This window comes from Pezoporus flaviventris, unplaced genomic scaffold (genome assembly GCF_033815535.1).
Source record: "Pezoporus flaviventris isolate CSIRO_AGI_PZ_B2104156 unplaced genomic scaffold, CSIRO_AGI_Pfla_v1 ptg000041l, whole genome shotgun sequence".
In the NCBI taxonomy this organism is placed as follows: domain Eukaryota; kingdom Metazoa; phylum Chordata; class Aves; order Psittaciformes; family Psittacidae; genus Pezoporus; species Pezoporus flaviventris.
In genome coordinates, this window is record NW_026892589.1 from 785880 (window position 1) to 928356 (window position 142477).

The 142477-nt window shown below is 50.2% G+C and overlaps 1 protein-coding gene across 2 annotated transcripts; it reads left to right on the top strand.

Moving 5' to 3' along the window:
* The first annotated feature begins 28450 nt into the window (after positions 1-28450).
* RTN4R (reticulon 4 receptor) lies at positions 28451-102337 on the top strand. 2 transcript variants are annotated; one of them, XM_061465711.1, is made up of 2 exons: positions 28451-29062; positions 100298-102337. In XM_061465711.1, the coding sequence occupies exons 1-2, from the start codon at positions 29041-29043 to the stop codon at positions 101728-101730; spliced, it is 1455 nt and encodes a 484-aa protein (XP_061321695.1). In that variant the 5' UTR covers positions 28451-29040; the 3' UTR covers positions 101731-102337. The 2 variants fall into 2 exon arrangements, with proteins under 2 accessions (XP_061321695.1, XP_061321694.1); XM_061465710.1 differs by lacking the exon at positions 28451-29062 and adding an exon at positions 98426-99943.
* The last annotated feature ends 40140 nt before the right edge of the window (positions 102338-142477 follow it).

A 142477-nucleotide genomic window follows, 5' to 3' on the forward strand; every position in this document is an offset into this window, starting at 1 on the left:
GTTTGGGAGACCCCAGTGTTATTCTTTTATGCTCTATCTTCACCAACTCCTAGCTAGAGTTTGAAAGATGCACAGTAGCCTCCCACAGCTTGAGTTCACATGAAGAGCTCTTTTCACTAAGCATGGCAACCTGGATCTGTTAAACCATTAACATTCACAGTGTGTACGGAGTTTAGTTAAAACAGTGTCATAGAATCCCAGTCTGGTTTGCGTTGGAAGGGAACTTAAAGCTCCTCCAGCTCCAACCCCTGCCACGGGCAGGGACCCCTTCCACTAGAGCAGCTTGCTCCAAGCCCCTGTGTCCAACCTGGCCTTGAACACTGCCAGGGATGGGGCAGCCACAGCTTCTCTGGGCACCCTGTGCCAGCGCCTCAGCACCCTCACAGGGAAGAGTTTCTGCCTAAGAGCTCAGCTCAGTCTCCCCTCTGGCAGGTTCAAGCCATTCCCCTTGTTCTGTCCCTACAGGCCCTTGTCCAAAGCCCTTCTCCAGGTTTCTTGCAGGCTCCCTTTGGGTAATGGAAGGTTGTTGTAAGGTCTCCCTGGAGCCTTCTTTTCTCCAGGCAGAAGGCAGTTGTTAAAACAAGCTAAAAGCAATGCAAACCAAGGCAAGACCAGACCAGTCCTGAGACTCCTCACTGTCAGGCCAATAAGGTGCCTTTGGCTTTATACTAGAATGACAAAAATTATAGGGGTACACTGCCATCATGATCAGATACATACACGCACACATGGTACCATGCTGCTAAATTTAATGTCACAAGCTGAGTAATGCTTTTCAGCCTTGGGTTGTACAGAGCTCCTATTTCACTGCCATTACAGACACCACAATGCCATGGGCTCCGTGTGTTTCCTTGCAGGCACAGGACTTGGCTCAGAATGAAGGTGAGCAGCACCAGGCTGGGACAGGATGCTGCTGAGCCCATTTTCCTGACCGATACATGAGTGATGGGCAGGGATCCGACTCTCCCGGCTGCACCAGGCAGACTACTGGGCACAAAGATGAAGGTGGGAAATGTGCAGCTTTCTCTCTGCTCCCTTCTCCACACCTTTATTTCAGAAATTATCTATAAATCAATCCTGACTCTGCTCAAATGTTTAATGCTCACCTCAAACCCCATTTTCAATTGCACAATGCTCCTCATGTCTTATATGATCATCTCCAGTTCATTTTCACCCCTCACTCAAGACCATTCACCCCTCCCTTTGATGCATTCAAAAGACTCTGATAAGAGCATGTACCCTGTACCCTGAATAATCTTCTCCAGCAAAACACCCTGAGCTACCTGTGAGCAACGTGCTGCAGCATGACACAGGAGAGCTCAGACTGCACTAGCCTTGAGGGCAGCTCCCACTGAAGAGGCTCCTCATTTCCCTGCTTGTTCATACCAGGGCATGAGTTTCAGGAAGGAGATGGAGATTGCAGAATAAGATCATTTTGTGTCAGCGTGGAGATCTCTGAGTCATCCCACTCACTGCTGTCACCTGAGGACATTTACCCAAGAGCTCTGCCAGCTAAACTGCTCCCAGGGATGCTCTGGGTGAGGTGAGGCAAGGGATGCACTTCCTGCATGCTGTATCTGAACACACTGCGGTGCCTCGCCTGTGCAGGGGCTCCTTTGAGCTGCTCATGGTCTTCTTCAGACACTGACGAAAGGAAGGAAGACACAGGAGGAAGCCCACAGTGTGTCCTTGTGAACAAGTCACGGGTGGGGAGTGCATTAGCTCTGTGCTGCTGTGCCTCAGCCCTGCTGCTCACACCATGGCTGGGGCTCCCCCAGCAATGCCAGGTCCTGCCCTGCCCTGCTCCCCTATGAGGCTCAGGCAAGAGGGGGGATGTGGGGCTGCAGAGGCTGGCACCAAGTGATCCAGGAAAAGAGCCAACAATTTCCTTACTCTAACACCTAATTTCAGGTTCTGGGATGCTCAGTGTGTATGTGCCACTCTGATTCAACTCCTCCTACAACCCCTTTGTGGAGATCAAGCACGCTCTCGCACTAAGAAAGTAACACGCACCAGCAGCATAGCAGAGACACTGTCTGGGAACAGGCACCGTGGACGGTGGCTTTGAGACAAGTCTGTCTATAGCTCATTATCTGATTGCAATGAACGTGGGCAGCAGAGCACTGAGACACTCCACAGCTCCCTCACCAACTCCCGGCGCTCAGAACACTTGACTCAGGTCTCAGAAAACATTATGCTGTCCAAAAATAATGAGATTTTAAAAATTAATAAACTCCAACTCTGTTTATTTGCCTCCTTCTTTTTTTTTTTTTTTTTTTAGCTGTTCAGAATGGTGTTTCCAGCTTTCCTCTGCAGTCACAAGTTTGGCTCTGATGTGATTTTCATTCAAGACTGAGCGTCTCCTGTAATCCCCCAACTCTGGCAGCAGAAAAATAACAGCTCTCTGGGGACTGAATCATCAGAACTGCCAGCACTGGTCAATCTTTTCAGGTTGGAAAAGTAGGAATGGGGATACTCTTCAGAACACTCCTGACTGACTTGGAAACTAGAGAATTACGTTACTTGTAAATGCCTCACCTCTGGGCTTCGTGATCCTTCCTAGGACACAGCAATCTTCTTCTGGACCTCACCAAAATCCCAGGACCAAACCTCACTGTGGTGGGAACGGTTCAGAGCATGAGGATGTCAAATGTCAGGAGGAGCTAACTGGTCCTACCCGACCCGCTGGCACCACACGTGTCCTTGCAGAGAAGGAACTGGCTTCTCTGCCTGGGATGGCAAAACACGGCAATCGGTGCTGCCTGCTCTGCTGTGATGCAGGGCTTGGGCTGGGGCAGGGGCTTGGGTACAGCCCAAATGAAGATGGGCAAATTTCAGCGAGTTCAAACCTTCGCCCAGTGAATAACATCAAATTCACACCCGTCATGTGCCCTTTGCTCTTTTTCCACTCACTGACAGTTGATTTTCTCACCATGCCAGTAATGCTGCTGTGAAAACTCTGTGCTTCCCCAGAGAAGCAGGGGAAGACTGGCTCCATAGTTTTGCTTCTGGGTGCCCTTGTGCTGTATGTTCTGTCCAGGTCCAATGTCTTCCAGAGTGTTCACCAACCCAAATGATGCAGTTTAGTCCTGTACTTCTTCAACCCTATATAAGACAGATTTGCTCGAAAGCTCAACAAGAGAATTGGTCCTTTCTTTCTGAAAGCTTAAGAAAATGAGGACTCGGTATTCTTCAGTGATAAATGTGTGCATGCTGACACTCCCCAGTGCCCAGTTTTCCTTGTTTGTACTCAAGAAACAAATAAGCTTGGGAAAAAAGAGAGACTGCAATTGTGATGGGAGAGCCATGCTTTCCTGAAGTATTAGTAAGTGAGGTATCGTAAGAGCAAGGCTGCTGGGCTCCTCTCCAGGGAAGGAGCATTTCAGACATGCACATTCCCTGAGGACAAGTCTGACTCATCCCACTCTGGATCAACTCCACAATCTCTCCACAGTCATTAGAGGAGGACACAGGGACTTTCTGGGCTGCAGGTGCACACTGAAGCAGGATCACATTCAGTTTCTCATTGACCAGTGCGCCCCAGTCCTTCTTCTCAGGGCTGCTCCATCCAGTCTACCCCAGCCTGTGTTTCTGCTAGGGATTGCCCTGTCCCAGCCACGGGACCTCGATTTATGTACACAATACATAAACATCTATACATTACATAGATCATATATAAATATCTGTTCCTTAAATACATTATTTCAACAAGGGTAGGAAAAATTTTGTTTCACCTTATTTTGCAGCTGATCAAGAAAACCGGAGCGACCCAGTCCAGCACAGCCACTGTCACTGCATAATGAGCACAGAACATGGGGCAAGGCCAGGCTAGCACAGCGCAGCATGCTGCCTTTCTCGCAGCTCGGGGTATAAAAAAGCAGGATTCAGTGTGCTGGATTTTGATCCGACAAGACCGATGTGTGCCTCAATCCTGGCACAACACAGGCCTGTGCAAGCCTCTCCTGCTTCTGTCGCTGATATTCCGCATTCCCTACAACACCATTCCTTCTTTGGGTGAAGAAACTGAGGGTACATAAGAGCCACATGCTGGCACAGGGCAAGGGGAGACAATTCTTGTTGAATTATTCCCCTTCCTGTTCAGACTGTTGTTGGGGGGCAGCAGCTTTTTCTGTGATGATTGTGTTGCGTGTGTTCCCTCCAGGAGTTTCTGTGAGGATTGCTCACTGGTTTCCATTCATTTAGGTAAGGAGGATTTGGTGGTTTTCTCTCTCCTTTCTTCCTTGGTTGATGGGGTGTAGGACTGCATGAGTATCAAGAAGGCAAAATGCCAGGTCCTGCATTTGCACCACAACCCGATTCAGCACTCAGGTTTGGGGAAGCTGCCCATGGAATAGGACCTGGGGGTGCTGATTGATGGAGCTGAACGTGAGCAGCTTGTGCCCAGGCAGCCAGGAAGCCACCAGCATCCTGGCCTGGATCAGCAGCAGTGCGGCAGCAGGGCCAGGGCAGGGATTGTGCCCCTGCACTGGGCACTGGTGAGGCAGCACCTCGAATCCTGTGCTCAGCTCTGGGCCCTTCACTACAACAGAGACATTGAGGTGCTGGAGCAGGGCCAGAGAAGGGCACTGGAGCTGGTGCAGGGCCTGGAGCACAGAGGGGTGATGGGGAAGGGCTGAGGGACCTGGGGGGTTCAGTGTGGAGAAGAGAAGGCTCAGGGGGGACCTGATGGCTGCCTACAACTGCCTGAGAGGAGGATGGAGCCAGGAGGGGCTGGGCTCTGCTCCCAAGGAACAAGGGATGGGACAAGAGGAAACGGCCTCAAGCTGCCCCAGGGCAGGTTTAGATGGAGCTGAGGAACAATTCCTGCCCCAGAGGGTGCTCAGGCATTGGAACAGGCTGCCCAGGGCAGGGCTGCAGTCACCGTCCCTGCAAGTGTTCACACCCCATGGAGACGAGGCCTCAGTGCCATGGGGCAGTGGTGGCCTTGGCACTGCTGGGAACAGTTGGACTGGATGAGCTTAAAGGGCTTTTCCAACCTGGTTGATTCTGTGATTCACCCACAGCTCACGTGCAGTTGCTGTATGGGCGTGTTAGCTGCCAGATTCCTCTGTCCACCTACCTCTCCTTTTATCTTGCTTGCTCATCCATTGTTTTGTGGTTTGTTTTCCTTAAATCTAGTTTGTTGCTTCTGTTTTCTTCTGGTATCATCTAGAGGCTTCTCCCCCTCATGCTTCTGCTGGTTGGCTCCCAGCTGGTGGCCCCTCATTAAAAAGGCTTGCACCAGTGATCTGTGACTGCGAGAGAGGCTGGTGTCTCTCCCACAGCTGGGGGTGATGGTGGGCTCCCGGCTGGGAAGCTAGGGCTGGCTGAGATGCTGATTTGGCAGAGGAAGGAGCTGTGGGGGCAAGGAGCAGACTGCACTTGCAGGGAGGATGAGCACAAGAGTGATGAGGTTTTTGCAGGGATTTTAAAGAGACAAAAACCCCTGAGGTCTGTGATGCAGAGGAGGAGGGTCAGCAAAAGGTGGGGCCAGAAGGACTGTATCTAGACTTCCATGATGGAGGAGACTGGGAACTTGTGACTTCGGGCATGGGAAATGACCATTCTCTGCCTGCTGATCTGTGTTAGCAGGTTGGTGCAGATCCTTCACAGCCAAGGAAGGGACCAAGTCCCGTGAGGCTTTCAGCCAGACCTGAACAAAGCATTAGGAGCAGGTGGTCTGGTTATCACAGCTTCCCTCCTGTGCAGGATGGAGGCATGCATCTGCTGACCTGAGATATGACACAGGAGGTTTGTATGTTGTCAGTGACCTGGATATGGGATGTTCTGGAAATGCTGATGGGGCTTTTTTGGCTTTCAGGCTGTTTGGCTTCGCTGCAAATCAGTCCGGACATGATGCTGCTGCCAAGGGATACCTGTAAGACATCAAGAATGACTGTAGGGCTCCAAGGGTGAGAGAGAAGGATTTAGAAGCTCAGAGGATGTGGAGCTGCTGGAGCAAGTTCAAAGGAGGCACAAAGATGCTGCAAGGGCTGGAGCAGCTCTGCTGTGGAGCCAGGCATCCCTGGGATGAGTGAAGCAGGACATGTAGGAGGCGTTGCACCAGCTGCTTTCATTTCTGAGCTGAGCTGTACCTTCCAGAACTCATGTTAGGGAAGCAGGGAGGGTCTGAAGAAGGGCAGTGTGGAGACAGCAGTAAGAGGGGTAAATGGCATCACTGGCTCAGCTTGGCTTTGACAGCAGAAAGAAGAAAGAACAAAGTACAAAGCCTTCAGTTTATAAGTACATATGATATCTCCAGGTGATGGAAAAGAACCATCAGGGATTTGTCAGAAACAAGTCATTTCAAATCAGCCCAATTCTTTTTTGTTTTTTTTTTTGACAGTAACTGGCCCACTGGATAAAGAGAAACAATAGATGTGAAATATATTGACTTTAAGGCTTTTAACACAGTGCATCAGGATGTTCTGAGCAAACTGAGGGAATATACTCTAGACTTAAGAGGATGAGGGTGCAGGTAGGTGAAGGGCTGTTCTCAGTGAGCTAACCAGCTCTCTGTCAAACCAAGAGGCTGTTCAGAAAGGTCTGCCCTGAGAGCGATGCTCTTTTGAGTTTTGATTCCTGATGTACAGGACAGAATGGAGAGGATGCTTCCAGCCCTGTGAGGAATGCCCAGCTGGAATGAATGACAGCATCAGAACTAGAGTGGCCTTGATGGAATGCAGAAATGCTCTGAAAACAATCACCTAAAGGATGAGGATGTAGCCAAACTCTTCCTAGAGGTACATAATGAGGATTAAGAGAGAATGGGCATGAGATGCAGTCCAGTGGTTCAGTGGGAGTTTTCTTCACCTTCAGGACCAGAGAAGTGGTGGAGAATCCTCATCCCTGGAAATGAAAGAGGTGCTGGAGAGGGGATAAAAGGGCTGAGGGAAAGGTAGAATGTGGCGTGTTTTGTGCTCAGCACATTAGACATGGCAGATCTATATGGGCAGCCAAACGTGCTCCTTCCACCATCATATTTTTTCCCAAAGTAGAGGGCATATAAATTCCTGGTTAGTTCTCATGAGGGAAAGTAATCCACATTAAAACAGAGGGACACTGCAGGGCATGCCACCCATCAGTGCTTGAGTCTGACATCACTGAGCTGCCCGTCATCTCATTGATGCCCATGTGGAAGGCTGATAAAGGAACAAATGCTCTGACATGTGCTTCCAAGGGGAAAATAGCTTTGAACCCTCAAAGAATCCCTCCCTCCCTGCCATCCTGCACATGGGGCTCTGGGTTAGCCATTGTAGCTTGCCTACCCCACCAATTATAAATCCCTACTGAAAGTCTTTACTCTTTTTCATTTCCCTCTTTCATTTGGCTTAGAGGATGACAGTGATTTCTCCAAGGTCTCCACTCGAAGCCTGGCTGATGGCTTATCTCCCTTTCCTTCTCTATCTTTACAGTGGTGAGATGAATCCTAGATACACACAGCATCTCCTATGTTTTCCAGGAGAAGCAGCACCACCCCATCACCAGCCTAGCCCAAGGACAGCTTGTGTGACATGCCCCTCATTGGGGCTCTCAGAGGCAGCTCAGCTGGGCTGGAGCACAACAGCATTTGCTTCCTATCCACACGTTACAGAAGAGCCTTAGAAGGGTTTTGCTGTGGGAGTTTTTTCTGGAGCTTTTGTATTCTGCTCCAGTGGTGCATTTCTCGGAGCAGAGCGAGCTCCCCCTAAGAAAAAGCAGGGAAGGAAAGGTCAAGCCAAACCTCGGCACACGAAATCCCTGAAAGAGCCGATTTCATCGTGCAGCTTAAATGCTGCATTTGCCAGACTAAGACACAACGGCTTCTGCCAGCCTTTTGCACTGCTCCCAGGAGCTTACAGTGGGTTTCCACTAATGGCAGGTGCTGTAAGAGCCCAGAGCCCTTGATGGGAGCGTTCCAGCAGACCAGCAGACACCTCCTTTGCCTTAATTGCTTAATTAATACTCTGTGCAGGCATCCAGCAGCATGAAAGCAAGCAGGTGTGAGGTTGTGAGCCACCCTGCAGAGCCACTTCCCATTAACATTCACTTGGCTCTCTGCAGAGGGAAGCGAAAGAGCAGGGCAGATAAAGCGCAATTAAAGGGCCATTCATTCAAATGTTACATTTCCATCTACTCCAGAGCTATCAGGGAGGCTCCGACCTGATGCAGAATGCCAGCAGCTGGACGTGTCGGCAGGGACGGAGTCTGGGAATGATGCTGACCTGAATGGGCTGGTCACAGGGTGCCCCAGTGGGTGCTGGGACTGGACAGTGTGGGAGCATCCTCCTCCAAAACAGCCCCAGAGAGTGAATTAGCAAGTTTGGGAAAGAAACTTGTTTTCAGAGGGGGAAGTTTAAGGTACTTTTGTTCATGTGTGGACAAAAGCTGAAGCTGGGTTTCATCCATAATGAAATCAGTGATGTTGCTGAAATACTCCCTTCTCCATCATTGGCCCTACTGTGTTCACTGCCAACAGCAGTAACGCTGACCTCCAACACGACTTCCACATCCTGCTGGAAGCAGTCAGGATCCCTTTCCCTGGGTGGGAGAGCACAAGGCTCTGCCCAGCTGCAGAAGAGGGGCAGGGGGTGGCTCTCACAGCTCCAATAGGAAAAGCACAAAAAGCATGGCAGTACTGGGTCGGGAAGCTGGGCAGGATGAGCTGACTGAGAAATGCAGTGGAATCAGAAGGAAATTTGGAAATGTTTGAATGAAAGATGCGATGAAAATAATAGGTTCCAGTCATCTTTCATTTTATCAGAATTGTTCTGACTTCAAACACTTTTGACCAATTCCTTGTCTCATGAAACCTTATTTAGTTGTGCCTGTCTAGTGTGGGAGCACTGGGTGGACGATGGAGCTTTTCTTGGAGCTACCAAAGCTGTTGTGACCTGCAGCAGCATGGGCTGTCCTGCTTTCTGCTCCCATTTAGGGACATTTCTGTGCTTTCCTTCCTCACAGAAAAGTGCACACTTAGCTTTGGAGTACCAGCAGCTCCTCCTTGAAATACCAGCCTGAACACACTTCTGCTTCGGGACAGGGCAACATGACCAAAACCTGATGCATTTCACATTGCTTGGTGCGCTGCTGGAAGGCACACAGGTATTGTGGGGAAGGGTCCGGTGTTAGGTCCAACAGAAACAACACCAGATGCAGTGGCTGTAGTGCCATTTCACAGCTTCAGCCACCTCTAGATGCAGCATCCCACATCTAGATGCAGCAGGGAAGGACAGAACAGTGCGCAAACGCAGGCAGGGATCAAACACTCCCGAAAACCCATCAGACAGCTTTGCAGGTGCTTTAATCAACATCGAGGGCTGGGAATCCCAGTAAAGTGAGAAGAAAACAAATCAAAAGCTTTGCAGGGAGAGGGGAGGATGGCGACAGCGAGACAGGGAATAGCAAATGGCATCTCAGAGCTCCCACCAATTCTTGCCTGCAGAAGTGGCCTCTTGTGGCACAGCAGATGGTTGTGCTTTGCTTTTGGAGGGTGAACAGGCCTCCGGGGGCTGTTCACAGACCAGGGGAACTGTTTCATCCCTCACTTTTGGTCACACTCTCACTGATAACATTTTTTGTGGTGAGCAGCAGGCAGCTCAGACAGCTCCTGCAACGTACCAGTTCCAGCACCCATGGGAAACGCTTCCTATTCTCTCCTCGCCTCCCATCCCTCAATCCAAACCAGGGAAGATCTTGGAGCCTGTCTGCAGAGGAAGGCATGCTGCAGCCAGTGAGCGGCTGCATGGTGCAGCGGCACTTTAGGCTTTGCGAAGCCTAGCCAGCTTCCAGGGAAGTCTTGGGCTCATTATGTGAAAGACATGCCAAGGTGTATTCACCAATATCAATGCCTTGTTGTGCACTGTTCCTCTGCCAGTAATACTCAGAACAAACTTTACCACATCTTTATAAACGCCCCATCTTTTGGATGGAGAGAACTGGGTGCATGCAATGCTTTTTCCTCCTGTTTTGTATGTCCAGCTGCATCTTATTGATTGAAGCCATGACCTTCCTGCCCCAAAAAGCCCTTATAATAAATGCGAGAGTGCTTCCAGTGTAAACATATTCCCTCAAAGACCAAAGCTCTTGACTTGCTTAAGTGATACCCTAATAAAAAGCAGAGCACTGATGGGATGGATGAGTTTGCATCAGGCACAGTCAGCTGCGTAATGAACACCTGGGGAAGCATGAGCATGTTAAACAGGGCTCACTTACGCTATATGTGGTCACTTTTACATGCCCTTCATTATTAGAAGCTTGTAACAGGCATATTCCTCTGCCTAGTGTGAATTAAGAAAGGAAAGACCTGATATTTATGCTTCTCACGGCACAGTATCACAGTATGTTAGAGATTGGAAGGGACCTCGAAAGATCATCTAGTCCAATCCCCCTGCTGGAGCAGGAACACCTAGATAATGTTACACAGGAATGCGTCCAGGCGGGTTTTGAATGTCTCCAGGGAAGGAGACTCCACAACCTCCCTGGGCAGCCTGTTCCAGTGTTCCGTCACCCTCACTGATAAGAAGTTTCTTCTCAAGTTTAAGTGGAACCTCTTGTGTTCCAGTTTGTACCCATTACCCCTTGTCCTATCATTGTTTGCCACTGAGTAGAGCCTGGCTCCGTCCTCGTGACACTCCCCCTTTATATATTTATAGACACTGATAAGGTCACCCCTCAGTCTCCTCTTCTCCAAACTATAGAGACCCAGCTCCCTCAGTCTTTCCTCATAAGGGAGATGCTCCACTCCCTTAATCATCTTAGTTGCCCTGCGCTGGACTCTCTCCAGCAGCTCCCTGTCCTTCTTGAACTGAGGGGCCCAGAACTGGACACAATACTCCAGATGCGGTAACCTTCAATGCGGCACCTTCATTTGCTACGTAAGAAGCATTTTTCCAGCAAGAACTTACACAAATAACGAGCAGGTGACTCTCCTTGCAATTCCTTGACATTTACTCTGAATGTCCTTAACCCCTGTCTGGAGCAGGTGAGTCCTACTGTCAGTGTGCTGGGAAAGGAGGCAGTTATCTCCAAAGCTTTTCTTCCCGATCAGACATCCCATGGAAACCCTCCATGAATTAATGTGAATGGGACAAAGATTCCCGGTTTGCATTCAACCCACTGGGATCCCACAGTGGCTCTGAGCCATGCTGCAGAGCTGCTGGTACATAAAGCGTGGAGCCAAGCCAGAGCTCAGCTAAGAAAAGCTCAGCCCAAACTCTGGGAGGTGCCTGGACACCCTCGAAGTCGGTGTTAAAAACTGTGAGTACCCAACGTGCTGAGTGTATCTGGGAGGGAAAGGCTGATGCCAGAGACACTGGAGAGCGTCCGGTTGTGCAAAGATGACTTGGCTTTAAAGCCTGGGTTTTCAGCAGCACTTAGGTGTGAGTCAGATAGGTAGAGTCAGATATCACCCTATTTGTTCCACTGACCTCAAGGGGAGCTCTCAGCCTAGACTGCGCTCTTCAGACACCCTACTGCCCTGGGGCTTCCTTCCGTCTCTCTTCCCACAAGCACTTGCCCTGGTTACTTTCTCGTTGGATTACACACCAGGTCATGCCTCCAAATTCACTGCCAACTGCTCCCAAGGCACTGACAGTGACAGGTTGGGGTCACTGGTGCCATTTGTCTCCCTTTTGGCACTGGCAGGCTCGGCCATGAAGCCAGAATCCCTCTGAGGAGGAGCACTGCAAGGCCCACAGTCTGAATCCAAATTTCCTATCTTACCATATGCTTGTAAAATTGAAATGGTCCCTACTCAGAGCTGGGGTTTGTCAACTTCAGCATTATCCTGAATATTTCAGCAGTGTTTGGGGTGGTCACATTGGTGAGATCACTTTACCATGGAATCTACTTTTCAGTGCTTGCACGGAGATGGAAGATGCATAGATTTTGATAGGTGAATCCCATTTTTCCTTGCTACTTACCCAGAAAACCAAGATATTTTCTGTTTCCCTTGGGAAAACACAGGGAACCTGAGAGTTCAGAAAGTATATAAAAAAATTTCCTCAAAAATCATGGAAGTTGCTTAAAAATAGTTTTTCAGAGACTGTTCCAAATATCCTTGAATTTTACAGACATTTTTTTCATCTGCCCTCTTTTCCTCCTTCCTTTCCTGCCACTGAGCCCTACTGATAAAAGAGAAAGCAACTCCCTGGTAGCCAGAGACCTTTGTAAATGTAACTCCAAGCTGTTTGGACTATTTGTAGGACTCGTGTTGACTCTCCTGATTGCAGCAGCCAGGGCCCCTGCAGCAGAAATGGAGCATCGTGCCTGCACCACGCACCAGCTGGGGACTGGCTTCTGCATAAGCCTGTGGAGGTCCTGTGTCCATCTGGGATGGTGAGGCCAGACCGTAAATGGTTCCTATTTGAGGTCATCCTGGACGCTGCTCAGCTCCCCTCCTGCCAGACAACCAGTTGCTTCTCTTTACATCTAAGTTCCCTAAGTGCAGAGCTGGAGTCTGGGGTTGTATTTTTGGGTTTGTGTCAATTAATATTCTTTTGATGAGCTTCAGACTCAAAAGTTTCAGGGTTTTTCTGTCATTTCATGAATTTTCAATGATGTTCCCAGTGGCATCATTTTCTCACAATGCTGTTCACTACTGGGAGGCATCTGGGGCGATGCAGTCAGTGCTTCTCTCTCCTGAATTGCTCAGTAAACAGCTCATTACAGCCACAGTTCAAGGGAAAAGCCTTCCAAAGCTTGTCCTACCAGGCTGGGCACTGCTCAGGTGGCAGCCAGCAGATGATGCCTGCTGCAGGAAGGGTGCCAGTCACTGAGCAGGGCTATGAGAGGAGCCTGAGGGTCACCCGAGAGAGCAGGACACCCCAGCAGAGATGTATCCTCCCAGCGCCTCATGCTGTGCCCTGTGGACTGACTGCTCTGCTCCAGCCAGGAACTCTCCTCCCCTGGGTACCTGTTCTTTTGAGCTGGATGGGCATGTGCTGCCCATGAATGACAAATAGCAGCAGCAGGAGTGCCAGCTTTGCTTGGCTTTGACTCTTCTTGCAGCTCTCTGCTCCTAGAACCAAGCTGTCAGATGCCAGATATCCTCAAAATCATGTGTTCAGGTGGAGGCAGTGCTTGGTTTTGCTCATCTGGGGCTCTAACTTTGCATCCTGCAATTCGAATCACAGAATCAACCAAGTTGGAAAAGCCCTTTAAGCTCATCAAGCTCATCCAGTCCACCCATTCCCAGCACTGCCAAGGCCACCACTGCCCCATGGCACTGAGGCCTCGTCTCCACAGGATGTGAACACTTGCAGGGACGGTGACTGCAGCCCTGCCCTGGGCAGCCTGTTCCAATGCCTGAGCACCCTCTGGGGCAGGAATTGTTCCTCAGCTCCATCTAAACCTGCCCTGGGGCAGCTTGAGGCCGTTTCCTCTTGTCCCATCCCTTGTTCCTTGGGGGCAGAGCCCAGCCCCTCCTGGCTCCATCTTCCTGTCAGGCACTTGTAGGGAGCCATCAGGTCCCCCTGAACCTCCTAATCATCCTGAGGCTGTTCGATAGTCAGGTCTTCAGGGTTTTGATCCTTTCTGAACAGAGCAAACCTCCCAGAAGCGATACAGCTTGCATCCCTTGACTCCAGTCTCTGCCCCGAGCCCACCTGCTATGTTCCTGGATGCACTCTGGATGTTGCTGGTGGCCCTGGTGACTGCACCTGGTTTGGCTGTGTTCTTCGAGCCAGCCTGGTCCCTTCTTTTGCCCCTGCTCAGGATGCTGAGCTGGTCAGACCTGTAGTGCAGAACTGATTGCCACAGCAGAGCTTGTGCCTGGCGAGGTGGGAGAGCTGAGCAGGGAAACAGAGGATGCTTTCCCAGCCAGGAATCCAGCCTCACAAGGCATCAACATGGCGTGTTGTAAACCTGTGCAATGTGGATTCACTAACCTTTCCTGTGGCAGTACCTGGGGTGAGCTGCAGACGCCCTGTGTGACCGTGACCCAGCTGCTGTGAGCCGAGAGGACATGCAAACCCTGCAAGACAGCACGTGAACAGCACATGGCACTGAAATATCACTTTGCACCGTTCCATGTGACACGTGGTTAAGTGTAAAGAGTTTGTAGCTACAGATTAGATTAATTTGTAAAGACTGTTTTTTTACGTATGTTTTTCCTTGTGCTGGACAGCTGTGGGCAAAAGCCTCACTAAGTCTGATTATCCCCTGCTGAGCTGTTTGTGCCAATGCGCTGCTTCTGCCACTTGGTGTATCTACAGCAGCTCGTCCTCCCTGCTCAAGCCTTTGTGCCGCTCAGAGCATCCTCCTTCCCACGTTTCAGCTCCAACTGGAATAAGCAGAGCCTCCTGCTGTGCCTTCACTGTTTCATGCCCTTAGTGCACTCCCAAGGGCTTGGACTCTCCCAGGAGCTGTACTCTCAGTGCACTGGGTCCTGGATGCATTCTGCAACCTGACTCTGAAAGGAACTGACAGAAGATATCCTGTGCCAGGCTGCGGATGCTCGAGTTGGAAAGCTTCTTGTCTCTTGCTTCGGTGACTGGCAGTCTCTTCAGCTAAGTTTGCCATGACTTCTTAGTGACGTTTTATTGGTTCCTAAATGGCTGCTTCAAAAGAATAGTTAATGCTTGGGATTAGAGCAGCCAGCACCTGTGGGGGGTGGTGGTTGTGGGGAGTTATGTTCTGGTTTAAAAGTCAGCTGACAGTAATGATGACATACCAAAGGTCAGCAAGACTGCTTTCTCTGCCAAATTCCTGCACTTATTTCCCTGAAGCAGCAGAGAACTCTCCAGAGGAATCTCTTACTAAACCAAACAGGTGCCTTTGGCTACTCCTAGCCCAGCCATGGGGAGGGTCCTGAGCCTGGAGTCCTCCTGAGGCAGCATAACTTTGCAGGAAAGGCGTTTTCTGCCCAAAGGTTTCCCAGCATGGGCCACCTATGGGGAAACGTGGGTGACAGTGCCTTGCTGAACAGGATGCAACTGGGAGCCCTGTGGTGCCACCAGCTCCAGTGCCCTGCCCAGAGACAGTTCATGGGAGGGCTCTGGGCAGGCCAGCTCAGGGCTGAGCCTGCAGCAATACAGCCTCCTTGGCTCCCCTCTCCCTGCCTGCCTGTTCTCCAGGCTGCTGCAGCACAGGAAATGTACCCTTTAATAGCTAAGAAGCCCTGTTGACTCTCTGCCCAAAACTTCAGAGAAAGAGGCTCCATCTCTCCACTGTACCACCTTTGGTAAATCAATAACGTCTGGGCCTTGGAGATCCCAAGTAAATGAAGCACTAATTATTAATTTAATAGTCAGAATACAAATCTCTCAGGCCATAAAGGGAAAGGCCACTCCCCTCAAAGGTGAACACAACAGTAAGCAGAAAGATAAATAGGCTGATAGAGCTAATGTATCATCAATCAGCTATACCATCTTATCAGAGCTTTCTGAAAAGGCATCTCTCAGCCTTTCCTGTGCTTTCAGTACTGTCTACATTTGGTTTCTTAGATCCAGCAGTTCCCTTCTGAAGCAGAAGATTTATTGTGAGGAAGAATGTTAATAGCAAAAGTTCAAATGCTACAGTCAAAATCTGTTTCTCTCTCTTCTTGGAAAGCTTATGCAAAAAAAAACCACAAAAAAAGCATAGACATGTAGAAATAGAGCTAAGAAATACATCACTTGGAGCAAGAAAATGAAAGCTAAAGCCTGTGGTTGCTCTGCATCTTAATCTAGATGTCCTGGCTAAGGTTTCCTTTTCCATTAGTGCATTATTTAGCAGCTAAAAGGTAACAGAAGATGTAAGCTGCAATGCCTCACACATCCTCAAAGAGGTCTGTTCCTGTGGCAGTTACAGTGCTGAGCATGCACTTCAGAGACCTCAGTCCAGATTTAACGGTTCTCCAAGAAAGATGGGCACGCCTGAGCACGTGGTTGGATGTTGTGAATGTGTGAATGGGGTGGGAAGGGAGACCCCAGACACATATGGCTGTTTTGGCTATGGCTGGTTCAAACCCCCCAGTGGAATCCCAGTGTGTCTTTCCTGTTCTGAAACTCCTCCTGTAGAGCAATCTCCTCCTACTGACACCTGAGGTCCTTCTTTTACCACGAGAGTGGTAAAACGCTGGCACAGGTTACCCAGAGATGGCGGATGCCCCATCCCTGGAGACATTCCAGGCCAGGCTGGATGTGGTTCTGGGCAGCCACATCTAGTTGAAGACGTCCCCACCATGAAGATGCAGGCAGGTTGGATTAGATGACTTCTGAAGGTCCCTTCCAGCCCAAACTATTCCATGACTCATGATTCTATGACATATCGTACCCATGCTCACCTGGAAGCACCACAAACAGTCTCCACCCCTATAAGCTCCAGTTAGCAGCCTAACCCAAACTGTGTAGCCATGGCTGTAGAGGAAGACTAGAGCCACTGCATCTGTTTTTTGGGTGCCTCTGTCCTGGGTTCAGCAGTAGCAGTCATTTTTCTCCTTCCTGGTAGCTGGTGCAGCGCTGTGTGTTTGACTTTCGGCCTGGGAACGATGCTGATAGCACCAATGTTTTTAGTTACTGCTCAAATGTTTACTCTGACCAAGGACTTTGTGAGCCTCATGCTTGCCAGGGAGGGGAAGCTGGGAGGAAGCAGAGACAGGACACCTGACCCAAACTGACCAAAGAGGTATTCCATACCACAGCACGGCATGCCCAGGAGGTAACTGAGAGTTATGCAGAAGGGCTTGGGGCTGTGGGGTAGGACTAGGTATTGGTTGGTGCTTGGTCAGGCAGGGTGGGGCAAGTTATTGGTTGGCTGGTGGTGAGGTGATGTATTCTCTTCCCTTATTTCCTTTATCATTATTATCATTGGTGGTAGCAGTGGTGATTTGTGTTATACCTTAGTTACTAAACTGTTCTTATCTCAACCTGGGGGAATTGCATTCTTTTGAATCTCCTTCCCATCACTCCAGGAGCAGGAGGAGGGCAAAAAGCTGGGGGGGTGTGGGGGGGTGTGGGGGTGTGGTGGTGGGATGGAGTGAGAGAGTGACTGCGTGATTTATGGCTGACTTTGTTTAAACCATGACACTAACATTTTCCTGGCCAGCACAAAAGCATATCAGTGTTACTGCAGCATTCAGATGTGCTGGGAAATGGAGCCACCAGTGCCAAAGCAGCCAGGTCTGGAGGGAGGAAACATTACTGGGCTCTACACCCAAGGCAAGTGAAAGGCACCAAGAGCTCTTCCTTTGTGTATTTATCCCCCAGAATCTTTGGTCCCTGCCCTCTGGGCTTTGGGACTGCCTGGGCTCTCCCAGCACTGTGAGGCAAATGGAACAGCAGTGGCTGCAGTTGTGGATATTGATGTACGCCTGTATTCATAGCTCCATAAAGCTATTTTATGGTGATATAATAACCCTAAATATGGGACGTATTGGCAACAGAGAGTTAGCAATTCAAAGTGGTCTATCCATAGTGAAATAAATGCCTCGCTGTTATCAATAGAGGAGCTTGATGGAGTCAAGTAAACAGCCACTTTCCAATACCCCTCTCTGCTTTAGATTCACAAGGTATCAATATATCTATTGGAGTCCTTTGTGAATAAGACATAAATCCGGGCATTTGTTTGCTGGGAACAAATGTTTTATTATTAGCAAATTGTAAAGCAGGGCCTGGGCACTCTGCTAACAAGTGCGCGATCTGCAATTCTAATGGCAGTTCATCTCCCATCTCACATACACAGGCACGCACACACACACGCCCCTCCAGTAAACACCTCTGTGGGAGTGATTAGTATCTCCTGATGACTGATAGCCAAGATTTCTCCTCCCGCTTACACTGCTGAAAATTAGATCTGCAATTGCTCCAGGCCTGGCAAAGCAGCACAGGGAAGAGCTGGGCAACGCTCTCGATGCACAGGGTGGCTGCAGAGCATTCAGACATTTTGCCAGGCTTCCTGAGAAAGGAAAGGGAAAAAAATGCATTTTCATCAGTCCTTTTCTGCTTGTTTTCATTAAAAGTGAATTGGGAGCTGTGATTGTCAGGAGCCACAAGGCAGACAGGCTGCTTGTCACCCATGTGGTGCAGAACAGACCAAGCCAGGCTGGGAGATGGCTGCAGACATCCCTCAGGGCTCCCCTAAGGGAGGTCACCTCCCCTGGTTTTCTGTTTTCCCAAAGCAGCACCATCCCTGGTCTGGGGCACAGCACAGCTCAGCAGATGTTCTGTGCAATTTAAAGGGGAAAGGCAACGCTGTGAAGGGCCGGTGGGATGGGATTCGGCCTGATTTCAGAAGACTTTCCTGTGCTGCTGGAGCTCATCTTCCCTCTCCAGCGACATGCAGGCTGCAGGGCTGTTATTTCAGGGATACTTCAGAAGTGTGGTTAGCAAAGCTCTGATATTCACAGCAGCTCCTCGGGAGCACCACAGACAGGCACCTCCCACCCACTCCCCTGAGAACACATCCAGATATTTGCAAGCTACATCTGAAATGCTTTGAAACAGTTTTCTGAGTGAATTCTGGCAAATCTGTTCATGGTCTTCCTCAGCCTGAAGCTTTTTTGTGCTATTTAGGAGAACAGTACCACACACATACAGGGAGATGCCCTTCAGAGATGGGCTTTAGCACACAACTTCAGTCATCTGAATGGTTCACAGACCCTCTGGAGCCTGAGGGGCAGACCAGCCCCAGTCCAGACACTGAAGGTCCTTCCACAGCCAGGCAGTGGTGCAAGAACTTCCAGCCTGCAGTTCTGAAGTGCACATGACTGATAGCCTTTCTCCACAGGGCATCTGTTAGACCAGATCAGAGATGTTTGCCATGAAAATAGCCATGGAAGATAGAGGAGTATTTACATGAGGCTTTCCCCTGCTGCTTTGGTGGGAGCTCAGAGAGGGTTAGTGTAGGCAAAACAATCAACAAGACACGCAGACCAACTGCTGGGGGACCTGATCAGTCCTGTGGACCTGCCTTCTTCCAGTTTCTATGTGATCAAGTGCACAAGAAGAGCCAAAGCTGGATGGGGTGCAGACTCACAGGGGGTCTTTCACTGGTGCAATTGTTCTCCTTGGCTGCTTGCATAAGTAAGGGGCTCCTGCACTGCTCCCTGAGCATCACTCCTGCTCGCGGTCAGAGATGCAGCTCCGGTCATGGACAGCCTCAGGACTGTGGTTTCCCTGCTCCACACTTATTCACAGGAAAAGCTCCTTCAGCCATGCCCATCGTGCCTCAGATGCCTAGGACAGAAGCAGATCTTTCACATTGCCTTCTGCCTCCAGCCTGTCTATCACTGCTTCAGCTTGTGTCCAAGCCAAAGCTGCAGTGCTGAGCACATACAGCAGAAGTGGTTATTTCCAGCATACTGTGGGCAAAGCCCTGGCCCTGCAGGTACCACTCATGAAGAAAAGAAGCCAAAGTGACAGTTCCTGCAGCACGGAAATGCTCAGGGCTGCTTTGCCTGGCACCTGAGGCAGCCTTGTGCCCTGTGGCCGGTGGCTGCACCTGATGCCCCCAGCATCCTGGTAACTGGTACCTGGAACCCCTTCCGCTCCGGGAAGTCCTAATGCAATTCCTGCTCTCACCACGTAGATGGCGTTGAGCTTTGCTCTGCTGTTTGCTGTGTACCAGCGTGCGTAGCAGCACACCCGTGTGTGCGTGGGTTTGCACTGCCAAGCACACATGCATACATATATATATATAATTTCAAATGTTATGCTTTGGTAGTGATCGATTATCAGTGACTTGAAGGGTTTGTCTCTGTTTCATGCTCAGCTCCGTGGCGCTTCAGATCCACTTCACCACTGTCACCCAGGATCATCTCCGGCTTCACATCTCTCCTTTGTACTGCCTAATAAGGGGACTGTCATTTGTACCTGCTTGAGATAAGTGCAGTGATGTCCCTTGCCTTTGTGCTACTCAGGTTATGTGCCTGCACTGATGCTCTCTCGCTTCCTCTGGGGCAGCATGGTCGGATCACCAGCACCCTGCCAGGCTGGATTTTCTCTGCCAGCTCCCCCAAGGTCTGGCCTGCTGTTTCCTTGAAACTTGTCCTGTACTTTACTTTGAATGCAGCAGGGAGTCAGAATTACGCCCACTGTTCCCTTCTATTCTTGGCCCTGCGCTTCCCTCACCTCCCAACCAAAATCTGTTCGCCTTCTGAAAATGGCTTATATTTTCTGACTGTGAGAAAGCATCTCTCCCACGGGGGTTGTGGTGCCATTGGCTGTCACACTTCAGAGCTGAGCAGCCTTGGGCAGGGCTCTGCCCCCTTCCCCTCCTGACCCCTCTCTCCAGCCATGCTCAAGTGGGTCATCTGCCTGGTGGCAGCGGGTTTTGTGGCTCCTCCAATCACTGTTTGTTGCATTTATTGCTTTCTTTGTGCCAGCATTGCTAAATTTACTGGAGTTGTCACTAGGAACTATTGGTGTGTCCATCTCTCTCTCCTTTAATGCCTCTGCTTGCTGGGTGAGGCGGAACATGCTGCTTGTCCCCTTTCCAAACAACGTCTCTGTCGAATCAACAAGAACAGATTATTCATCTGCTGCAGGAGGCTAATTGCAAACAATCACAAACCAAAATATTATTGCATTGCAAAGTAATGGACAGTGCTGTCTCTGGAACATATGGCACCGAGTTCAAACAGGGCCTGGTCTGAGCACAGCCCTTGTGCAAGCATTCTTCCGCTTGCTTAGGGGGTATTCATCTAATGGGGCATCTTCCTCAGCAAGGCAGCAGCAGAGAGCTGTTAGTGACAGTCCAAGGAGAGCACCTACAATGCCAGAGCAGGGTGAGGTGTTTCTAGGTAAAGCAAGAGGCCCCATGCTCACATTATGGCATAGCTGCAGCGGCTGCACCAACTCTCCTGAGATTCTGAACCTCTGCCTGTAGCATGGGAAATTGTGAGGTGCTCTCTGGAGTGATCCTTAGACAAGGGGTACAAACACCAGCACCCACGAATCAAGGCATAGGGGAACATCATGGAGACAAGTGTGGACACCCTTCAGTTCAGAAATGCTGTGATAGGTTTTGAAGGAGCTGAGGTTTCTGAGTCTTGTTCTCACAGCATCCTCCAGCATCCATGGCTGGACATTACCTCTTATGGTGTACTGTGACATGTATCCTTGATAAGCAGCTAGCATGGCATGAGTGTCCCTGTCTTCACCTGGACAAGAACTGATCAACACAGCCTTGAGGAGTCCTAGATTTATAGGAGATGGGAACAGGAGACATGGGGCTCACAGTTTTCACTGCTGCTGCTATGTACATAAATCAAGCAGCTGGTTTCCAGCCAGCCAAATTTTCATTGAGAAGAACTGATTTCATGGGACACTGAGTCTTCCCACAGAGAAGCGTTATGTTTACCTCCAGCCTTCTGTCTTTTCCTGAACACCACTTTCTTTAGGAATATATGTGGGCATTTCATTTTTACGGGGACGCACTATGAGAGCAGGCTTTTAGTCATCTCTTCACTGAAACAGGAAAGGATGGATGACCGTGCAGCCACCAGGTCAGTGCAGTTCACGAGGCCCAACCGTCTTCTAAGCTCAGGCCACCATGTCTCTGGCAGTATTGTTTGCCAAAATGCTCTTCCATGAGCTCCTTTCACCACTTCCCAGTTTCCTTCTGGGAATCAGGTTCCCAAATGTTCCCCTGCCTTTTGTCAATAGAGCAAAGCCTCGACAGTGATGTTTGTCAAGTCTTAAGAGCTGGTTGAAAAATCATTTCCTTTGGGTTAGTTCTGAAAGCTGACATTGCCTTTGTAAAACCTCAGTAGTTTCAGCACTGATCTTCCTGAGAAATCACTGTGGTCCAGAGCCACAGCATTTCTGAAGCTGGGCTGTAAGACAGGCAGCTCCAAAAGGCCAAACACTGCCATATGGGGAGATCATAGTAGTTTGGGGCAAAATGGATAAAGGCCAAATCCACCAGGTTTGAGCTCACTTCATTACTGTACTTCCCCTATAGAACATGTAAGACAGAAAATGAGGTCTGAAAACAGTGCACTCATTCTCTCCAGGCAATGTCTGCAGTCATGTTTAATCTAAAACCTTCTTGTATTGTGAACAATACAATGTTCCTCCAGTCTTCTGCCCCACTTGGCATGATGATGGATGGAAAATTCTGCTCTGAACTTTGCACTTCCACATCCCAGCTCGATGTTCCCACACTGTGCTCTCAGGAGCACATGGAGAACTCTGTTAAATTCTAATAAAAGAAGACAATAGTGCCTCATACCTCTCTGTGAAGCACCTGAATGCACTCCAATCCAACCTACTGTTTCATATGCTGAGTATGGAAGATGTGTGACTGCACCAGTTTTTAGAAAGCAAAAGCAACAGACTGTGGCATCTGGAGATCCATAGGCACCAACACTTACAATGACAAAACTACCTAAACCTGGTCTGTCCCAGATGAAGGTCTTGCATAGGAGGACCCATAAACAGCTCAAGTCACTTCAGAGGGAACAATCTCTGTAATGACTGAACAATCAGTGCCATATCCCAGCTTCCTATCTTGCACCTTCCTCCAGCTCCATATGTTTCTCTTTAGCATGTATAGTTTTTCTGCTCTTTAGCCAGTTTCTGATGCATCAAGCCATGCCAAGTCCTAAACTCTTCAGCAAGAGTGCATGGGCATGGGATGCTGAATCCCCCACATTGTTCAAACACAGCCTGCTCATAGTCTCCATTGCCTGGACAGTCTGCCTGAGATCAGTGGTGTTTGTCCAGGCTCAAGCTATTCCTAGGGAACTCATTCCTCTTAAGGGCCAATTTCTTCTAAGACTAAGGATTTCCAAAGGATGGCTGGGCACAGTTCCTGGTTCATCACACAGGTGGGCTCCAGCATCTAGCACACATGCCCTTATTCAGGAATGCCATCCCATGATGTGGCACATCTGTATGTCCCACTGGTTTGGCCCAGCTTTAAGTTACAGTTTGCCTTCAGCCTGCCCTGCTCCCTAACCCTAACCCTATCTCTTTGGTATGCGCTCTCCTTTCCCCTCCATGCCCACTGCTCCATCCCCTCCCTTCCTACCTCTATTCTGGTTCCTGCTCCAGAGTGGTTCCCTTTCCCCCATTTCTCTCTGATGATGACAGCAGGGAAAGGGTCTCATTTTCAGCCTGGAATAGCCTTACCTTCACCTTCTCTGGACAACCCGGTTCATGTTTGTTAGCAAACCCACATCAGCTGGGAGGGATAAACACTGGCCAGGTAGTGACAGGACACCATCTGCCTCACCAACGTTGTGCCTGCCCCAAAACACAGCACTGCTTAAGGTATAGGAGCATCCCTGGAAATCTCTGCAGGTGCTGGAGGTTTGCAAGTGAAGACATGAGCGAGGAGAGTAATCTGAGATGAATAATTTATTTTGGTGAATTTTCCTTCCCTCTGTTTACAGATTGTCTGGGAGCAGATTGCTGCTTTCGCACCTCAATTCATTATTGGAAACTATTTGCAGATAGTTCCCAGTCTGCAACTCATTTGCTAACTCTGTTGGGAGTGCTGCAGCTCTGAACTCAGAGCTGTTTTCATTGGTCATGTGGTACTGCCATGCTCTCCTTCCTCCAGGAAATAGATGTGACGTTTAGAATCAGGCTGTAAAGGATGGTGCTCCAACTCACCAATGAAGTGTTCATTCCCTGCCATTGTTCTACAGTAGCCCTTCTGCATGTCCCTACAACCGCCCCTGCCAGGACATTCGTCAGCATTGAGAGGAGTCAGCCTAAAAAAATAGAATCAAGAGTTTCCCTGTCTTTAACTGGAAAACCAACCAACTCCAAACCAACCAGGATGAACCAGGTCTCAGTAACACAAGAGAAACAATGCACAGCAATATCCATCCAGGATTGGCACCATCATGGTGGAGACACTGTCAGCTTGAAGGAAAACAAAAAGCCCACAGCATAGAATCATAGAGTCACAGAGTGGTTTGGGTTGGAAGGGATCTTGAAGCTCCTCCAGCTCCAACTCCAACCCCTTCCACTAGAGCAGCTTGCTCCAAGCCCCTGTGTCCAACCTGGCCTTGAACACTGCCAGGGATGGGGCAGCCACAGCTTCTCTGGGCACCCTGTGCCAGCGCCTCAGCACCCTCACAGGGAAGAGCTTCTGCCTCAGAGCTCATCTCAATCTCCCTTCTGTGGATGAGAGATGCCAGGGAGCAGCAGTACAGAAATGGAAAGGCCATGGTTCTTTTCTTCTCCTCCTGACAAGGTCGCTGGGTGGGCCTGTGGAACACAGAGCTATGCCAGCTCAACCCAGCCTCATTCAATCTGCAGTTCACACACCAGAACGCACAGGGGTCAGGGGGACCCTGGTTCCGGTCCATAGAGAAGCAAGTTTTACCTTTGGTCCACACTTGGACTTTCGCTGCCCTTCTCCCCACTTCCCTTGGTTCCCTCTGCACATGCTGATGAAAATCCCCTACCCTCATAAGGTCCATGCAGTCACAAATCCTACCCATCGTTTGGAAGGAAAAAACACCCTGCCCAGAAATCAGGGCCTAGTCTACTGCCTGAGCTGCTAATAGGGCCACTCGGGATGTGGAGCCATTCTCAGCAGAGCCCACAAGCACCCAGATCCACCATGGAGGATCCTCCTTCAAATCAAGAATCTGGCCAAGAAGTCACTAAAGAAACTTCTTAGGGCTTTGTGCTTCCCTCTCTTCAAAGTCCATTTAGCATCTTTGACTCTTTACAGTTGCTTCACAGTCAGTGCAGAGAGAACTCAGGGCGGCTTCAAGCCGTGCACAAGCTCTCATCCAGCCAAGTCCCACTCAGGCTTGAAACTGAGCAGCTTTCTGCAAGAGATACCTAAACAAATCTGTGGCCCTTCCTGCATGGCCCTATGATGCTCAGAATGATTCTTGGCGCATCCCAATCTCAGCAGCAGTGCCAGGACCAGGTGGGAACCTTTTACTGTGTGACGAGAGGCGATTGATGTGTCAGGCTGAAGCGAGTGCTGAGATGATTTACAGGAACAACTTGTCCAAGCCGACCCTATTGCTCAGGCAGAAGAGGCCTGAATCTGAGAGAAATCACGAAGCAAAAGCTATAAGGCTCGTAATTTACCTTCCAGGGAGAGGCAGCACCCATGGGGAATCACTGGCTCTGTAGGGGGTGGATGCACTGACAGAGGAGAAGCTTTTCTCACTCTGCCTTGTCCATCCGGGCACTGCAAGGCTGTGGTGCAGCTTTTCACAGCAATAAGAGCAAAACAACAGATATTCGGTGCCATTGATATGGCAATGAGCTGAGACAGTTGCAGAGATAGTGGTGTGTCCGCCATAGTGGGTAGATGGTTCAAGACAGACAAAGCTCACACCAGGACCCAGGACTCAGTATGTCTCTGGCATGACAGAGACTATAGGAGTGGCCAGCCATGCTTCAGTCTCCTGGCTACAGGAGTGCCCTGTTTGCTCATACAGCCATGGGAGGTGTTCTGGTACCCAGGACCCTCTTTTCAGTGCGGTATCCTGATGCAGGAAAGAAATGAGACCTGACATGTAACCTGGGATTGATCTTACATCTGTGTGCATGTATATATACATATATACATGTGTGTGATTTGCAGGACCTTGCAGTTGGCAATGTCCTGTACCCTAGCTGGGGCAATCCCCAGTACAGACACAGGCTGGGTGGAGATGGGACGGAGCAGCCCTGAGGAGAGGGCCTTGGGGTGCTGGGTGAGGAAGAGCTCCCCATGACCCAGCGTCAGTGAGTGCTTGAGCCCAGAACCCCCCCGTGTGCTGGTCTGCACCCCCAGAGCATGAGCAGCAGCTCAGGGAGGGGATCCTGCCCCTCTGCTGTGCTCTAGGGAGACCCCCCTGCAGCCCTGATCTAGCTCTGGGGCAGCAGCACAAGAGGGACGTGGAGCTGTTGGAGTGAGTGCAGAGGAGGCCATGGAGCTGCTGTGAGGGCTGGAGCAGCTCTGCTCTGGAGCCAGGCTGAGAGAGCTGGGCTGGTTATTGGCAACACTTTACATGGCCTCTCTGCTTCTCCACATTCAACTCTCTCTTCCACCTTCTTCTCAGCACCCTTGGACCCAGAAATGTGCCCCAAACACATTAGAGCCACTCTACCCACAAATGTAGGTTAAAGAGAGCAAACGAACAGCTGACACTTTACAAACAAGAGTCCCATTGTAAAGGAAGAGAATTGATCTAAGTGTGATTAAGCATTAGGTAAAGACGAACATGTAATTATCCAGTCAAAGCAAGGTGTCTCCTGATCTTGGTGAATGCTGGCTGCTTTCCCAGCTGCAAATGAGCTACACAGAATTACTTGCACTGTAACTCCAAGCTACCCCAGTTTCCCCAGACCTCCTACTTGGGAGACGCCTTCTCCTCTTTCCTGTCCTCGTGTGACAATGCTCAGACACAGTGGAAAATGGAAAGTGAAAACACCCACCATGCAGGCACAGGGGGAGAGCCAGTGTCCTCTACCTGGTAACCCGAACTGGCAGGAGGACACCCGTCCTACTGTGGTGCCATGTGCTTTGCATGCCAAGGTCACAGCCACTGTGTTGCTTCAGTGGTGACCTGTGTCTGATGTATTGTTTCTTAAACCATCCCAAAGTGGTACAGGAATCCACAAGAAAAGCCAGTCCCAGCCCTCTCCAGATGTGCTCTCTCCTTTTCAAGATTAACCTTTCAGAAATGTCAGCCCAACAGGCACACGCAGACACTGCCTTCCTGCTAGAACCTCTCATTTTCAGCCTTATTAACTCCTTCAGTGACCATGTTCACCTTCCAGCTCTCTCCCAGACAATTCCAGCTCCAGGGTCCTTTTATCTGCAGCAATTTTGATGCTCTGCACATAGGTGATCTCCCTCCTGATGCACCACGTACGATAGCAAAGTCAGAGGGCACTACTGAAGCACAAGTGCTTGAAGGCGTGTTTAAAAGTGAGCAGCAGCATATTCTTAATCTGTGGTAGCTGGATTGTCACTGCAGAAATAGGGCAGGAGCATCCTGTTCCCCAGAAGATGTTCACAAATCAACAAGGCGGCATGCTGCCAGCAGATTGCATGGGAACACTTCTTGTCTTGTCAGGCCTCACCCTTCCTTTACCCCTGACAGAATGGTTTGGGTTGGAAAGAACCTTATGATCATCCAATCCCAACCCCCTGCCATGGGCAGGGACATCTCACACTAAACCATGGCACCCAAGACTCCGTCCAACCTGGCCTTGAACACTGCCAGGGATGGGGCAGCCACAGCTTCTCTGGGCACCCTGTGCCAGCGCCTCAGCACCCTCACAGGGAAGAGCTTCTGCCTAAGAGCTCATCTCAGTCTCCCCTCTGGCAGGTTAAAGCCATTCCCCTTGGCCTGTCCCTACATCCCTTGTCCCAAGCCCCTCTCCAGCTTTCCTGCAGCCCCTTTAGGCACTGGAGCTGCTCTCAGGGCTCCCCTTCAGGAGCCTTCTCCAGGCTGAACACTACAATCATCTATGGAAACAAAAACACAAGGAAGGTCTAAGTGGACATTGGAGCCAGATGTAGTCTACCAAGGCTTTAATTATGAAAACAGCCTCAGCTGTCCACAGGTGCCAAGGAGGCTTCCAGATATCTTCTAGATATCTTTTGCTGACATTTTATTGGATATCCACAATCAAAGTATAAGAGCAGACCAGGGGAAAGGCACAGGGTGCCCAGAGAAATTGTGGCTGCCCCATCCCTGGCAGTGCTCAAGGCCAGGTTGGGCACAGGGGCTTGGAGCAAGCTGCTCTAGTGGAAGGTGTCCAGGCCCATGGCAGGGGTTGGAGCTGGATGAGCCTTAAGATCTCTTCCAACCCAAACCAATCTGGGGTTCTAAGATTCCATGTACAGCTTTCCCTGGCACCATCCTTCCTCCCTCCTTTCCCCACCGAGGAAATGAGTTCATTTAATAAAAATCTCATTCTGCCTCCCAGGACAACTGCAGATGGAGCCGCCTATGCATTGAGCACTTGTCCGCTCCAGGGCAGGGAAGGAGGGAAGCTGCAGGGGGGCTGAGGAGGATGAGAAAGCCAGCTTTACCCTGCCTCATCCACGACCAGTATAAGCCTCATGCTTTTGGGGTAAACTGAGGTAAGCTGTTATCCTTCCCATACACCGGAGAGTGACCCCAAAGAGCAGGGTGGGACCTGGTGAGAGGGCTCCGACATGCCACAGGAAGACCTCTCACTCCCGGACCCTACCAAAGGGCCTGTCTGTGCCAGGCTCCTCCCGGGAACGCAGCGGCTCCGCGCCAGCAGAAGCAAAACGGGAGGGGGGGGGGGGGGTAGGGATGAGGCCCTGCCGGGGGTCTCCAGCCGCCTCCCAGGGGACCACAACGTAGGGGGGGAAACACCCGCTGACCCTCTAGCACCCTGCGGCTGCTGCATCCCCGGCACCGCCCGGGCCTGGCATCCCAGCGCCAGGCTCGGCTGCGGCGGGGAACGGGCCGGGCCGATGCCCGCAGCATCCCGGGCTTCCCTTTCCGCATCTTCCTTTAGGTGGCACCTCTCCTCCAGGAATGAGCCCCGGCGCCGCCCGGCCCCTGCCAGCCCTGCCCGGGCCGCTGCCGCGCACCGCGGGGGCTCCGCCGAGGACCCGCCGCTGCCGTCGGAGCGTCCCCTGCGCGCTCCGTGTGCCCCGGCGCGGCCCCTCCCTCCCTCCCGCCATCCCGTGCCCGTCTCCCCCGTCCTCCCTCTCACTCCTCCAGCCAGTAAATCCGATCTAGGCTGATTCCTCTCACGTCAAACCACATGATCCCATAAAACATTCATCGCCTCTCCATCCCCGCGCCCCGCTTCGCTCGCTCGCTCGCTTCCCGGGATACAGTGCAGCGGGCTCCGCGCTCCCCGCCGCCGGCTCTTTCCTGCGGCAGCCCCGGCCCCGTGCGTGCGGCGGGCGGGAGGGAGGAAGGACGGACGGAGGGAGGAGGCAGGCAGGGAGGCAGGGAGGGGGAGCCTCGCCTGGATGCTGACTCCAGCTCGGGGGCTGCTCATTCCCCCGATGAGCGAGGCCGCCGGCACAGGGACACCCCGACCCCCAGCCCCGAGCGCTGCCGCTCCGCGCTCGGGCTGAAGTTTTCGCACGAGGATCTGCCCCGCTCCCGCAAGGATTGTACCGCCGCCGCTCGACTTTGCGCCTCCAGACGTGCCTTCCCCGACCCCTAAGATGAAGAGGGCGATAGCTGAAGGTAGGTGCGTCCCCGCGTCCCCCACACCCACCCCCCGCCGGGGCCCCCCGGGGGGCGGCAGGGGCAGGGCGGCCCCATCCCCAACTTCGCGCTGTGCCCGGAACTTCCCCCGCTGCAACTTTATTTGTATTTTGCTCTCTTTATCTCTGTTTTTCCCCGCGGGGTCGGCGGGAGCGGCCCGGTCCCACCGCGGGGGAGAGGGGCCGGACCCCCGGGGGCCGGGCCGGGCCGACGGTGGGGCGCGGTGGGGAGCGGGAGATCCGCGCCTGCAGGAGCGGAGGAGAGGCGAGGCCGGAGCAGGTGCGAGCACCACGGTGCTTCCCGACACTGCGCGACGCGGCTCCATCCGCCGAGCGAGGCAGCGGGATGGATGGAGAGCAGCGGGCTGAGCCCCCGCCAGCGGGTCAACCGCCCCCCGCCTCGGATCGGCCTTGGGGCGCCCGGGCCAAGTTGGTACCGCTGGGGGAAGCGGCACCGCCTGTTCTCCAGCCCGCACCCCGCGTGGGCTCGGAGCTGCTGCCCCGGCTCCGCTCCCCGGGCCCGGCCGCCAGCGGGAGCCTCCGACCGGGGAAGTTCGCTGAGGCTCCTCCGGGAGGGAGGGCGATTACCGGGGTGCGGCGGGGCCGCTCCTCTCTCCCGTCTGCCCGGTGCGGGGTCCTTTAGCCAGTGGCTGGGAAGAGCGGGGGTGCCGCGGAAGACCCCCCGTGAGCTCGCCCCGGTGGAGCAGAGGCACAGAGCATGCGGCAGGGCAGGGTCCTGTGGCTGAAAATAGCCCTTTTTCCACCTGCTCTGGCATCCCTGGCGATGGTCTGTGCTTCCCAGCCCCCGGTGTGGAGGGATGGGGCTGCGGCTGCTGTCGGAGCCGCCCCGACGTGCGGCTCCGGGTGGAACCCGAAATAAAGACCCGCACTCGAAGGAGCACACGCTCTCACGCTGCAGGTTCAGACCACTCGGAGAAGCGTGTGCCACCACCCGGCTGTGGTGGCTGGAAACCCAGCCCACGGATTGCAATTTTAAGCTGGAGGGATCAGCCCAGTGCAGGAGCCCTGCGTCCGTCCAGGCTGCTGGTTAAGGCAGTGTTGGGCACGCAGAGCCTCCTCCCGTGTGTGCCATCTCCAGCTTGCTTCCTGTTCCCATCAGTGACACAAATAGTCTATTTATTCCTTTCTGTTTTGGAGGGCACTCTGGCCGATTTATTTGTGGTGATCAAAGGACATCTTCAAGCCTTGACCCAAATGACACACCGTCTCCTTTAGAGTTTGCATCGGTTTTAAACCTGAAACGGCCAATATATGCCTGTTTGGAAAACAGCCTGGGAGCAGGTTGCAGTGATTGTTTCTTCCACCGGCCCTTGAGAGAGATACTGATGTTTGCTATGTGCTGTTCTGTAGCCTGGTACACGGGTTACCTGGTGATGTGAACCCCACGGTTGTGTGCCAAGGCAGTGGTGTGGCTTGTTTGTGTACAGATGCTGTGGGGTGGCTGTGGGCTGTGTGGAGTGGTACCCAGGTGATGGTGTGGTACAGGGATGTGGGGTGGCCTCTCCCCCATCCTGCTGCAGCACTTCCTCTACACTGTAACACTCCCCGCTGCTACCAGCATAATGTGAAACAACGCAGAGATAATGAAATATAAAAGCTGTGTTACAACAGCTTTATTTATAGAACAGGCTTCGAGGGGTTTGGGTTGGGTTTTTTCCCCTGCAGTTTATGAACTGCTCCCGTGAGAGGCTGGGCAGCCTGGATTGCTGCTAGTTGCGACTGTAAAGTCCGTATGAACCTTGGGAGACGATGTTTAGATGAATGCCCATCTTACTGTATGTGGACTACATTTCCCACCGCGGGCTGCCAGGATACTTCAAGTCTAAGCCAGAAATAGCCACCAGGGGCAGTTTGGCAGCAGAGCTTTTGCCTGTTCTCAGCACTTGCTGCCTTATTAACACAATTTATTTCTATCGAAAGAGGCCTTTCCATACTTATTGTCTTATAAAATATATTTAAAACCAAAATCCAAACACAAGCTATGTTTGACAGGTCGGTGCTGTGAGAACCTGCATCAACTGCAGACACTAATTCACTGCTGTGAGAGCAACAATTTGAGAAAAAAACCACGATTCATCAGCTATTTTATATTTCTGTATAATGTTCACTTTGTGTCAAGGAGCTGCAGCATTTCCTGAGCTTGGTGTCCCGCCTCCCCCCGTTCCCCCTCAGGCAGCACATCCCTCAGCCCCTGTGGGACCATCAGAGGGGCGGTTTGGAGCAGGTTTCTAAAGAGAAATAGGGCAGAAAGGCGGAGGTGCCGCTGCAGCGCCCCGGAGCTGCGTCCGTGCGGGTGCCGCTGCGGCCCTGCTGCCGCTGCGATGCTCTCCCCGCGACGAGCGCCAGACAAAGCTCGCTCGGGAGATGAGAAGCGGTGGGGAAGGAGCCGCTGCTCTGCCGGCGGCTGTGGCCGGGGCAGCGGGAGCCGGTGCCGCTCTCCGCCAGCGCGGGGAGCTCGGCGGCCCTGCCTCGGCGAGCCCGGTCCTTCATTAATCGCCTCCCTCCGTGTTCAGGTGCTTTGGGCTTCACCTGAGTGAAACCCACCCGGGAGCCTCCTGCTGCTCGTAAGCGTGGAGGCACCAGTGGTGGGAAGGAGCAAGGGGATGAACTGCAACCCAGCTGAGGTGTTCCCTCCGCTTTTGACTGCTACCTGCCCTGCTCAGGGGGCTTGGAAGGAGAGGGCAAGGGAATGCTTGTCTGTCACTCAACCCGGTGGCTCACCGTGGAGTTGGAAGCTGGCACAGAGGATGTGGGGGCCCACAACTCACATGATAACTTGATGAGTCGGTGACAACCAGCGTGCCTTGTGCCTGTGTCGTCTTCTTCTGACGCTGATGAGGACTTTGGCCATTAAACCCTCCAGAGGAATAAGCAAAATTGCAAAATCCAGCAGCACTTTTGTGAATTTTCCACCTTCGTTGGCTCGGAAGCAGCGAGGGAGACTATCAGATGGGGGCAGGGAAGGGGAAGGATACTCCACAGGCCAGCTCTCAGGCTTACTGCTATGCACACTGCCGGCACGGTGATACTGGCTGTGGGGAGCTGCTGCCTGGCCTGGAAAGTGCAGTGCCTTCCCTTCCCTCCTGCAGAGCCTTGAGGGAGAGGGAAGATCAGTTGAGCCAGAGCCTTAGCATAAAGCGGGACAAAGAAGACTGTGAATCTCTGAGCTCTAGTCTCTGCTCTGAGCCTGCGAATGGCTGTGCCAGTTGCTCACACAGCCCGGCCCCGCGTGTATATCCTCTTGGAGGGGCTGAAGCTGTGCGGTCCCAGAGCAGGATTCACCTTGCGCATCCAGCCGCAGGCAGAAGAAAGGAATCAGTCTAATTAGGTGTGCATTCTCTTCCCCTTGGATTTGCAATGCTTTCTGCTGCTGTCACCTTCATTAAGATATATCTCTGAGTGCCAAGTTCCTCTTTCGATGTTCTTAGATTTTTTTCTTCATGCAGGAGGCATGCACGCAGTGGAATAGGAATATCCTGTACCACTGCAACGAGGCCTTGTAAGAGGCAGCATTATAGTAGGGTGCCTGCAAGGGCTGGGAGTTGTACTAGGGCTTCTCCCTCCTGCCCATGCAGAAAGCTTGGTGCTGTGTCCTAGAGCCAGATGGATCTCTCTGGAATTTGTGAGTAATGGGGTTTCAGGCTCCCCCATCCCAGACACACACAGAGGTGTGGGAGGGAGGAGCAAGGCTTGTGATCTACAAAGCCCAGCCCCTCCTCCCCTTTCATGCTTGTGGTTGCAACTCCTGGAGTTTTCCAGGGACTGAGAGAAAAGGAGAGAATTGTACTGAAAATTCATGATCAGCTGAAAAAAGCAAAGTGTGGATCCTTGCTTGTTTGCATGGAGATGCCAAAGCAATTCACACAGACTTTGTTAAAATGTGCAATTCGCCTCAGCCTGCACTGGTGTCTTTTTGTGGCCACTGAGACACGCAGCAGCATGAGTGTTGGGTGGCTGATATCTGTGATGGTGGTGGTGAGGGATGACAGGTAGATGCAGAGCAGACTGGCAAAGTGAGCGATAACCTTCTATGGGGTGTGTGCAACATGTGTGGAAAGGCTCTGTGTAACACAGAACACATCTGCATGTGTTGCACAGACCCTGTCCATGTTTACTTGGCTTTTAGAGAGCTCCTGGGAGCCAGGGCTTCAGGAGTCTCGTCTCAGCCCTGCTTCTGACTTCTCTGTACCCTTGACCAGGTCAACGAGCCTTTCTGTGATTTAGTTTCAGCATTTCCAGCTCTAACACAGGAGAGTGATGCTGAGCTATCTCCCAGGGGATCCAGAATACACTTTTAAAGGTCAGTCCAGAGCTAAAACGTGGAGGTCTGTGCAATTACAGATCACTCCTTGAGCAGTGACACAGTGCCAGGTGACAAGACCGATGATATTCCCCTTAGGGGTGTTGCTGCATCACCAGCAGGTTTGTCTCTGGTCTGGCCTTGCCTTCCTCACGTTTGCATTGTAGCTTGGAGCTGATTAATAGCACCAGCAGATTTTACAGTATTTACCGTCCCTCTCAAGTCTCTGCTCCTGGAATTGGGGGATTAGAAAAGTACTTTGATTTTTTTGTAGCTTTCCTGGTTGTCAAGAAAAGCTGAAGCATTACAGAAGCATGTGCAAAACACTGGGGAAGCTGGAAGCAAGAAACTATTCCAGTGCTGTGGGGTTTAGTACAGTTTCTTGGTAGCTCAGCAGTGTGAAGCATCAGCCTGATGACTCACAAGTAGCAGGCTGCAACCCTTCTTCCTCAGCCATCCAGCAGTGTCAGGGTCCAGGGTTAGAGCCAGGCAAAGCAGGGCTTAGAGCATGTTTTGCTGTCATAAAACGTAGGATAGTTTGGAAGAGACACCTGGAGGTATCTAGTCAACCTCCTGCTCAAAGCACAGCTCATCTCAAAGCTAGATCAGGTTGCTCAGGGGCTGTCAAGGATGGATGACATCTCCAAGGGTGGAGATATCTTCTCTGCCTTAGCTCAGACTTCTTGGCCTGTCTGGCCAAGGCTGCTCAAGCCCTTTGTCACCTGGCCTGGGTCAAGACCATGAGTGGCCCATGTTCCTTTGGCAAGGTTGGGATACCTCTTGTTCATCACCAGGCTTGGCAGTGGTGGAGCAGGCATGATGGTGCACATAGTGCCTGGAGAGTTGCTTTGGACAAGGGCCTGTAGGGACAGGCCAAGGGGAATGGCTTGAACCTGCCAGAGGGGAGACTGAGATGAGCTCTTAGGCAGAAGCTCTTCCCTGGGAGGGTGCTGAGGCACTGGCACAGGGTGCCCAGAGAAGCTGTGGCTGCCCCATCCCTGGCAGTGTTCAAGGCCAGGTTGGACACAGGGGCTTGGAGCAAGCTGCTCTAGTGGAAGGTGTCCCTGCCTGCAGCAGGGGTTGGAGCTGGAGGAGCTTTAAGGTCCCTTCCAACACAAACCATTCTGTGGTTCATGTTCACCCTGGCGTCCACCATAGCTCTCAGGCCATTGGCAGCACACTGCTGCTCACAGCCTGCAAGCTGGTACTGATGCATGGGGTTATTCTGCTTCAGGTGCAGAACCTCATCCACTTCTTCTACCAAGTGAGTACTTCATACTTTTCCTCTTTCACTCATTCAAAACTCTTGGATATTCAAGAAAATAAATGCTTACCTGCATGTAAAGTTTATTATACAGAAGTGTTATTTAGGAGTGGGTCAGAAACACTTGAAAAACCTCAGGGTTTCCACTCTCCACTTGGCTTCTCCAAAGCTGAATGGTTGCTCCCCGTTCCCTGTGCTACTGCCCAAGTTCCAGTCCAGACAGCTGAGGAGAAGCTACTCCTTGACATGGGTTGTGTTCTTCCTTCCACCATCAACATCCTTGTGTGATCAAAGTCCTTTCTCCAAACGATACTTGTTTTGCTGTTTAGTTCCTGCAGCTGGCTGAGAATAACTTTATTGTCTTGCATTTCTGTACTTTATCCAAGGAGGTTTCCATGAAGGTCTGGAGAGTCTTTATTGTCAGCTATGCTTTGATCCCCATCCCCAGCTGCAATTCCACATGGACATGAAAAAGGTCCAGAGAAAGCAAATCAAGTACAGCAGCAGAGTGAGGTTCACTGCCTGCATGGGGGTTTCCAGCCCATCACAGCTTTGCTCCATCTCGTGGGAGTTTGACATATTCCCTCAGATGGCTCTTTGAATCTTGTTGCCTTTTTAACAGTTGTGCTTTCTTTCATCTCCCTGTGTTGTACCTTCTGCTGCAAACAAAGGAGTGTTTGCATTCAAATTTGATGCTTCCCTTTCTTCCCTGAGTGCATGGGATAATTATAGTGCCATACATGGACTTGTACTAATTGATTAGTTATTAGTGATGATTACAATTGACATGATAATTTAGGAAGAAGAGGCACTTCTGTGGTGGGAGCAATGCTCTAGGATAACCATTCAGAATAGGTTGCTCATGTGTCAGATCATCTCCTGTGCGCTGCTCACTGGGGAAATGGGCTCACTCTTTTGTTTCAAAGAACAAATCCTCTGCAAGAACCATCTGGCTACAAAATCCTTCTCCTGGAGCTGTGCAGTTTGCTGGGAGTTCATTTGCCTCTTTAGCTCCTAAAGAGAAAGTAAAAGTGAGTGATTAGTCTGAGGCTGGAGCCGTTCACATCAAAGTGACAGATTTTTGTGAGCTGGATTGGGAAAAGTGTTTAAAAGTGCTGTGTTTTCATTACATCGTGAAGCCTGTGGGCAGACCCATGCTCTCCCAGCTCCAGCACAGCTCTGCTCCGCTCCGCTCTGCACCCGGGGTCGTTATGTCAGAGTGAATTGTGTGACTGCTTAAATTTGGGTTGTGCTTGTTTGATGACTTTAAATATTGATTGTAATTGTGCATCGTTCTTACGGCTGTGAGTGATGATCGGAGCCACGTGTGATGCCCCATGTGCATAACACAGCAGCGTGAGCAGGGAGATGTGAAATCAGGCTGGCTCTGAAGCAGAAGCTGAGGAGGGAGAGGAAAGGAAAACATCTTTGGAGGTCCTGATTTCAGCTTTCCTGCTCCCAGACACCATGGTGGGGTGTCTGTGTGTGTGTGTTTGTCAGAGATGTGCCATCAGCTGTGGGGCAAGAGTCTTTTGCAAGTGAAGGCTCCCCGCCCTCCTCTGACAAAAGGCACCTTTTGAATCCTAAGAGCAAATACTGAGGCTGTTTATGCTGTATTTGCCTTCTGCAGAGAAAAACAACCACCTGAAAGCCACCAGGACCCTCAGGACTGGAGCATCTCCAGGGCATGGGCATGTTTCGAGGGGTGGTGGGAAGTTGCAGTGTGAGCAGTTTGGGAGCAAAACCATCTGCATGGGCACAGGTGCCTTGCCAAGAGCACGTGTCCGGTGTGGGTCTGGCAGTCACTGATGCTCTCCATGCCCGTGCAAGCACAGTTAGCGTTGGCTTTACACTAGAGGGCTGTCTGTCCCTTTCCCTTCAGAGAAAAGACACGAGTCTGTGTGCTGGTATCCACACAGTTTGACAGCAGCCAGCGTTGTCAGGTGGGTAACGTGGTGCCGGCCTGTACTCACTGCTCACCGCTTCTCTGCTGCACAAGAACACCGTGTCCTGGGCTGGGGGCACTTTGAAACTCTGAAGTGGAGCCCCTCTGGTGTTACCACCAGGCAGTGTCCCCCCACACGGGTCAGCAAGAGCAAGCAGGCTCGGACCAGTGGTACCCTTCCCCTCCTGTTTGTTCAGGAGCAGTAGCACCAAGTGTTAGTGCAGGGGCTTACTCTGGGTTTCCAGGATTGAGGCGTTTTCTCTGCTTGCAAGGAGCTGCAGCCGTGAACGTTTGCACATCCTGTTCTGAAGCTGTGTTGTGCACCCAGGCCAGAGGCGCTTTGGAATTGCGGGCAGGAGGAAGGTCTTCAGTGTCCTAGGGCTGGAAGACGTGAGGAGGGTTTCCTTCCATGAGCTCAGGTGGGACAGTTTGCCCTGGCTCTTCTGCTAGCAGCAGGGCTGAGACCTCTGTTGATGTCTTGGCCACTGTGAAGGTCAATTGCTTCATGTCCGTGCAGGCACTCATATCATGGCTTTGTTTAGTTCTGTCCCCGTTATCCTTCAGCTAGACTGGCTTTCACTTGGGTGAAGATGAAGCTGAGGTTTGCCTCCACTTGGACTTGGTTTGAATGCAGACCTCCCCTTGAAGAGGTGTAGCTGCCTGGAGAGATGCACCCACAAACATCAGCATCTCCGTGACTTCCACGTGCATGGTGCCATCTGCGCTTGGGGCATTTGTGTCCATTCCTGGATGCCTGTGCAGTCATGTTTGGCTTGATTCTTTGCCAGCAGCTGATTTATCGAGTCCAGGGACTTCTCTCCCTCCCTCCCTCTTTCCTCAATCTGCAGCTAATACTTCCTGAAGGGAGAGGGGATGAACAATGGTAATTACAGCAGCTCACAGTCCTGAGTGCGAACATTAACCACATGCACAGTGATGGATGGTGGGGATGCTCTGCAGGAGGAAGCTGGATGTGGGGATGGCCTGTTGGAGCTGCTGGGCTGGGGCAGCAGCTGCTGCCAGATGTGAGGCAGGAGGGGGATCAGCAGCAGGAATAGGCTGAGATCTGTCACCTGAATTCAAGGCATGTCCCATAGCTGATGGTGACTGGGGATGAGCCCATTAGCTGCAGGCAGGCATTTTCTTGCAGGCAGGCAGGAGGCCTGATCCTGCTGTCACACATCTGCCTTGCCTTTGCTCTGGCTTTACTCCTCTAACAACCCTCTTATACCTTGCCCTGGGGTCTCCACAGAGCATGTAAAGGTCTGCAGAGCAGCCCAGCTCTCTCCAAAGACCAACAGCAGCGCATGACCAGCGCGGGGTTTCATGCTGGTGCTGCCTGGGTGGTTCCAGCCAGGCAGGTGTTTGGGGCAGCTGGGAAGCCCCATGGTCAGGGGCCCAGGTTGTGCTGCAGGGCTGCGTTGTCCACACCAGCCCCTGCTCCCCCTGCACTGTGCAGGCTGACAGCTGCTGAATTCCCCACTTGGCCGCTTCAATTTCAATCCACAATATGAATCTGAGCCCCTCTGGGTGAGACAGCAAAGGGACTCTGCCAGCCAAGCCTGCCTGGGAGTCATGGTGTCAGATAGTGCAGGATTTTGACATGTTGTATTTAACCCTCAATTTCTGACAACGTGCAGTGAAGTGAGACTTCAGCTGGGGTGAGGCAGAGCCTGGCCGAGGGGTTGAGGAACCTAAGATGGGAAGAGGTAACATCGTTGGGTTTGATGTCACCCACAATTGCGGCGGATGAGCCATCTCTCCTGGTGTGTCAGGGACAATAGATTATGGTCCATGGTGAAGCACACAAAGGTGGGAAAGTACTGTTTGTCCGCTTTGGCTCCTCCCCAGAGAGTCCTGCTTTGGCTGCTCCCTGCAAAGTCCAGCTTTGGTTCCTACCTGGAAAGTTCCTCTTTAGAACTCCCTGGAAAAGCCCCGACCCTTGGATATTGCTGGCCACTTCTTCTGATGTGGGCTGTCCCCTGCATCAGGATGAGTGTGCATTTTGGTCAGTATAAAAGCCCAAGCCTCATGTGATGGTGGGAGGCAGATCCTCATATCAGCCAGGTCAATGTTGCCTCTGTGGGGATGCCTAAGGTTGACCCTGCCTCCTTGTACTGCGATATTTCTCTGAGCTGGTTTCCTGATCGTCATCACATGGTCCTTGGGTTTGGTAAGATAACCAACCATCAGAGATACCCTTTACTGTATCTTGTTACTATATTTTCCCTGTATTAGTAAACTAGTTATGATTATTGTGTTGAGTTTCTCTCAACCCAGAAGCCTCAAACTCCGGAACACCTGGTCTTTTTAGCAAGAGACAATTCTAGCACGACGCAGTTTTTGCTGCTGGGGCGCTGGGCTGTGCCAAAGGGAAATGTGCTGTCCAGAAACCAGGCAGTGGCCAGTTAAGCATCCTCAGCTCAGCGAGCCCCATTCCCGTTTTCCTGAGGCTGCTTCCTGTCCTGTGTGCAGCAGAGGGCGGTCCCGAGGGCTGGGGCTGCTGCTGCCCGGGCTCTGCCTCCCTGGTGGTGTGGGTGAGTAACGGGGACGTTTCCTCCCGGGCTGGACGGGAGCCCCGCGGGAGCAGCGCAGCCGGAGAGGGATGTTTCTGCCGGTGGCACAGCAAATGAACGTGAGCTGCCTCCGGGGAGCCAGCCCAGAAGAGACTGACTTGACTTGGCCGCGGCTTTCTGGTGGGAAATGCTCTCCTTTTGCTCTGTTTATTTTTGGCTTTCCTGCTGTTTTGCTAGGCTTACGATGAATCCTGAGCTCCTGGGTGGCCACCTGGGCTGCGGGGACGCAGTTCTGTTCAAGGCAGTGTGCTTGGTCATTTCCTGAGCACCTTGGATTTGTAAGGAGCTTGGGAGAGCTTGACCTCAGGCATGTGCGCACAATGCTTGTGATGGAGAAGGGGTGCCTGTGGCTGCAGCCTGCATAAGGAAGGGGCTGGAGAACCACTTGGTACTCTCCCATCAGGTCGACAGGGAATTAGCTCTCGGGATAGCGGCAGTTGGTGTGCTGCTGCTGGGAGCTGGCACGTGGGGAAGGGGCTGACTGCGTGTCACTGCGTGCGTGTTGGTGGCATGTTGGCACGGTGCGTGTTGCGTGGGAGTTGGAGCTGGGCTCGCCCGTCACGCAGCAGCGTCTGGCATGCTTTTAATTGTCATGAGGATCCCCCAGAAGAAGAGCCCCTGCCCCTGCCTGCTCCAGCCTTGCCACCTGCCCAGTGTTATGTGAAGTGTCTTGGGCTTGTGCTGTGATGGATGGGCTGCAGGGCTGGCAGCTGTGCTGGGCTCACTGGAACTCCCTGCACTGCACAGGCTCTGCCTTAGGTGCTGGAGGGGGATCCCAGCCCTCTGACGTGTTCAGTGCCTGCGTTTTGAGCTTGTTGCATTGGCAAACACCCACGGGGTGCCAGCCAAGGCAGCTCTGTGTGCTGTGGACTCATTTTCCTCCCCGCACCTTCTTCCCTGCTCTTGCTGCAGCTGAGATGGACCCTCTGGAGTGTGTGAGCTGTGTTGGTTTTGGCTGGGTTTCTGAGCCTTTTTAGCTTGCTCCTCTCTTCCTAAAATGAAGGCTTCACTGCTGCTCATCTGAGCATGACTCCCTTGCTATGCACGTTTGTGCTGTTTCCTGCTCAGAAAGCCACCCTGTAAAACAATGGCTTAATGGGGGAACCTGCTGATGTCAAGACCCCTAAAACCCGCAGTGACGGGTGCGGGGTTTGCTCTGCCCGCTGTGTGGATGGGGTAGTGGAGCTTGGCCACGTGCTGCTGCAGTGCAGACATCCTACAGCCAGGAGCAGGAGGTCACCAGGTCCAGCTCCACTGGTGACCTGCTGTCAGGAGTGATTTACCCTGTGACACGCACAGGCCACGGGCCAGCCGCTCCCACCACCCCTGTGTGACCCAGGCACGCAGCCCCTCCTCTCAGCCCTCATCATGGTCCTTCTGTCCGGGTGTCAGGGGTGATGTCTGCCTCCCCCCTGCCTCCCCCCACACCCCCTGTGTTAGAACAGACCCGGTGCAGACTGAGCGTCCCCATGGGAGGAGATGGGGCAAACTGATGGCACTGCAGGTCCTGGGTCCAGTTGCTGTGAAGGTGGGGAATGCAGCACTGGGCTAACGAAGACATGAGCTCGCCCTGCACCCAGGGCTGCGGCGGGGCAGGCATTTACTGCTGCCTCTAAAATTGAGAGGTGTTGTGAATTAAAGGAATGAGCCTGACACTTTGCACTAGAAGAAGTGGGAAGTGATAATGGGAGATAGGGCTATAATGGCACAGGATTCTCTCAGAGTGATGGGAGCTAAATGATACTGTAAGGAAAATTGCACCTCCTTGTGAGTGTCAGAATCGACAGAGAGGAAAAGGAGATGAACGGTGTTTGCAAGTGCACCCCAACAGCCCCTGTACGAGAGCCTTGACTCTGAACCTTTGGCTCAGGCTGCAGTCAGCTGCCAGGGCACCTCGTGTGATCCCCAGCTCCCCACTACTGCTTCCCCTAAACCTTTCATGAGGTGATGGGCAAGATCCACCATTCACATCAAGTGCACCCTCATGCAGCCTTGCAGGGGGCTTCCAGGCGTTTCTAGATCATGAGGCTGTAGGGATGGTTGTAGGACCAAAACACCCATTTCATAATGTGAATGTGCCCGGATGTATGGTACCATGTGCCCAGATGTGGGGCTGTGTGTGCCAAGGCCATATATGTGTTTGGAGCCAGCCGGGCATGGTGAGTGCTGCACAAGGGGCTGCCTCTGTTTCTGTCTGGGCTGATGCTGAGCCACGTGGCATTGCTGAGATGGGAGCTGGTGCTGCAGGGTGGTCCTGTGCCCTGCATCTCCCACCACGTGTGCTGCTGAGGAGCTTCCTGTGTTTGAGCAGCCGGTGGCTGAGCCTGAGCCCTGTCCCAGTGAGAGCCCTCCCTGATTGCTGCTTTGCTTCTGTTGAGCTGAAGCCAACCCTTCCCTGTTGGGTGATTCACTCGTGGCTTGTTCATTTGAATTTGTAACAGTCCTTTGCACACACCAGAAGAGTATTTAATGTGCAGCGTTTTGCTGAGCCTGTAGCCTTTGGAGCTTTTTGTCGAGACTTTCTGTGGCCTCCACGGGCACATTATTGGAGCAGTACAGTCCCAAGCACAGTGTTGAAAGCAGATGTTATGCTAGTTAATACAGAAGTGCCTCCTTTGCTTCGGGATGCATCCAGTCCTCGCTGCTCCTCAGAGGGAGTAATGGAGGTAATGCTGGCTTCTTCCTCAGCTCCCTGGGCTGCGCTGCGGATGCATGGCCAGAGCTTCATCCCCTCCACTGCTCGTGCTCCTTTGGTTTGCTCCCTTTCAGAACTAAAGGCCCATGTGGAGTAGTTGCATGGTGCCACCCAGGAGGGTCCCTCAGCCCTGGTGGGCTCCGGGTGTTTGCTGCTCCCTGTGCAGCAGGTTGGCAGCAATTCCAACCAGTGACTGGCTCTTCAGAGCAGCACCAGGAAATATGCAAATCTAACCTTTGAATTGCCTGAGCTGTTCTTTTCCTGGGAAATGTCACTCAGGGCATCACGCTGGGATTGCCAGGAGGGAATGGGCATCACTGGCATATGCTCTGTCTCTGGGGAGGTATCCGGCCAACCCACAGCACGGGGAGCTGGGTCCTCTGGGGAGTCTTTGGGTGCTCCCTGAGAGCAGGATCTCCAGCGCTGTGGAAGTGCTGGGAGCCCACGTGCTTGGCCTTGCTGTCAGCAGAGCCTGCCCTGAGCTGATGTGATGTGATGTGTGGAACGTGTTTCAGTGGCTTGAGCCAGCTCCTGGGCGATGTCAGGAGATGATGTCCCCATCGCTGGGTGCTCGGGGGGAGCTCTCAGCAGTGACACATCTCACAGTGGCTGGAGCAGCTTGGGGGAGCCAGCCCAGTGCTGGAGAGGGCTCCCCTGCCCCGGGGACCGCTGCAGGGTCAGATCCAGACGATGCTGCTGCAGCAGGAGGGAGCTCCCCGTTCCACTGAATGTGCAGTAGGCAAAGAGCTAAAGGGAATCCCAGCTCTCACAGCTACCAGTGACTGGTGGGACAGCTCAAGCTCAGACCAGAGGCTTGAAATGAGGGGCTGAGTTTAGAGGCTGCCCCTGGGAGGTAGCTATGGAACAAACAAGGAGGTGTGACTGTAGTGTGGGCAGGAGTGACCGGGCAAAGCAGATGAATTTCAGGACAGGTGAATAACCAAAGACTGCATCAACATCCGTGGAGGGCTTTGCCCTGGTTGCTGGATCGCCTGCCAAAGCCTTGCCTGCCACGTCAGCTCTGTTGCTTTTATGAGCTCCTGCCAGGGTGGATATCACAGAATCCCAGCCTGGTTTGGGCTGAAGGGACCTTAAAGCTCCTCCAGCTCCAACCCCTGCCACGGGCAGGGACCCCTTCCACTAGAGCAGCTTGCTCCAAGCCCCTGTGTCCAACCTGCCCTTGAACACTGCCAGGGATGGGGCAGCCACAGCTTCTCTGGGCACCCTGTGCCAGCGCCTCAGCACCCTCACAGGGAAGAGCTTCTGCCTAAGAGCTCATCTCAGTCTCCCCTCTGGCAGGTTAAAGCCATTCCCCTTGGCCTGTCCCTACAGGCTCTTGCCCAAAGCCCCTCTCCAGATCTCCTGTAGGCTCTCTTTAGGTGTTGGATGTTTTTCTCTCTGCAGCATTTCCACCATTCCTCTGTGGACTGTGCTGGCTTCAGGTGCAGCTCTGGGGGGCAGAGTACATCTGCAGAGCTGTGTGAATGGCTCTGGCTGTGTAGCCCTGTGCAGGGTGTCACCTCCAGCTTGCAGGGTTATTACAGTTGCCGGTACAGACCTGTCTGTGTTCAGGACAAATGCTTCAGGGTCAGCAGAGCAGAAACTCTTAGAGAACAAGCCAAGGTGTGCAGCTGGGCACTCCTCCAGGACCCTCTGCTATCAGCCAGCATGGGCAGCTCTAGGCTGGCAGGACCCTGAAATAACAGTGTAGCCTGCCTTCACAAGCATCCCTAAAAATAGCAAGGCAGGATGTCCATGTGATGGGTTTCAATAGGAAAATAGATTCATTTCCCAGCTCCCAGAGGGGTGTTTGGAAACAGCACAGAGTAAATAAGGGCTTTGAAAGTGATGACAAATACGTTGGAGGTGCCCTTCCAAGCAGCCTGAACTGTTTGATTTAGCACTCACATATCCGGTGGCTCTGAGGAGGGGAGCATGAGGCTCTGAGGATCTCCAGATCTAGTGTACTCTTATTTGCTTGGGTGCTAATGAAGAGAATGACAGAGCTCTGCGTGTATTGTGCAACTCTCTGTACATTCAGATAAGAGCTATTACAAATCCATCACAAGGTGTATTAAAATCTCCTTAATCAATAAACAATAAACGCAGCAGTCTTGGGACAAGGGCTGTGAGCACTGGAGGGGAATGCAGGGCAGGGATGGACACCAAGTCTCAGAGCAACGAGATGGGGAGGATGCTCAGTAAGAAGTATTTCCATTTCAGGAAGCATTTGCTCTCCCAGATCAAGATGCTGTGCTGGTGTCACCCACTTCTGTGATATGCTGCCTCTGGGGACACAGCATTTCAGTCCATGTTACTATGCCTGGGTAGAAGTCTGAAACTCACTCCTCTTGGTCCTTTTCTCCTGTTGCTCTTTCACCAACCAGGCTGGGTTTTCCTTGTCTCCACTGTCTTTAGGACATCAAGTGCAATAGCTAAGAGGGACACACTACTGGGTGGGAGTGCAGCCAGTAAAAGGAGGTGGCCTGCTTTTACTAAAACTATCTCAATTCACGTGTTGGCGCTGATAGTGCGGTCTTTCATGAGCAAGAAGGCAGTTGTGTCTCTTGCTTGGTGGGTTCAGAAGCCTGAATGTCCCTGACAAGGTTTATTACTCGGCTGATGCTGATAACGTGATGTTCGAGCCCATGCCTTGTCCGAGCTGCCTGTAACTCCCTGTGGTGCTCCCTGTGTGTGTCAGTGGAGGGTTGATGGGGCGATGTGTGTGACAAGCGTCCAGGTGGGGTGCTGCACTCACAGTCCGGCAGCGCTAACGCAGAACTCGCCAGGCAAAGATGCAAAACCTGAATCACCCTCAGACAGCATCTTAAAGCCCTGACAGGTTCCAGACACGTGGTTTCTGTAACAGGCTCGGCACTCACCTGCCCTGGGGCAGAAATACTGCTCTGTCTTCTGCTGGTGGTGCTGGCAGCGTTCAGCCCCTCATAAACTCATTGTGTCCTTCAGTGTCCGATCCTGGCATCTCTCCTGACCATTCCCTGTCCGGGATGAGCACGTGTCGTGCTGCAGAGTCTCCTGCTCCTCTCTGGCACCTTGCAGGGCAGCTCCAATGACTTTGGCTTTGTCCCTTAGGGACAGAGGTTGGGACTTTGGAGCCTGGCCTGAAAATAGCAAAGTACAAGTGATTGATTGCTGTGTCTGTAAAGAGTGTCTGTCTGGTGTCATGCTTCACTGTCTAGATGAGAGCAGGGTTTGTGCAGTGGTGGCACTCAAGTGTACCTCTCCAGCTGTGCTGCCTCGGCCGCCTCCAGCTGTCCCTGAGGCAGATGTGCAACTCACCAAGTGCCCATGTCCCTTACCCCCAGCACGGAGATCCTTGGAATCACCCCAGCCTGCCTTCTCAGGTGCCTATGCTAAACGTTTCCAGCCACCACCATCTATTGTAACTCCTTTTCCAGGGAGAGTGACAGCCTCTACTTCAGTCACCCATTACTGGGGCACCTATGCTGCGTGAAAGCTGTGCTGTGGCCTCAAGGGACCCACGGCATCAGCAAAGGGATGGATGGTGAGGGTTTTGCGCAAGGGTTGCACATGCGTACGGGTCTTTCGTAGGTTACTGACCAGGTTAAAGCACTCCAGTCTGTCTGCAGCACTGACCCAGCACTGCACAATGCCCCCATGCCCTGCTGAGAAATCCCTTCAGCAGGCTGTGGCCAGCCAGGCATGGGAGCAGCTCTTGCTTCAACTGCAGCCCAGGGGCACGGGGCTCTGCCTCCTGGATGTGCCCTGGGCTGGCAGGAGGGGCCAGATGGCCTCCAGAGCAAGCCAAGGAAGGCCAGGCACTGTGCAGGGCCAGGGGGTCTCCATCCCATGTGCTTTTATCCTCAGGATGGCTAAAAATGCTGCTTGAAAGTGGGTGGCCCTCCATAGACCTTCAGAGGTTGGCCCGGCCACCAGGGCAGCCTGTGCAAGCCAAGAAGGCTTTATGGACATGAATCCAGCATTGGAAGCTGTGGGCCGTAGGGTTTCTGACCCCATTGACATCTTCCTCAGCACTGCTTTGCTTGGCTCTGGAGATAGTCAGCGTCTCCACATCTGCCACGTGGTGATCGTAGAATCACAGCCTGGTCTGGGCTTTTCCAGTCCCAACCCCTGCCACGGGCAGGACACCTTCCACTAGAGCAGCTTGCTCCAAGCCCCTGTGTCCAACCTGGCCTATTACAAATACTTTGAATAAAGAAGAAATGAGGGCTCTCCCATGTCTGGTAATACATCGCAGCTGCACTCATCCAGAGCTGCAGCTCCCACCCACTGTGTGATGCCTGTGCTCTGGGATGGAGGCATTCCTTCCAAAACGCATTCAGGAGCAAACGTGAGCTTCTTGTGCACATGTCTAACTGCGGCTGTAAAGGGAAGCAATGGAGGTTTCAAATGGCACCGCCTGTTTCACCATTTCAAGAAGTGTGTCTCATAATTGCCTTGCTTATTTGGAACAAAACCCCCACTGTAGTTACTAGAAATTCAATATAGAAATTGCTAGTTACTACCCTCTGTAGACTAATTTTGAAGGTAGAAGAAGAATGAGGAATTTAATGCACACTATAATGAATGTCAATCTTCTCTCGTAATGAATAGGAATCACAGTTTGCTGCACATTGTAGGGAAATGAAAAGCATCCAAAGTTCAATTCACTTTTTCCTTTTTTTCTCCCTTTCTTTTTTCCCTTTCTTTTGGAGGGAGATAACAGTGAACAGCAGATGGGTGCATTCATTTGTGAACATTGAGGATTTTTATCTCTTACTGTACAAGTCAAGGTTTTCCTTCAACTGAGCTTTGTAAAATTCCCTGTACAAGCCAAGGCATAATGGCATTTCCAGAGCTGGAGCCTTGAGAGCAGAAGTGGGTTGGATTATTTTTTCCTCCCTCCTGTAGCAAACCACACAGACAATTCAAAACAGAGATGACCCAGCTTGTGCTTGATACCTGTTTGCTATTCTCAGCCACGGCTTTGCTCACTGGATTCAGGAGTGTGTGTGTGACTCTTGTGCAATTAGGTCCCTCAGAAGGGACACAAAGCCCCATCCTATTGCTGCACATGAAAGCAGTGCCTCTGCCTTCTTGCCTCGCTGCTTCCCTCACCAGCAGGGATCCCCCACTGTGAGCCAAAGGAGGAGTTTGCTGTGAGAGCTTTCTGTTGGAACAGACTGACGTGGTTAGCATGGGGCAGCCTCATTCCTGGCTGAGGATTGCGTGTGCTATAGCAAGGAGGGGTGGACGGACTCACCATGCCCAGCTCCATGGTCCACAGGACCTCGATCTGAGAGAGCTTGCTCTGCTTGCATGGTGCAGGGCTGCTGGAGGGGCAGAGCATCTTGGTTCTTACAAGGGGCAGGATGTCTGTGGAGCAGCAGAGCCTGTGCCAGGAGCACTTTGTAGTCATAGAACCCCAGAATCCCAGGGTGGTTTGGGATGGAAGCCAGGGCCCCTAGCTTGATAGAAGTTTTGCCCTGAGCCTGGGTGGACTCTAGGCTGTGCTGGCTTTTCAGATTTCTCCTTGAATCTCTCAGGGTTTTGAAGTCATTGCACTTGTCTGCAGGAGCCATGCTCACCTGAGGACCAACACAAGCCCCAGGCTGGCCTGGAGGGACACTGGTGGAAAGTGCCCCATGGCCACAGACCCGTGTTACAACTGAGATGATCCATGGACTAAATGCTGCAGAAGGGACCTGCGCCTGCCCTGAGCGGGTTCATCTTGCTGCATTCTGTATTTTCTTCTAGTTCCCTGAGCTGAGCTCCGTCAGTGCCCTCAGGAAGGAGCTTTATGAGGAGCAGCATCCTCAGATGACCCATCTGTCAGTGCTGCAGGTGGGGCAGTGCATGCTCAGCCTCTCCGAGGGCTCTGCTTTGGCAGGTGGGACCATTTTGCTGTCCCAAGCCTTGCAGTGCAGCCTGTGCTGGGCCAAACTGGGCCAGTGCTAAACCAGTCCTAAAACGGTGCTAACTCTGCACACTATGACCTTTCTGTGGGAAAACCCAGCCCTTGTGGACCAGTGCCTGTTGGAGAGTCCTGGACAGGTTATGAGAAGGATACTCTCATATGGTTCAGGTCCTCTACCCAACATGTTCTCTTCTGGATTATGTGCACATCTTCCTAGAGCCTGCTCTCTCTGCATGAACATATCCTCTACATGGACAGTTCATGTAGGTATGGCTCTCCATCATGCGGGTTGCTTCTGGCATGCTGTGAATTCATGCTGATGGGAGTGGTTTTAAGGCAGGCACTGTGGTCAGGAGGTCTGAGATGGTTCTTTACTCCATGAGCGTCCATTCCACCAAATGGCAGAATCTCCATCTCCTGCTTATTTTGTGACCCCCACCAGGCTTGAGCAAGGACAGAACTAAATCTTTTTTTCTGGAGCTGATTCTGCCCATCTTCTGCCCAAAGCCTGTGATTTCCCTGATGTGCCCAGGCAACTGCTCTGTGCCCTGCATCTGCTGGACTCAGCAGCAGGGGAAGGAGGCTTTAGGTGTGTGTGAGCGTTGGGGGTTACAGAGAAGGGCTTCCCCCTGCAGGCCCTAGCACCCAGAGCTCAGGCATGGAGAGGGTGAGCTAGAGGCAGAGAAAGGGAATTCTGAGCAGCTCCTGGGGACTGAGCTGAGGGCTTGGCTCCGTCAGCCCCGGGATGCGTCTCAGGAAACATCCCTGGGTAGGGGTGTGCCAGCAGAGCGTGGTGTGAGCCCAGCATCCAGAGACAGAGCTCGGAGGAGGAGGTGTCTTGCAGGGGCCGTGGGAGCCCCACAGGGGCTCCTGCTTTCGGAGGTGGAGGCAGGAAAGGCAGCTCCCCCAGGCAGAGGTGCCCTGAGGTTCCGTGCTGATGTGGTCCTGGGGACGGGGAAGGTGTTTTTCCGTCCGCTTTCTCTCATGTGCAAATGCAGCCTCCAGCTGAGCAGCTGCCAGCTCCGTGCCAGAGGAGATTAGAGTTCCACGGGCTTAAAATATTTATTAATGTGAAGATGTTGTTAGCACTTAAGCTGAGGCAATACAGTAGAAGTCTTTCTGTCGGAATGGAAGTTAGTGATGCTGAAAAGCCATTAAGCTGTAAATATAAACTGTATTAAGTGCTCAGTAGCAACCTTAAATATCCCTTCGCTGGTTGGTTCTGCAAGGCTGGGTGTCTGTGGAGGGGATTACTCACCTCCATCTCTCCGTGTCAAGCCCAGCTCTGCCCAGTCGCTTTAAGAGGGGTGTGAATGGGGTGTGAATGGCTTTGCGGGTGACGTTTCCTGAGCGGCACAGCTCAGGGCTTGCCTTGCAACAGGGAATGTAAGTGGGGCAGGACAGCAGAGAACTGCAAAGGCTGCGCTGGGAGCCGGTGGTCGCTGGCTCACACACCGCAGGCTGGTGCCTCATTTCTCACTCCTTGGTTTCTCTTATGGTGCAGAAGTCAAGGTTTGATTTCCCTCTTTGTCCTGGAGGCACCAGCACCTGGACAAGGTGAGTCCCTGCAGGAGAGGCTGTGAGAGAGATGCTGTACTGGGCACTGGCCATGGGCATGACTTGCAGCCTTCCACATTCAGCCCGTGCTCCTTCCCATCCAAATGGGCTCCTTGCCTAGTACAGGATCAACCCTCATCCTCTGTCCTTGCAGGTCAGGCAGAAAAGAAGGGATTTTCTCAGAAAGTGCTTCCAGAGCTCAAAGTGGATCTCATGTAATCGCACTGGCTCTGAGCCTGCCCCTCTCCATCCCTTTCCTGCAAGCTGCTCATAGGTACAGCAGTAAGGGGAGAAATGGGGTGGTGCTGGCTGTCTCCCATATTCTCTGGGCTATGGCTGTGCTCCGTAAGTGCGTGCTCAGCACAGGGTAAAGCAAACCAGCAGAAACCCTTGGTGCTTGTTCAGCCTGGAGAAGAGAAGCCTCTGGGGTGATATTATCACAGTCTTCCAATGTCTAAAGGGGCTACAAGCAATCTGGAGGGGCTTTGGACAAGGGCCTGTAGGGACAGGCCAAGGGGAATGGCTTTAACCTGCCAGAGGGGAGACTGAGCTGAGCTCTTAGGCAGAAGCTCTTCCCTGTGAGGGTGCTGAGGCGCTGGCACAGGGTGCCCAGAGAAGCTGTGGCTGCCCCATCCCTGGCAGTGTTCAAGGCCAGGTTGGACACAGGGGCTTGGAGCAAGCTGCTCTAGTGGAAGGGGTCCCTGCCCGTGGCAGGGGTTGGAGCTGGAGGAGCTGCAAGGTCCCTTCCAACCTAAACCAGGCTGTGGTTCTGTGATACCCTCCTGCTTGTCCAGCTCAGCTCTGCTGCCCAGAGTTTAAGAAACCCTGTACTTTCCACCCAAGCACTCAGCTCTTCCTTGGACTTTGGATGTGCTGAGTCCCAGGAGCTGGTTTTGGGCAGATTAACCCAAGCAAAAGGGCTGTACGGGCTCCGCACCCTTCTCAGCCCTCCCACAGACCCTCTAGCAGCAGGGCACTGTGCAAAGCAAAGGGATGAAGTCTGCACTGCAGGACCTGCCTGCATCCATTGTTTAGCCACATCCTTCTGTGCTTCAGCCCAACTGTGGCACTTGATTTAGTAAACTCCCTTTATCCAGGAGAGCTCATATTTCAATCTTTAAAACCATCCTGAATAAAGATTGCAAAAAGAAGAACTCGATGCTCTCTGGCTGCTCAGAGCATGGAGCCATATGGATTTCTTAGGCAATTAAATTTTACATAATAGAGTCCCTAGATTGTACAAATTTAAAGAGCACCTGGAATGTGCAGACATATTCTGAAACTTTTAATCTCATATTTCAGCCCTAGACCATTAATCTGTCACATTTCTTGCCTCTATTTTCTATCCATGCTGCTTCAGAGTTGAGGTGTCACTGGTAAATGCATCTCTTCCACATTCGTCTCTAGCTCCTGTTCTGCAGGAGGGATAAGCAGTGGGTAGGTCACTGCAGAACCCACATCACAGAACTCTGGCAAAAACTATTTGCTGACACTGCTGCCTGCTGCTCAGTGGCTCAATGTCATCACTGTGTGTGCAAGGGGTCTTCAAGTTGCACACCCTCTCATTCCCTTCTGAGCTCCTGAGCACCCTGCTGACCTCTGGCTATCATAAGTAACAGTGGCCTCTTCCCAACAGCCCGACTGGGCCATGATCTGTGCGTGACCTGCTTCTTCCCCTTCGTACTCATCCCTGTGTAGCAGCTGCCCTCAGCCAGCCCCATCCAAGCTGGAGTGAGGCTGCAGAGCCCCATCATCCCCAGCCTCCTGCCCAGCCAGCCCAGCCCTGCCTTCTTCATCCTTCCCGTCCCCAGCCAGCCCTTGCCTGCCAGCCCTGGCTGCTGGCTGGCTCCCAGGACATGCTGCAGAGTGTAATCCCCTTCCTGTTGGGCAGCTAATTCTGGTGTGCAGGCCCCTTCCCTGCCACCCTCATCTCTGAGCTTACCCCTAAGCTGCTTTCCCAGGTCAGGCAGACAGTGGTGGTGCTTCTGCTTGCCCTTCCTGAGCGGGAGGATGCTCTATGCCTGTGCTCATATGCAGATGTTTTGTGTCTGTGAGCATGAGCTGACTTCAGGAACCAGAAGTCATACTAGTTATTTTTGATGATTTAAAGCCTGAGATGCAGCCAGTGGGCTCTGGCCCTGAGAACATCTCCATGTTTTCTGCTCTCCCCAGTGTGGCTGTTGCTGTCCCATTTTCATGGGGACCCTTTTCTGCCGTGACTTACAATTTCCTTGTTGGCAAACAGTTGTAAGAGGCCCAACTGTATGAATCCTGCTGCTCTGAAAGCTCCTGTCTGGTGAGGAAACGACTCTGGTAGGCTGATACCCATGGGACATGGGACAGCTCCTATTTGTTTGTGCTGTTACAGGTTTGCCTTTGGGTGAGGGAATTAAAGGGGAAATTTTTCCCTTTACCCATCCCAACAGCATCCTCCATGGTGCAGCTTCTTCCAGCAGCAGCCCTTTGTTGCTTCTCTCCTGGGGAACCTGGAAGGTGTCAGCCTGGGGTTGAGCTGCACACTGTCCCCGAGGTTCTTCCAGAAGCTTTGGAGAAAAAAAGGCATAGCAGGGGACAGCATATCCAGGAGGCCACACCGCATATCCCACCCTGCATGATGCCATGCATTCCACTCTCTGCTACCCACCCATAGGCCTCTGTGGGCTCAGGCTCTTTCCAGCCCTCTGTGATGCAGCTTCTTTCTGCCTCAGCTGAAACTCCATCCACTTCCATTTGAAATCCAGGTAGAGAGAAGAGGGGAAGCAGACAACTGACCTGGTTTAGTTCGCCTGTGCACACAGTCCAGTCCCCTTGGCTGCTTTAAGCTACTGGCCCAGATGGGTAAAAGACACATTATTTTCATGTGCAGTTGGGAATGAGGACAGGTCTGGGTGTTAATTTGCTCTGTTGCTGAAAATTGAGGAGGTTCGGAGCAAGGCAGCTCAAGGTCTGTGTTTTTTCCTAACAAAGTTGGAGGGATCTACTTTGCAGAGCAAAATGAGCAAGAATGGAAGCAAAGGTGTGGATGTGATCTCTGGAGCCTGAGACCTCTGGGATGCTTTGAAAATTCAGAGCTGACCCCACTCCCTGTGCTTAGAAAAGTACAAACTAAACAGGACAGCCCTGCCTCCTGCCCCATCCATGGCATTCGTTGTGAGGACTTCTGAAAGACTCTGCAATGTGCTGCCTGCTGAATAAATGATAACCGCGCTCCCTCCGGTAGAGCGCGTGTTTCAGGCTGCACATCCACAAGCAAATGAAGTGCTCTTCAGTGTAATTCCAACTGGAGCCGTTTGCTTCATTTTGAGGACTGTATTCAAATTGTTCTTCTTTTTCTCAGGCTGCTCATGAGGTGGATCCCTCTGCCTGGAGCTGGGATGCGGAGCGGGCTGGATGGGGGTGCTGGTGTGAGATGCTGTGTGCTGCTCCGGCTCTGCACCGAGGGCTGGGGCTGCCCACTTTTGGAGAGGGCTCAGGAGGCACATGTTTAAATCATGCTGCTGTTTTAACCCAGGAGAGCCCAGGTCCTGTACCTGGGCTGTGGGAGGGCTCCCCTTGTGCCTCCCTGCGAGGCAAGGGATGGGGCACAGAGGTGCTGCCAGGTATCCTTGGAGCAGGGATTTTGCTGTAGGGTGCAGACCTGTTAAACCAGATCTTCTTGCCTCTGTGCTTTGAGAGCAGCCTGGAAATGGCTCAGCAAAGGATGGGGTAGGACGTGTCAGAGTGCTCCACGAGGAACCTCACTGCAGGGACGTTTTGCAGCCCAGCACTGATTCAGTGTAAAGGTCCCCGGGATGTGACACTGAGAAGCAGGGATTAACCCTGTTTGGGAGGCACAGGGCCTCCCAGTGCTGTATGGGAGATGATGCTCCAGCTCTAGAAGTTTGCTGAGCATGGGGCCATGGTGCTGTACACCAGTATTGCTGCATGTGAGACCTGCGAGCCCAGGAATGTGGAGTGCATGGAAAATAGTGGGTCCGGAGCTGCTCCAGCTGCTCTAATTCTCTGCAGGCTACAGGAGAGGCAATAGCTGAACATTTATACACAAGTTATGCAAGGATATAATAGCACTTTATGTTGCAGAGCAGTCCAAACTGCACCTCATCACCCCTTTTGCTGGCTTCCTGCCTGCAAACTGGACTCATGATGTGTCAGTTGCAGCTTGTGTCTGTCCACAGTGTGAATTATGAGACTGGTTTCAAAAAAGGCTTTAAGTGTATTTGGAACATAAAGGGGAGCAGGATCCCCGTGCACCTTCTCCATGAGCACAGTCCAGTCAGAAATATTAGATTGATCAGTATTTTATCTGGGAAGGAGGATGGCTCCTTAACATCATTAAGTGGTGACCTTTAAAAGTCATATTCTCCTGTCAGCCAGATCGGGCAATGGATGGAGCAGAGACGGATGGCAGCGATGGGGAATAGAATAAACTGTTTGCTGAGATCAGTGCCTGTGTGTTTGCAGGGCTGTGGAGGTCCCTGGGCCACTCTTCACCGTCTCGTTCTGCACATTTCTTTTTTACAGCAGAATAAATTCTGTTTGGTGCCCAAGATGAATTTTCAGAGTCATATGTCATGTTTTACAAGGGGCTGACAGCGCAAATTGGGGGAGAGTAATGGTGCTCAGCCCTAACTCACATCAATGACTTTATTAGATTTCTCATCCAGAAGCAGACGAGCAGGCTGGGTTCTTGGGGTGTTTTTTGTTGCAAAGCTCATCTGTTTAGTTTGAGCTTCAGGTTTTGGTGTGTGTCCATGGTCTGCCCAGACGAGGCTGTGAGATGCTCTGGGTGGCAGCACCAGAGGCAGAGGTGAGGCTGGTCACTGGGGAGCATGCAACGGCAAAGCAGATCTGGGCAGGCTTGCCTTGAACCCTCTGAGTTTATGGCAGCCCATGGCAGTGTGGTGGTGGGAATCTGCTCTCTCCTGCCTTCTGTGTGGTCTTGTGTGTTCTAAGTTTGTGCACGTACACTGCTGATGCTGTGAAAACAAGACCTTTTCACGGTAGAGGGCTGGATTATGGCTGGCAAGTGTTGCCCTGGTGGAATAGGCTCCTAGAATCATGGAACAGTTTGTGCTGGAAGGGACCTTGCAGCTCCTCCAGCTCCAACCCCTGCCACAGGCAGGGACCCCTTCCACTGGAGCAGCTTGCTCCAAGCCCCTGTGTCCAACCTGGCCTTGAACACTGCCAGGGATGGGGCAGCCACAGCTTCTCTGGGCACCCTGTGCCAGCGCCTCAGCACCCTCACAGGGAAGAGCTTCTGCCTTAGATCCAACCTGAATCTCCCCTGCTTAAGTCTGAACCCATCACCCCTTGTCCTGTCCCTACAGTCCCTGGTGAAGAGTCCCTCCCCAGCATCCCTGTAGCCCCACTCAGACACTGGAAGCTGCTCTGAGGTCTCCACGCAGCTTCTCTTCTCCAGGCTGAACAGCCCCAATGCTCTCAGCCTGTCTACATGTGGGAGGTGCTTCAGCCCCTGAGCATCCTCGTGGCTTCCTCTGGACTTGCTCCAAGAGCTCCATGTCCTTGTGTTGGGCACCCCACAACTGCACACAGTGCTGCAGTTGGGCCCTCAAGAGAGCGGAGTATGAGGACAGGATCCCCTCCCTCGACCTGCTGCTCATGCTTCTCTTGATGCAGCCATGGAAATGTCTTCATGATCTTGGCTCTCATCTTCCCTCTCCTCCATCTTCCATGGCTACAGAGTGAGGGCAGGTCCAGCTCCATGCATGGCAGCGTGGTCCTGCAGGCACAGGACAGCCTCTGCCACAGCCATCCCTGGAGCTGCAGGTATTTGTCACCCCTGCACTCACAGATGGCCTGGGACGTGCCGTTGCAGGTCTGTGGGTGGCTGCTCTTGCGCGTTGGCTTTGCTGCAGCCTGGGAGCCCTCATGCAGCCAGAACCTGCATCTCTGCTGGGGTGAGACCATGTGTGTGCACCCCTCTGCTGCCCCCCAGCCTGGAGAATCCAGCCTCCGGGGGGGAAATCAACCTCACGTCCATGTGCTCGGAGGGCCCAGCTTGCTGTGTTCCCACTGGCTCATGGAGCTAAGGTGGGCTCTGTGAAGTGGGTCCAGCTCTCATGCTGCTGCCCACAGCCTGACTCAGTGTCTGGCAGGCAAGAGAGATGCCCCAGGGGAGGCAAAGTGGGAAGGAAGCAGGTGAAGTTCTGGTGTGGAACGGGTGTAACTGTGAGGGGTTTCTGCTGCCCCAGGGCAGTGGGTGACCCATGATCCTGTTCCTGTTACTCCTCTCAGCAACCTGGGGCTGGATGCAGGGAGGCAAATCCGTTTGGTCTCTGTTTCCAGAGCCTGCAGCCCTGGGGCTCACAGTGCACCCTGGAGCATCCTGCAGGCAGTAGGGATGCCACGTGGGATGTGTGGGAGGATGAGGCAGGGCAGAGCGAGATTGTGTGGGGTGAGGGTCGGTGCTGGGGCTGGATCCTGAGTGTGGGCACATGGCATAAGGCCACTGTGACCCACCTGTGTCTCATGGAGGAGCAGAGGAACAGGCTCTGTGGTACCCAGAGCTGTCTGCTCCTGCCAAGACACAGTGCAGTCATCACGGTATCATGCTTTCAGAGATGAGCAGGGAAGTGCTGCACCTCTTTTATGGTCCTTTGACCTCTGAGAGGTGATGGTGAGGACTTGGTGCTTATTCCCATGCACCCAGCGTCACGGCAGTCTGTTGTTCACCAGTGAGGCAGAGAGGAGCTGTGTGCAAGGAGGGGTGACAGGTCCCAGGGACAGCAGGAGGGGCAGAGCCCAGCTTTGGTCTGAGGACCCAGATCAGGGTTTTCCCCAAGCCTTGAGCAAACACAGCAGTTGGCAGGGCTGCTCTGTGCCCCTGAGCCAGGCTGTGCGTCCCAGGGAAGTGAGGACCGAGCTCCTGTGTCTCCAGTGAGGATCTGCCTGACTTTGGGATGTCTTTGCAGAGCTCAGGCAGGCCTTAAAGCAGAAGGTTACCCTAATTTATAGTCCCTGGATTTATGGGAGGTATATATCAAGGGAGAGTGTAATAGCTTTCATGTGGCCCATCAGCAGAGGGGGGACCATACCGAAGTCCCTGGGAGCAGGGACAAGTAGGGAGCAGGATCACTCACAAGTGTAGCTGCTTTAACTCTTTCATTTCAGGAGCAGGGAAGAGACAATCGGGCCACTGCCTCAGTGCTGCTGCATCTGGCTCCGTGCACTGATTGCAAGCAGATGCTGAGTCTGTGCTGGGAGGAAGCTGGAGGTGGTACCCAAAACCCCTTGGCTTCAGATAGTGAATGTGAAACTTAAGAAGCAGAGATTTCCCAAAGCTTGTCCAAAGCAGCACATGGGGTCAGAGATCTCACCCATTACCACCAGCCTCCCTGTTCTGCCTGGGGAACCTTCTTGGAGATGCTCTGTCCCACACACACCTTTTGTCCATGCTCATCCTCCACACCAAGGGCATGTTCGGCCTTCCTAACCATTGCTGCATCCATACCCAGAGCTGGTACTGCTGTTCTGGGCTCTTTCTGCCCCTTGGTCTGCATTGGGGACCTGCCCCAATCTGTGCCTTCAGCCAGCACAATTTCTTAGTGCTCCTACCTTGTGAAAATGGCTTCAGTGCCCTTTGGTTTGACAAAGAGAAAGCTGAAAGGGCTGAATTGCTCCCACTTTGCTCCCCATAGCTATTCCAAGCAGCCAGCGGGCCCTGAGGAGGGTGGGGATAGAGCTGTGGGGTCTGATCTCTGCTGCACAAACCCTTTCCTCCTCTGTGCCATTGTGCAGTGCCCCATTGCTTCCACCCAGAGCTGCCGCAGGGGCACAATCCCTGCCCTGGCCCTGCTGCCACACCGGTGCTGGTACAGGCCAGGATGCTGGTGGCTTCTTGGCTGCCTGGGCACAAGCTGCTCACGTTCAGCTGGCCCCATCCAGCGTGTACCAGATATTCATAGCTGATGGCTTGTCTGGGAGCTGACTGCAGGAGCCACTTCCCAACAGGAGCTTCTGGATGAGCTGGATGAGCTGCAGCATTGGGGATAGAAGGGCTCCTTGAGGTTTGGTGTCTGGTGTGGACAGAGCTGGGCTGGAGCAGACTGTATTCCCTGCTGCAGGACCAGCAGAATTACTCTCTTTCTGACTCATTCCTGAGGCTGCAGGCAGCGCCCAAAGCAGCTGAAGGATGCTGAGGCCCTGGGAGGAGTGGGAAGAGGGAAGGGTGAGCACATGGGTGGGTGCAAGCAGGGTCCCTGACCCTGCATCCATCAGCACCACCAGCCCCACGCACGATGGAGAGCATGAGCCTTCCTCACACATCTCAGATAGCATCAGTGGCTGGAGTACCTCAGCTTCCTGAGCCTGTGCTCTCACTGAGCAGGCTCCTGACATCAGCAGGAACCAGTTGGGTTCCGTCACGGACCCAGCGGGGCAGGATGAGCCCTCTGTGGTTCCACTGACCCCACCAAATGGAGCTGCATTTTTAGAGCTGCTTTGTTGTGGGTGTAGGAGGAGGATGGCTGCAAAGCTGCTATTCCTGGGGCCCAGGCTCTTGCGTCCTTCCTCCTCCTCCTCTGCAGTCCCTGTGTGGAAATGGCTGTTGCCCACTCCAGAAGCTGGCATTGCTGCTAGAAGATATTCTGCTTCTTTAGCAGATCAAGAGCTTCAGCAGTTACAAAAACTTCTCTTTAAAAATTCATGCTGCTCTGTATCATGTTAAATATTTATTCTTAAGGAACAATGAGTCCCCTCCTCCCCCATCCTGCTATGATACCTCTTTTGCATATCAGCTGATTAATAATTAAGCATCTCCATTTTATTTTGACTAACAGAAGTTGTGCTTTCGCCAGTCGGATGCCTCTTGTATTCTGCTGAGCTGTGAGTTCACTTTCCCCCTCCACACCAAGGGATCCTCTGTGGTCTCATCGTGGAGCTCTCCTGCACTGGGAATCGAAACAGGCCATGGGCAGCCCTGGACCACCTTCATACCTGTAACGCTGCAGAGCCCATGCTTACCTGGCCATGGAGCAGGCTGCTCTAGTGGAAGGTGCCTCTGCCCGTGGCAGGGGACTGGGACTGGATGAGCTTTAAGCTCCCTTCCAACTCAACCCATTCTATGCTATGGTTATATGATGTGGTTGGGCAGCCAGGATGACCCACTGCAGCAATGAATGCCTGGGTGCTAACATTATCTCCTGCTGAAGCAGGAAATGGGAAGAAATTGGGTATAAAGTTAACTGTCCCAGCAGCACAGAGCTGCTGCTGAGCCACTGGACTCCATGATGAACACTCAGGTGGTGACATGAAGTCCAAGAGGACAGTTTCCTCCAATGCAGCTTTGAGTGGCCCCTGCTGGGGAAGCCACTGCTGAAGCTGAGACCCAGACTCCCTAAATGTGGAAGGGGAGACCTGTGTCCTTGAAACAGGGACTCGTCCTGGTGATGCAAGCAGGGCTGCTTAGTCCCTTAGACCCACTGGATGCACGCTCCTTTGGGAGCGGCTGGTAGGTCCAGATCTGCAACTGGAGCCTCCCTGTACCAGTTCTGTGCAAGAGAGAAGCACGGTGTCTGCAGCTTTGTGGGACTGGGCACACAGCAAAGCTGTGCATGTGCTTTGCACCTCCCAACAGGTATGGAGCCCTTCTGTGAAGCCAGATCCAGTATACAAAGGGTAACTGGAGAGACCTGGGAGCCAGCCCTGCTTTAGTGGCAGCTCATGGCAATGCTACTCAGACACAGCTAAGCTCAGGAACAAGGGCTGAGGAAAGAGCTGACACAAGGGCAAACTGCACCCAAGGATTATAAAGAATTAATCCTGCTGATAAAACTGGATTACTATTCAGGAGAAATGCTGAAAACCCAGCATTTGTATTCTGTGGTAGATTTCAGTGTTAGCCCCCTCTTCTCCCTGCCCCAGAATTCCCAAGGAAGAACAAAAATAACTCAAGTTTTCCCATGGAAATACAATCCTGGCTGCTCTGCAAACATGGGAGCATCTTGTTTTCTGTAATTCCCATGCAGAGTGTTGTATATTCTTTTCAGCAATAAAAATGAAGCTACAGGATCCATTTTGGAATAGATATTTGAATGTTCAGGAAACAGGGCAATTAAAGCAAATTGTGTTAAGGTGTTTGTTTGGGGAGCTCTTGTCAAAATAGGTGTGATTCCTCATTGTAGTCCCTTTCAGGAGTGCTGCATTCCCTAAATGCTCTGTCAAAAGCATCTCAGCTGGCTCTACCCTTTAGACTGGAATTACAGAATGAAGAGACTGTGCAAGACTGAGATTTACGGGAGCATTTGGTGCAGATTTCCCATGAAATCATTGTCTCAGGCTGGGTTTTAACAGCCTGGCTTGTAAGCACTGTCATGAAGAGCAAAGATTGCCTGTGGGGCTGTGAGCAGAGGGCAAGCATGGGTGATGGCAGAGCACGGGCTGGGTGCTGCGGCTGCGTGTGGGTGCAGGGGACAGGCGGCAAGCGGCGTTCCTTATTTAACAGCTTCATTAGTGAGCTCAGGCAGGCGCAGGCAGCGCGGTGATGGAGCCGCAGATGGTGCTGAGCTGGGGGTGTTGCAAACAACAGCTCAGTGTGCAGTGCCTGGGAGAGGACGGGAAATGAGGCATGATGGGGTGACACTCAGCTCACGAGCAAATAGCCCGGCGCAGAGGTGGCCAAGGGCAAAGCTGGCAATGAAGCAGCAATGAAGACCAAGGGGAGAGCGTGCTCAGGAGGCTGGGTGGCAGGTTTCATGTGCTGCACGTGCTGCAAAGCTCTCCTCAAGAAAGGGGAGCTATGTCCATCCTGCACTTGGTGTCAGGGGTCCAGCAAAATCTTGATGACCTGGAGCAGAGAGGGCAGCAGGAGAGAGCAGGGTGTGTGCTGCTTGCATTGATGAGCGTGCTGTCTGCCTTGCATGGGTATGCATGTTACAATCTTCTTGTAGGAGGGGAAGGGACCGTGAACGAAGAAGTCCCACCTTGAAAGGGCCAGTTTGGGTGGTATCAGGCACTGGCTGTAATTGCGTACAGGGCTGTAGCGTCCCTCCTGAGGACCCACAGCTGGGATGTCTAATGGAAGAGCTGCAAGTGTTAAGTACAGCCTTTGACTGGCTGCCACATCCCTCACATCAGGCAATGGTGGCTTTTTCCTGTGGGGCTTGATTAAAAGAGTGATGGTGCATGGGCTCTGCGGGATGGGGTGTGGGAATGCAGCTTGTATTTTGGACAATCTGCCTTTGAAAGCGCCAGTAGATGGAGGAGCTGCTGTTTCCATTCACTGTTCGTGATTGAGGTTCATCACTGTGACTCATCTCACTTCTGATTTGAATTCTCTGGCTGTAACCATAAGCCACTGGATCTTGCATTGCCATCCTCTGCTGAATTAAAGAGCCTTTGAGTACCCTGTAGTTTTCTTCTCTGAAAGTGCTTAGGTGCTGTTATCAGGTCACCTCTTTTGGCTTCTCTTTAGAGGAGAGGCAGATCATGTGTTCTCTCACCATTTTTCCTGGATGTTGGTATTGTTTTAGGCTCTTCTTTATAGCTGCTCCCCCTCTTCAGGCTTGTGCCTCTCTCTGAACTCACTTGGGATGGTTCTGCATGCAGTGACACTGTAATCCTGCCTTCCTTTTGCTGCAGTATGGGCCAACTCCCTTCTGGACTTGCAGAAGGCCACTGAAGTGTGATCATGTTTATTGCTGGCATTGGTTCCCAGCACTGTGACTTGATCCCTGACGCTGGCTGAATGCTGCATGTTTGATGAGCAGTTCTTGGTTTTGGACATGCCCTGGCAGGTCCACAGCCTTGAGGAACAGGAAGAGTTGGATCTGGTGAGTTTGGACAAGGACAATGAAGTTTTGTTTTACCTCGTTCCTCTCTGTGTGGAGCTGGCTGACCTTGTGCCAGCAGTTCTGCTCTCCTCTGCTTGGGCAGCAGCAGCCTCTCCCTCTTTCCTCTGCATTTATCTGCTGTTCAGTGCCACTGACTTTTTATGCCATCCTGGATGGATGCAGCCTCGGCTCCCCCACTGCAGAGTACAAGCTGTGGTTAATGCCTGGGCCTCCCAAGCTTTTCCTTTACTACAGCATCTTTTCTGAGGCAGGGCAGCATAAAAGGTTAGTGTGGCTGCCCCATCCCTGGCAGCGTTGGACGAGGCTTGGAGCAACCTGCTCTAGTGGATGTCCTGGGCTGAGGCATTGAATGGGCATGGTTAAAATGGTCAAACCAGAGGTGAACTGGCTTAACTCCTGCAGGCCCTTTCCCTTCCTGTGCAACTGCCCCAGGGCTGCAGGAGTGAGAGGCTCAAGGTTCATCCCTGGACACCTAATGCAGAGTGGCAGAGACAGGACTTGGGCTCAGCTGCAGTTCCCCACACCAAGGACTGACCCCCAACCCCTCTGAGGTGCAAAGGCATAAACTTGGTGAGACTTCCGAAGACAAGCTGGTGCCCAGCCTGTCCTGAAGCAGATCCAGCATCCCAGCTCACTTCTGCAGGCAGAGCCAAGGCAGTTGATGCTAGGATAACAAGGATAATGCACCAGTGGCAAGGGAGAGCAGCACCAAGGCTTGGACCAGAACTGACCTGGAACCTGTCTCCGACTTGCAGGGACCAGGAATTGCCCTCGTGCACCCTCAGCCACCTGCTGCTCCCTCCGAAGCTGGACCTCTCTCATCATCTTTTCTCTGCCCATGTGGGTTGCAGCCAGGATGAGATCGGTGGGTTAGCATGTCCCTTTATTTTGTTCCATCACTTGGAGCAATGGTAAGTCCAGGAGCTTGCTGGACATGGCTATTCCAGGATACTGAGCTACAGCCACCAGAGTCCTTTGGGATCCTGCCTTCAGTACAGTGACAGTTTTAGTTGCCAGCTTTGAGTTTGAGAGAAAAATAGGTGGTGCGTAAATAGCAGGGACACGGTGGGAACTGCAGGTGAGTGTGCACAGCAGGACGTGTGGAGTGTAGCAAAGGCAGGGGTAAATGTGCACGCAAGTTTTCCCTCCTCTTTTCCTGCTCTGCAATCTCTAGTGGAAACCCTCTGGTTCTGCTGACTTTTCTTCTTTGCTCACACTGAGCCCCACGAGTGCTGCAGAAATACTCCCTTTCACTGCAAAAACACAGGCACAGTGAAAAATCAGCATTTTCCAGCAGTCAGAGCAGGGGGTGAACATGTGAGCAGGGCTGGGGATGGACCAGGAGCCTTGCTAATAGAGGTCAGCACCTCTCCTCTGGCTCAGGACCCTGTCCTGAAATTGCAAGCACTGCCCGTGGGTGGGAGGGACAGCACACATTCACCCATGGTCCACCCACAGGAGCCTGGTCCTGCTGTCCTCCTGTGCTGAGCTGCTTGACATCTGTCTCCTTCCTAAGGCATAGGGTGACTCTGAGCTTCACTAGCCCGTGTGGGTATGTGGATGGTCTCATGCTGAGCTCTCCCCATTGCCCCCTCTCAGCAAGGTGAGCAGCGGTGGGCAGAGGCACCAGTAATGTCATGGCTGATGCAGAAAGCAGATATGAGCCCTTGCTCAGCTGGAGGATGCTCAGGTCCATATCTCCCCCAGCCAGGAGCTTGTTCCTACTCCAGCTGACAAACAGGGAGCTACACTTGGGCCTGCACAATGCCTCCAAGCAGGCACTGCTTGTTCTCCTCCTTTTCCATGCTTAGCCATGCTTTCTGCTGGAGTTCCCTCCTCCGCAGGTTCTGCAACGCTCATTTCCATGGGTTTCAGGCAAAGCCAGGCCAGGGCTACCCTAAGGAGCAAAGCTTTCCTAGACAATGTATAGGAAGGCTAATAACTCCTTCCTCTCCTATTCTGTGCCAGGCTTGTCTCCTGGGAACATCTCCTCTTTAAATAGCAGCCTGAGTGGTTTTAGGTTCCAGAGTGGTTTTGCAAAGAATTGCATCAAGGACTCTCAGTGCTCGACCTTTCCCATCTCACTGCGATCCCCGAGCGTGAGGCTCAGGCTGTGAAGTGCCTGGAGCTGCTGCTGACCCCAGGGGCCCTGCCCTGGCATCCACAACCAGTGCTTGTGATGGGGCTCATGCAGACCTGGCCCACTCTTTGCATGGGTGGTGGTGGTGGAAAGTTCTGAGCTGTCAGGCCACAGCCTTGGCATGTGCCATGCTGGTGCTGCTCTGCCTCTGGGAAGACACGGTGTGATGGTGCTGGCTGGGGTGTGCTGGGTCTGTGAGTTCCTCTGGCTGAAGTCAGAGGAGCCGAGTGGCACCAGAAATGCAGACACTGAGAGCAGGAGGAGGCAGAAGCACCTGAGGTCTGTGCATGAGCAGACCTGAGGGACTTCGAGCAGCAGGAGAAGGTCACAGCAGCACCATGCAGGACATGGGACCTGTGTGGGGCAGGAGATGAGAGGGGCAGCCAGCAGGGTCACCTGCCTGCAGAGGGGCTTGCACAGAGCTGTGGGTCCCAGGCCCACCGTGGCTATGCCAACCCCACCTGAGATACCTGTCTTTGAGCTGGAGTGGCTCATGGCTACCAAGGCCAATGCAGGAGAGGACACCTGAGTGCACTGGTGGGAAAAGGTGAGATAAGGGCTGGTGTCAGGAGCTGGAGCTAAAGCATGTGTTGTTTAGCTAGAGCCGGCGCTAGCTCCTGTGCCAAGGGGAATGGTGGCTCTGGTGTCACTGGCAGGTTAAGGGGACAGGTTTTGCATTTGCCTCCTGCTGTGAGCCTGAAGCAAAATTAAACCCAGGCAGTTTTATTGTCTCTGCAGTGCAGGAGGTCAGAGAACGTGGTTGTCTCAGGGCTGCTCAGCCAGTGACCATGGACAGGGCAGGGATGTGCCTCAGGGGCAGGTTTATTCTCCCTTCAGCTCCCTGACCTGTCTCCTGCATGCCAGATCCTTGTTGGCCCCTTGCACTTGCTGGACCAGGTCTGTGGGCTCCATCCCTTGCCCTGCAGTTGCAGTGCACTGCTTGTTCAGAGGAGGAAGGTGCTCAGTGAAGGCACATACATGGCTTGGACACTGTTCCTGACCCTGCTGCATGATCTGGTGGCCTGAATGAGCGCAGATCTGCTTCAAAGCCAGCACTTCAGAGAGCTGTCGATGTGTGTGTGACACGGCAATGGCTGAGCTGTGGCCAAGGGCTGTTCTGTGCAGAGAAACCAGGGAAAGCACAAAGCAACTGGGGGAAAAAAATTAAAAAAAAAAGATGGTTTTAAAATTTAAATTAGTTTTGTTTCTTTTCCTGTTGAGCGGCTGCTTTTCCTTCTCTTCTTACAGGCTTCTCTGCTGCTAGCATTGTTTTGTGCTGCTTTCTTTAATTAGTTTCTTAGTAGCTACCCAGCTTTTCTATAGAGGCTTCTGCTTCTGAAGGAGTTTATTTTTTAAGGTTAGTCCTTAAGATGCTCATCCATGCTGAAAAGCAGTGCCAAAGCCCAAGGAAAATGTTATAGGAACAATATACTTAGGCGAGGCTGGACAGAGCCTTAGGTGACATGGTCTAGTGTGAGGTGCTCCTGCCCATGGCAGGGGGTTGGAACTGGATGATCTTAAGGTCCTTTCCAACCCAACCCATTCTGTGATTCTATGATACAGACCTATTTGCTGAGCAACACACTCCACCTCCTGATGCACTGAGGCGTCTCCTAGCAAGATGTCCAGAGGCTTTGATTTGACCATATCCTGTCAGAGTTTGAAGATTGAACTTATTGTGACTTTGTCTCCTCAAGCAGTTAAATGCTTTAGAAAGGCCTTCCTAATTCTCTGGGGCTGGGGGTGCTAGGTTCATTTGGAAATGTCAACTTGTGTGTACAAGTAATTTACAGCAACTTCTTTTGTGCATTAAAAACTGAGATCACTTTTTAATGTAAAAAAAATCTGTTTGGAGTGTGCAAAGATTTTATGCCACTGAATAGATTTTTTAATATGTGTGTATTAAGTCTATGGTACATCCATGTTTTTAATAATCATAGAATCATAGAACCGTTGAATGGTTTGGGTTGGTAGGTCTGAAATAGGTCTCGGGTAGGGATGGATCCACAGAGTTTTTTACACTTTCAGAAACCTTTTACACAGAGATCTCCAAAGCAATGAGTGGGGAAGGGCAGATGAGCAGAGAGTAATGCATCAGTCACTGTAACACTGGCAGCATGCAGTAGAATGGGCAGAGTCTCGTGGCACATCCATCAGTTTTGGAAATCTTTGCCCAGGATGCTGTGGGAGTCAGTGAGCCTAAAGAGAGGAAAGCCAAGTGTGGTCTCTGGGATCCACTGGTGGACAGAAAGTGGATGGTTCATATGCAGCCCTGATGTTGGAAGCCTCCAAACTGCTGACTCCTACCTTTGACAGTGTGTTAGGGGAAGGCTTACCACACTCCTGCCCTACTTCATGTACTCTTACCTAAGTGGAGGCTTCTGGCTGTGTTAGAGATGGGATGAAAGCCCTGCTGACTTTTGCTCTGCTTCAATATGACAGTTCTTGTATGAAAAAAAGGATGTAAAAACCAGGTTCATAGGAGCAGCTAAGACCCAGATTTGGAGCTGCTTAAGTGCTGCAGAGACAGGGATTTAGCGAAGCATCCCACAGGTTTGGTTTTTTTTTCCTGGTTGGTTTATTCTCTGTGTGTGTGCAAGCATGTGCGTGGAAATGCACAGTGTATTAGTGCTAACTGCTTAGTTTCCATAGACAGACAGCTCATGCAGCTGCTCAGTACATCATGTGTAAATCACACAGCAAACACAAGTAACGTCAATCATTGCAGATGTTCTGAAACACTATGAATTTCTTGTATAGAGAAGGTCCCAAATAACAGTATTACCGGCTCTCCTTGTTCATTGTGCTCGGATCAGAAAGCTTTGCTGGCAGTATGATGGGAGCAGTCATTCGCCTTCCCCAAGGTAGCTCTGAGCTGGAGGGGCCTGGCTATCTCCTCCCAAGGACGTTTTTCATTCTGGGAGGAAATAACCTCTTAGTGTGAGATCCCGGGATCCTGCACCTCGCAAATGCAGGATGGTGACGAGTGTCTGCCCCAGCTTTCCAGACTCCCATCATGTGTGCTGGCGAAGGAGCTGCTTTGGCTGGACCATCAGCAAGATGCTGTCTCTATGGGACTGCTGTCCTGTGTGTGCCAGCCTGACCTGGAGATCACACCTACCTCTTGATGGGGTTAAACACTCAGTTTGGCTGATTTCACCAAGTCAAAGGGATCCTCCTGATGACAGCCTTGATTGTAACAAGAAGTTAGCAGAAGGTTACTTGCTGGTAAAGCCAACCAGCAAACCCAGCTCCACTCCCAGGTCTCCTCTGGTCTCTGCTCCACCACAACCTCCTACCACTTCCTCCAGGACAACACAAACATGGAGACACCATGTGTCTGTCTGGGCTGGTGTGCTCCATGCATGTGCCCTTGGCTGGGGAAGCACAGAGCTCAAATACAGGATACAGGCATGTCCTGGGGACTCCAGTCATTTCCGTTCACATCACAGACACCACCTCCAGGATCTTTTTATTGTAGTGCTGTTGGAGCTTCCTTACATTGGGGTCTTGCTGACAGCCCTTGAGCATCTGCAGGCCTCCTAATGAAATGCTCTTAAGATGATTTGAGAACAAATCTCTTTGATAAACAAAAAGGGACCCTCAAGTGCTGATTTCACCTCTTCTTGCAAGAGGTAGTTGAGCTGCTGTCATAAGAACATACTGTGACAGTTTGCAGATTACACACCATAGGAGGTCCTTGCTGTCCTTTCACAGTTTGAACTCGAGTTTCCCTCTCCTTACCAGCACACCCTACACCATGAACCTTTTCACCACTTCACAAAGAACTTGCAGTAGGAGCATTTCAGAAATCATTGCTTATTCAGTATTTGTGACAACCTCAGAATGCAATTCCAGTTGCAACAAATGAGCACACAGGTGCTTACTCTGTCATTACCCAATTTCTAAGGGTTCTTCCTGGAACCCTTATTTTTCATGGTTTCATAGTCCTCCTGTTGCAAAGCTCTGATTTTGCCTAACAAATGACTCTGCACTTCACCACTCACCCTGAATTTACTTCCACCCATTTCCTTACTCCCTTCATCAGGAATGGGAGTTGTCCCCTGACCTTGACTTGTCACAGTCTGAGCATGAAGATGTCATGCTCATCTCTCCCAGATTTCTGACCCAGGTCAGCAGATAGAATCCCAGCTGCTTTGGGTTGAAGGGACCTTAAAGCTCACCCAGTTCCAACCCCTGCCACAGGCAGGGACCCCTTCCACTAGAGCAGCTTGCTCCAAGCCCCTGTGTCCAGCCTGGCCTTGAACACTGCCAGGGATGGGGCAGCCACAGCTTCTCTGGGCACCCTGTGCCAGCGCCTCAGCACCCTCACAGGGAAGAGCTTCTGCCTTAGAACTTCTCCCCTGTTAAAGTTTTAACCCATTCCCCCTTGTCCTATTATGAGCCTCATGGCTCTCATGACTCTGATTGGGTTGAAAGGTGTGTTAACAGATGCTCACTTACTCTGTCCCTGCAGTGACCTGCATGTGCCAGTTGCTTGCAGAGCTCCAGCCTATCATTCTGCAAAGAAAAGATTAAACCAGCAGCTGTTGTGTTTAGTACAGCAAGAAAAACCTGTGTCTGTAACACCAAAACTTTGCTGCCTTCTAGTTTTCTCTTCTCTGGCAGCTGGGATGGCGCACAGACCAGATCAAGGTTTAAAACACCCTGTGGCTTGAGCATGATTGTGTAGCTTGTCCTGCAGCCCTTCCCCTGCTCCAGGAGGCAGTGGCACCTTTACTACAAGCCACCCCAGTTTGCATCCCGGCATGGACCAAATTCCAGTTAGCTGGATGTGGTGATGGTGGTGTCTAGGCAGAGACACATCTTGGCTGTTTTTAATTGCTTGACCATGCATCTTTTATCAGGTGTTGTGGAAAGGAGCAGTGTCCTCAGTCCCACAGTTCCCTGGAGCGAGCCATTCTGTGGCTGATGGGTTCTCAGGCTCTGCTGGGTTTGCAACGTGGGTGCAGGAGCTCTGAACACCTCCCTCTGCCCTTGCTCAAGCTGGGATAACATTTCTTCACTCCCCCATGCTTTACTGAAGTCATTTATAGGAGATTACCAACACATTTATACATGCTATGTCACCTCCCAAACACTGCTTGCTTTCTGTGGTGCTGGAGCAATACAAAGCATGCACGTCAGCATGTGGGCTGGGGCTGCTTTCAGGGACTCTGTGGTGTCACAGGCTTATCCTTTCTCCTTGCCCTTGAGCAAAGCCCTCTTGGGATGCCTGAAGATACACCTGCCCGGTTAGCTTCATGTCCCACCTCGGAGTGCCTCCCTTGCAGTGAGGATGTGAGCCCCAGGGATGGTGGGGCAGCCCCTGGCAGCAGGGAGAAAGAGCTCCTGGGAAGGCAGCAGGAGCCCAGAGAATGCATCCCCGTCTCCACTGGTGTATTTCCCTATGGAGAAGGCAAAAGCCGTACTCCTGGCACTGAACCTTGTCCTTGGATGTGAACGGCTCAGCACAAAGCGCAGGCATCACAGCACCCACCTCACTGTGCGTTGACACTGGCTCCTGGGAAAACAGCATCAATACGAGGTGAATATTAATACTAAGAGGAGGAGGCAGAGCCATTGTTTACCCTGCTTTTGTTAATCAGTTTGTTTCCATTCGTGATCCCAAAATGAAATTAAAAGGCTCTGTTTATATTGCTGAATTATCATCTGCTCCAGCAGGTAAAGCACTTTGGCAGAGAATTAATGGAGCCGCGGACAGATTTGTGTCAAAAATATGTGCATATTTTCCCAGCAAAGGATTTGTTTGAGATGAGCTGGAATCTGATGCGTTTGTGTTTAAATAAAACATCATCCACCAACCACCCACACTTGCTGCCAGGATGTGGTGGCCCTGAAACAAGTTCACCTTTAAAACAGCTGATTTGAAGGCTTTCCCGTTGTGAGAATCAGAGGTGATTTTCCAAGACCAAAGCTACCTTGGAGAGTAGCTTAAGGAGTCAGGATATGCTTGAAGGAAAAACCCAGTCCTGATGCCAGAGGAAGACAAGAGAGTGTACACAGGGCTTCGGTTTGTCCTCAAGAGCTAAATTGTGCTGGAGAGACAGGGCAGGTATTTCTGTCTCAACAGCAAGAGCCAAGTGCAATCCAGCACAGAATGGGGCCCTTGCACCTGCCTCAGAAGGCTGAAAAAAATCCAATTCTGATCATTTTTGCTCCAACAGCACTACATTTATAACCCAGCACAAGGAAGACAAGATCTAAAAGCCAATTTAGCAAAAATAGCCTTTGCAACTAAAAATTAATGCTTCAAACAGCCTAAATGAAGCTTGAAAATAGCTTTTTTTCTGCTCCAACCGATGATTCACGTGCCTATTTGCAAACAATTCAAATGCAGTAAATTGAGAGGAAATATAAATCAGGCTCCTAAGTGAAGCTGCATAAATCCAATAAATGATTGATGAGAGAATCCTGTTTTAAGACGCTGCTGTCTGTCTCCAGTGCTGAGGCAGAAAGTAGTGGGGCCTTCACCTCTTTGGGCCATGCCAAACGAAGTGGGTTTGCACCAACCTCTGATCCCCTGACTCAAGGTCAGAAGCTGCCCAAAGATACCTGCAAAATAAGGCAAATGACCTGGCAGGGATCTTGATGGATCCCAATGGAAGAGGAGGTGAATGGACTCTCTGGCTGTGCTGCAGAGGAGCCAGAGCTTGCAGTGCAACCCTGCAAGGGCTCCCCTGGTCCCAGACAAACGTGGCTTGGACCTGGTGCTGTAGTGCACCAAAAGCATGGTTCAGTCCAGCCAGGAGCCATGCATCTGGAGAGGGGCTATGGATACGGGATGTAGGGACAGGCCAAGGGGAATGGCTTTAACCTGCCAGAGGGGAGACTGAGCTGAGCTCTGAGGCAGAAGCTCTTCCCTGTGAGGGTGCTGAGGCGCTGGCACAGGGTGCCCAGAGAAGCTGTGGCTGCCCCATCCCCGGCAGTGTTCAAGGCCAGGCTGGACACAGGGGCTTGGAGCAAGCTGCTCCAGTGGAAGGGGTCCCTGCCTGCGGCAGGGGTTGGAACTGGAGGAGCTTTGAGGTCCCTTCAACCCAAAGCAGTTGGTGATTCTATGATGTCTACCTGGTTTCAGGGCAAAGGAGCTGATACGTACAACAAAATACTGTCTCAGCAGTAGGACCGTGCTCCTGTGGCAGGTCTGGGGCTGGATGTGCCCTGGTGAGAAGCTCTGTTGTGCTCTGTGCTACTCTCTGCACACTGGGACGTGTGTCCTGCTGGCATAGGGAAGGTCTCAGCTCTGATCTGAGATCACAACGGCAATGGCAAAGGCACTTGGAAGGGTGGCTGGAGTTGACGTGTTCCTAGAGCTGATGACTGTGTCAGACGAATGGGAGCACAGAGACCTGAAGATACACCCAGAAATCTACCCAAGAATAACCCAAATCCAGCCAAGGCTCCTGCTTGCTGCAAGCTATGGGTGGTACAGTGTCGTAGTATCCAAATCTACAGGGGATAACCCCCTGCAAGACACCAGCTTATGACCTGGTGACTGATGTGAGCGATGAGTCTGTAACACACCAGCAGCTCAGTTAGCAAACCCTTAAGGCAAGGAGGAGATGTGGGTATCCCATCCAGCTGCCAGCGCCCTGTCTCCAGTACAGAGCTGGGGCCAGAATATCCCGAGTCCCCTGAAGGGCTGGTTGCTCATCCTGCTTGTATTGAACAGCTCTGCAGGCATGTGCAGAGTGGGATGTGTCACACGCTGCTGATGCAGCCCTGAGGGCTGGCAGTCACGAGTTGCTTTTTCCATTAACAGAGCGATGGGTGCATTGGGGAAGGGACAAACCTCATAGGGGCTGCTCTGCAGCCCTAGTCTGGAGTACAATACTTCTATGGTGCCATCTTTCCCATCCCTTTTTGGATGGAGAATCTGAGAAACAGCAGGCTTCTGGTGACCATGTGGTGCTGGGCTGTGCTGCACTGTTCCTGCTTTGAGCTGCGTCAGCCTGGGTTGTAGCAGAGCAGATCCCCCCTGAACAGATCTTGCATTTCACCTCCACCATCACCCTTACCCTGCCCCGCCATCGAGCTACCAAAAATGCGAGGGGAGAGGATGACTTGCTTAGGAAGGCAGCAGTGCAGACAGCAACGTGATGCTCTGCCTGCCAAGGTGCTGGGAAGAACCTGATCAAACACCATAGCCTCAGTGCTCCCTGCTTTGTGCTGGGCTTGGGAGGTTCAGCAAACCTTTTTCTGCACCTGACAGGTCAAGACAGCTTCCACCAGCTCCTGTTACCAGACAGCGTGGCATCAATCAGCTCAGTGGAACAAGGTGGCTTGTCTCTGCTCCAGGTTGTCCCTGTTTGGATTTGGCTGTGACACAGTTTTAATGAAAAATTTATTTTGTGAGAAAATGGATTTTCAATCAAACGAGGCATTTCTGCATAAAATACTGTTTGCACTGACATTTCCCATTTTTTTTCAATGATGCAGCTCCCTTCCTCTCTTCTCCCACCCTCTTCCAAAGAGACAAGCATAAAAATAATTCAGCAGCAGTGTTAATTTTTCAGTGGAAGTGTCTGCTTTGAGTAACCGAGGGCTGCATATTTTGAGAGAAAATCAAATATTTTTCATCAAAACTGAGGAAAAGTCGGTTTTCAGAAATGAAACCAACAACTGTTAATGTAGGGAGGGAATTATAACTATCTGCAGAGAAGTCAGGGTCTGTAACTGGCCGCCTGCAGCACAGGAGGGGGATGCTGTGTCCCACCAAGCCCCTGGGCTCTACAGCCAGGACCAAGCACAGCCACAGGGGAAGCAGGGACAACAGTGTCAGTGGCCTTGGGTTCCTCCTCTTGCTCATGGCCAAAAGCCCAAGATGCCCTTCTCCATGATGGGATTCACTGTGACTATCTTCTGCTCTCAGGAGGCAGTGCCTGGTCCTCCTCTCGATCCCAACGAGCCTGGATCAGGCACCAAATTCATCTACTCTGGTGACAAACAACATGATGGGCACAGGAACAGGAGGGAGTCTGGGGTCTCAGGGGATGCCTGGTCTGTAATGGAGCTGATTTCTGTGCACCACATGGGATAGCTGCTGCTGGGGACATTGCCAGCCCCGGTGCCCTAGATCTGGATTCCTTCTGCCCCACTTCTGCCTGGCCCATTGACAGACCAAGGAAGGTTTGGGTTTTCAAAAGCTCCATATGGCAAAAGTCTTACAAAGGCAAAGGTTTTACTTCATCAAACCGTTATGGATAACTTAGTACTTATGTTATCCATATGTCTATCTATTTGGATGGGATCTTAGGCAGAAGCTCTTCCCTGTGAGGGTGCTGAGGCACTGGCACAGGGTGCCCAGAGAAGCTGTGGCTGCCCCATCCCTGGCGGCGTTCAAGGCCAGGTTGGACACAGGGGCTTGGAGCAAGCTGCTCCAGTGGAAGGGGTCCTTGCCCATGGCAAGGGTTGGAACTGGAGGAGCCTTAAGGACCCTTCCAACCCAAACCAGGCTGGGATTCTGTGATACCCCCTATGTATCCACTGGGCACAGCTGAGCATCCCTCAGCAGAAGACTGCAGGTCCTCCATCCTTTGGGTGTTTGGCTCTGCAGATGCAGGGCTCAGGGCCAGCATGGGGGAGCCCAGCGCCTTGTCTGCAGCCATGAGACAGCAGCAGAGGAGCAAGCAGCAATTTCTGAGAGATGCGAGAGAACGTGTTCCATATTCCTACTCGTGTGTTTTGAGGGGCAGAGGCTGTATCTCCCCATACAATCCTTTGCCTTTATTGCAGCTGAGTTCATTGGTAGGAAAGATCTTCTGGGGATCCACAGCTGCCTTGCTGAAGGTCACAGGGTCGCAGCCTGGTTTGTGTTGGAAGGGACCTTAAAGCTCCTCCAGCTCCAACCCCTGCCACAGGCAGGGACACCTTCCACTGGAGCAGCTTGCTCCAAGCCCCTGTGTCCAACCTGGCCTTGAACCCTGCCAGGGATGGGGCAGCCACAGCTTCTCTGGGCACCCTGTGCTAATCTTCTCTGATGTTAGCTCATCATTTGTGATCCCGCAACAGCCCTGAGCTGGCTGCTCATTCCCACTCCCTGACACAGCTCATCCTGGGAGCAAAGGCTGCTGGTGCAGGACTGGAGCTAGAGCTGAGGCCATGGCTATGTAGACGTGGTGAAGCTGTCGAGGCACTGCGCTCTGCCTCCTGCATGGGGGATCTGGCTGGTTGCCCTTTAAAGCATCACAGCTACCTCCAGAGGGGCCTTGGTGAGATTCCCCTGCCAGCTGTGGCTGGCAGCTGGCTGGGCACGCGGCCTTGGGAAATTCTTGCTGTTTTCCAGCTCTTGCTCTTTTGCAGGACTAGCAGAATTTCTCAGTGTAGAGACATTTGTCAATTTGCATAATTAAAGCACTGCAAACTCATCCAGATTCACAGATCCCTGCGCTGGCTCCCCTGAGACTCACCACTTCTCTCCCATGAATTATTTATTGGCAGCGCTGTTTCAAACGGGCCCCTTTGTCTGCTGTGTTTGCTCCAGATTTCATCTCTCTGAGGCGGAGACGATGCTGTGGTCCTCTGAGGCAGAGCGTGGGGAAAGGAACAACTCCATTTGCCACAGCCCTTCTTTTCACTCTGCCCATCAGGTGAGAACAAGGGAATTCCCACAACAATATGGAACTGCCTGTAGGAAAGAAATGTGAGCTGAAGGAAATGGTACCTCTGCCCCTGCTTGGGACATTAGGGCTTCGCATGGGACAGGCTACAATACCTCTCCAGCCCCAAGTAGTTGGGGAAGCAAAGGGCTTCCCCACCCCAAGCTCTCCTGTGTGCTCCCCTTCTCCTGGTGAGAGTACCAGTTAACCAGCTTGCTTGCCAGAAACCCCTTTTCCCTGACTCAGGCACACAAGAAATAACAGGTAACACAGGGGAGAAAGCCAGAGAGACAGGAAGGCAGGAGCAAGTGGTGTGTACATAGAAACCTCTCTCATATTTGCAGGCTCTCCCTGTTGGAGTCGAGTGTGTGCTTGTAAATCCCACATCAAAGGAATACAAATATTTGTGCTGTGAAAACACTTCCAATGAAGTCCTGGAGCTCTCCTTCTCAATTCCTTTTAGCCTCTCAGAGGTCTGTTTGCTTCTCGGTCTGTGGGAGCCCTGCAGATAGTCAAACCCCTGAACACACAAATGCTGCAGCTCCTTCCCTAGCCCGTGGCTATGATGGCTCCCTGCTGGTGGCATCCAGAGAACCAGGAGCCCAGCCCTGCCCAGCAAATACGGGCAGAGACGCAGCTGCTTTGCCTGCATCTCTCAGCAATGCCTGCAGAGTAAAGTGGGGGTGAAGCACACTTGAAATCAAAATGTGAAGTTCCCAAGTGCTGAGTCAATCAGAGAATCTAGGTGTCAGGGCTGGAAGGCACCTTAAAGCTCCTCCAGCTCCAACCCCTGCCATGGGCAGGGACACCGTCCACTAGAGCAGCTTGCTCCAAGCCCCAACCAAACATTTAAGAACTAAGCCATGTCCTGCTCAAAGAGCCCTTGCAACGAGGCTTCTCTCTTTTATTCCTCTACCCCGCAACTTCCCGTAGCTCAGCCCTAAAAAGTTGCGAGCTGCCAAAACTGCAGATGCTCTGCGCATTTCTCATCCTCTCCCCACCCATGAATATGTATGTTCAGCAACATGGCTTTTAATAACATAAGCACTTGCTATTCCATTTCCTGGGGCTGTGCCAGCACAGGGCTGCCACGGGAGGGAAAGGCAGCGATGGGGCTGACCTGGGCAGGAAATTCACGGTGCTTCACTATCCTGGGCCCTTTGGCTGCCTTTGGTCAGGGCTGGGGGTGCTGGTGCTGCTGGTGGTGGGCTTCAATGGGTACCCAGCTGAAGGCTTCCCTCTGGGAGATGGGAGAGCCCCTCGCTGTGCTCATCAAAAGGTGTGATCACACCTGCAGCAGCGAGGCCCGCGCCTGTAATTCCCAGCTCCTGTCCCCTTCGTTAAAGCAGATGAGGCGAGAAATGGTACAATGCAGTTGGGGGCTATTGTGAAAAACCTCTGCGAAGGATGAAGGATCCTCACAGTGTGATGGAAGCCAGAATATTCATCTGGGCTTCTCATGCTTTATTGTTATTTATTTATTTCCTTTTCTCGGGGACTGCTGTTGCAGATGTATTATTTATACAGCAGGAAATTAGACTCTGAGGACTGAAGTACTCTTCAAATAAGCTTCCTAATTCTGTCAATTAAGAATGCACAGGCTGCTGGGTCTCTGGCTTGGGAAGAGCTGCAGAAGAGCGAAAGCTGCCCCTGGTCATTGCTCTGATGTGCTGTATCGACAGCATGCTACAGACATTGCAGCTAGAGGAAAAAGATCTTGGTCCCCAAATCAAATGGGTGAGATGCTAGGAGCATTATACAGCAACCCTTGCTGATTTCAATGGGACAATAACTATCCTGTGCTCTGTCAGGGGGATACTGAAGGCCTGGAACAAGTGGTTTCTCTGTCGTTACGTTCTGTGATGAAATCTGGTGCTTTTCATTGCTATTAACAAATGGCTGCTGAAGCTGAGAGGCCGCTGTTATGAGTTAGGGGTCATTCATTCTCTAATTAATTCAGTAATTCTTCATGTGCTCCCGGGATAGTTCTAGAGCAAATGAGTTGACATGTAATTAATACATAAAAGAGCTTCCCTCTGTTATTGCCTCCCCTTAGCCAATGGGCATCTGCAAACGGGTTTGGAAGTCTCCTCCTGCACTAAGGCATGGGGCACTGTTCCTGGCCATGGCAGAGGGCACAGGGCTGCAGAACAGAGAGGCTCCTGTTCTTGCCTCCCTCAGGAAAGGGAATGTGACAGGGCAGAGGAGAGGATGAAGCAGACAGACTCCACAATGCAGCTGGGCACAAGGCCACAGCCAGCCAGCACCATGCTGGGAAACACTGTTCCCTTCTACCTGCAGAATGCTCAGCCCTGTCCTGGGACAGGAGATGTTCATTCTGTAGCCAGGAAGCAGCAGCAGGCAATGGGAGGGATGCTCTGGTGTTGAGATGACATTTGCCAGCACATTTACAAACACCTTGGTGCATTTTCTGCTTGTCCTCCCCTTAGCGTTGCGATGAGAAAGGTGAGACCTAAGAGGACAACCCCAGTCTCTTACGGGCTGGATAGTGTCCCTTCTACTGTCCCACAAGTACTGTGTGCATGCGGATGAGGGAAGGAGGTTTATGGCTGCAGCAAGGTTTTTCTTTTCTTCTTTGCTATGAATTTAATGTCCACTGCAAATGCAGATCTCTCCATCTGGAGGAGAAAAGTGCCTGCATTGTCTGCTCTGCATAGATGTGATAACTCATTCTGGAGGACAGGGATGCACCACTCCATGCAGCACTTGCATGAGTCCTGATGAAGGACAGGACTGCCACTACAGGCAAACCCCCTCACTGCTCTGGGTCAGGGGTGGGGAGGTGATCTCTCTTCTGCATGCAAAGAACCAGTCCAGAAAATAATTGATTCTCCTGTGCCCGAGGAGCATGGGTCTGGCCCCAGTGCAGGCAAAGATGTCTTTGAGGCCTCCAGCTCTTCCCATCCCCTTGCAGATGAGTCCGCAGTGACTGACTTGCACAGTGCTTGTGTGAAGTGAGCTGTGGATCCCTTGTCACAGAGAAACAGAGAAATCATTTCTCTTGCTTTCTGTAACCCTTGCTGCCCTTGGCAACATTGCTCTCTCCCTCTCCTTTGTCACCTAAACAAGTTTTCCCACCAAGCCTTCTGTAACGCCTTCCCTGCTTCTGCGAGCATGGGTTTAATCTCGAACACGGTTTTGTAGTCATGATGGCTGTGGAAAAAGATGAAATAACTCAGCCATTTGGATTCACGCTCTTTTAGTGCTTGTGTATCACATGGACTTCTGCATGGGGTGCTGGATGTGGAAAGTGTCCTTTCATGTGTCCTTTCCACCGTTTTCCATGCAGTCATGCAGCTAGAGTCCGGAACGTGGGCACGTCTCTGTTCAAGCAGCTTCACATGAGAAGCAGAGATGCTGGAGGGTGAGCATGACCCCTCTGCTGTCATGGTTGTAGGACTGTAGAATATTGAGGGTACAGGTTCAGCTTTCCTGGGAGCATGGAGCACCAGCTCCACCATCAGGCAGGGTGATGCAGAGCAGAGCTGAGAATAGCTCTGATGATGATGAGGGTGCCCGCTCTTCATCCATGGGCTGGCATCTTTTTTGGCTTTGGCAGCACCCAACACCTCCCCAGGTGCTTTCCAGAATCTGGATCTTAATCCCATGTATCCCTGGCCGTTGCTTTCTCTTTTCCTGCCTGCTATTGGTTGCAGCACTCTTGGTCATCTACATCTCATGTCCACCATCTGCCCCTCTGTCTCATCCTCCCGTGCTGTCTGTTGGGGCTGTGGTGCCTTCAGTTCAGTTTTGCCCTTGTGCTGGTTTCTATCTCTGCTTTTCAGCAACGCATGTGTGCCAGGAGCAGCATGTCAACCTTCTGTGGCACAGCCTGGCCCACTGCTGACCCTTGGATACTGCATGAAACCAACAGCCTGATAAATAGGGAACAAGACTCAGCTCTGAATCGCAAAGGCTTCAACTCCTGCATTGAATTAGAGGGAGCAAGCTGCCAGCAGGCACTCACTAGCAGGCTATTTCTGCTTTGAGGAAGCTCATGAAATATAAACCACACATGGCAGTAGACTTCTCCCTGTCCTTCATGCTTATGGGGGAATAAATGCTTTTCTTTTCAGCTCTAGTGAATGCAGGACTGAGCCTCTCCATCTGAAAGCACTGGGTTTGCTATGGAAACCAGTCCTTGTTATGACAGCACTCCAGTCCTCATCCAGGGAGGAATCAGAGACAAGGCTTCTGGGTTGGAAACAATGAACATGTGAGAAGCACTGAACCTCTTCTGCACCTCGCTGGGGCAACTAACTCCCTGCTTGGTTGGCCTTGCTCTCAGTCTGAGAGGGCAGTAATGGAGAGGGGCACTCAGCACAGGGAAGAAAGCACATCATAAAGCTCCGCATTCTGCTTATATCTAAATGGATCCTTTTCTTCCTTTCTAATCCTATTCTTTAGTTTTCTTCTTTTTCAGTCCTGCCAGAAAGGAGCGTATAGAAATATAATCCAGTGTTTTAAAGAGACAGCACACTTACAAACAAGGATATGTGTAGTTAAAAGTTGGCACTCTGCTTTTCTACTTCTCAGGAGACAGAGCTTTGCAGGGCCCTGCCCTTCGGCCCCTGGGGATGACTGTGCTCTGCAGCGGGCTGTGGGTGAGAATGAAAAGCAGGGCAGTCCTGCAGGGCACTTGCCTCTCATTCTCAGACATCTCTGTCACAGGCATGATGCTCAGCAGAGATGCTGTGCAATGATCAGCAATGGAGGAAGCCACTGGGGATTTGCCTACACACGTCACTGAGCCACCTGCCTCTGCTTCCAAGTGTCCATAGCTGAGCAGGTATCTGCAGAGCCAGAAGACAGCAGAGAGGAGGGTCTGTAAAGCAGCAAGGCATCTAGCAGGGCAAAACCTACTCAATGTCCACACAGGTGCTCACTGAAGGTCCTTGCAGTTACTTCAAACAAAGGCAGAGCAGCCCCGTATGGATGTGAACATCTGAGCTGGTTGTCCAGCGACATTGGTTTGACTAAACCTAAGAATCTTTGCATTCTTTACAGATGATGGAGTCCAGAGCATGATGTTTCTCTTTCTGAACACCTGCACTTCCTCAGCTGAATTGAGTCTGTAGACCAGACTGGTTGGATCCCCTCCCCAGAATTAGAATCATGAAATACAACTGCAAATAGAAGTTAATATAAGTTAATATAAGAGATTTGTTGGTGTGACCAAATCTATGCTTGCATTGGAGCTGGCCCTTGAAGAGAGTGAAAACAGGATTTCCTGAGATTTATGGCTGCCATGGATCATCTCCAAGACCTTTTCTGGGGGGTCCCTGGCCCCACAACAACCCTCCAGCCAGTCTCCATTGCTACTGCAAGCAGGAGAGCCTGTCCTGCTTCCACAGCTGACACCAGATCTGTAAATCACTGCACAACCCCCCCTCCTACCTGCCTGCCCTCCTCAGGAGTACTTAAATCAACTCTAAATGAGCTCTTTTAAGGAAATGTAGGCAATCAGTGGTGAATTATTGCAAGGCACAAGGGCTTTCTTAAAAGCAACGAGCACTTACTGGTCATCTGGACTCCAGAAGGCACAGCCCTTTAAATCAAAACCCACAGGTCAGGCTAAGCAAAAGCCTCTGCCACGCTTCCTTGAGCAGAGTCTGTGAGTGCAGGTTGTCAGCATCTTCCTCCCTCCCTGCTGTCCTTTCAAACCATCCCCTTCAATACGATCACCGTCTGTTCTGCTCCCTCTTTTCAAGCTTGCTTTTGTGAACTGTTTTTCAGCCTGAGGACAGGGTGTACTCAGTCTCTGGCTGGTTTTGGGACCCTCTCAAGCTCTTTCCACGCTACCCTGCTTGAAGCCACAGGGAGGCCAGCCCAAATCAGAAGATCATGGTAAATGGCTTGGGAAAGGGATGTCACTCTCTTCAGTGGTGTGCTGTGATTTATGAGCTTGTCACTGAGCTTTTCCTCATCCACTGTGTTTGCAAACAGCAGCTACAAACCTCAGCTTTGAGTAGGGAAGGGAATTCTCAGAAAGAGCACAGTGTACATTTCATTCACCTTTAGGAGATCTGGGGAGATAGATGAGTTAGCATTTTCATCTTCTTTGCCAGGAAAAAGAACAGAAGTAGCACTAGGAAGAAAGCTGTGCTGAAATCTTGGACGCAAAAGCTGGAACTGCAAAACTTTCATTAAATTTCGTAAGATCAGTGATGAAATACTGAAAGTTCTCAAGATCTGCAGTGTGTGAGTGCCTACACATCTCCCTGCCTTTGGCAAGCAGGCTAAGGCTGAGGTGGAACTCCTGCCCCTTGCTCCTCCTCCCCTTGTCTTTCCTAAGCCGTTGAAGTGAGGGGAGCAATGGGATCAGAGCAACCTTCATTCAATGTGAGGACAAGTCATTGTCCTGATCTGTGTTGTGTAGTGGCAGTGACAGTTCTATAATCTCACTCAGGGAAGTCATTGTGTGGGTCATATTCTGTCAAGGAAACCACAGGTAATGTTTTGACTTCCTTCTTTGAAGGAAGCTTTGAAGCATTTCAGAGTTTTGTCTGTGATGTTAGTGTGAAGGAGTCGTGACAAAATGTCATCCCTCCCCAAAACATCTTACCTGTGGATGAGGGCGGTTTTGGTTTTTGAGTGAGGCTGGGGCCTTGATGGGTGCAGAAACTGGAGCAAGGACTGGAATTCAGCCCAGGGCAGAGGTTGCTGTAGCAATCATATTGCACAATTGTGTGGCAGCTCTTAGGGGCTGTCTTAGGGGAAAAGGTTGGCAAACTCTCGATGACCTCCCCCTCTGGGGCCTCTGTTCCCTCAAGCATCTGTTAATTACTTCTCAACATGAAGTCTGCCACGTTTGGTGCCTCACCTAGTCCAGCACAACCCCCTGCCTGCAGTGTGCTGATCCATATGACCCCACTTTATCATGGGCAGAGCAGATATTCCTGCTGTTAGGGGATGTGGCACGTGTCATCTTAGAGCTTCTTGGTATTTAGTGAACATGAAAAGTCATAAAGTCAGTGAATCCCGTAGGTTTCTTCAGTATTCAGTGAGGGAGAGTATGCTTCCATGGCATGGTGACATGCAAGGCTGCAGCACCCGGGCTGCTATTGGGTCTTAAAGGCATCCTTGTGCAGGAAGTGCCCCTGCCTTGCAGCTCTGACTACAAGTGCAGGCATAAATGAGTTTCTGTCAGTCCTGTTGGCACCACCTGCAGCCCTGGGGTTGGGATAGCTCTGAAAATCAGGCCAGCAAAGAATGAACTCCAAATAATTCATAGAATTACAGCCTGGTTTGGGCTGGAAGAGACCTGTTGTGGTTTAAACCCAGCCAGACAGCTCGTTCACTCACTTCCCCCCTTCTTTCCCTCCCCCCCCCTCCCGGAGGAGAGGAGAATCGAAAAGAATGCAATTCTCCTGGGTTGGGATAAGAACAGTTTAGTAACTAAGGTATAACACAAACCACTACTGCTACCACCAATGATAATAATGATAAAGGAAATAACAAGGGAAGAGAATACAACACCTCAGCACCAGCCGACCGATAACTCACCCTACCCCACCAGACCAAGCACCCACCGATACCTCCTCCAACCCTGACGTCCCAGCCCTCCCGGGTAACTCTCCATTACCTCCTGGGCATGCCGTGCTGTGCTATGGAATACCTCTTTGGTCAGTTTGGGTCAGGTGTCCTGTCTCTGCTTCCTCCCAGCTTCCCCTCCCTGGCAGAGCACGAGGCTCACAAAGTCCTTGGTCCGACCAGAACATCATTGTTATCAGCTCTGTTCCCAGGCTGAAAGTCAAAACACTGCACTGCACCAGCTACCAAGGAGAAAAATGACTGCTACTGCTGAACCCAGGACAGGACCTTAAAGCTCCTCCAGTCCCAATCCCCTGCCATGAGCAGGAACATCTTCCATTAGAGCACATTGCTCCAAGCCCCATCCAACCTGACCTTCCTGCCTGTGCTTCTGCCATCAGGGTAAAAGAGATTTAGGAGCCAAGACTGAGTTGAAAGCCCCATGGTCCATGCTGTCTGGCTTCCCAGCCTTCACCAGTTACCCAAGTGACGTACTGTTGTTCAGGGGATGGTGCTCTGCAATTTATGGGCCCAGATGCATCCAGCAGTGCAAGGATCCTGAGGGAGAAGAAGAGGAGAGGGTTGTCAAGCACTGGAACAGGCTTTCCCCCTTTTAAATAGTCTCTATTTTCTTGGCACCTCTCTCTGATTTGTCCACTAACTCATGGTGTTGAAAGTGGTTAAAAAGTATAATACTCTTGTTTGCAAGAATATCCCATGGGGTGTGTGTGTGTGTGTGTGTGTGTGTGTGTGACTAGATGATCTTTAAGGTCCCTTCCAACCTAAACCCTTCAATAATTCTATTCTATCCCAATTTAAGTCTTCATTTTTGCTTAGGTAGGCAGTCCATCAACATCTGCTTTTAATTGGGAAGTATTGTGTTTGGCCACCCTCTTTAACTCGTTTTGTCCAGTATCCAGACTGGCACACCAGTGCTGTGAATCTGACTGAGATGACACTGGTTGTTTCCAGTCAGCCTGGATTTCTGGAGTTGATATAAATGCTTCTTGTAGTTTAAAGCTGTTTTTTCTTTCTAATGTCAGAGTCACTGAAGAGTCCATGCTCTAAAATGTCAGCCTATTTGTACTTTCTTTTGGGGATAATGGGTCAGTGACTTCAGCTGAAGTTCAGCTCAGACCATTTCTCTTAAAGGTTGTTCTTTCATCCAAATGTTCCTAATGATCTTAGCCAAAGCTCTGATACCTTTCCTCACCATTGTGTGTTATTTCAGATAGTCCACAGAGACAGGGTGATTGATGGAAAATTTACATTGAGGTTCAGCTGACTATTACAAGCAGGGCGAGTGAAGCAAATGCAGAAGAGCCAGGGGTGATAACGTGCCCCTTTATAGGATATGTCACTGGGGTGGAAGGCTGGGTGGGATCTTCTGTTCCATCAAAAAGCAAATTTGTACGTTAAAGTACCACACGTTCTCAGTATCTTCCATATTCACCAACACAGAACTAAATCGAAGCCTTTTGGTCTATCCCTATTATCCTGAGGGTTTCTTCTCTCAGATTAGGTGGTGTATAACTAGCTCATAAATTAGAAACGCTGATTTCATGCCTCTTGCTTTTCCTTGGTCTCCTTTGCTGAATTGCTTGTGTCTGGATGTGATCTGATCAGTGTTTAATAATCTGGATTCAAATGAGTGGTCTGTAGCTGATCACCATTTATTTATAGCTATGTTTATTGTTTTAACTTAGTACCCTACATCACCCATTTATTAGTATGCCAAGGCTGTGAAAGTCTCAGATGCACCAAAGCTTACAAGCATCTTAGCAAAAATCTTGTGTCCCTTGTTGCAAGTGCTTTTCAACTCTCATTTAGATTTTCATCTCAGTCTTTTGTAAATGTCTTTCAGCAGTGGGCTTCCCTTGTACTGTTTCAATCTTCAGGAATGGCTGAACTCCCCTCCATCCATAAAAGCTCCCATCCTTCTGGAAGCTGGGGTCTGTCCCTCCCAACATGCACAAATTATTTTGCCAGCATTGAAGGAATTGCTTTGGTCTTGTGCATTAACGCTCCTAGGAAGCCTTCACTTTTTTTGACATGTTGCCTTGTCTCTGCTCTTCAGTAGATGTTTTAAGCGGTCAGACTTCTACATTCGCCTTGAATATCTCACTCTTGTTTGAAGTTACTCCCTTTAGAGATGGTTTTAAGTACACTTAGTCTCCCTCTTTCTCAAAGAGCTTTGTCTCACAGTTGCTTCCCCACTGGAGTGTGCGTGTCATGGGACCTGACTTTCATTGCTGTCATTCCACGGACCACTTGGACTGCAGCTGGGTTAAGTTACAGATTCCTGTGAAGTTCTGACTTGTGTGGAGCAGAGCTGGGGTGAGGGACTTTTATCCCTCTGTCATGGCCTGGGAGTATTTGTACCTCTAAAAGGTGATGCTTTGATATCCCTTTTGCTCCAGACATTTTCTCCTAAAAAGAATCCTTTTAGTGGAGCACCGAATGTCCTTCCCTTGCATAAGGATGACAAAATGAAGGCCCATTAGCACTGACCTGCGGTCCTGTGCTGGTCTGAGTGATGGTTTTACATTTAGATGCTCTGTTCCACCCTAATACAGAAATGGAGCTGGAACTATTTTGTCCAAAACTTTCTGATTCTGTTTAACCTTCCTGGGTTTGCCCTGGCATGTGTTTGGTTCACTGGCTTTCTGCGGCTCTGGCTTCACTTGTGTACCAACCTGACCACGGGGGGTAGCCGGTCATTGCACAGCTCATTTCTGAAGTTCAAATTTGAAATAGAGAGGACAGTCAACATGCTTTCCCCTGTGGTCTTCCCGTATCTCCTTGCGGATGAGCCTTGCTCTAGTCCTTAGAAGCGCAGTTGCTCCTCCTTCAGCTCAGTTAATTTATGGTGCTACTCTGCTTCCTTCTGTATTCTCCTGGGATTCTGCAGCCCTTAGGACACACAATTAAGACATTTCAGCCTGTGCACAGAGCTAGTCCCTCAAGTTCACCTCTGGATAATGGTCTTTCTTTTGCTACTTCCATAAATTTCTTGGTGTTTTGGATAAGGAAGAGCATGAGAACTTAAGAGCTGTTGTAATGGCGATCAATAATAACAACTGTATTCTTTCTGATAGCCTACAGGAGCCCCAAGCTAGATCAAAGGTTCAGCAATGCAAACACAGAGTAAAAATTCACTCCCAAGTAAGCCACCTTCCCTTCTCTCATTATGAGCCATCACCTTGCAGCTCTCTGGCAGCTCCTCAGATATGGCTCTTTTGTCTATAGTCTTTCCCTTCGCACTGATTAGTTGGAAGGCTGATCATTTTCCCCAGAAGTAGCTGCATTTCTCAAGCCTTTATCAATCTGACATTTTTTTTTCCACAGCCCTCCCTGTCATTTATCTCTCCCCACTAATGCTGAGAGCTTCTCCAGCTCAGTAGGGGCAAATTTAATTAACCTGCTATATTCTCCCATTCTCATCTAGATCATTAATGAGAGTGCCTAATGAGTCTGGGTCTAATAGCAGTCCCAATGGCCTATCACAGTACACATCCTCCTCTCCATATATCAACCAGTTAACATTAAGCTTCAACTGGGATCTTTCAGCCAGCAGTAGTTGTTCCTCCAATCCAGTATGACTTGCTGTTACATGGAGCGTGTCAGGAGTGAGGTGGTTGATGCTGTGGTGTGTGTTGTCCATCTGCCTGCCTTGCCCAGCCAACTGGAGGTAAAGGTGCAGGTCTCTGCCTCAAGTCAGATGCTGGGGGGATACAACAAAGTTTCTCACCACATTGGGCTTATGGATGAAACAATTGTACAGCAACAGGCACTGCCGAAAGCCTCTCCATAATCAGCTGGCCAAGCAAACGCCTGCATGCTGAGGTCCATCAGCACATGGAGATGGAAGAGTGCACCCTCAAGCTGGTAGGGGAGCAAGGGAATTTATGTGCCATCAGCTGCACAGGTGACTGAGCTCAAGAACTGCTACCCTTGCCCCAGCAACCGGCCACTGTGGCTGGTTCACTCACCCTAGAATCACGGAGTCACAGAATCACAGAACCAGCCAGGTTGGAAAAGCCCTTTAAGCTCATCCAGTCCAACCCTTACCCCAGCCCTTGCAAGGCCACCACTGCCCCATGGCACTGAGGCCTCGTCTCCACGGGGTGTGAACACTTGCAGGGACGGTGACTGCAGCCCTGCCCTGGGCAGCCTGTTCCAATGCCTGAGCACCCTCTGGGGCAGGAATTGTTCCTCAGCTCCATCTAAACCTGCCCTGGGGCAGCTTGAGGCCGGTTCCTCTTGTCCCATCCCTTGTTCCTTGGGAGCAGAGCCCAGCCCCTCCTGGCTCCATCCTCCTGTCAGGCACTTGTAGGGAGCCATCAGGTCCCCCCTGAGCCTTCTCTTCTCCATCTGAACCCCTCAGGTCCCTCAGCCCTTCCCCATCACCCCTCTGTGCTCCAGGCCCTGCACCAGCTCCAGTGCCCTTCTCTGGCCCTGCTCCAGCACCTCAATGTCTCTGTTTTAGAATTGAGCACAGGATTCAAGGTGCAGCCTCAGCAGTGCCCAGTGCAGGGGCACAATCCCTGCCCTGGCCCTGGTGCTGCACTGGTGCTGATCCAGGCCAGGATGCTGGGGGCTTCTTGGCTGCCTGGGCACAAGCTGGCTTGTGCCAGATGAGAGATAGGGGGATGCTGTGCTATGGGAACTGGCCAGAGTCCTAGGGGAGATGAACAGGAGGACATTGAACTTGTTTGATATCAGTTCAGGCAGTGATTTTAAACAAACCCAGCAAGCAGACTGCCCCCCCTACCCCGTCACTGGAAACCCCAGAGGGATGTTCCAAATCCAGGATTAGCCGGTTCCCTGATAATAGCCTCTGGGCACCAGCAACTAACAGGAGGGCTAAGAGGCATGCATCACCTTCAGCAGGATTTAAACACATAAGACGAGAGGAGAAAAAAATAGCTGCTGGATTTTATCATTAGCAAATGTCAAACCATGCATTTGGGAATGGAAAAAAAATAAGGTGACCTCTAGGCTGCCAGGAAAAGAGCTGGAATATTTTTTAAAAAAAGGGAATTTAGGGATTCCGAAAGCATTATCTTAAGGATGAGGGACAGAGGGTGGCTTCAGCAAAGGATGCTATGACCCAGGAAGAATAAAGATCCAGAAGGTGCTGAGGAAGGTATCCAGCTCTGGGGCAGCAGCACAAGAGGGACATGGAGCTGTTGGAGCGAGTGCAGAGGAGGCCACGGAGCTGCTGCGAGGGCTGGAGCAGCTCTGCTCTGGAGCCAGGCTGAGAGAGCTGGGCTGGGGCAGCCTGGAGAAGAGAAGGCTCCTGAAGTGGAGACCTGAGAGCAGCTCCAGTGCCTGAAGGGGCTGCAGGAAAGCTGGAGAGGGGCTTGGGACAAGGGATGTAGGGACAGGCCAAGGGGAATGGCTTTAACCTGCCAGAGGGGAGACTGAGCTGAGCTCTGAGGCAGAAGTGCTAAGCTGATTTAGCGTAAGGTGTCCCTGCCCACGGCAGGGGTGTTGGAACTAGATGATCTTAAGGTCCTTTCCAACCCTAATTGTTCTATGATTCTATGATTCTATGATGGGTATACACAGCAGCAGAGATCAGGATAGAAGTGGTGCAAAGTCAAGCAGAGATTGTCCTCCTTTGCTAACAGCATAAGATGGTCCTCAAAGCACTGGAAGACACCCTTCCTTGAGCTGGCATTTTATCACTCAGTGAAGAATTTGTCCACAGTTTACTTTGCTGTCAGCCTGATTTGCTCTGTGTGCTTTCTCCAGCTGCTTGGTGTGTCAGGCTGCTGCTGCTTGTTACATGCACTGCTGCATGGTGCTGGTTTCACCAAGCTGTCCAACAGAGGAAGCTGTTTGGGATGGTTTTCTCAGCAAAAGGTGGGGTGAAGGGATGTCACCCCAATAACATCTGAAAAGGAAAGTAGTAAGCCAGAGGCCAAGGGTGCTGAAGCAGAAGTAGTAGCATCTAAATCCTGGGTAGGAGTAGGTTTCCATGAGGATGAAGGTTGAAATGCAGGAGCCTTTTGGTCTATGGAATCAAGGTGAGATTGTCTCAGTTTGCTTAATGCTACATCTCAATAAAAAATAAATCCCCAGGGGAGGGAAGGCAGAGACAGCATCATTGGAACCATGGAATCACAAAATGGTTTGGTTGGAGGGGACCTTAAAGGTCGTCCAGTTCCAACCCCTGCCATGGATAAGAAAAGCACAGACCGACATTCCTAGCTTTACTCCGAAGCATTTGTGGTTTCCCCACGTGAGGTCCCCAGCCTGCTCCTCACCCAAGGCTGGAGGGGGTTTGCTGGGGTGAGGTGGTTTGTTGGGCAGTTTCTGTGGAGTTCTGTCTTTGGGATGTGACAGCGCTGAAGAGGTTTGTATGCCAAAGCTGGCACAAAGCACACTGTTTTGAACCACGTGGTCTGGATAGTGCCTGCTGGAACTGTCAGGGTTTGTTTTCCTTGTCCTTGCTCCTGTCAGAAGTTGCACAAGCTATTTCCCCAGAGAAAAGAGAGTTTGCTTTCACTTTGGCAGGGAAAAGAGAGCAGGAGAAAATGAGGAGTGATTTTTTTGTGTCTTCAAATCCACAAGATTTACTCCTCTTTCCTTGTTTTCCATCAAGTGTGAGGAATCCGAACGAAAGTAAGTGAATATGTTGGGATGAGATTTTTCCAGGCTGCACGAAGTGGGATATTCTGCTTGTAAATTTATTTCTTATCAGGTGCCATTTTGATGCCTGATGTTATTGCTCTGAACTTCAGGGTTATTCTGCAGCACTGAGCTTCCCAGGTGCATGTTTGTGATTCTGATGTATTTTTCTATTCATAATCTGATGAATCTCTTCCCTTTTTCACTTTAATATAATTCCTCTGATAACTTGATTCATATTTCCCCCAAATCAGCAGCTGGTCCTTTGGTCTCCATCCAGTGCTGAAGGGGGTGAATTAAACAAATAAAGATAGCAAATGAAATGGAAAAAAGTTCACTTAGTGCCATGAAATATTAATAGCCACTTAGGGGAAATTAGTCCTGCTGCACTAAAACTGCTCTGCATGGAGTGGCTGAACGGCAAGGTGTGAGGTTTGTGTCCCTGTGGAGATCTGCAGGTCCACGCTATAGGATGAAGATTGCCTTCAATAAGCTTCATGGTTTGGTTCTTTTAATTAAATAAGATGCTTCAGGGGCTGAAGTAAAATGTGTCGCTACAACATCTCTTTCTCAGACACAGCCAGCAGTGGGACACCAGTGCCTACCTTGCCTGCTGTGGAAGACTAAAAGGAAGTTTGGTTTGACAGGCCAGTGGTAGAACGGTATTAACTAGAGTGGTCCTGGAGAAAAACGAGTCTGTCAGAGTCAGTGCTAAGGGAATCTTTTGTTTTCCCTGGAATGATCCTTAAGCAACTTGCCTGTGGAGGCTGTGAAGTAGCATCTCCAGAGAGGGATGCCCAGCTGAGGTGAGACCCCATCCGTCAGGAGTGGTTTATGGAGAGTGACGGTAATCCAGCCGTAGGTGGATGTGCAAGCTGCTTCATAAGGAGCGTGCATGGGAGTGCTGTCAGAACTAGATGACAAGGTCCCAATTGGTTTTCAACATCTGAAAACCAGGGGAGTCCCAGAGGCAGGGAAGGCCAGTGCCCATCACTGCTTTAAATCAGCATGCAGGAAAGCCCAGGAGGTGAGGAGAGGCTGCTCGGGTCGATCCCAGTGCTGCGGGAGAAAAAGGAAATGTTAACAAAGCTACAGATCAAAGGTATAGAAATACCATTAATTTCAACTGGTAGATTTCCCAGAAAGTATTCTTGAACCCTGTTGAGTTCTCAGTTTTTTCTGACAGTGTTTTTAAAGATACTGCTGTCACTATTATTTATTAATCATATTGCCACAATGCCAACAAGCCCCAGGCATGAACTAACATCTCTGTGTATTGGATGTGGACCAAAATCCCAACAGTTTCTGCTCATGTATCTGGATTTTCGTAATATAGACTTACTTTGGGCTCTTGATCTACTTGGTTGAAAATATACCATCTATAGAATCAATGGAGAGCTATTAAATGGATTAAGAAACAGGCAGCTAAAAGCTCTCAGAATGTGACTGTTGTTGGAGCATCACTGCTGAGCAAGCTGCGTGCACGGTGGCTGTGCAGGACTCAGCTTTCACCCCAGTGTATTTCACAAGTTTCATAAATGATCCAGAAAACATCTATAAATTAGTCGCCCGTAAAGTTTGCAGCCAACTCAAATTTGGCCATGATAAATAATGATGAAGGCAAGCCCCTAATGCAGGGCAATGGCAATTGCTTGGTAGGCTGCTAACATTGAAACAACATGAATTTTAATACAGCTAAATGCTTGCTCATCCATCTCCGAGCGTGGAATGTAGGCCACTCGTCAGGCTGGGAGACTGCCGGCTCGAGGGCAGCGGCTCTAAAATTGATTTAAGGGCCATACTGGATAACAGGTGATTATGAACATTTAATGCCCTGTAGTGGTGAAATGGGTGAACACGATCTCTGAATAAAGAGGGAAAGGCAGAGTCTGAATAGGGAGTTTTCATCTACCTTGATTAAAAAGCAGGAAGGAGCTGTAATCTGCTCTGGCTGTAATGAGACCCAAAGGCTGGGAGTTGAACCAAGGGCTTTCAGCATGGAGATGTGGTGCAAATCCTTGGTGGTGAACTATGGGATGTCTGAACCCAAGGTGGGTGTTGTAAGAGACGTGGGCAGCTCAGCCAGGCACGAGGGGCTGCTGCCTTCAGTGAGGCTCAAGCTTTGCCTCAGCTGCAGGCTGGGATCTTTTCCCCATTGCTCGCTTCCTGACTTCCATGCAAACAGCAGAGTGTATCACCAGTGTCCTATTGTATTCTGGCTTAGCTTCACAGAGGCTGCACAGCTCAGGAAAACATGTTTATAGAGTCGTGGATGTTTGTGTCTTATCTGCTGAGAGCGGATGAGATTGCTGCAGAAGGGCAGGCAAGCATGTCTAATGCCGAAACTGCAATGGAGACAAAGCCGGCACTCGATAGAGACAGCGGCAGTTGAATTTGCACACTTATTAAAGATCAGTCCCAGCTTTTATCAGGGAATGAAAGGATGAGCCTTGGGAACGTGGCAGGGATGCATGCCAGGCTGCTGGGAGGGGTGCCAGGAGAGAGAGTGGAAAGGAGGCAGAGGGGATCTTAGGCTGGGCTCTGTCCCACTGCCTGCATGGAAGGGTCAGGAGTGCAGGGGAGCACTGGGAAGTGCCCTGTTTCAGCACCACAGAGCTTGCTGTCAGGCAGCTTCATGGTAGAGACCTTACTTTTCTGCTACTCCGCTGCTCAGGGTGACAACTTAAGGGGTGGTTAGAGACCTCTGGTCAGCCAGGCTCAGAAAGGAGAGCATCATGTGGTGAGCAGGGTAAAGGAATAGGATCTTCAGTGATCTGTGTCTGCTCTTATGTCTTCACTTTGGGCTGCTCTTTGAAAAAGAGCTTGTGTCTAAAGTTGAAATTAAAATGCTCTTGCTCTCCCCGTCCTGCTTGCGTTGCCTGGGGCATTAGCTCCTGAGATGTTCCTTCAGCTGCAAGGGTTGTCTGCGTCCATGCAGACAACCAGACTGAGGTCATGGGAAACTACTGGAGCAGCTTTTCCTCCTAGGCTCTTTCCTGGGCTTCACTCCTCCACTCCACATCATCTGCAGGTGCTGGGTCTGTAAGCAAAAGCTGAGACAAGCACCATTGTAGAGGGAAACCAAGCAGAACGCTGCCTGATGCAATGGGGCACTTGCAGTGCTGGCGATGTGTCGGTGGGACTGCAGCTGCGAGGTGGGGTGCAGTCCCAGATGGCTGGGGGAGCGGGTGTAAATGCCATCTGGAGCTTTACCTCTCCTCTCTATGAGTCACTCGCGCTTGGTGCTGTCACCAGCGCCAGGGCTGGATATGCAGGAAACTCTGTTCTTAGTAATGGTGTTTCAAAGCATTCCTTTGGGCTCCACAGAAGATCTAAGTCATCTGGGGAACCAAAGTTTACTTCCTCTGGAGACCTGTTTGTCCCTGATGTTTTACAGATATGGCACAGATAATACTAACTTCTGTAGGAGCTAGCTGTGATTCACAGCCTGTATCTTCCCACCTCGTTCTTCACAGTATGAGGATTGAATGGTGGCAGTATCACAGGTGATCATAGAGTCATGGAATGCTTTGGGTTGGAAGGGACCTTAAAGCTCATCCAGACCCAACCCCTACCACAGGCAGGGACCCCTTCCACTAGAGCAGCTTGCTCCAAGCCCCTGTGTCCAACCTGGCCTTGAACACTGCCAGGGATGGGGCAGCCACAGCTTCTCTGGGCACCCTGTGCCAGCACCTCAGCACCCTCACAGGGAAGAGCTTCTGCCTGAGATCTGAGAACTGCAGGGGGGTCTCCCCAGAGCACAGTAGCAGGGGAGAAGCCCCTCCCTGACCTGCTGCTCATGCTCCTCCGAATGCTGCCCAGCATACAGAACGTTTAGGCACCTGAACCTAACCCCTAACTTCTATAAGTATGGCCACATGCTCTGGTACTACATCCCGTTCCATTAACCTTTGGGACTGTGATGCTCTTCAGTCCCTGTGGCAGTACATCGTCAAATAGCCCTACCCTTTGGTATATCCAGCCTCTACCACGAACAACACAGGATTTCGGCAGAAAAAATACCGTGTGTGGTTAGAAATGAAAGGTCATTTCCATGATGCATCCAGGCAGGGAATGGAGGCAATACATGTGACATTTCTGAACTTCTGGGCATTTGTCTTTTCCACCTAAGTCATGCTCCCTTAACATGATTTTTGGACTTAATATTGTGAGGATATGTTTAAGGGAAGAAGGTAAAAGGAGTTATGTCATGTGCAACTCTTAGAATCCACCCTCACAAACTTCCAGAGGGCTTTGAATGCTGCTTCTTCAGCAGTGCTTCAGGCTGAGCTGCATGACTCATTACGTGAGCTGAGTGCAGCACAAACCTGAAGCAGGGCAGCTCCATCCATTCATGGGCACGTGACAAAGCAGCTCCTGGCCCCATCCCTGCCAGGGACTCTCCAGCGCTCCCAGCATTTTGGCAGCAGCATGGATTTAGCCTAACAACATTTGGGCAGGGTTATATTGCTGGTGCTTTGCCAGCATTTCCCTCAGCAACATCAGGGAGAGAAAGGAAAAGGTGATAGTTAACGGTTTATATTTCAGCCAATTTGAATATGAATTTAATAATAAAAAGCCCCCCTCTCTTCTGTAGCCAGAGGGTTTTCCTCCTGCTGAATTTCAAAGGTTTGCTGCAAGCCATGGAGGTGTGAAAGCATCTCAAAGAAAAGGTCACAAGAAACCTTCATAGGAGAAAATATCAAGGGATTTAAATAGTGGAGTCATAGGTCCCTGTATAACAATAACACTAATATGAATTATTACAGCCTAGTAATGCCCTTTGAGGCCAGGGAATGAGGAAAAGAAAAGCCCTTGTTATAACAGGAACGTGGGAAAGCTGCAGGGAGTCAGACAGGGACCATTTGGGGTGGTCCAGCACGGGTCAGAAGCAGATGCTTAAGGAAAGGCAAAACTAAATGGTGTGAACATTGCCCTGGCATAGTCCCCACGCCCCAGGCAAACAGTGACACAGGACCTGCCTTCAGCAGAATATCCCTGTCTCTACGACAGAGAACCTTCTTTCCACTCTAGAAGGTCTCCAAGCCCTAGGTCATTGTATGGAAGCTGCTCTAGACACTTCTGCTGTACTTCTCAGCATCTTTTCCAGATCCTCTTCATGGTAGAGGTGGGAGGATGACACTTGGGATGCAACTGCAGCATGGACTCATGCAGAGAGGTTCAGATGTCCTGCTCTGTCCCTTGCAGCTCCTGCACTGTGCCTGTTATCATTCAGCACCAGGCTGAGCTTTTCAGAGAGCCCTCCACAAAGTCCCCAGGATCACTTTGCTGAGTGGCAATAGCTCATGTTATTTGTTTAGGTAAGGCTCTGGGCTGTTTGCCAGTGTACATTACTTTGTATTTATAAATGCTGAATTGCATCTGCCATCTAGTCTGTGGTTATGAATTTTACCGTGAAACCCCTCGCTGCAACAAATCATGTGCCCAAATATCCACTTTCTTTCAAGCAGAAATATTACCATAGTTCACAGTTGTGCCCAAGTCTTAAAATGTAAGCTGGTTGTAAGCAGTGACATCTTCCTGATCCAGCAGCCAAGCTGCAGCAGTAGCTCACAGAAACAAGGTCTTGGTAACCCCTACCTATCCACACAGGCTAAAGATGCTCCTCAAAATGGTTTACATAAAAGAGAAATAAACTTTGCTTGAATCTTTGATACGAGGTTATTAGGCATTAAAAAGCTGACCTAGTTATCACTGTGTCTTATGGATAGTCATAGGAAAACCTTACGGGTATCCTAGGCCATTCTTCAGTGAGTGCTCTTGCCAGCTCTGTGCTCTGCCACCTCACCTAGTGGGACTAAGATTCTGGCATTTCTATCAGCAGAGGCAGAATCTTCAGCTATTCTCTTGTAAGATATAATAAATCTGCATGTTTTCCATCTGTCCTGTTTCCAACTATCTATTGCATAGCTGGAAGGGAAAAGCTTCTGACCTTTTAAAGGGAAAAGCTTATGATCTTAAAGGAAAAACATGGACTATTCCTGCAGAAAAGGCCAACCCAACCAGTCTCTGATTTATATCAGCGCAAACTTCAGCTGCCAGAGGAGCACAGGTATGCTGGAGGAGCTGTGTCAACGCTGCCAGCACTCCTGTTGGCACCTCAGACCCTCAGATGGAATTAGCCGCCTGTTTTTAGGCAGATGGGATTTGACACTGGAGCAAGGTGGAGGTGTTCTGGTGTGAGCCGGCACTCGGAGCTCCAGGCCATGAGCTGCTGAGCCTGGAGCGTGACCCAGAACAGACACGGAGCTGCAGTCCCTTGCTGCAGTGACACCTCAGAGTGTTCTCAGCTGGGACCTTCTCTGTTCATACCTACTCTGGGTCCTCAGTTCCCCAGAGCTGTAACAGTGGTTGCTTCTCCCAGGTGCCTGTGTGGTGACAGAGCATCACTCCTCTCCTCACCCTTAAAGCCACTCCAGCTGCACCATCACGAGCCATCCTTCCTCTCTGCCACAGAAGGAGGGAGGAGGCTACAGAAGGGAAACTCCACCCTGGGGTGATACTAATCCAAACCAATTCTCCTTTCTCTTTCCCCTCTCAATCCTCCTTCAGCTTGAAATGTATTGAAGTTCCTTTTGGCACTCACAGGCTCGTGCACACAGACCCACCTTTGGTCACAGGATAAAGCAGCAGACACTGAAGCTGCTTTGCAGTGTCTGCTGAAGCCATGTGCTGAATTTCAAACAATACCCATTCAGAACAGGGAATTAAGCAGCTCGAGACTCTCTGTACTATAAACAAAGGCAGAATGCTGTGTGCATCAGCAAAATGCCTTGTATTGTAAAGTGCTCCCTTTATGTCCAACCAGGAGAGAATTCAAATTATTATTGACCCTCCACTGTAGGAAAGGCACATTATAATATCTCCAAATCAATCGAGACAAGTGCAGAGCAGCAGAGAAAGGCCACGGCTCTGCAAACTGCTGAAAATTGCATTTTGTTTTGGCCTCTTACAAAGTTTGCAAAGCATCTATTAGAGGCCCCCAGAGTCTTTTCTTTCTAATTGCCATGTTTGACAATGCGATCGCACAGGGGACCAGTGGAAAGACAGATAATGGACCCACTTTAATTGCTTCCCAGTTCCATGAGTCATAACACTTCTGAGATGGCAAAGGGGAAGTGCGGCAGTTTGACTGAAGGAGGTTTCTGGCTTTTAAGAAAGCTCTGGAGGAATAAATGCTAAGCTCAAAGCCAAAGTTTTGGAGGGACTGAAGGTTCCAGGTATGGGGTTTTCTTTCATCTTTTGCTTTTGACTGGAACTATTAACAGTTAAGGTTTAATCATGTTCTGGAAGGGGTGGGATGGCTTCTTGTCTGGGAAAGGATGGAATGGGTGTCATGCCAAGACCCTTTTTCTCAGGGATGGGCACTGAGGTTGGGTCCTGCAGGCAGTGGAGGACCTGGCATCAGTCATCTGACAGTGGTGGTAGAGAACGCTGTATATGCAGAGCTCCGGGTGGATCTATCTGGCAGGTTGATGGAAGGATGCTGCAGCTCCCCCCTGGGAGAAGGGTTGGCATGTATTTACAGGGAGTCTTTTGCCTGGAAAGGGAAGGAGCCCACAGCCGGGGATGAGCCAGGACTCCAGGAAAACAAGCGATGTAGTTTGCTTCCGCCAACCAGACTGCGGAAGAGCTTGGCTCTTTCTGCACAGGTCCTCTGGATTCTTGTCATCCGCCCTCAGACCAGGGCATTGACCTCTCCACTCAGGGCAGCACCCTGATGCTGGGAGCCCTCAGCATCATGGATACTTGGTGCTTCCCAAGAGGAGCAGGAGCCCATGGCACTCATGCTATTTCTGGACAGCTTTAAGCTATCTCTGTGTGATCTTTACCTGACTACCCTCTCAAGGGCTTCATCCTTCCCCTCTGCTTTTTGCCAAGGGAAACAAGCTGCTGCATGGTGTACAGGACATTGTAAAGGCTCTGGGCACAGCCAGGTTGTGCCCCAGGCCCTCTGGGAATGGACTGGCTTGTCTGGGTGCTGCCTTCACCTCAGTTGGATGAGCCCTGTGACGTGGTGGTTGTAAAGGAGGAAATGAGAATGAAAAGGAAGAGATCATCAGAAAAGGGGAGGAACAAGAGGAGGTGAGGAGGACAATGGAAGAAGATGGAGCTCCTGGTTTTGTACCTGGGTGCCCAGTTCATGGATGCTGGGGCGTCTGGTTGTACACACATGTGCAACACAGTCACCAGGTCAGTGCTCCAGCTCCTTCCATTGTGTTATAGCCCCAGCTTTGTGCTAGAGCAGGAGGCTCAGTGAAGTGATGCTCCACACCATGCTGCAGCATAAAGGGGCTTGGGTCTGTGCTTTGCTTTGTGGCATCTGACTGGAATGGCTTTAACCTGCCAGAGGGGAGACTGAGATGAGCTCTTAGGCAGAAGCTCTTCCCTGTGAGGGTGCTGAGGCGCTGGCACAGGGTGCCCAGAGAAGCTGTGGCTGCCCCATCCCTGGCAGTGTTCAAGGCCAGGTTGGACACAGGGGCTTGGAGCAAGCTGCTCTAGTGGAAGGGGTCCCTGCCCGTGGCAGGGGTTGGAGCTGGATGAGCCCAAACAGTTCTATGATTCTGTGATACTGGGCCCCAAAACAGGTGCCTGTTTCCAACTGATGGGCTCCAGCTCCAGGAGCACAGGGCAGTGATACCATTGACATGTCTCAACCTTGCAGGTCTTGGTGTAGGGTCAGAGAAAGTGAAAATACGGGTGTATATTCCAGGCAGACAGGAAGAAGCTCTCCTGCACTGCAAACGATCCTAAAACTGTGTTTGTGTTAACATAGCTTGATGCCAGGTCTTAGCAACCTTTCTGTCCCAGGACCCTGCCTTCTGCTCATCCCTGTCCTAAAGTGGTCACTTGGCGCCTGGCTTGGGAAGAACGGGTCACCTTGCCTTCCCAAGGCTGTGGACTGCACCCATTCCTGCATGTGATTGAGGTCCTGAGCCAGCTGGGAGCCCTCTGATGACTGCTGGGTGCTGAGCCTTGTTATGGATCAGTCAGAACATGCTTGAGCTGCACGGCAGGAAACTAACTGGAAAGAGGCTTTGTGGGATGATTGACAGTAACTGTCTCTGGTGGAAGGAGCTAATCTGAGCAGCTCGTGAACACCAGGTCCCTAATTAAAGCACACAGGCCAGCCCTGCCTGTAATTAATTTCCCTGTGCTGCTCGGCTGGCAGCTGGCTATCAGTGCCACTGACTCACAGCTCCCAGCAGCCTCAGAGACAGTGGCAGCAGGAGAAGAAAATGTACGTCTCAGAGTGGAGCAGGATTTGCCCCTTTCCTTCTGCTCCTCTGTGCTGGGGAGGTGTTGTAGCATGCCTCAAGCCCTGAACACATTCAGGAGCTGGGACAGGACCTTGCTCTGTCCATAGGAAAGGGCTGGTGGTGAGCGGTTGGAGCACAGCAATGAAGTGATGCAGAGGATGCAGGAGCATGGCTGTCAGGAGGGGGTGGCACAGGGCAGGGTAGTATTTATATGCACGGCTTCTTCTCGGCCAGCTGCTTTGTGCTCTCTCTTTCTCTCCCCATGTATACGCATAATTATTATGCACTTGCCTCCCCTGGCTGGTGCTGGAACATGAGTGTTGTCATCGTGATTCCTCTCGCACAGGAATGGTTCTTCGCGTTCACTCCACTGCGAACGTGTCACATAGTTATAAGGCATGTAGGATGCATCTGGGCTGGAGGCTGTAGCTCCTGTGGCATGGCCAGGGCAGGGAGGATCAGCTGGGAAAAGCCACGGAGCTTGCAGTGGTCTCTGCTTCCGGGTGCTGTTCTGCTGGAGCGGGTGCTGTTGCATAGTGAGGTGAACCCCATTGCTCCGGTGCCACCCCGGCCACCATCATCTGAATCATGACACTGGAGGAAGAGGCTGTAGGAAGTCCTGTTTCTCTGGCTACAGGTTTTCGTTATCAGCTGGAGAGGAGTCGTGCAGGACAGAGGGTTGCCGGCATTGTTTTGATTTCCCAGGAGGCTCCTCTTGGTGTGACATGTTTCCAGCAGGGAATTTCAGTTGTCTCGTGTTACTTTGCTCCATACAATGGGACGTGATATGTCAAAACATGACATGCCATCCAGGATGTGTCATAATACTGCACTCAACACACTGCCTTCCAGGGTTGCTCAGCAGCTAATAATATCAGGCTCAAATTATCTCTGTGTGCTGAGCTGTTATTTTTTCTCCCATGTGGACTATGAGATATAGAAGTCTCCCGTGTATAGTGGACTGTTGGATCACCACAGATTTATTAGCTGCACACAGTGAGTTTTTTTGACTAGAATGAAGCTCAAGCCTGGGATCCCATATTGCAGAAAAGTGACTTTCCATCCTTGGCTTCTCCAATACCTTTTGTTCTTGCTTCAGTAAAGAGTTTGTTGAGATTTCCGTATGATTTAATCCGTTATCACTGGGGTTTGAAGTTGCTATTTCAGTGCAGAGATGATGTGGTTTCATTAGCCATGCAATTGCCTTTTAGGCTTTTCCATGAGATGCAGCTTCTTGTCTCCAGGATCTGGCCCCATGTGCTGCACAGTGTACACGTGAATGGATGCAATCAGGCTCTCTCCAGCCTCCCCAGTTTATCCCATTCTGCATCATTGTCCTTTTCCACCTGCCTTTTGAACTCCACTCTTTTACTTGAAGGTGTAACAAGGCATCAACATGCCTGAACAGTATTCTCAGTCTTTCAATGAAGAAACCAACCTCCCACAAGAGCGAAGAGGGGAAGCTGCTGTGGTTCCTGGGCTGAAGAAACGTGCTCTTTTTACCAGAGATACTGTGATGAGAGGGGAAGGAGACACACATGTCCCTGCTCACATGTGGTATTTCACAAATGGAGCCTCCTGCTGCTGCTGTTGCTGCCCATTCGTTTTAGCTCCTGTCTGCGGTTTAGAGGAAGCAATCTAATTACTTGCTGTTAATTGCTGGTAAAGCATTGCTGAAGCTGCTTTTCTTCCTGACTACCCCTCCATAGGTAGGAAACAACAGGTCCTTGTGCAGGTGTCTCAGCTGGAGGTTCCCTCCAGGTTCCCTTTCAGAAGATGCTGGTGCACAGCCTCTGCCCATCTCTGTCCCTTCTCCAGGCCCTTTCACAGCATCCCGGATGGAGCTGGTGAATGCGGTGAATCAAAATGCTTTCTCATGATTCCTATGCAGTCCCGCTCCTGGGGAAGCAGGTGATCATCACCATGGAAAATATTCCTCTCCAGGGCTCTTCGACCCCAGTGGGCTGCCTGCATGCTTGGGGCACATGGAAACTACTTGTGCCTTGCAACCTTGGAGGAATCCTGAATCAAACACTGCACATGATTTCCTCCAACAACAGCACTGCCCTCTGCGGAAAAACATGTTGTTTTCTCCTCTTCCTCAGTGGCCACAGACTGAAAGGATTAAAAAGAGGAGAGAGGAACAGAAGGAAGAATATGTGGCATAAAGGTTTGACCAAGAGAAGGAAAGGATGCTCGTACCTGAGACCTCTACAGGCAGGTTGACCTGTAAGTTATTCGGGGAACCTTTCACAGTTATTCCTTGCAGGAAGACTAGATCAGTCCTGAATTGTTCCCGGAAAGTTGCAAAAGACACGTTGCCATCTCACATTTTGGGTGCAATCTGGAGACACCTGCTTGGTTTGGAGAGTTGTTCAATGATCTGGAAAAGGAAGGAGCTGGTGGCACTGCTGGAATGGGATGCAGAGCTGCTTAGTACAGCCCTGTGGCTGCAAGCATCAGCCACAGCTGGGCAGATGCTTTCCTGTAAGCTGAAGTGTTCTAAATGTGCCTGTGGCAGAGAAAAACATCCCCCTTGAAGACAGCTCCTTTGCTCAGAGGTAAGCTCTTTGCAATAGGCCATATGTTAGATGTGCATCCAGGACCCATGATGCAAATACATAATGATGGTGGCTTTCTTTCGCCACCGAAGTCAGAGGCCTGAGTGAAAGAGTGAAAGGCTGAGAAGTGCTCAGACTTTGCCACTACAAGTGTGTATCGATTTTATCTCTTGTGTTGAGTGATAGAGCATTTTTAATTCTGCATTTTAATTGTTTGGCTCCGCTGGCATATGTTGTTTGTGGTTAGTGGCAATGCACTTAGAAGGGTGATTTTCAGGCTCATCTATTAGTTGCAAAGAAAAGCATTCTCCCATAACCCTGCTTAATTTGCATACTATTTTTGTTATCCTTTAGGAAGCAAACTGCTGATTTTGGTGCTTTGCTTGAACATCCAGTCAGAAGTGGAGTCTTGCCCCGGGGCGTGTGTGTGCTACAGTGAACCGAAGATTACAATAAGTTGTCAGCAGCAAGGACTGACAGCAATCCCCACAGAGATACCTATCCAGAGCCAGCGCATCTTCTTGCACAACAACAAGATAACCCTTGTGAGGTCCACCAGCTTCACCTCCTGCCGCAACATGACAATTCTCTGGATCCACTCCAACAACATCAGCCTAATTGAGCCTGGAGCCTTCTATGGGCTCAGCAAACTGGAGGAGTTGGATCTCAGTGACAACACGAACCTGAAATCTATCAACCCTGTCACTTTCCGGGGTCTTGTTCACCTCCACACCTTACACCTGGATCGCTGTGGGCTCCTGGAGCTCTCCACAGGGCTTTTTAGAGGGTTGTTCTCCTTGCAATATCTCTACCTTCAGGATAATAAACTTCAGAATCTGCTGGATGACACCTTCATTGATCTTGCAAACCTCACCTACCTGTTCTTGCACGGTAACAAAATCAAGAGCTTGTCAGAGAATGTCTTTCGAGGGCTAATCAACCTTGACCGGCTGCTGCTGCACCAGAACAGGGTCAGCCTGGTTCACCACCGGTCTTTTCATGACCTTGGGAAAGTGATGACCTTGTATCTGTTTAACAACAACCTGACCGTGCTGACGGGGGAAACCATGGCTCCCCTGGTGTCCCTTCAGTACCTGCGCTTGAACGGCAACCAGTGGATCTGTGACTGCCAGGCTCGCTCGCTCTGGAATTGGTTTAAGCAGTTTAAAGGATCATCTTCAGAGCTCGAGTGCCACCTTCCCCCCCGCTTGGCAGGGAGAGACCTCAAGAGGCTGCAGAGCACTGACCTGGAAGGATGCATCGTCGACTCCTACAACCAGATACGAACAAGTGTTTTTAGCACTAAGACCAGATCTGGTAAACTGCCAACTGGGATCCCCCCTCTCGGTTCCCACGACGGCTCCTCCAAGTGCTGCCACCCAGAAACAGATAAGTCTTTTATTTATGAAGCTAAAGGCAAGGCAGGTCCTTCTTCCCACAGCAGCCGGCCATCCTCCAACAACCCTCTCAAGGACAAGGAGAACATGTCCAAAACCAAGTACGTAGAGACGGACCGTTCCAAAAATGGCAGCAACAAGCAGATAAACGATTCCCCCTTTGGGACCTTCCCCAGCATTGTAGACCCTCCATTGACCAAGTTGAGACCAGAATTTCCAGAGCCTATTGAACCTTCCACAGTCCCAACCAAAAAGAGGCAGGGCTGCTCTAAAAAGAACAGATCAAAGGCCCAGTGCCGCCTCACCCAGCCAGGAAACAGCTCCACGTTACAGCTCAGCCTAAGCCTTTTGATCCCCCCCTTGGTGTGGAGCTTACTGTTATTCTGCTAAAACTCTTTTCCTGGGTTGATGACACTTTAATACGAGACTTTTGCTGACCTCCATAAACATTGCAGACAAAAGCAGAACTACCATCCACCCTGAGAGAGCTTTGTAGTACAAAACTTAACTGGATGCCTTTATAACAAAAACCACAAATCAAAAACAAACAAAGACAAACACCAAGATGTACATAATTTATTTGTCCTGAAACCTGTGAATTATACCTTTGGTCTTCGGAACTGCACTTGCCCCAAAGCAGCTTTTACTACAGCAGATGGTAAAGAAATATGGTTTATTTACAGGAAAAAAAAAAAAAAGTGTAAGAAATGCTCTGAAAAGAATGTCTAAAATCTGTTTGTAACTTGACATCTCACTGAACAATACTGCAGGTTCCCATTTGCAGAGGTAATGAATTTGATGCTGTTTTAATCCTATGTTTATGAATATTGCAGTTTTTCTGTATTCATTCCATCACGCCATGTTTACGGGCAGCATTTGTTAAAGAATGCTGCCTTTTTCTCCACAAGATTGCAGTATATATAGATATGCATTTTATTTTACTTGTGTACAAGTATACAAAAAAAAAAATATAAAATAAAGATTTCTTTTTCCTAAATGGTTGTCATCTGCAAGAGGTAAAGTTCACTAACCGGCCACAGAGTTGGAACAGTCACAGGATGCCAAGTAATCTGTGATCCGAAGGCAAGTTGAGCGTTTAACGCGACAGTAGTAAATAAGACATACTTGATGTGGTTATGCAACCTTTAACTGGTGCCAGGAAAGGGTTTCCTTGCTTGAAACATGCTCTGCTAATGCTCCTGTTCCCCTTTGAACTGTCGCACGCATTCACCCGGTGTCATTCATATTTCAGGATGCTCAGAATAGCAGGAGATAATAGCCCAGCCCCTTGGAACTGAGGACTCCAGGTTGCAGGTAGAAGAACTTTAATGAGCAATCGCAACAAGGTGGACAGGGCCATTTTTCATCTGATATGCACAGATAACTAGATTCAGCTCTGTGATTAATGAAGCAGAAGGTAGCTCCAGATCAGAGCAGCACTTCAGGCTTTGTAGCTATGAAATAGGGTTCATCTCCCCAAACATGCAGCTCCTGGCCCGTAGATTTTCTTCTGTGCTTCTCTCTTCAGGAAGACTATTGAGATATTGAGGTCTGTGCATGCAAGACCAGCCTGTCACATGCAGGTGGCATGTAATGGAGGCTAGAGAAAAGCAAGAGCAGTATCATGGTCCCAAGGTCCTGGGAATGTGTGCTAGAGAACTGTGTGGGCAAGTCAAGGCTGAGGGGCTCCAGGCAGCCCTGACCACCCTTGAGGTTCATAGCACTGGTGCTCAGCTTCACAGAATAACCACAGGTGGAAGAGGGAGGCACCATCTCCAAGCCAGGAGTGAAGGACACCAGTAGGGCCATGACTTAGTGCCAGCCTTGCTCTGGGCTTGATGGTTGATGAGGAGGGAACAGTAACCTTGGGCAGAAGCAGGGGAGGTTACTTGTTGGATGGCTCATGTCTCAGGAAGACTGTGCTGCTGCAGGTTGGGCAGGCAGCATAGCAGTGTCTGAGGCCCACCTGCAATAACTTCATGGGGTACTTTGTGCCTCTGCTACAGCCAGTTTCCACCTGTGTGAATGACACAGGTGGCAATGCCCAAACTGGCGCATTTGTGATGTCTCTTCCAAATCCACCACTGGAGCTGCCAAGAAGATGTGGCATAGACCTGTACTAGTGGACAGCTCACTCTTGGCACTGAGATGGGGACTGATCTGTCAGTACCAGCCCTATGGCTGGGCAGGAGATGCTATGCTCATGGCCCTGGGATCCCAGCAGATCTGACTGCTGTTATCCCAGCTCCACAACCAGCATCAGCATCTGCAGAGGAGCCAGGCATATTTTGGTGCAAATACACTGTCCTGCCCAAAGGATGAAGTAAGACCTCGGTGCCCTGTGCTGGGATTCTTAAGTGTCTTGGTAAGCTAGACAGCCTTGACTGTCCTAATGCCTGTGTGCATGTCCAATTTTTATGTGCATACTTATCTACAAAGACAGGTGGGTGATCAGCACATTACCAGCTGCTTCCTCTAACACTTGCTGGGATTTATTCCCTTCATGCCAGTGGTGGAGGATTTTCTGGGATCCTGCATGGCCAAAGCAGACCCTGGCACCTCCTACTCACCCAAAAGCATCATTCAAACCCTTGAGGGATTCAAACACCCGAAGCTGAACCACAGTAGCAGAGAGCAGCTCAGCCTGGCTTGGCCATGGGGTCAGCACCACTCCAAGCCCATAGAAAAGCCAGAAGGAGAATTTCCTCACGCTGTAATGGGCAGCTGTGATAATTCCCCGTCTGATCATGATCTCAGGGCACACCCATGCCTCTCTTATACAGCAGTCAGCGAGCCTTGTGGTCAAAATGCTTATGAGAAAATCAGATGAGGTGTAAAATCCAGGATGAACCTGGACAAAAGATTGAAAAGAAAGAAAAAAAGAGCAGAGCTGTGTGTTGTGGCATGTCCTGAAGCAACTAAATGGGCCCTGAGCAGACCTAAGATCTGGGCTTGCCCATACCCAAATCAGTATCAAGGGGTGTTTGGCTTTGGCTTTGATGCTCCCTGTGGGTAACACAAAGCAGACTAGTGCATTACTGTCACTTATCCTGAACGGACTAGGAGTTGCTTTATGCCAAAACAGTGACACTCTTCCTGCTTTCTAAAGCTTGACTCTGCTGTGCTTTCAGTGGCTCCTTGGACTGTTTATTGGCCACAAGCCCAGAGGAGTGCCTTGTGCTAATTTCCTAGATTTCCTGCTGTCCAGATGCCAATTCCTGTGTTTACAGGCATTACAGGGCCATTTGAATGACAAAAAACTGAAGAAAGGGATTCGGTGGGCAGCAGGAACACCTGTAGGAACTCTGAAGAGGTGAAGGGAGAATTGTGGTATTGGTGAGGATAGGGAGGGTTTGAGGACTTCAAAGGGAGGCAGTATCACATCTCTGTGCTTTATTGGGGTTGGAACAAATCTTCTAGATATCCCTCGAAGACCTGTTTTACACTCAGTCATCACTGAGTTAAATGGAATTTACACAGCAGCACTCAGGACCTTGTTGACTTTTCCCCGTCTCATGATACTTTCTCTCTCTTCATTTCTCACTGTGCAAGTCACAGTCAATTTTCTGCTCGTGTCCTTGATGCCAGGAGTGAAATCAAATAAACAAAGAAGCCAGGACAGCTCTGGATGGATGAGAGATGCAGTCCAGACTGTCCTGGGAAGAATGGACTCACCATTACAGAGCTGCACAACTCTGCATATGGTGTCCTCTCCGCTTTGACACCACTTGGATAATGCAATACCCGCTCTCGAAGATGTGATAAAAATAAAGGCCTTCAAGTGGTGGAAACGCATTGTGTTCAAGCTTACTTCCTTAATGGCATTTGCCTCCACAGATCCACACTTTTCCATTGCTGCCAGCTCCACACTTGTGCTTGCAACAAGCAGGAACAGTACCAAAAGAGAAACTCTTCCAGGGTTTCTGGTCCACCTTTAAGCTCTGCCAGGCTCTGTGCTAGCCAAGGAGATGATTATTCCCTTCCTTATCATGTCAAGTATATTTATCTTCTGCTCTCTCCCTCCATCTTCCCACCCTCCTGCAGAGGGCAGGGAGATGGGACTTTACTTCTGCTGTGGATGGGACCCATTTCCAAACTGGTCCTCCAAACCACTGTGACTCTCCAGCTGCTAGAGTACGATACTCAGGTCCTCAGAGTGAAATCTGTTTAAGTATATGGAACTTCTTAACAAAGCTCTTCTGCATTCTGCTTGGCCGCATACTGGTTTTCTCACCTGAGACTGAAGTGTCCCCACTCCTCCCCTGAGAAGTGGAGAAACATCAAATCTCACAAGACCCAGGGCAGTGCTGAGAGCTGTGTCAGAGACTGGAACCTGCTCTGGCAGTGGTACTTGCTGCTTGTAACCAGGTACCCAGGTACCAGTGGTACCTGGCTGTTTGTAAGCCCGGCCCTGGGTTGTAGGCAGATGGCATCTCTGTCCCATCCTTTCCCCACAGATCACAGGGCAAATGCCCAGCCTATGACTCCACAGGGATGAGATCTCTTCTTCCAAACAGGCTCTCATAAACCTTGTGAACAAGTGGCGTTCCCACATCTCTGCACTGATACGGAGCAGATTATCTGAGCTGCTGAGTTTTGCTACAAACAAGCATGATGCATAGAAATAATAAAGTCTGGAAGGTTTTCTAATTCAAAGCTGTGCTTCTGGATTAGTTCCCTGTCATTAGACAGTGAGGAAGAAGAGCTATTGCTGCTCTGCTTCCTTCTCAAACTCAGAAAAGGATAAACCCCCACACACAGAGTCACTGGGAGTGGGGGTGGGCAGGAAAACAGAAAACAGGCAAGAGAAGCAAATGTTTCTCAGGGATGATACTGGACCATGGTATCATGCTGGCTGATGGGAAGCTCTGGAGATGTCATGAACTCTGGGTACAACCACGGTGAGGGAAAAAGACCTGTGAAATTATGCAGAGACCTTCCCTATAAAGCCAAGCCCAGACATCTGAATATGGCTCAGGACAGAAACACCAATTAAAGACCCCTTAATTTGTGCCATAACTAGGGCATTGGATGGGTAAATGCAGGTGAGACTTAGTGGAATATTTCCCAGGGCATCTATAAATAGGGATAATGGAGACTTGGCAAAGACAGACAATGAAAATAAAGGTATCCACTGCCCACTCACTGAACGATGAGGCACTTCAGATCTTTAAATGACCCACCTTCAGTGCAGGCTGAGAGACTTGTTCTAGGTCAGCAGCTACCAAAAAGGCCCAGCTGTCACCAGGCATAAAAACAGTAACGTCTTTTGGGATGAAATCATAGCTTTTGATAGGCTGCCGCAGTCCTCACAGCACCAACACAGCTCGGATGAGTCACAGGCTGGTCTCCTTCGCAGCGTTTCAGTGGTGGGTGGCTCCATCTGCGGTGGTTTACTTGTGTCAGGGTCCACCTGCAGTGGTTTATTTGTGGGTCGGGGCTGTTGGCAGCAGTTTGCTCATGGCTCAGCTCCTTTGTGGTGGTGTGGTTGTGGCTGGCTCCTACTTGTAATTGTTGTTCTGTGGCTGGGTTTGAGTATTATTACTTGGATTTAAAGCAGAAAGGGAACAACTGCAGAATCTGGGACGAGGTGGAAGTGCTGGACTTTTCCATGGCAGGAGGTAGCTAACAATTTAAAACACTGAAAATGCAGCTATTGGACGGCTGTGGTCAGTGGGGTTTTAACCAGCACTCCTGCAACTCACTGCATGTGCGGCTGCTGCTGCCTGGGCTGTGAGATCCTGCTCTGCTTTCTGCACAAGCCTCTCTAGTGCAGTTGGATCCAGCACCTCTAGAGCAGGACCGGGAGTTTCCTGGCATGGACAACGTGGCCCAAGAACGCAGTAGTATCTCTCACCACACCTGCTGTGTGATCCCCCCCATTGCCAGGGAGCAGGAGGGCACGTTATGCACCAGCATGTCTGTGTTTGGGAGGAGTGGTACAGCATCTTTCTTTACAGCACCCAACATGGACAGTCTCCAAATACATATGGAGCTCCCATATTGATACCCTCTGAAATCAGCCTGCCTACCACTGCCTTGGCCTGCTTGAGGAACTCTGTTTAGACTTTGAGCCTTGGGATGAAGCAACAGAGACAGGTCTGGCTGAGCTGCAATCCCCACCAGTGTCACATGCGCAATATGAGACCTCGGGTGAGTCATTTAACCTCTGGGTCTTCACGCACATCCAAGCTTCTCCTTCATCAGGAGAAAGGCAGGATACTCAGCTGCTTTGTGTTTTCACTGGAGCAAAGCCCTGGTGTGGGCTGGCTGAGGACTCTTATTTGGTTGCATGCTTGCTAAATAAGGGCAGAGCTGCTCTTTTCTCCCCTGGTATTTTCATTGAAACCACAACAACAGCGGCAGCAGGAGCAGCCACTCCCATGGAATATTTATTAGTTGTTTGTAGAAATGTCAAGAAGAGCCAGTGGTTGTATTAACACTCTCTCAGAGCAGCAGCCCCGGAAAGTTATCTTATGTGCTTCGTACTCAAAGTGCTTTATGTAATAGTTACAAGCGCTTACAAATCCCAGTGACATTTCCTTGTTTCTTGACAAACAGCATTCAGTGTCCTGACACCGAGACAGGAATCAATCACTGCTTCTCATTCATTAGCTGTCTCCATCCTCCCCTCCGCCCCACAGTGAAATTAACACCAGCTTACCTGGAAGGCTCAGTCCCTTTCTGCATGACAATTAGAGGCTGAGACAAGATGCAGTGAGGCTGGATAACAGGCATGCTCTTCACCCAGCCATGTCAGTTATTCACACGAATTTCAAGTTGATTTCAAGATGCAAAGACTAAATGTTCCCATTTGCTTTGTGTGGTGAAAGTGGAAATTCTAACAAGGTTTCCAGGCAGGACTATTAAATTCTGTATTTTGCTAAATCCTTTTCTCTCCTCAATGACTCTCCCTTGCTGTCAGACAGAGCTTGCTGGGGCTGTGAGGATAAGGCTGTAAGGACAAAGGGTATCAAAGAAGCTTGTCTTCTCCTATGGAGCCAGGCTGAGAGAGCTGGGCTGGTTCAGCCTGCAGAAGAGAAGGCTCCTTAAGGGGAAACCTTAGAGCAACTCCAGTGTCTAAAGAGACTGCAAGGAACCTGGAGAGGGGCTTTGGACAAGGGCCTGTAGGGACAGGCCAAGGGGAATGGCTTTAACCTGCCAGAGGGGAGACTGAGATGAGCTCTTAGGCAGAAGCTCTTCCCTGTGAGGGTGCTGAGGCGCTGGCACAGGGTGCCCAGAGAAGCTGTGGCTGCCCCATCCCTGGCAGTGTTCAAGGCCAGGTTGGACACAGGGGCTTGGATCAAGCTGCTCCAGTGGAAGGGGTCCCTGCCTGTGGCAGGGGTTGGAACTGGAGGAGCTTTAGGGTCCTTTCCAACCCAAACCATTCTATGAGTCTATGAAGGGAAAGCCACTTAAATTCCCCCAAACAAGGAGGTCTGGGAATGCATTCAAATGCACATGTGATTTCTGTGAATCAGGGGTGGAATGTTTACTATGCATGTTTGAGGTTGTGTGTCACTTTTAGGTGTGTTTCCTGCAGTGGCATCTCACCAGAGGGGTTCAATACCAAGGTCCTCCAGACTCCACGTGGGTAAGTTCTTGCAGCGTTGTTGGCTTGGTTGGAGCCGAGAGGTTCTTTGATCTTTGACCAGTTTGGTCTTGGTCAGCTTTTGTAACCTGGAGAAGTCAGAAACATTCAGGTGCAGTCAGAGGCACTGCCTTCAGCTTCTGATTATGTTTCCACCCTTGGAATATATTATTTATCTCTACCAGAGCTGTGGTCTTTAAAGAGCCTAAGAGATTATATCCAGCCACTGGGTAGAACAGGGGCCATCCCAGAAGGAATGGGTGTTTGTGGGGAAAACGTCTGTTTTCTTGTGCCACAGTGGCTTAATAGCTCTGGAAAGGAGAAAACTGGTACATGGACATCCCGTTTTCCACTGTGTTTCTCTATTTCTGGAAAAGCTCATACATGTTGCCAGGGTTCCAAGTTAAATAATGGGTCCTAATGCTCCTGACCAGCCTTGTTTGGTGTCTCCACCCAGTCCATGGGCCCAGGAGCTCTGCGTATGTTCAGCCTGATGCCTTCAGTCCCTATTGGAGCCATGCTGGAGGAGCACTGCTCTACAGGTTGGCCATAGTCATGTCTCTGGCTACAGAGCCCTGCTGATCTGAACCCTCCCTGAGGGCTGACTTCGTGACTTGACCTTGGACCTGCCACCTCACTATGGACCTGCATGGTGGTCACTGAACCTGTTCCTGACCTGTGGATCCATTTTCTGGCTTCACCTTGGACTTGCCTCATTGCTCTGCCATTTGTTGCCTTACGATGTGGACTCTGGGCTGGACCTGGCCACCATCTCTTGGTCTTGTTTCCTCACTCAGGTGCTGTGGGGCAGCCTGTGGCTGGTGGGGCCCCTTCCAGCTGTGGGATCCCACTCAGCTCCTGGCTTGCCTTCCCTGAGGGAGCAGCCCTGCTCTTCCTGCTCCCTGGCAGATCTCATGGAACCATTAAACCTCACAGACACCAGCTGTACAATGAGAAGCAGCCAGCAGAACAAAAGGCAGCCCAGGTGGCCCGAAGCTTGTCTAAGGTATGACCTCAGCCTTCTTCAGAGTCATGGGATTTTGCTGCTTGCAAAACCTTTTGTGGGGCTGCAACAATGCATGTACCTATGGGGGGTGTTGAGTAGAGCTTGATACTTTCCAGGTTCTTTCAGGTTTGCTTGAAAAAACACGAGGAGGAGGGAGGGCTCCAGCCATTGTACCAAAGACTGGAAAGGAAGCATCTGGTGTGCCCAGGGATTGTCATAGTGAATATGAGTGACACATCGTAATGATGAATTCACAGAAACTTTCACCTTGATTTCCCTGCCTGTTCCAGCTTTGAAGTGAACCTCTAATATTATGTTAGCAGTTTATTGTGTGTGCTTCATTAAAAATACATCACAGACCTTTCTGAGCTGGAAGGGACGCAAATTAGGTCATCTAGTCCAGCCTCCCGCTGCTCTGCCAGGACTCTGATCTCACTAATGACTCCAGCCCAGCCCTGACAGGTACTCGTCTGGCTGCCAATTGAAGCTCTCGGCTGACAGGGGGGAACCAGGCTCCATCCGAGACCATTTCACTTGATGAAAACTTTCAGGTTCTTGTTAAATGGGGTTTTATTTCATGTTCCAGAACAGCCGCTTGGCCGGTGCTCGAGCCGCAGGGGCAGCAGCTTTGTCTCCTCTGATCTGGTGCAGCTCCCCTCTGTGCTTTGAGCTGGGCACATTGCGCTGCCACAACCACTGTGGAGCCATGCAGGCACAGGCAGGCATGACATGGAGCTGGTCACCCGTGGGAGGTCTTCTCAGGAGCATCTCTATGGTTGAAAGCACTTTGGTAGCTCCAGAAAATGGCTGCAGCGGTCTTTTCTCATGGTTTATCCCTAATCCTTTTCTACCTTTGCTTTCCCCCATGCCTGTTCCCTCCAGTTCCCTTGGCTGCTCCTTTGGGATAGGAGTGCAGGCTAAGGTGAAAACCCCAGCAATACTGAGGGAAGAAGAATCCCTTTGTGTTGAGTTCAGGGATGTTAGAAATGTAGGGTTTGCCTCAAACTCTTTGCCAGCCTGAGCTGGAGGACACAAGGGTCTGAGAAAGCAGGGATCTCTACGTGAACATAGATCTCTGCATGCTACCACCTGATCTTCCCTTTGGGCTGACTCTTTCTATGGAGTGACGCAGCTCTTGAGGTTCGGTGGGATCACAGCATCACACAGCTTGTTTCAGGTTGCGTTGCTGGCTCTGCGACTCAGCCCCGTGCAGCCTGCCTGCCAAGGGAAGTCCCAACAAAGCTGAGATAAATGCTCAGCAGTGCCAGCTGCTGTGGACAACCAAGGGGGCTGGCCCCCATGTGCACCCAAGAACTAGCTCACCTAAAACTATAGCCATGTGCATGGAAGAGCAATGAGCTCCACCAACTCCATCCACTCTTCCGTGGGCAGGCCAGGAGCTCTGTGCACAACTGCAGGACAACTGAAACAGACTGGAGCTCCAGGTCCTCACTGATGAGGGTCTGGGATGGCTCTCCACAGCTTGGGAGATACATCTGAGATGTGTCCTAGTGAGGAAGAGTCTCGTTTGCTGCTTCTGGAGCAAGAGGCTTGGGCAGGGTCAGCATGGTACTGACAGGTCTAGGGGGGAAATAGCAGCAGGAAATGCAGGGGATGGACCAGTGGGTTTTGACCTGAAAGACCATCACTGCACAGCAGCGTTCCACTCTGAACTGAGGTCTACAAGTAGGGTTTCATCTTGTGGGGACATCTGAGTACATGCCTCCCCTGGGTGCATGGGGACCCCTCTCACTACCTGTGCAGCAGGACCTGGAAAGTCCAAGCAGCCTGAGGTGGCCTTCCCTGTGCTTGGAGGCAGAAGGAACTGATTCCAGCTCGGAGAAGGGCCTGGGTTTTTCTCAGGCTCCATACCTCCTCCAAGGGAAGTGGAGCACAGACCTTCATTAGCTGTAATGACTGTCTGTCTTGGCTGGGGCCACGGGCCCTGGGCTGCACCGTGCTTGGCAAAGTGCTGTGCTGAGCAGTGTAGTGTGACCTAGAAAACCCTCTTAATGGGTTGTTCATTTTGAAAGGGGCAATGGTCTTATCTAATCACAAACCACATCCTTCAGCTGCTGCAGCCAAGTTAACTCAATTAGCAAATCACCACGCCGAGCTATTTAGAGACAGTCTTTAATGGCTCTAGCAACAGGAGGATAACAATATAGAAACAAAGAACACTAATATGCTGTGATGGGATAACAGGCATCCCTCTTCACCCTTGCAAGGCCTTTGCAAAGCGGTGCTGTTAGATGGGGCTTCCTCATTTCCACAGAGGCACCCTCCCTAGACCCATTCCCTCGGAGCTCATTCTTTGTCATCGCTGCAGCCTCAGAGCAACTCGCACATTTTCAAGTTTCAGCGGGTGTGAGGTGGGTTTTTCCCTTTTTCGCTTTCCCCAACAGCCTTATTTTAAGTCTGTCCTCCCCCTCTTCCCTCCTCCGGGTCTGTTTTGCCTTCTGTGAGCCCACTGCAGATCTGGGCACTTGCACTTGGAGGTGCTGTCTCCTGTTTTAGGACGGGGGGGGGGGGCAGCAGGCTGCCTGTGGGCACAAAGCCCAGATGCTATTGCAGCTGCAGGAGGCCCACCAGGGAATGGGGACCAGTCTCTGGAAGGATGTTTTGTTAGGACCCTTGGGACCTTTTCTACCCTTTGCCACAGCCAGCAACAGCAAAACCTGGCCAAAGTAGAGGGGCTGGCAGTCACCAGAGCCCCGTGTCACAAGGGTTATGAAGAAAGGCTGAGTTCCTGTGCAGTACTTCCAGACCTCAGTGCTTCCAAGGAGGGCTCAGCCCTACGTTGCAATTACTCAGTGGGAGAAAGGGAGGCTCTGAGTGGGTAGGATGTCCCAGGTGTCCTTAAAGGGTGATAGCAGAAGAGGGATTTGGACACAAACTGCTGCATGTTCACGCAGGGCTCATCAAATAATATGCAGAGAATTTAAATCCTTAAATGAGCAACAATCGGCATCTTTCCCAAATAAGGCTGAAAACTGATAATCATTTATATTTGGCTGCTTCTTTGCATTTAGCCTCATATATCACCACCAGTGGCAGTCAGCAGGTTTGAGACAATTTTAGAGATGCTGATTTCCCTCACACAAGGTGGGCAGCAGTAGCAGGAAAGCCTGGTTTGAAGAGTGACCTTGCAATAGGGTGATGCTCCATCAAATGCTATAGAGGCAGGAAGACCAGAGCTGCCTCCACGTGCAGGCTTGCGGCAGACTCCTTGCAAGCATGCCTTTGGATCATGAACTAAATGATCTCATGGCTTTCCCACACGACCTCACCTCACTGAACCTGGTTGGAGCCTCTGTTCTCCTTTCCACAGGCACTGTTTAATGTGTGGCCTGTTTCACCCAGCCCTGCTCTGTACAGGCTATAAATGGCCTGGTGCTTATTGCTATGGTATCCAAGTGCTTCCCAGCTGGTCCTGAATATTCTCAAGACTGTTGTAAAATAGACAGATTGTTTTAACAGCATTGGAGGCAGAGCTTTTCCCCAGTGCTTGGAGAGCAGGGCAGTGGGAGAGCAGAATCTGGTGCTGCTGCCCTGGGATCCACCCAAAACACACATGGGATTTGGCTTGTCAGAGCAGCAAACTGCCAGAACACCTCTAATGAGAGTGGTGTAAATGGTACCAACATGTAAGTAATCTGTGAGGTATAAAGTAGGCAAAAGAGTTTGGACCCAACAGAAATGTCAGTGGTTTTCTGCTTTTTGTTTTGCTCCTCGGGGGGGCTGAAAAGAGCGAAACTGTGTGTTCAAAGCAAAAAAAAAACCCCGAACCAAAATCTGTTCAACTGATTCTATTTCAGGTTTCTAGAGTGGAATTAAAAGCTTGGAAATAACAGCCTGCACTTAGGCACCGATCCCCAGGAGAGTCAGGCAGAGGCCGTCCCATCTCCTCCCAGCAAAGGGAGGAATGCAGGCTGGGTCCCTCCTCTGAATCTGTCCCTCAGGAAAGTGATCTCACCAGCCGGGGGAGAGGAATGCTGGAGGCAAAGAGAGGTCCCAGGGCATCCCCCCCGCTCCTTCTTGCACTGTGTGTGTATGGGGGCTTGCTGAGAAATCCCCGAATCCAGCCTGGTTTGGGTTGGAAGGGAGCTTAAAGCTCCTCCAGCTCCAACCCCTGCCACGGGCAGGGACCCCTTCCACTAGAGCAGCTTGCTCCAAGCCCCTGTGTCCAACCTGGCCTTGAACACTGCCAGGGATGGGGCAGCCACAGCTTCTCTGGGCACCCTGTGCCAGCGCCTCAGCACCCTCACAGGGAAGAGCTTCTGCCTCAGAGCTCAGCTCAGTCTCCCCTCTGGCAGGTTAAAGCCATTCCCCTTGGCCTGTCCCTACAGGCCCTTGTCCAAAGCCCCTCTCCAGGTTTCCTGCAGCCCCTTTAGGCATTCAGTGCCCAGTGTCAGTCCCCAGGGCTGTCCACAAGGCCCCGTGCTCCTGCATTAACCTTGGGGAACTAAATCAGAAGAGAACTAAAAGCACAGACTCCAAAACATCTCAGTTACTTTTATGAGCTCTTTCTTAATCAGGGAATATTTTCAGGGCTGGAGATGCAAGTTGAAAACAACCTGAGCGTCTCTTGCCTGGAACCAATGGGCTCTTGATCAAGATGGAGCTGTGTGAAACAGTCCTCCCCAGTAAAAAAAGGGGCTGTTGCCCATTTTGCCTGAGTACATCTGTGCAGATACCGGTTTGGTTTCTTTCTCCACCAGTTTTTGCTGAAAACACTGAAGCAGGAGTATGTTCAGAGCACTTCGGCTTTCACAGAGGGGAAAAAGAACCCCAACATCCGTTGTTGAAAACTGAAGGTTTTAGTGGAAAACTGAAATTCCTGATGGTTGCTTTCCCAGAGCTAAGGGGAAATTCTGCAGAAAGTCAGTTTTTCCTGCAAAGAAGTGTGAGCTTTGTCGTTTTTTAAGAGCAGCTGTAGCATGAGCTCATATAAGCAAAAAAGAAGCGGAGCCTGTGCACTGGGGGCGAGAGGCGTCTGGTGAACAAGAGCAGATTGTTACACCAGTGAAAGGCATTAAGATTCAACAAGTGAAAACTGCCAGTCTTGGGCAAGGAGCAGGGAGGGAGAGGATCAGGTTAATGAGCCTCCCAGAAGATTGGAGGCCACAAGCTCAGCAGAACTTTGTGGAGGAATTAATTAAAGGTTTGTTTGCAGCTCAGCTTGGTGATGAAAAAAAAGGAAGATGAAAATCCCTGCTGCAAGTGCCTGTTGCATCCTGACACATTGAGCTCCTCCTGGGCTGCTGCCAAGTGCTCCTACAGCCCCGTGTTTACACCTCTGAAGAGCCAGTGGACAGCAGGGAGAATTAATTGCTGTGAGCCAAGATGAGGCTGCCGGAGGGAGACCATCAGAGCTGCCTTCATCCCTCCTGGGGTGGGCAGGACAGTGACAGTGGAGATAGATACCCAGGAGGGCACTGGAGGGATGCAGGGATGCATCAGGCATCGCTTGATGCTGAACACTGTCAGGGTCAGAGCCAGAACTACCTTGGGGAGCAGGGTAACAGCTGAGCATGGTCCCTGCCAGAGCTCCTTCCACCTCTCCCTGTGGATAACCCATTCACTGTGCTTGCAGCATCATGGGCCATGCTGAAAAAAACAACAGGAACACATCAAAATCTTGCAGCAAGGTTTTCCTATGCCAGGAGTAACACAAGACTTCCTTTCAGAGGAGCAGTGACTGGGAATCATGGACCGGTTTGGGCTGGAAGGGACCTTAAAGCTCCTCCAGCTCCAACCCCTGCCATGGGCAGGGACCCCTTCCACTGGAGCAGCTTGCTCCAAGCCCCTGTGTCCAACCTGGCCTTGAACACTGCCAGGGATGGGGCAGCCACAGCTTCTCTGGGCACCCTGTGCCAGCGCCTCAGCACCCTCACAGGGAAGAGCTTCTGCCTAAGAGCTCATCTCAGTCTCCCCTGTTTAAGTTTTAACCAATTCCTCCTTGTCCTATCATACAGAATACAGGAGCTCTGCGTCAGCAGGGCCAGCCCTCAGGGCAGAGTGAATTCCCCTTTGGACAAAGCTTCCTGGACCTTGAAGTCTGAATTTTGCTTCTGTGCTGTTTGGTCATGAGGTTCCAGGACTATTGTGTATGGGGTGAACAAAGCAAGGCACACTGTCAAAATAGCTGGGTTTCATGGCACTGAAACCTCTCTCAGCATGGAGCTGACAGATATAACCCATAAAAGGCTTTTGCAAAGGATCTGACATCATATTCTGTTTTTAAACATTAGTATTGGGCATTACCTAACCCAAGTGACAACAGACTACAAAACGCTGGTAATCAACACAAAACTGTCACCGAATGGGGATGTTTGTGTGGGGATCTCAAGGAAATGGTGAAACCTTTGTACTTTCCAACATTTCTATCAATTATCCAAAAATAAATCTGAAATTTGCGGGTGACATCAGGACAGAGAGTGGCAAGTACAGGGAAAAGCAAGCGGCTTTCCAGACTTAGCCAAGTTCCTGGCTGAGTGGGGCTGCTCAATTAAAATGTGTTTTCACACAGGCAGATGAGTGTTAGCAGTTTCTGCACAGGGCAGACATGAACTGTTGAAGGCACCAGCTCTGACAGGGATCTGCAGGAGGTGAGGTGCTGGCCGTCATTCCCCGGCCAGCAAATGGAGGTAGGATTTAAAAGGATTGAGGTCAGGGTAGAGAAGGTAATTTTAAGTTCTGTATAAGACACTGATGAGACTGGTGGAAAGATGTTCTTCCTTTGAGACTCTGCTTAGTGAGTCCCAAGGAATATTGATGTTGTGGGATTACTGCCACCTTCCTGAGCATCGTGTTGCTTCATTCGGAACGGGGCTGAGAACCACAACACACTCTGGACTGAGTTTCTGCCTCAGCTTGGCTGCAGCCACTGTAGCTTTGGAGGCTTTTGGACAGTTTATTTTGTCTCAGCTTTCTTGCATTAAATGACTTAGGAGCAAGAGCATCCCTGGCTGAAGCTTTGCACCAGGACACCCGTGTACCCCAGTTTTGCAGGTATGTTTTAAACCTGCTTCTGCTCTGGGGGAGGTTATAAATATCCCATGAGGGAGTTCAGGTGCCATCAAACACAATGTGCTTAGGTTTGAGGTTAGAGCTGGATCTCCACTCTGCATGATCAGCACACGGATGGAAAGACACTGCCATTTACTGTCATGGATGCAGGTCTTCAGCAAAGGCCAGTGGCAGGAGGATGCCTGGGAAGAAAACAGTGCAAGTGCCTCTGGAAGGAAAACTTGAGTAGAAATGTCATGTTTTACAAGACCTGTCCATGCAGACCACCCTAATATACAGAGGTGCAGGAGAAACAGAGTCTGGCTTTAGCCACTGCCATAAAGGTTGCTTAATAAAGCAAGCCTTTGAGATCTTTTGCAAGCCATAAGATAAATAAAGAGAGCTGAGGCCAGAGGAGAGGAAGGTGGAAATGCTCTCACTGGGGCACCAGTGCTGAGCTGGCTTCAGAGGCAAAGCTCTGCAAGAAGGCTTTTCTCAGTGATCAGTGCAGAACTAATGATACAGCTAAAGAGGGAGCTGAAACATTACAGGAATCCTGAGATCAGAAGGAAAATAAGTAGATGTAAACACCTACAACAGGGGGATTTTATCCAAAGGTGACAAAAAAGAAAAGCAGACCCTTACCAGCAGCACCGATGCTGACTGGGGATGAGACAGCATCCCCAAGTCTCCTGAGATAGGGGGATTTATTTGGAAGACAACCACAGGCAAATATGTTGTGGTTTGGGTTTTTTTTTCCTTGCTTTTTGATGAGGAATATTGCTGGAATCAGCTCAAGGGAGGGAAGCTTTGATCATGCTTTCGTGGAGCAAGAAAAAAGCTGCTTTGAATTCTGGCACAAACCAAATCCCTGAAGGGACTGTGCGCATGATGCTCACACCAGAGACAGTGACCGTCCCCTCTTCACAGCCCGCACTTAGAACGGACGTGCATGGGCAACAGAGCACTGATATCCTCAGAGGGTGGGTGAAGAGCTGAGAAATTAAAGGTAGCTACCCCAGTCTGAGCTGCTCCTTGCAGGACTTCCTCTGCATAAAGGTTGCTTGCACCTAGAGCAGCCCTGTCCATTGTGCACCCTCTCCTCAAGAGACCAGTGGAGGCACTTTCTACACCCCGAGCCCTGTGCTGCAGCCTCCCCTCCTCCTCAGGATGGAGGCTCCCACATGCTGTGCCTTGAAGCGTCCCCTCTGGAGCTGCTCACCCTGGCAAACCAAGAAGAAGGATATGCCTTCTGTGTTGAGGTGGGTCATAAATAGACTTTGCCCAGGAAAACTGCCATTGGGGTTTTTAAACAGTCACAGTAGGTCTGCCAGATCCAAAGAATGTGATCAAAACAGTGTGTGTGGATTTGGTTAGATTTGTCCTATACTCAAAACCAAGAGTATTTGCCTGGATGGTGTTAATTGGAGTAGCATGAAAAAAAAATCCCCAAATTAGTTTCTTTTTTCATTCAGGAGCCAGTGTTTCTCTGAAGGAAACAGCTTTTGAAGGACTGACACTGATTTTCAATTACTTTTTCATTCTATTTTTAAGCAAAATGTTTGAGAAACAGAATTTCTCCACAATACTCCAAGAGGGCATGTGGTTCAGTGTGTGGATTTTCTTCTCTTTGGCCACCAAACACCTGTGAGAATGGAGAAAACTCAGCTTCTCCCACATGGATACCAGCTTCCCAGCTCCTGCCACCTGATAACATCAAACCTTTTCCAAGGGTAGCTTTCTTTGTCCAATCATGACTAATTAAAAACAAAGGTTTGCCTTTTCACATGTCTCTTCCATTTGCCCAAGTTTCTGAAATGGACAAAGATCAAGTAAGAGGGAATATCGCAAACTCTGGGAAAATAAAATCTTCATATGAAAGTAATTGTAAAGAGATTTCATCCTGAAAATACAGTAACTGAACAAACAATCAGAGACCTCCTTAGTTTGCTCAGTGGTTTTAGTGTTACTATTTCCCTGAACCACTTTTCTCTGCTGAAAGATTTTACTCAAAAGAGTGATGGAGAGAAACCAAGTGAAATTTATTCCCAGCACCTGTACGACGTCCAAAGAGCTGCAGGTTCCTTGATAGGTGTCTGAGATTATTGCTATGACATCCGTTCTTGTCAGTAAAATCCTGCCCTGGCATTGCAGCTTTCATCATTACACCACATCAAACCCTTGGAAGGGTGGCCTGGGTGCAACCCATGCAGAATTCCCTACCTGCACCCATAGGTGGGCAGCATGGGCGGTTCTGTAGAGCTGAACCTGCCGCTCTGTGCATGCCTTCAATGGTCCTCCTGGTATTGGATCCTGCTTGTCTAGACCCCAAACTGCTCCTTCCTCACCCTTCTGTGATCCCCACTTGTGTAGCAGATCCCAGGCTTGGCTGCTTGAAGGTGTGAGAAGAAAGCACCATGGATCCCGAGTAGCGCTGCCCTGTGGGTGCTTCAGGCTGATGCTACCCTCTGCCTCCAAACTCAGCTCTCCCACACCTAACCTGCTGCCTTTCAAACTCTGGCCCTTCTACCAACGATGTGCTGGGTCCTCAGGCTGCCTGTCCCCATGGCTTTGTCCCCCAGAGCACACAGGCTTTGCACTTGGCTGCTGCCTTTGTTCTCTTTTCATCTTCCATATATCATCTTCAGTTCCCACCTGTAGCCAGCCAGCACTTCCAGCCCAACAATTAACAGTCGCAATTAAGAGTTGCAGAGGTAGGTGTTTCCCCTTTGAAGGGACGTGATGTTTTCCATGCTGAGCATGAGAGAGATTCCTACTGAGGGAGCTAATTTGTGCTGCTTAGGAAATGCAGTTGAATATTGTCCTTGCTGTAATGCAGCCGGCTAAGTCTGAAAAGCTGTGAAGTATTAAATCAGGATTTTTTTAACTATTTACTGACAATCCCAAATTTCTGTCAGAAATGTGCTCTTCAGAGCTGTGGAGCATTTTATAAAATCAGATAAACAATGAGGAAAGCCAGTAGTTGCCCAATAAAGGATTCCTTCCCATCCATTCTAAGGAAATGGTTGCTACATGAAAAGTAAGATACTAGGGTTGCCCACAGAATACAACCATAAAAGTAACACTGCTAAATAGTGCAACAAAATGCTTCTGTTGAGCTTTCAAATCCTTTAGTGAATGATAAAATGGTAGAAGCTGGGAAGTAATGGGAAAAGATGATCTAGACCTGAATGGAACAAAAAGTATCTGCAAAAATCAAAACAAACAAGAAATGACATGGAGTGTTTTCACTGACTTGTAGCTCCTGAATTCAGACTTGCTCCTCGTGTCCAATAATGGTATTTTATGTCTTTGCAGTGAATGCCAGTATGGAATTAATAGTGAAAATATGTGTTTTACAAATAAGACACTGTGTCTCAGTATCCGCAGGGGGAAATATGTTTAGATCTTACTCTGCTTGTTGCTAAAAGTGATCTAATGTTGCAAGCAAAACAAGAAATGCCTCCAACAATGTCTGTCTAGTGATGAGAAATGATTAATGTAATACCTGGTGGAATAGCTTCTTAGGCATCCCCAGGACAGCTGGATGGATTGTGTGCTATACCGAGACATAGCACTGTGCAAATAAAACAATGAAGAAATAAGGAAGTGATATTGATGGAGATTATTCCTCCCCTTACTTGATCATAACAGTTTTATATCTGTGTAAAAATGAATTCCAGTTTATAATGTGGTCTCTGGGAGTTGTATTTATTCTGTTTATTGGTATCAGGAACTTATTACTTTGCATAAATTATTCATGTGAATTAGAAATGCTTATGATACTCGCATTATTTGTGTTTGGAGGGATGGGTAGCAGAAAGCCACTATTTCCAGGAGTGCTTGGTAATCATGGGATAATCCCAGCGTGAATGGTATCATTCTGCACACCACAAAATACTCCTGGCCACACAAACCACAGGGGTGTTGGGGCATCTCTACCAGGCTCAGTAGAGCACAGTGCAAAGCCTCCCTGTGCCAACACTGATGGAACTCCATGGGGCTTCATGGGCACAGAGCAAGGACCCTGCAACATAGCAAAGGGTGGCAGGGGATTAGCTCTTCCCTAGCAAAACACAAGTTTATCCCACAGCCTTTAAACGTGGAGGATTCTGTGCAGATTTAGGTGAAGATTTAACATCTTGCTGTACCATCTGTTCTTCAGCCATAATACCGGGGCTGGACAGCTATTGCTCTGTGATCAGCAGGAGATCAGAAAAGATCAGCATAATAGTCCCCTCTGGTTATGAATTTATAACAAGGAAGTGCAACCACTTCATTCACTGGTCTCCACTGGCAAATGGCAGGCAGGAGGAGCCCTAATATGAGTGAAAAACTGTTAGGATTATGTCTATAGCTGCTGTTTTATCCATAGCTCACCCCTCAGGGGCACATGTTGGGTTTTTGGCCTTTGCTATGGGGTCTTTTGCAAACCAATTAGCTTCTATTTCCTTCTGCAGTCAGTATATTTCTTTTCTAATGTGACTGAATTTTTATTAAAATACTATTCAAGTTTGGTTCTTGAGAGATGGTTTTGGCAGTGGTGGTGCTGCTGTGATGGGTGCCCTGCAGCTGAACAGAGCAGCACTGCCCTGCTGCTGCACTATTCACCCTGGGTGCTTTTTCCTTCCCAGTGCAGTTGTTTCTGCACAAGCCTTCCACCAAGTAGCTGCTCTATCGTTGCCTTTTTGCAAGTGGTAATTCAAAAGACCTGGCTAACATGCACTCCTTGGAACTGCTGAGGTGTTTCTGTGTCCATCTGAGCCACGTGTCCGTCCCATTGCAGCTGCGCTTTCATTAATCATGCCCCAGTGGTGATGCACTCAGCAAGCTGCAAAATGTTTTTGCTGCACAGCCTGTCTTTCTATCCCGTTCAGAGCAAAGCTAGAAATTCCTCTGGTGCATCTTCCTTCAGCTGCTGGATGTATTTTCTGTACAGCATCCAAATCTCACACCTGCACAGTGGTGTGATAAACACAACAGCCCTGTCCACCCTTGTTTGGGTGAAGACCAGGGAGAGCCCACACCGAGGCTCTGATAGGTTTATTATAGTAAGAGAGTAGCTCTCTGTGAGCTCCGCAGGCACCAGATTGCGGCACCAGGGGCTGGGTGTAAATTTTTAGCTGTCAACTGGCTCAGTCTTCCTCCAAAAGCCTGGGAAGCAGCAGTAAACTGGCCAGATGCTCTGTGACTTGCTCTTCTCCACTGACAAGGGAAGAATCAAGTATACTGACAAAAGCCACACTTCACTGATGTTGGAAAACATAGGGCAGTGGAGGAAAACACAGGGCAGCTGAGAAGAAAACTGCAGCAGAGAGAAAAACTCGGCACACACAGAAATCACTTAAAATAGTGGGACCATGGAATAATAGAACCATAGAATGGTTTCGGTTGGAAGGGACCTTAAAGCTCCTCCAGTTCCAATTCCCTGCCACGTGCAGGGACACCTTCCACTAGACTGGTTTGCTCAAAGTCTTGATGAGGAAGCTGGTGAGGAAGCTACCTGCTTCCCCTGTTGGAGTAGTGCCACATGGCAAATCTTTGGCCATACCAGGTGGGAAACCACCATGCACGCTGCCCAGCCCCAGCAGAGTGAGCTGTCCACCACCCTCTCCTCTCAGCTGCTCTGGTGGGCTCTGGTCTGTCTTCATCCCCAAACCATTCAACAGCAGCTGGAATGATGTACAGTAGTCTTCAAAAAACTGGAGAAATGGCAGGTCAGTTGTCAAGGGCAAATCCCATAACGCAGGCCCAGGTGAACAATGTACATCTTAACCCATGCAGGGACTTAAATCAAGGCTCAGACAGCACAGATCATACCTGTGATACGAGAAATGTTAAAGCCATAACCCCACAAATGACTTGGAGATCATCTGAGCTAACCACCTAATGGAAGCTCACTCCAAGATAAGGAAACTGGGATGGTGAACATGAGCCAAAAAATTCATTCATAGGGAAATGCTAACTGGATAGAAAGAGGCGGTGTGATTTCTGCATACAGTATCAGGGAGAGCAAGATAAATTACTGGATCGATATCTGATACCCACATTGTTAATCTGGAAAAGGTAGACAAAGACTTGCAAGGATGAGTCAAGTCTTGGGAAACCTTCCTGAGTGTGACAAACAGAAAGGGCTCCATCTTTCAGTTTATTAAATTGAAGTTTATGAATAATAGTCACAGAATAAAAATCCACCCATAAGGTGCAGATCACTGATAGCAAAACAGTGTCTAATTTTGCAGATAAGGACAAATCAAGATCCAGTGGTAGGAAATTGCAGGCATGGAAGACTGCGTCTGCAGATGACGCACAGGCTGCAATTGATGATAATGTTGCTATTTAAGAAGTGCTGGACTGTTTGCTAGGGACCAGGTTGGAAGGGCTGGATCTTGCATAAAAATTCAGTGCCTTGCAGCTGCACGAAGTCCAGAGCAGCAGATTTTATAAGCAGCAGCCTGAGATGGCATTTTAGGACTGAAATTTAGGATGTGTACTCCTGTGTTAGAGCCAGAGGCATGTCTAACACCCATGTTTTCTTGGGTGTTGCCTTGGTGAACCCTAATCCTTCAGTCTGCTCAAAGAGGGAGGATACGCTAAGCTGTAAATTCATATTTCAGGCAGAAATAGTAAAGTCAAGCAGCTTTGTGGCCTGCATGGGTATACTTCTTTTACTCCGGGTCCCAAATGTTCCATCTTCACCGGGTGCAGCCTGCTGCCTGTGCATTACTGCACAAATTAGTTCCTGATCCTAGATAGAAAAGCTAGGGACAAAAGAAGATCAAGATTGCTGGTGTCAGTCCTGCCCTTCCAAGAGGTAATTTGCTTCCACAGATTGTCGCTTCCCATGGAGAAGGAAATTGCACCAAAGACTGCAAAGGACATAATGGAAACCGCAATGGAAATCAACCCAGCAAAGACCAGTGAACAAGAAAACACACTTCCCATGAACTCTGCCTCACATCTACAGCCCTGATCATCACTTTGCAGGTGATGGGTGGCTTGAACAGACACAGCGCATCATCTGTGCTGTCTGCAATTGTGAATCCTCCCACATGAAGGAGGGTTGTAAGATCTGATAGAAAGAAGAAGTGAACCTGTAGCTAGCAGCCTCGTAAAGCATTTCTCCCTTTCTACCCTGAACTTGCAGTGTGTTTGCTTCCTGTGTTCTGAATTTCTCTGATTTAGGTGCACTAAGAGAAATGGCAGCAACAAAAGCAGAGCTGTGCTCCAGTGCATGTAATAAAACAAATCATGAGGGCGTCCCTAAGAAACTGCAAATATTTAATCATCAACAGCTTTGGGGCAGAATCAGTCGTATTAGATCACATCTGTACTAAGCGTAATTGCGAGCAGCCCTTAATAGAGGTGCTGGGCTCTCACTCAGTTCAGGCACTCACTTTCCTGGAAGCATCAATGATGTGCCATGGGTTTGCTTCAGTAACCTCTGCACCAAAGCACACTTTTCTGCGAAGCTCCAAGCCATGTGCTCTGAATCCCAGCCCATCCCATCCTCAGCGCTCCAGGGAAAGGAGCTCAAGAAATAATCAACTTTACTGCTTCCTGTAAAACCACTTGTTTTTCTAGGCCCCAGAAGGCAATCGCTGCCAACATTGCATGTGTGATAGTGATGGCTCAGATCTTTCACCTCCTTCTGCTGCTTCTGCAGACGGAGGGCAAGGCTGCCTTGTCTGATTGTCACAGACAGAGATATGCAAGTAATTGTTTTCCTGATCTGGCCAGTGATCCAGAAAAAAATAATTGAGGTTGACTGAAACCTACAACTTTGCAGAGCATTTTGTAAAGTAAAACAGTTCCTGTTGGGTTAAAATGCCCAATGAAATACCTTCTCTCACAGGAAGGGAAGTATTTCAACTTAGGGGAGTTGGTTTTAATCTGGTTTACAGGAGGGGGGAGTTTTACTCCATAGATGCTCACCTGGCTTACGTTGGAGCTAGGTGGGAACCCAGCACTCCTGTGACTCAAAAGCAAGATATAGGCTGGAAGGACACAACCTAGACTGGGCTATGGGGCAAGAAGGAGAGGACCTTATCCTCCTGAACTCATCCAGGACGCTGAGCTGTGAATCAGGTGAGGCAGAGTGCTCCATCCTGGTGTACAGGCATGTGCCAGTGACTGGGATCCTGTTAGGATTCATCTGCTTGAACATTGGTGCAGACGGAGATGTCTCCATCTGAGGAATCATCTAAAGTCCCATTATGGTCAACAGTGGGAAATCTTCTCTGCCAGAAAGCCATCAGTCTTGCTATCAGGGAGATATCTAAGTAAGCAAAAGCAGTGACTTGCATACTTAAAGCTGTATTTCTCTCTAGCTTGGCTGCATGCACCTAAACTGTATAAAACTGTGAGGTTTTATGCCTGGAAGCCCTGGTTTGTCAGGAGGATTGGGAGCATGAATAAGGGTCCTCTGCTCCTGGGAAAGGGAAATATTCGTTTTAGCCTTTTTCCACAATAAATTCGTCTTGTGTCCAATCAGAATCTCCCCAGGAGTGACTTGTGCCTATCACCCCTCATCTTTTTCATGTGACTCCTTGTAAAAAGGGGTGTCCATTTGCCTTCTCCCATGGGCTACACGCTGGTTGTAGTGGTCTCCATCACTGTATAGCACACAGCATAGTGCTTCCGCATGCTTTTGTCTCACAGTGTGTTCATCACCTTCCATGTCCTTCAGCACTAAAAGTATTTGCCTTTATTCTTCAAGACCTCTGATTTCTCCTACTTTCCACTTGGACTTCTCTTCACACCACGAATCTTAGAAGAAGGGCTTCATCAAGGATGTCCCAGTGGAGTGCTGGCTCATGGCAACCGTCCCAATCACATGGAGATGGTGAGTGTATTTGGGGAGGGAGTATAGCAACATGAGCATGATGGGAGCACTAAGCTGCTGGGAACTCGGTGAGGTACTATCGGGAGCACATGAGGAAATATTAAACATGACATTTTTCCAGTGTGGCAAAGGCTTTTAACAGGACTAAGTACCTGAGCGTATGGAGAATGCCCCTACACGTGTCCTTGAGTTCTCAGCAATGACTACTGCAGATTTCATCCCAAAAAGACTTCTTCCTTGAAAGGAAGAAGGGAAAAGAAGAAACCCTGACTGGTTTCTTACTAAATATTTACTAAACCATATTCTAGCAATAAAAGTTAAAAGATCCCCCAAATTAGGATGCAAATCCAAGAGCTAGAAGACAAAAAGGAACAGTTCTGGTGAAAACTTTACCTCTGCTTATGTAAAGACCCAGATTTTTTCATGGGATCCAATTTAATTCCAAGCTAAAGCTGAACCTGAAATTTTTTGAAAACCAGAAATTCAAAGAGCAATTTTGGGGGGTAAGGTGAAAATTTGTTTGTCAAACCACAAACATTTCAATTTAAAACTGGAAATACCTTTTTTCTTTTTCAGTTCATCTCAAACTCTAAAAAGCAACAGGATTGGAAACCAAAGAATGTGACATTGCCCGAGTGTCCTTAATAAATGCCAAGCTGCAAAACAAGTATGGATTTGCAAACCATTTTTATTGTTAACACATTTGCATTTTTACTGACTAAAAGGATTTCTACTAAATTTCAGCCAATTCCTTCTCTAATATTCTGCCTTCTGAACGCAATCATTTAATACTGATTTAAAGGCTGTGAAATGAAGGATGAAGAGCTGATATTTCTCTGTAACCTTTTGATTTTCTATATTCCGACACCGGTCCATTTGATCCGTAACACCCAGATTGTGGCAGCAGAAGGGATTTTTTACATTTATTTTCATAATTCAATGTTTGTTTTAGAAAGAGGAGGGGAGGGAAAGCTGCCAGAGCTTCAGCCTGCCACAATATCAAATCTTACCATGGCTGGGGGAGGAAAAGAAGCTTTGGCATCTTTGCTGCAGTGCTAATTTGCATCGAGGAGGATCTTCACCCTTCGCAGCTAAAAAAGATGAAGTGCTAACTTCCAAAGTGACATTTTGGAATTCGTGTGGAGGTTCTCACGCTGCTGGGGCTGTGTTTAATGCTCTGTTTCTTTTATTAAGGTGGGGGATGTCAATTTTGTCCAGAGGAATAAATGCTGGGGGGGGGGGGGGGGGGTGGTGCTGGTGGTGTGTAACTCAGGAAGGGAAGTTTATCCCCACAATTAAATTGATGTGGTAGCAAAAAATTCTGGCTTTGGAAACCCAGGGGGTGGAAGGCGCTGACACGTTTCTCAGCACCGCTCTGCAAAGATCCCCTCATCCCCTACCAAAGGGCCCTTCTCACTCTTCTGGGACAAAATCAAGAGAGACGAAAAGCTTCATTTACTGACAGGGTGGCAAATGCTCTCAGGTCTGCAGCTGAGTCTCAGCTCCCCAGTTAGGACATTTTGCTTCAGTTCTGTTACAGAGCACCTGTGACCTGTGTGGAGAGATAAAGCTGCTTTTGGCCAAAGCATCGTTCAGTTCAGAGTGAGCACTGCAAAACATGTCAGAGAACAAAATAGGTGTCCTGGTTTTGCAGCTCTGCCTGGAAAAGGGTTAGATACAGCTTTTATGGCCAGACCTTCAGACTGTGGTTTCCACTGAGAGCATCCTGGTACATGTGTATCATGCTGATGCTGGGTTTCCGCATGGTGCTGCCTTTGTGCCATGAGGACTTCCACAAGCTCCTAACTGCTGTCAAGCACATCCAGAAGGGTGTGTGTGTGTTGGAGCATGTGTGCATGTGTGTGATTGCAAGGTGGGGGAGATTCTCCCCTTGTCTACCTCTGCTGCTGTCACCCACTCCCCCCAGCAGTCTCCTTCGAAATGGAGCAGGCTGAAGGCTCAGGACAGTGTCTTTAATAATCCAGGTGCTCTCTTTCTAGTTACAATTCAGTAAGCATCCCTCTTCATTAAACATTAATGAGAAGCCTGAGTAATGGCTATCCATGTGATGCAAGTATGGGGTGGCCCTTGCAGCTCCCTGCTCATGCTAATCCAAACCCTTTATTCAAGGCATTTGCATAGTGTGCTCAGCACCCAGGTCCAGAGGGGCTCATGTGGAATACAGCATGAAATCACTGTCATGCAAGCAGTGAGCAGTGGACATTTCTCCTCAATGCTCATAAACTGGTGCAGAGAGCTTCTCTAACAATATTTATTGTGGGTTACAGACTTTTGTGCACCAGAAAGGCATGGTCCTGGGTAGAAAAGGTGTTGTGTGTTAAATGCAGTCTGGTAGAGAGGAGAGATTCTCACAGTCTTTGAAGGATTTTGGCCATTTCTAGAGATGCCATGAGGGAGAGGAGGGCCAAGCATGCTATGGCATCACGGAGATTGGGGTGCATACATAGTGGCTAAAAGCTGTACTCCCACTGCACTCCCCTACTCAGTGTCCCTTAGCCAAGCTGCACCTGAATGAGTTATACGCACTGCTTTGAGTCTGGGAAAATGTCTATTTTGGGTTCATAGATAACTCCAGGCTCTGCTGTAAGGGTCTGGTCACAGGATTGACGCTAAGGGGAACAGGTAGCATTAGGGGAAGAATTACATTTTACCCCCAAAGCTTATTTGAATTTATGGGGAAAAAGTTTCAAGACTAATAGACAACTCTATAGGACTTCTTAAACTCTCTAAAAAGCTCCTATTTTCTGTCTGCTTCATTTCTAAGCCTGGTCACCAGGGACTGGTAGGAAATATCAGCAGATGATATAAGTCTGCTTCCTTCATGCACGGCTGATTGAGGGTGTCCCAGCTGGCTGCAAAGGCCAGATTGAAGGAACTATTTTCATGCAGCTCCTCAGTGGGTCATCATATGACTTGGGCTCATCTGGAAAAAGTAAAGGCAGAAAAATCTTTCTCTAATCCTCAGTTCTGCTCAGTCCTTTGGCAGCTAACAGTCCTGAGGAAGAGAGGCCATCAGGAAACCTGCTGAAGACCTGGAGGAAGCAAGAGGTGACCAAAGTCTGGAGAAGTGTTCATTAAGGTAAATGGATAGCAGAAAATCCCTGTTAGTTCCTTGCACTGGAATATGGAAACAGTCCTTCACTGGGGCCTTTTGGGTGGTGGGAAGGACAAGTCAGAGGAACAGCCTTTGACTGAAGTCAGTGAGGAGGATTTTAGATTTTAGTCGATAAAGTGAATAATGACAGACAGTCAGGACCAGCTGCTGGTCACACGAGCATTATAAATGAGCTCAGATATGAAATTGCTGAGCTGCGCACTGTGGCTTGTAACCCATTGCTTAAATTGGCCCCAGTACCAAAGGAATAAGAGGTAGCAAATGAGATGCCAGATTTTCAAGTGAACTCCTGGAGAAGCTGAGGCACCACAGAGCAGTGAGTCTGGCTTCTGCACTGGGACAGCTGGAAAAAGCTGGAGTGCAGAATAAATTAATAGTTATGCATGTGCAGTGGAAAGAAATGCTTCAGACATTTGTCTGAGCTCTTTGAAGGAATTGACAAGCACGTAGAGAAGGGTGAACCAGCTTGATATACAGCACATGGGTTTCCCAAATGCATCCTGCATGCTCTCTCATTAGGAGCTCCTCAAGAATTCACTGCCTTGGCATAAGTGGGAACATATCATATGTTAAAGGAGAGGAATAAAGAGCAGAAATAAATGAAATCAGTTGCTGGCAGTGCTCCCCAAAGGTCTGTGCTGAGGTTCAGGTGTATAATGTTCCTAAACTACCTGAAAAGCGAACAAACCAAAAGGAGACAGCATTTGCATATGAAGTGCTGTTACTGAGAACAGCCAAATCTGAAACTGGCTGTTAGGAAGAGGAGCAGTATTCAACAAAATAGAAGTCAGGAATTTATAAGGCACATACTAGTGCTGATGAAGACAAAAGAAAGCACATGGGGAAATGAATCCTTTCCACATCAGTACAATAGCAAGCTCTAAAATAGCCCATGCTGGTCAAGAAGAGCTTGACATGGCTATGGAGGTATTAGTGCACTCTGGTTATCAGGAAGCAAAGGGCACTTGGTGAGTGTAAGGAACTGTGAGACACTGAACAAAATCAGACTCCACCAATTCATTGTCTCAGAGATGGGGTGGGGGGAGCTGAGATAAGACTCTTCCCTCCCTTATCACAAGGATTTGCATGAGGAATTGCTGCCCATTATCCCAAGAACTGTTGCAGACACGTGCAGTTGAAGAGCTGGCTGCAAGGCCAGGCACGTATAGTATGTGACATTGAGAACAGAGGTACTGCCTCAACAAGGGGGGGAAAGGCATCACCAAAAGCACACCTTCGAGGGGACAACTCCAAGAGGACACCTCCACGTGGGCACCCACCCACCTCCAATGACTACTACAGACTCCTGGGGCACTGCTCCGATACCGACTACAGATCCTGGCGGACTTCCACCACCTCCGACAAGGACAACAGACCCCTGGGACACAGCTGAATTCACGGTATCTCTCTCTCTGCACCCCAAATTCTTGCTTCATTCACATCTTTTTCCCGATCTGTCCTATCTCTATCCCTTTTTTACAATAATTTCCCTTTTTATCAGAATTGTCTGTTTGTACTATTGTCTGTTTGATCGATCCCGGTCCTGAACCTCGTTTGTGTCTTCATTTCACTCTTGGGATCACGAAGGAAAAGGGTCCGACACTGGGGTTTTCTCCAGTCGGACCCTGACATTAAATTGGTGGCACGGACAGGATCCCTCGCAGTGAAAAGTACCGCAATGTCCCGTGAAGTGCGAGGTGTCACCTGTGAGCTCTCGGGGACTTCAGGGCTGGGTTTTGTTGGAGCAGAACGTGCTGCCCCCCTGAGCCGATTGTGCCATTGGAAATGAGCAGCAGTGAAGCTGCGCCTCAGGGCAGGGATGTGCTGTGTGCTCTGTTACAGAAACAAGGCTCGCCGCTCTGCCAGGGGTAGAGGGGCCCAGAGACATGGGCCCGATGTGCACAGTGAAAGAGAGCGAACAAGCGCCCTGCGAAAGGACGCGGCACCGCGGGCCGGGAAGGGGGAATGGATCGTCTGTGCGGCGCTGGGTGCAGTTCGGCTGCTGCAGGGAGGATGGAGAACAGCAGCAAACAGAGAATCTCGGTGCGCACAAACTTCACCAGCCCCGGTCCGAGCCCTGCGGGACCCGGTACTCAACCTAAAAGAGCAGTGAGACAAAGAGAAGAACCAGGCGAGCTACGTGCAGTTAGCGCTGAAAGAGCAACTCCTGGCAGGGCAAAGCGCTCTGCACGGCCCGAGAGAACAATGGAACCCCCCCAGTGACCTGGAAGAGGCGAGACTGAGGTTAGGGAAATAAAACGTTCCTGCCGCTTCTCTCTGCCCCGTGATGAAAACGGGATATACTTCCGAAGGCGGAGAGGACGAGTTCCCATAAATTCCCACCAAGGAGTGTTGCAACAAATGTGCAGTTTGTAAGTACCGCTTCTCCTGATGGAAATAAACAGATCAGATTAATGCGTCCACAGAAAGCATCAGTTGTAGAAATAGTTTGAACCACTGCTCCTTTTATTTATTTCTTGGCTTCTTTTGCACTATCTCTTTTCTAAGACCACCTGGATTCAGAACAATCTTTGAGACACGGGGTGGTGTGTCAGTGAAACCTGACAGGAGCAAGGACCAGAGCAGTATGAACTGGAACACCCAGGGAACATTTGCACCCTGAAGGCCATGTGCCTTTCTATTGTCTCACTTCAAGAACACTGCAGTAGAACTAATGTTATTCTTTTTATTTCTTTGTTTACAGAGGTGCTGGGAGTTATCATATGGCAAAATCTAAACTTCCATAGAGACACAAGCACTGGAGATAGGATCCAGCCCATTCCCTGGAGATGGCTCCAGTAATGATAAGTGTATCTGGATCATCCAGGACCATTCTTCATAGCCAAGGATCTTGAGACATAAGTCACCAGTCTTCCTTCAAGAAGGATCAGCTAAACAGGATACAGCCATGTGGCAGCCCTGGAGTCCATGCAGTCCAGGAGGACCCTTTCTGCGGTTCAGCTGCATGGATATGGATATGTGTTGCTTGAAGGCAAAGCAAGAAATTCAAATTTTCCTGGAAGTAGGCATGTTCTCACTTTGGCTCCATCACCAACAGGTCTTACAGGCATATCCATCCAGTGTATCAGGTGGGAGGTGATACTCATGTGGAAGTGGCAGTCCTTCAGCTCAGGGGAGCAACTTTCCAAATACAAGAGACTTTTCTCTTTCCAAGCCTCAAAGCAGCTGTGTCAGTCAGCGCAGTCAAAGATAGAGGACATGGGCAAACCCCAGCACTATGGTTCTGAGATCACAGTATCACAGTATGTTAGAGATTGGAAGGGACCTCGAAAGATCATCTAGTCCAATCCCCCTGCCGGAGCAGGAACACCTAGATAATGTTACGTTCAAATTGTGATGTTTCGAGTGCTGTTATCATTGTAAGCCATGTAGCAACATGGTCCTCGTGCATGGCTAGGGCACGTGGCACCACACAGTACCTATAGTAGTATGTAGTACATTGTGCTCAGTAGAAACTGCTACTTCTACTGGCAGGCAGGGTCTTGCAGGGACTGAAACTCATTCAAATTAGACTTGTACTGAAAGGATTTCTGGTAAACACTCTGATACAGAATCTCATTAGCAAACACAGCACATTACCCCGTCAGCAGCAGTAGCAAACAGCAGTCGCTTCATGAGGATGTCAGATTAGCTGCTTAGCTTTGTAACAAATATACCATGGTTCATTATCTTTTATATGAATCCACCTCTCCCGTGCTTTTAAGGCCTGGTGAAACAGGCATTTGCTATTTGCTTTTTGCTCATGCGGCACCTAATTCTCCAATTATAAATTTGCATTGGAGCCCCCGTACATGAAGTCTGAAGCCAAAACCCTCTGCTCAGGGCAGGGGCTTCCAACCTGACCAGATCTTTACCTTCAGCAGGACTCCTTTGTAAAGTCTTTGGTGGCAGCATGGAATTGGCAGTATCATCTCAGCACCATCTATCTCCCTTTTTCATCCCGAAGTGGGGATGATTTTGCTCTCAGAAAAACTCAAATTAAGAAATGAGCAGTCTCTTTGATGTTAAGGAAACATGAAATGTTGCATGTGGAGAATCCATGTGCACTCTTCGTATAGACTGCTGAGGACATCTTTGTCCATTGCCTTGCTGTCCTGGAAATTCACCCTGGGTGCTAGAATAGGAACAGACTCAGACGCACAGGTCAGGGAGAACTTTGAAAAGCTTGAAACCTCTTTATGCAGCTCTCTTGGTGGTGTCCATACGGTAAAGCAGTCTGATGTTTAACAGTTATTCACTTGGAATAACTATCACAGCTCATGCGTTGTAATGCACCATCATAAAGCCATGCCAATTAAACATTTAAAACATGCCATCAATTATTACAGAACAGCGCCCAGAGATTTATATCAAAAACAGATCCTTCAAGCCTGTTCCATTCATATGCAACTGATTTGATAATGATCAACAGTTGGGGGACACTATTGTACTCATTCTTGTTCCAAGTCCCAGGAAGTATGGGAAGTCCATGTTCAGTCCTAGCTTCAGTCTGCCCAGGGAGCACTTTCATCATGCTCAGAAAGGAAAAGAAGGAAAAAGAAAAGAAAACAGCTGGGAGGGGATAAAGACCAAGAACTGCTTAATGACCTCTGCAGGGACTGCAAGTATTCCAGAGCAGATTCAACAGCAATCTCTGTGATGTGCAGGAGGTGGATCTAGGCGGAGGGGAAGAAGATGTCACTTGAAATGTGGAGAGAAAGGCAAACATTTGCTGCCCCAACTGTTTCTGGAGGGGAAGTTGGATTCTTAATAAAGTGCATTGATTTCTGAAGGTACCTGGGTCCTGTGGGCACACAAAATCATGTAGATAAAACTTGAGAGCTTCAATGAAAAGTCAGCTCCAAGAAATAAGATTCTATCTGCAGCTATTTCCCTCCTGATCCAATACTGTTAGAGCCGGTTCGTATTTCCCCAGTTAAGCTGTATTTTGATTGAGAATTGAATATTTTTCACTAAACTACTTTTTTTTCCCCCAAGTTTCTCCTTGTGCAGACTTTGAATTGTAGCAGAAACATTTCAGATAAACCCCTCTTTTTAATTTTGAAATGAAGAATGGAAAATGCTCAGGGAAACATTAAAATCACTTTCCATCGACATTTTCATTCAAAGGAAACCCATCACTCAACCAGCACTGAAAGCAGTATTTCCCCAGCTACTTCCACCTCTTTAGGCTGTATTTTTCTATAAGGTTGCTAATGCCTAAAAGCTCAAGAGCCCCAGAGCCCCCTTGTGCCAGGCAAGTCCTGGTAGACTCACACACAGCGGTGGGTCTCCCATAGCTCCTTCTCATGAGAGCAGGAGGCCAATGCTGCACATGGCAAGGCTGAGGCCACATGGCAGAATGTGCACCATGCTCTAACATCAGATGCGGGCTGTGTGAGTGTACAATGGGGTGTTTGGCAGGTGCTTGGCAGCCTGTGCACAACCCTAGGGCCTCTCTCAGTGCTCCACCATCTCTGGAGCTTCATACAGTTATCACAGACACAGCTTGGTTTGGGCTGGAAGGGACCTTAAAGCTCCTCCAGCTCCAATCCCTGCCACGGGCAGGGACCCCTTCCACTGGAGCAGCTTGCTCCAAGCCCCTGTGTCCAACCTGGCCTTGAACACTGCCAGGGATGGGGCAGCCACAGCTTCTCTGGGCACCCTGTGCCAGCGCCTCAGCACCCTCACAGGGAAGAGCTTCTGCCTCAGAGCTCATCTCAGTCTCCCCTCTGGCAGGTTAAAGCCATTCCCCTTGGCCTGTCCCTACATCCCTTGTCCCAAGCCCCTCTCCAGCTTTCCGGCAGCCCCTTCAGGCACTGGAGCTGCTCTCAGGTCTCCCCTTCAGGAGCCTTCTCCTCTCCAGGCTGCCCCAGCCCAGCTCTCTCAGCCTGGCTCCAGAGCAGAGCTGCTCCAGCCCTCGCAGCAGCTCCATGGCCTCCTCTGCACTCACTCCAGCAGGTCCAACCATGGGAGAGAAAAGGCCAAGACTCTCCAGACAAAAGGGGAGATGCAAGGCAGAGACACCACCTCAGGTGAGCTGCAGAAAGGGACAGGGAAGACAGGTACAGCACTGAAGGCACAAGTGGGACATAAAGGAGAGAAACCTGATGGTGAAAGGAGCAGGGGAGGTTCTGGAGTCCTGGGACAGTTTCTCTACACAGTAATTATGGTACATCGTGTAAAGGAGCAGGGAAAGGAAGTGAGGGGGCATGAGGGAACCTCGCAGCAAAATCAATTAATACTTGAGCTAGTCAGCTGCTATTGAATGAGACCTGAATTTCACATCATCGCTGGAAACCTCGAAATAAACCGTTCCCCTTCCAGTGTGTCAGAAATTCTGCCTTACAGAAATTCTGCTGGATGTTGTGGGGGCAGAAAAGGGAAAGGAAACGGACTCCCCAGGTCCCCTCCTCTTGCGTCTTTGCAGCCCTTTCTTTCTGCGCAGTCCCTGGGTCAGGAAGGGCTGTTTTCACCCGGGCTGTTTTCACCCAGCCTGTGTCGGGAGGGAACGGAGTTCCCATGGGATGCAGAGCAGCAGAATGACAATTTCTGATTCAGTGCCTGCAGTCAGCTTAGCGTCCTGCTGCTTGTTAGGAGGGGGAAGCATCTGGCTCAGTGCGCTCCTCAGGGAGGCTCCTGCCCTGCTTTAACCCCTAAAAGGGTGCTGCAGAGCGCAGAGCTCAGGACTGGGTGGCAGGGGAGGGGGATGGTGGGAGTTCAGATCCACTGATGGCTTGGGCAGGCTGAATTTCAGTTGTAGCCAGCTTCTAAGCAGAGCAGGGGGATGTTTATAATGGAATTTAATGAAGCAGAGAATCGGTGTTGTCCTCTGCATCAAAGGGGCTTCCAGTTACAGGGGAATGCAAAGCTTTTCACTAGCAAATGAGCACAGAAATACCTGCTTGATAATCCCAGGCATTTACTGAGCACTTCCTAACTTCAAACGGCTTTGCCAGCCCTAGAGGAAAGCCTCAGAGTGCTGCTTGAGCTTTGGACGTTGCGTTTGCACCTCAGTGGCAACACTGAGACCAGCTACTGCAGCTGTAGGGCACCCTGGCTTGTCCACTGCTGCTAGCCCATCCCGGGGTACATTGAGCCCTGCTCACTGCTCCACCTTTATTTCCATCTATCTGACTGCAGCTGGGACACAGGCAGTGTTAACAGCACTGCACAGTTTTAGCACTGCAATCTGCCCATCCATCACTTGTCTGAGGAGGTCCTGAATTGTTGCTGCTGTGTTTTACCAGGGGTTCTCCCCAGAGTTAGGTAACCCCTGAAGAAGGGCTGGCTGTCCATCCAAACCTCTCTTACCCTTGAAAACCCTAAACCTCCTCCTTCTCACCTGGGTTCAGATACAGCTTACCCAAGCCCAAAGTCCTTTGGGCAGTTTCAGCCAAGCAGAACCAAGGCAGGACCTGTAACCTGTGGTGGGGTTTCATTTTGTTTATAACTCACTCACTACATGCAGACTGAGCTGACGATTCCATCCCACACGTGTAAATAACACGGTTTTTACCCGTGTCTGAACAACTGGAATCTTTATGAGCTTGTGGAATATTTCCTTAATGGATCTATAGAGCTGAGAGAGTTAATTACTTCTGCAGTAGATTAGTCCTAGAATGTTTATTTCAAATGCAGACAGGCTGAACATAATATAAGATGTATTTATTCTCTCTGATAAAATAAACACACAAGTGGCCCCACTTACCACATGCTTCCCACCACCCCCCTCCAGGACCTGCTCTGGGTAGCCCCATGGTATGAATCCTCCACCTCTTTCCATAGTAAAGGGCCTCAAGGCTCCTCTTCTGACATCCCATCTTCCTCTGCTTTCAACATCCTTCAAGGAAAATCTAGTGTCTTCTAACAGGGTAGCTATTACCAAGTATATCTGACTTGGTACTCATGGGTCTCATTTACCCTGCCAGGTCCTGGGCTTGGGCAATGTCCCTCTGCATGTTTGCAATTGTAAATGGATGGATGGATGGATGGATGGATGGATGGATGGATGGGTGGATGGATGGGTGGATGGATGGATGGATGGATGGATGGATGGATGGATGGATGGATGGATGGACAGACTGATGGATAAATGAATAGATGGATGGATGGATGGATGGATGGATGGATGGATGGATGGATGGATAAATGGTGTGGGGCTGACAGTGGTTATCATCTGTGTTCATGATGCCAGACTGCAGTCCAACCATCACCATCTCTTTGTTTCCTGAAGAGCCTGACTTGGTGCCCAGTACATCAGCTGGTTTCCCAGTTCCAGACGAATCATTTCCCAAGCTTCCCAAGCTGAAGACACACTGTTTGCTGAAATGGAAATGAAACAGCAATTTCTCATGACCTGTCTCTGAACTGGCAGTCTGGAAGGCACGGAGGTAAGCTGCCTGCCCATGGTGGAGCAGTGCTCTTCTGCAGTGGGAGCACCCTGTCGTGCCCTGGAGCAGGATGTGTCCTGGGGGGTCCTGGCGACCTGCAGACTGAATGAGTTAACCACAGACCTCGCCTCTGGCATGTCAGCTGTTCACTTTTGGCCAATCCATCCTTCCCTTAATGGTGATTTATTTCACAACATCTCAGCAGAGGTAATTTCCATATGGCACAGACTGCCAGAGTGGGCATTTTTCATGATATTTAGAAGCCAAGTCACTTCAATTTGCATAATATTCAAATGATTTCTAAATGCTGAAAACAGTTCACAGAGAAAAAACAAAAAGGTTACTCATGAATTCCGCATCTTTCCTCCTGCCTCTGGGTGCAGGGAAGCTGATCAAGATACACATGGTGCATCCTGGGTTACTGCTGTGAGAGCATTGAGTGTATTTGATGCCTAACCTGGTGGGAAGGGTAAAAGGGAATGTGGTGCAAGCTCACCTACATGCAGAAAGCAAAGGGATGTGCGTCAGATTGCTATTACCAATCAGAAAGGTTGTTTTGATCTGTGAATTTAGCACTGTTCCCTCCTGTCATAAGGTGATGACACGATGTGCCAAGGGCATCATCTCCCAGTGCCCTGCTGTCTACACGGGCAGGGGTTGCTTGTTTGGCCAGTTCTTGTGAACTGGGGAGCTTCAACAGGGAGACAGGAGATCTGGCTTCTCATTTTACACCATCTGCCCAGGTGAGAACACCCCCATGTGAAAGAGGAGAGGAATTCCCAGGACACCACAGCAGCTACCAGAGAAATACAGAATATTCCACATGAGATCCCCATCAGGGCTGAGTAGTGCAGATGACGAGATCCCAGCCTTGCTCCTTGGAGCTGATCTCTGAAGCAGGCTCTAATCCATGCATGTTTTCTCTCTTAAGCTCATTTTGGGACTGCTCCTCACTGTGCATTATTTCATCTTAAGTAAACCTTTTCACTCTGTTTACCTTTGACAAATATTTGCACATTTAGTAGCTCACATCCTTGGGAGGGATTATGCGAAAATCGCTGTAGCCTTCTCTGCCTCCCATAGAGTGCTCCTATCTGAGATCTACTAACAAGCTCAGGCCTTGCTCCTGCAAAGCATTTAGCTGTGCTTTACCTTAAGTACCATCCACACTCCTGGGTGCCTGTGATTACCCGTGAAGGCTCTGTGGTGCTGGGAGATACTGGGCAGAATTTATCCCTTGATTTAGCTGAAATGGTATAAATAGAAAGGCAGGAAAAAAAAGACTGCAAATTCTTTTCATCCCATTGGCTTTGAAATGGATCCAGAGTTCATTTGCTTTTTAATTTGTCACATAAAAATATGTATGATTTTTTTCTTCCTCCTCCCTATCCCTGTCTTCATATGCCTGGTTTTTAGGCGTTGTTTCATGGCTGGTGGAAGAGTGCAGGGGGGCACATTAGCTCCACTGGCCACCAGGAAAGGTTCTTGGTTAGGTGTTGGGAACTGGGGCAAAAGCAGGAAGAGGCTCTGATTCATTACTGCTAGATGGGAAGCACCTCTGAATATTATCTCAGCATCGCCTCTGTTCTTCTGTAGCATAAATAACTGGCTCATCCCTAATGACTCTGTTCTTGTTAAGAGGAAGCTTCATTTGGGAGCTGCATGCAGCCACTTAACATGCAATCTGCATCTTGCTGACTGTGAGTCAGTGTCTCTTTGATCCTACAATGCCATAGAGGATAGTGCTGAGCATGAGAACCTGTATGCAGCTCCCTCCCTCAGGGGCTCAAACCTGCTCTGTCCTTCAGGAGGCTCCTCGAAGCAGGGCAAGGAGGAATGCTCTGATCAGCCCTGAGGTGACAAGGTCCCGAGAGCTGGTACCTCCTTCACCATCTGCTTCCTGCATTGAGGAAAAAAGGGGGTGCTGAGCCTGGTGGGAAGCGCTCCCTTCCACATCTGAGCCACTGTCCTCTAGAGGAATATGACTTCGAGAATCCAGCTGGGCTTTCTTTATCCCAGGCACACAGGAATGATGCAAAAGGCACCTTTGGCATCACACTGTCATGCAATACTGCACTGGTTCCCCAAAATATGACCAGACTGCAGGCCTGTCCAAGCCCAACAATCTCACTGCACCCTGTGGCTCACTGGCTTCACTCATCTCATCTCATGTTTTTCCATACTTGAAGCTCTTTGGGGAAGGAGCTGTCTCATTTTGTTTGTTCAGGCCCCAGCATAGTGGGATCTTGGACCATGATTGGGACGCTTGCATGTTCCATGAATACAAATGTAATTAATTAATGAAAATAAGCAGTGGGAAGCCAGAGCTCATTGCTAGAGGGACTGATTCAGTGCAACAACATTTCTTTTATTCATTCTAAGCTCTTCAGCGCAGGAAGCAGCTCTGTAGCTGGCATGGATGTCCAAAAGAGCTTCCACCTATTCTCTGCGTTAACCTTTTCAGTACTGGCTTAGCGAATCAAGTGAAATCCCAATTGTTTGCCTGGTTAGAGGGTCTCTTGGGCAGAGACCCTCAGCAGCACTGCCAGGAGGCTGCAGAAGGCTGAAGGATCCCTTTGATGTCTCTGAGCTGGACTGGAATGAGATAAAGGGCTCTTCATCAATCATCCTTCAAGCAGGGAAAAGCTAGTGTTTTCTAGCAAGCTTTTTCCACTGTATTAGGAAGCAGCTGCCTTTTAATTAGAGGATGGCTAAGTGCTACCTTGTGATCTGCAAGGTGATGCATATTTAATAGCTGCAGCTCCCCTCCGCTGTTGCCTAGTGCTGTGTTTTAGGAAATGCAGGCTGGAAAGTCCCCTTTGATGTTTCTTCATACTGACTGTTCTTAGAAACAGGGAGAACACAGGGCATGCTTCAGCCATTCCAAAACCTGGGGGAAACCATGTTGTGCAGGGAGGTTCCTCACCTGATTGTGCAAGGCATTGATCTCCCTGCTTTGTTGATGGTGGAGCTGGAGTTGTGCATCCTCTAGGTGAGGACCAGGACAAACCTGGAGAGAGAAGGGGAAGCAGGACGCTGCTGCTGCCTCTCCTTATCCAAATACAGTTGGCCAAACCTCTGCCGATAGATGCCTTTTTGTGCTACTGGTGGGGACTCAGGTCAGCATAAGCCTGTCTGACAAAGGCTGGTCCAATTCCTCAGAAGAGGGACCTAAAATGCTGCCATCAGCTGTATTGTTACATTGGGTGAGCCAGCAGCAACCGAAGGTGGCAGAAGGAAGTGTTGAAGTTCTTCTGCCAGACGCTGGGTGCATCGGGAAGCACAAAGGGCAAAAATGCCCATCACTGAGCATTGCAAAACCAAATGTGTCCACAGTCCTGCTCATGTTCCAGCCCTTGATAACAGCACTGGAGGTACTCTTCTCTCTGTATTTTCTACTTTCTTTTCTCTACTGTGTTCTCCATATCTCTGTCTAGATATTTCCATGTTTATCTTCTCCGTTTCTTGATCCTCCCTGAGAAATTTTTCTATTTTAAATGACAGCACTTTGGCACTTCACCCTTTCCCTCTCGGTGCTTTCAGGGTCTCTGAATTGCTCTTGATATCTTTATTTTTATTCCTTGGATGTCAGGAAAGGGCTCCACAATAGTCAGGTTAAAGTCCAGTGTAGGGAGCTGCCCATAGAGGAGTAAATCTTTTCAGCTTTGCACAGGAAACCACAATTTGGAGCTTGAAAGGACTGAATGAGGCAGCAGCTCCCAGCAACAGCAAACCCACCTGCACTGATTTCCATCATCTGGCATGAGGAAAATTCAGAAAGAAAATAAATAGCTGGAAAGGAAGAGGCATTGGGCTTTCACAGCACCTCTGCAGTGTGGTGCTAGTAACACAGGCAAAGCAGGAAGTGCCACATCCCAGCGATGCCATACCAGTGTCTTGTTCCAGCAGAAGCATGTAGCCCTGGAACTGCTCTGAGTGGGACACTGGGATCATTCCACTTGACACAGACAACTGGCACAAGAGGTTATGCTGTGTGTCTCTGTCCTGGCTACAGGGGGGAGCAGGTCATGGTTTGATCTGACATGACTTGAAGCAGCCCTGCAGATGTGTTTGTGACACTGGAAACCGAACTGGTACCTGTAGCTCCTAATCCCTGGCTCTCTAAGGACTTCACTGTAGCAGTGTTGCTTGTGTTACTGGTGCTTGTGTCATCCGTTCCTCCTTCTTCTTTTGCCAGAACCCTTCAGACCAGGAGAGCAGGACCTGCATGGCAGTGAGTATTCAGACAGAGGTGAGCAAGGGTAGTCTATTTGCTGCCCCACAGGATCTCCCTCAGGCAAGGGGCTCCTCCTAAGTGGACCTTGGCCATCACCTTCCCCATCACCTCCAAGTTGTTGTTCCCTCTTGGCCAAGTAGTCTCTGCAGTGCAGGAATAAGCTCAGCTCATTCCTTTGCAGAGAGGCTTAGCAGGGCATCCTTACCCCCAGGAGCCCAGGGGTGCTGGCCGCCCACAAGAACCAGATGCCTAATTGCTATAGCTCTATCCATTTAGAAGTACAGACACGAGCAGCTCTGTAGCTAGCCAAAGGAGGATGCCTGCAGGCTTTATTTGCAGGAGCAGCAGCAGATTTTGGATGGGATGGAGACAGCCAAGAGCCTGATTGGGGAATTTGCTAATGTATTTTTTGCCAGCCTTATTTGTTTATTTTTGTCAAAAGTGAAACGTCTTGCAGGAAAGTCTCCATTAAAACTCAGCTGGGAAGATTGCCAAGGTCTAGGATGGGATCTTAGGTCAAACCCAATGTGCTCAGAGCTGGGGGCAGCCTACAAAGCAAGTATCTTGAGCAGCGGATTTGACATGTAGTAGAAGCTCTGCGCTCTTTTCCTTTCTGGTGAGCTAGAATTTATGTCCCTCAAGTCCCATGTCAATGCCCCAAGCACCAGGCAATGTGTTGTGATTCTGTCACTCACTTCTTGGAAGTTTGCTCCTGGACCAGAGAAACTTTTCATATGATTATTTCATTGAAAAGAAAGGAAAAAGAAAAGATAAAATGGATGAAATGGTCTTTTCTAAAACCAACCAATCAAATACACACTGCATCAAAAAACTACTTAGTACAAATCCCTGCCTATCCCCACTTCTGCCACCATCACCCTCCTGAGCCCTGCTAGGCTATTGGAGCTAAGCCCAAGC

Excerpts from the sequence above, each read along its gene's own strand:
- RTN4R (XM_061465710.1), top strand. The coding sequence starts at position 99,889 with ATGTGCCTGTGGCAGAGAAAAACATCCCCCTTGAAGACAGCTCCTTTG. Across the intron at positions 99,944-100,297 it reads GACAGCTCCTTTGCTCAGAG|GAAGCAAACTGCTGATTTTG; the intron begins GTAAGCTCTTTG and ends GTTATCCTTTAG.